Raw genomic sequence first — 109762 nt, 5'->3', positions numbered from 1 at the left:
GGCCCAGGAGGGGGGCCCGGCCCAGCTTTCTAGCTGTGTGCTCTGCAAAGCAGAGACCGGGGGCACGTCAGTGGGCAGGGGTGAGGGTGAGCCAAGGTCACGCCCAGGAAGGGGCTGGAAGGGGCCAGCACCGGGTGAGGCCCTCCCGAGTCCACTGGAGTTACCAGAGGCACAGCTGGGCAGGCCGTGCCCGTGCCCCCACCCCCACCCCCACCCGCTGCTTTGGTCGCCGGTGCAGTAAAGAGACGCAGAAGGAAGCCTTCCTGCTTCTTTAATTGGTGTGACAGGTGGTGACGCTGTGTACAGAGCACACTCAGGCTCGACAGGACAGGGACAGCAGGGACGGGACACCTCACACAGAGCCCGGAGGGAGGGACAGACGGACGGGAGGGGTGGACACGGAGACCGACAGGGTGGGCAGGCGGGCAGGGCGGGGGTTCTCTGCTGAATCCCGCTGCGGGAGCGAAGGCAGGCGGGCAGGCGGCCAGGGGTGGGGCGGGGGCGGGGGGACTAAGGCTTCTACTTTGACAGGCCCAGGTGGGGTGGCAGCCGGCAAGGCCTGCCGCACCCTTTGGTAATGACCGGTCAGGCCTGAGCCCTGCAGCTCAGCACCCGACGCTGTAAACATTTTTGGTATTTTTGAAGGACTCTGCCCCCCCCCACCCCCTCAGTTTCTGAGACGCCGGCGCTTCCTCCCGAGGAGACCGTGCCGGCAGGAACCTGGAGGGAGGCAGGAAGCAGGCCTGGATGCAGCAGAGACACACCAGCGGGGAGGGTGGGCCGCCGTCTCGCTGTCTATGGCTAAGGGCCACTGGGGGGGGGGGCCCGGGACTATTGCTGTTGTCCTTGGCGTGGCTGGCAGCTGGGCGGGAGGGTGGGGGGCGCGGAGCTGCGGGGCCGCCCTCTGGGAGAGGCCGAGCCTGCTGCCCACACGCCTCCCCTGGCCGGAGAGCCTCGGCCTTTATTGCGGGCGGGCGCGAGAGTCTCCCAGGCGCTCCTCCGATGGCTAGTGGTCCGGGCGGCGGGGTGGGGGGCGGGGGGAGGCGGAGGCACTAGCCACAGGGGCCCGGCGGGGCCCTGATTGTCGGCTGAGCGATTTCCTGCTGGGAAGCAGAGGGTTGGGTATTGCACTTTCACTGCAATGGTTACATTGAAACTCGGTCCGTAAAATAATGGTTGCTTTATACACGACGCCTGAAACAAAAAGCTACATCTTAAATATGAATAAACCCTGAAGGTCCCATCCCTCCAGACGTTTTTCTCTGCACAAAATAAATAGCTTTCACTCTGTATAGACCCACTTTTGCAGAACATTTACACGACCCTTAGGCTGTACATATCTACACACGGGGAAATGCGGGCATCCACTGGCGCACACCCACCCCCCGCCCCAGCCCACACGGCACCGAGGCCATACCCAAGGTGGCAGCGGCTTCTCAGACGTGAGCCCGCAGCTGACTGGCTGGCCGGTCGCAGGCAGGCCCCCCGCCTCCAGGCGGGCGGAGGGGCGGCGGAGGGGCCGCCAGGAGCAGGGCGCTGCAGCCGAGACCCCAGTGGGCTCTGGGGAGGCAGGGCTGACGCGCAGACCCCGCGGCCAGGACGGCTTGGTCTCGGTCGGGTCAGATGGACGGGGAGCCTCGGCTGCCTGCCCTTAAGCTGACGACGACGGGGGTGGTTGTGGCTTCTCGGACTTGGCATTGGGACGGAACTGGCGTTTAAAAAAAACTGAAGTGCGCGCCCCACCCGCCCCAGAGGAGAGAAGTTCAGCGGAACCAAGGGGCCGGTGAGGCGGGAGCCCACCGCCCACTGCGCGGGCAGGAGGCCAGGACCCAGGACCTGGCTGGACTCGTCACAGTGCCGGGTGGTTGCCACGGGCAGGGGCTGCGCTTGGCGCCGAAAGAGTTAAGAAAAGGGAGCAGCCAAGGATCGCTCGTTTTAAAAAAACCTCGTAGAAATCGGGTCGGAGAAGTAGAAAGGCGTAGAAACGCGGCGGGGGGTGGTGAGGCTCGGGGTGGCGAGGCTCGGGGCCGTGACGGGTGGCAGGCGAGGCGCGGGAGAGGCGGCCAGACCCCGCGGGCCCAGGCTGGACTCCTCGGGAGCCGGCCCCAGCCTCCCTGGACTCCAGGTGGGGCAGGTGGGCGGGGGTCTGGGGCCGCCGCAGTGGGGTGGAGCTGCAGACCCGAGATGCGGCCTCTCTCCCCTGCTGGCTCGGGGCTCTGCTGCCCGGAGCCCCGGCCGGGCGACAACGGGTCCTGGGCCGGCCAAGGCCGCCTTTCGTGCGCGTGAACGGTCTGTGGCCGCAGGCGAGGGTAACAGGTTTCTGCTCCCAGAAATCAGTGCAAAACCAGTGAGGTTGGAGAGTTGAGTAACTTGAGTTCACACGAAGCAGGTCGTCCCCCGTTGGAGCTGCTACCAGGTGAGAGGGGACACAGGTGTCAAGCTAGTGGCCAGGGAGGCGGCAGGCTGGGCCCACGCCTGGCATTAGGATGCTGCGAGGTCAGCGCAGGGCAGCTGTCCGTGAGGACCTTTGAGGCCCGTCCATGTGGGGGTTCCTGGTCCCTCTGTCGTCCTGGGGCTGGTTGTCCCGCCAGCTTCCACGATGAGCTGGACGCCCTCAAGACCCTTGGACGTTGGCAGGGCCGGGAGGGCTGCGGGCGGCACAGCCAGTGTCTTCCACTGGGTCCCGGGACGAGCCTGGTCCCAGCCGATGGCCTGTGCCCCGGCCAGGCCTCCTGGCAGGCTGGCCGCCTGGCCTAGCACCATGGAGACCACAGCGCCGCGCGAAGGGGGCCCTACTTGGGGCCCGCGGCTGCCCCTGGCTCGAGCCGGCCGGCCATGGTTCGGCCCCAGCAGCCAGCTGCCACGCTCATGCTGCGCTGGCCGCGCTGCTCGCCCTCCGGCTGGCTCTGCGTCCGCTCGTGCCTGAGGCCGGGCCCGCTGGGCTGGGCCGAGATGGTGCGGAGCAGGTGGCTCCGGGAGCGCAGGAAGTCGCTCGGGCCGGGCAGGCCGAAGCTGCCCTTGCGCAGGGCCATGCGGGTGGCCGTGTTGCGGGCCGGCCGCGCCCGGTGGTTGTACTTGAGCTGGGCCAGGTGGGCCGCGTAGCCATCCGTGATGAACTGCGGGGGAGGGGCGGCGAGGAGCACGGCTGTCACGGGGCCAGGCCCTCTCGGCTGCCCGCCCCTGCGGCCCCCCCCGCCAAGGTCAGCCCGCCCACCTGGCACTGCTGCTGAAGCTTCTTGGTGGGCCGGCCCACGATGTAGATCTGCATGGGGGACAGGTTGATGGAGCTGTAGACCGCCACGTCCTTGGTGGAGCCGTAGGCTGCGTGGGCGCGCAGGTGCAGCTGTGGGCGAGACCGGTGTGGGCGGCGGGGGGCGGAGGCACGGCCCTCCCGGCCCCGCCCCGCCACGTCCCGCCGCCGGGCACCCACCTCGGAGATGAGCAGCTTCAGGAAGTTGGCCTTGTGCCGCAGCGGGTCGTGCACCAGCCCGTCACAGAAGGACACCACGCCGTGGGGGAAGTTGTGCTGGGCCAGCCACGCCACCACCCGCTGCTTCTGCATGTCCGGCCGGCCCGTCACGTAGATGATGAGGTAGCCCAGGTCCTGCCAGTGCCTGGGGGCGAGCGGCAGGCCTGGGTGTCCCACGGCCACCCCGTCCCCCTCCTGGACTGCCTGTCCCCTCGCCCGGCCAGCCCCCACTCAGGCCACTGAAGAGGGTGTCTCTGAGCAGGCTGCAACAGCGGGGGGCGGCAGCAGCAATGGTGGGGGCCCTTGCATAGCACCCACAGCCCAAGTCTCACAAGGACCCCACTTCCCAGGTGAGGGACTGGCGCGCCCACATCAAGAAGTCAAATGACCCCGGCTGGTGTGGCTCAGTGGACTGAGTGCCGGCCTGCGAACCAAAGGGTCTCAGGTTCGATTCCCAGTCAGGGCACACGCCTGGGTTGTGGGCCAGGTCCCCAGTAGGGGGCGCATGAGACACAACCACACATTGTTTTTCTCCGTCTCTTTCTCACACCCTTCCTCTCTGTCTAAAAATAAATATACGTTTTTTAAAAAAGGGGTCAAATAAAGGTCACACAATGGGTAAGCTAGGGGCGCCAGCTCCTCAGTCCCCAAGGTCCCCACCAAATGTCCCCTACCCTGGCCCTGACGTGCCCCTCAGGGCCACTCACCGCACCACGTCCACGGCTCCGGCCCGCACTTTGGGGTCGCTGCCCATGATGGACACGCTGGCGGCAAAGGAGCCGTCGATACTGAAGACCACGAACTCGGTGCCCTTGGGCAGCACGGTGATGTAGCTGTCGGCGAAGGTGTGGTCCCCCCTGGGCGCAGGGGGGCCGGCGTCAGACCCCACCGGAGCCCCGCCCCCGGCCCGGCCCCGCCCGCGGGCCCGCCCCGCCCCCTGGCGCCCCGCCCCGCCCCGCCCCGCCCCGGGAGGCGTGTACCTGACCACCATCTTGACCGGGTAGACGCCCACGCCCAGGCGGTGCGTCTCGGGAATGGCGTAGGAGACGCGCCCACTGCTGTTGGTCACCAGCGTGTCCATGTACAGCCAGTCGCCCGAGGGCGGCTGCGTCATGATGTGCACGTCCACCTGGGGCCGGGCAGGCTGGTCACGCGCGGGCTGCGTCCCGGCCCGTGTCCCCGGCCCCCCACCGCACTCCCCAGCCAGGGGGAGGGGAGGCAGGGGGCTCCCGCCGTCTCCCCGGGGCCGTACCTTCTCCCCCGTCAGGGTGACCATGTCCAGGGGCCCATACATGAACCGGCCCGTCAGCACCTGCGGGCCGTCCTCGTTGGCGACCGCGTCGTTGATCCGATGGTTGGCCGTCACGTTCTGGGAAGACGAGGGGGTGAGGCTGAGTCAGGGCAGGGGGTGGAGGGGGCGGCCGGGGTCTCTGGGGCTCTGCACGAGCCTCCTGTGGGTCCGTGGGGTGAGCTGGGCTTAAGGCCAGAAAGCCCATGTTCAAGTCCAGCTCAACCACCGAGCCGCGTGGCCTTGGGGGAGTTCGGGAGCCTTGCTGTGGCTCCCGGTCCGTAAGTGGGGTAAGAGCCCCGGTGTCACACACAGACTGAGGATTAAACGGGACAGCCTGGGACTCGGTTATCTCGTCCCTAACAAGGGGCTTCCTGGAGGATGCCACAGGGCGACAGGCCCGGGCCCCGGGCACCCAGAGGACCCCTCACCCGCAGCTTCACGTGGGTCCTCTTGCGCTGCCACTTCTCCCGGGGCTTCGAGGGGGTGAACACCGCCACCTCCTTGCCGTCGAGCTCCAAGATGCTGGAGCTGTCGTGCCTCATGACCTGGGGGCGGGGGGCAAGGGCGGGCCATGGGGCAGGCTCCAGCGGGCGCCCCAGCTCCGGGAGCTGAAACTAGGAAGCTGTGAGGGTTCGGGGGGCAGTACTCAACCCACTGCAGCCCACCCTCTGGGCCCCCCAAATCCACATCTGTCCCACGACGGCATTCTCCCCATCCCAGCCTCCTCCACCAGTGCCTCCCCCTGCCTGCCCTTGCCCCGCTCTTGGGGGTCAGAGGGCGGCCGCGCCAGCAGCCTCGGCACTCGCGGCCCGCGGTGGCAGCCCCCACCTGTCTCAGCAGGAAGGACACCACGTCCGTCGACTCCCAGTAGCTGGCGTGGAAGAGGTGCGGCAGGGCCACCGTGGGGAAGGCGGTCAGGGCGTCCGGGCAGTACAGGGCGTAGTCGATCCGCTTCTGGCCCCACCACTTCGCAGCAACTGCCAGGAGGGGCGGCCGTGACCGGGCTGGAACCCCGGGGGGTCGCCTGGCCCCTCGGGCTGGGCTCAGCCCCAAAACGAGACCCTCCTCCAACCAGGGACAGCGCAGCAGCCAAAGCGAGAGTCCCTTTGCCGGGCTGGGGGGCGGGGGGCGTGCGGGCAGGCAGAGCGGAGCACCGGCGGCAGCCCATCAGGCGAGGGTGTGGGTGTAGAGAAGAGAGGGAAAGCAAGCCCACGTGGGGGCAGGACTCGCTGTCGCTGTCCCCAGTCCTGTCCTTGATCTCGGTGACCCTTCCCCGAGCCCCACTGCTGTCCTCTCCTGGACCCCTCATTTACCCCCAGGCCTCAAGGCTGGGGACCCCAAGGCACGGCCTGCCGTCCCCCTCAGCACCTGGGAGGCTGGTGAGGTTGGGCAGGCCTGCCTGTGAGTCTGGGTTCCCACCCGGGGCTGGGCAACCACACCGGCCAGAGAGGTGAGGCTTGTGAAGTGCCCCTCTGGGGGCCACAGGCAGGAGATGCCCAGAAATCTCAGTAAAGATGGCCTTGTGCCCTCTGCCAGCAGCCCGCCTGACCCACGATCCTCGGTCTCCCCCGACCCCTCATTCCAGCCCCATGGATTCCCCCCAACTACAGCTGCCCTCGCTTCCTCCCTGGTGTCTGTGTGCGCCCAGCCCGGCCGAGCTCCCGGTCAGGCCTGGGCGGGGCAGGTGAGCAGGGCCTGGCAGTGAGCAGGGCCTGGCGGTGAGCAGAGCCTGGAGACAGGGAGTGACCCCAGTGAGAGGAGGGCACGAGTGTGGGTAGAGGCCACGTGATGCCCGGTACCTTCTCCAATGTCCAAGTCGGGGAGGCGGGGGTTCACCCGCCTGGCCTGGGGGCGGGGCCCCGGGGTGAGGGGGGGTGGGGAGGGCAGGGCAAGCTGGGACAGGCGCCTGACGCTGGGGGTGTGGTTGAGCGCGGCTGGGACCTCTGAGAAGCAAGAACAAGGGACGAGCCTCAGCGCTGCCACCGCAGGCCCGGACGGACAGATGGACGCTGGGGAGACCGCCAGGCCCCTGGGCCTCCTCGCAGGGGACACCACACCAGCCTTTGCCCAGCTCTGCGGGCAGCCTGGGAACTGGCTGTGCGGACAGGGAGGACGGTACGGGGCAGGGGGCTGGGGCTGGCACGGGGGACTGAGAAGGGGGGACCCGGACTCTGCCCAGCTGCAGAGCGCCTTCCGAGATGGGCAGAAGCCAGAGTGAGGGCCACCGTGTGTCCTCTGTCCCCTGGGGCGGCAGGAGGGGGTGGTGGCCACGGTGAGACCTCCCCTGGCTCTGATCCCCTCAGCCACCCATCCACCCACCTGTCCAGAAACAGCCCCCCACCTTTCTCTCTCAGGGAGCACCCTGTCCCTACCCCGTCCCCAGTCCAGGCTAGGACCAGGCCTGTCAGCTCCCACTTTTCTGAGATGGCGGACTTGGCCCCACTGGGCCACGCCTTCTAACACTCCTTCCCTCCAGAGACCTCTGTAGACACCCGAGGCTGGGTCACTCCCCACTGTGGGGGCATCCTGGGCACTGCCAGCTGGTGGGTGGCATCCCTGGTCTCTCCCCACCAGGTGCCAGTAGTGCCCCCTCCCCTGCTGTCTCCATTTCTGACTATTCCCCAGGGGAGGGGAGGCACACTGCCCCCTGCAGGACAGAGGGAGGGTGCTGGGAGGACAGGCCAGGCACTCACTCTGGGCGATGCTGGACGCTGTGTAGCTCTCGGCCATGCCGGACACCTGGCTAGCAATGCTGATCTCGCTGGCCCGGCGGAAGCCTCGGGTGGCGGGGGCCGCACCAGGAGAGGAGGGCGCCGTGTGCTCTTGGAAGACCATGTTGTGGGTCTGCAGTGCCTCTGCTGCAGGGGGACAGGGACCGGAGACCTGGGGTGAGAGAGGCCCCGCCTCACCCAGCCCCCCCGCCCCCGAGCAGTGTGGGCAGAAGGGTCCAGCATGCGCCTGAGCTGGGGGTCCCGAGTGGCGACCGTGCCAGGCGCGGCTGACACCCCCAGCTGCGGATGAGCAGCGCCGGCTGTGAGGATGGGCCCGAGCGAGCTGGGGCTGTGAGCGCAGGGCACAGAGCCAAGGCCGGGAGAAAGGAGGGCAGGGCGGGGTGGACAGAGGACCAACACAGACACAGCAGGCGGGGGGGGGGGGGGGAGGCAGGCGGCTGGCCCCATGTCCCCGAGGGCATCCTCCTCACCCCCCACACACAGAGCTCCTCATCTGCTCTAGTCTGGCCACCAGGGCCTTCGGGGCTCCGCCTCACCCATGGCTGGCCGGCCACAGTGGGACTTGAGGGACCCCGACAAGGGCCTGAGGCGGCTCCCCGGGGATGCCCTACACTGAGGCCTCACATGCATCCCTCACCCCCCCCTCCACACTGACCAAGGCAGGGGCTGACGGCAGGGCAGGGAGAGGATAAGGGGCTCAGTTGCGGGACCCACGGTGGGATGGGGTGCAGGAGGCGCCTCCTCAGGGCGGGAAGGACTGGGACCCGGAGAATGCAAGCCCTCACCAGGACTGAGGCTCCTCCTGAGAGAACAGGGGAGCCCTGTGGGCTCGGGGCCTCACCCCATCTCCTGGAGGCCCCTGCCAGCCTCACAGTGGACCAGCACCCTTGCTGGGGGACCCTGGATATCTGTTCCCCTCTCCGGGCTTGGGGGCTCCCTTTGCTTGGGGTCCTCTCCTGGCTCTGCCGCGGTGTGCAGATAGGGGGCGCCAGGACCTGCTCCCCAGGGCCGATCCTGCCTGGGCTCCCTGCCTCACCACTTCATCCCACAAACTCCTAGGGGCCAGAGCTGGGGGTGGAGGTGGGGGGGGGGCGCAGGGCGTTGGAGGGGAGGAGAGGTCCCTGAGGAGCAGCGCTTAGCCAGCGAAGCAGGTGTCACCACGAGCAGGGCGTTCACACACACTCAACGCAGCCCGGGCTGGGGCCGGGCCCGTCTTGCCAGGTGAGCGCGGGAACTGGGATACTGGTCTCCAGGAAGCCTTCCCCGGGAGGGAGAGGGGCCAGGGGGCTGCCCTCCAGGACCAGCTCGGGGTTTCTCTGCACGGTCTCGACTGAAGGCAGACGGGGAGAGAACAGAGGACAAGAACAGACACTCGTGTGGACCGTCCAGGCACGCTCCAACCCAACACGAGACACGCGGGCTCTTCGAGGACCAGAACACGACAAGACACTGGGACACACGCTGGGGTGGGTGGGACGACGGGGCCGTTCTCAGCGAGGGCCGAGAAGGGACTTCCGGCAGCCCTCGCGCTGCCTCCCTGCCCGGGAGGGTACTCGGTGGCCCCCCATCCTGCGCCCCCATGTCTGGATTGGGCACCGTGGGGGGGGGCCCAGCACGGGGCTCCCCGGGTCCTCAGCTCCGCCTCCGTGGGCACCGGGGAGGTGGTCTGGTCCCCTGGCGCGGCGCGCGGGCTCTCACCCAGCAGCGTGGAGCAGCCGTCGCCCAGCGGGTAGCGCTGGTAGCGGGGGATGCTCAGAGGCGGCAGCGCGTGGAATCGCCGCTCCAGCAGGGGCTCCAGGCGCGAGGCCGACGGGTCGGCGGGGTGGAACAGGTTGTAGACCTGCTGGCAGGCGGGCCGCAGCTGGAAAACTGGGGGCGGGGAGGGGGCGGAGTCGCAGGGGCGGCAGCTAGCTCCGCCCCAGGGGGCGGGGCGCGGCCGTGGTCTAGTCCGCAAAGCCCGGAAGTGTGTCTCTATCAGTTTGGGTTGGGATCTGTTGGAGCCAGTGCCCCTTTATTAACCGCTTTTTAAAAAAAAATTAAAAGTTATAATGCCCATGGCATAAAAAACTTTTTCAAAGTACACGAGTATATGATGAAAGGCAAATGGAAGGCTGCCTTGCGCCCCAAGTGCATCGTTAGGAGGCTCTCACGCGTGCGCAGTGGGGCAGGCGCAGCCCGCCTGCGGGGCGTGGGAAGGTCTCCGAGGTCAGAGCGGGCTGCTGGCTATTCCAGCCATTCCCCGTGAAAGTCAGACGGTAAGCACAGGCATCCCCCGCTTTTCAGAAGGTCACGTTGTGCCACTTTGCTTTTTTACGAAAGACTTCTATTAATAGATGCGCTTCGACTTAGGACGAGCTTAGGCCCCAAGAAGCCCATTGCCAAGTTTAAAACATCGTTAAGTCGAAAATGCATTTGATGCTCGTTAGCTTCGGAACACCAGAGCTTCGCCCGGCCCACGCTGCTCATGCCCGGAACACTTACACCGGCCCACGGTTGGGCAAAAATCATCTTCACAAAGCCTACTTGGTAACACCCGGCCTCACGAGAGAGTGTTCTATAGCACATACTGCTAGCCTGGGGGAAAGATCAGAATTCAACACTGGCAGTGCCCTTTCTACCGCATGCGTATTGCTTTTGCACCCCCGTATAAAGTTGAAAAAAAAAATGGCAAGTCGCACAGTGGGGGACTGCCTGTACCTATTCTCGCTAGCTAAAAGAAATTCGAGCGGCACTTTGTCTTTTACAAAGAAAAGCGAAACGACTGCTCAGCGTTTCTGTTGCGAGCGCGGAGGCAGAGGCGGCGGAACGGCCCCGCCCAGCTCCCTCCCGGAAACCACGCTCCGCACCTCGGCCTCCAGCCGCCCGAGCGCTGAGCGGTGTTGTGTGCGCGTCTGAGCTTTATTGCCCTTCGTGGCGGCAGCTGTTAAGCCATCAGAAAAGCCTGCGAGAGCTCCTAAGGATGTCACACGTCTTGTAAAGATGGGCGGAATTAAGCATATTTGGTATGATTTGGTGGGTTATTTGGGGGGGGCCTGCGGGCGCTCAAAAGAATTCCCATATAAAAGAGTGGTAACTGCTTCTTTTGGATGGCGGGGGAACCTGTATACCGACCTGTCAGTAGTGTGTCTCCCTTTTAAAACACACACACGCGAATGGGAACATAGGCTACACTGTTTGAACTTTGCTTTTTTTTTCTACCTCATGCACAAAACGTGGGGCTCGTTCATATCACGTGCAGTTGCGCCCCGATCTTTTTAACCCAACACCCCGGTCTCTGTCTTCTTCCTGCACTTACAGGTAAGCCCCTGCCTACCGGCTCCTGAGCAAGTGTCTCGCCCCTCTGAGCCTTGGTGTCCCCCTCTGGGGCCCGGGGACATAACATGGGCCCTGCAGGGTGAGGGTGGCAGGGCCGCACTGGCCGGTCCCGGGGGCACCCGGCAGGGACCACCCTGACGGGCTGCCCAGCCATGTGTCTCAGCTCTCTGTGCAGGCCGTGAGGAGGGTCCCTGGAGCAGCGCGGCTGTGGCGCCTCCGGGGCTGGAAGGCTTTGGAGGGGACTGGCTTCCTCTTTCTCCCCTCTGGGAAGACCCTGGGCCTGAGAGCCTGGGCCTATCCCCATTTGACCCTGGAAGAATCCCCATCCTCTCTGGACCTCAGAGATGAAAGAAAACGGCAGGTACTGGGGAACAGGAGCCAGAGTCAGAGCTGCTGCCGCAGGAGGGAGGGAGAGGGAGGGGCCCTCGTGTGGAGGACAAAGGGAGGCTGATGCAGGAAGGGACCTGGGACACAACCGTGGCCTCGTGACAGGGGTCCAGGGCTCTCACCATCCAGGGTGGGGATGACAGTCTTCCTCAAGGCCAGGACCAGCCCCAGGGGGCACCCGAACAGGAAGAGGTCGGCGATCTCGAAGTCGAACTTGCCCGGGGCCCCCGCGCCGTCCAGCATGGTGGAGCTGCTGGAGCGGCGCGAGCAGGGCTCGCTCCTCAGCACGCTCGCGTGGAGGCTGCGGGGGGGGGGGGGGGGGGGCATGCCGGGTCACTCCAGGGCCTCTCTCGGGGGCTGGCCCGCCCTCGGCTCTGGAAGGAGGCCCCTCGGGGTCATCAGGCCCAGAGAGGCTGGACCCCCATACGGCCTTTCAGGTGCAGCTGCCCAGGGTGTGCTGGGGCCCCTCTGGGGACCGAGGGTCCCGACCTCCCGAGGAGCCCCGTGCTGTCCCTGGTCAGTTCTGCCCCCGACGGTCTGTTCCCCGTGCTTTAAGATGGCCCTCAGCACGGACAAGGCCACAGCTGGTCCCTGACAAACTGCTCTCTCCTGGCTGAAGAGCTGTGGGCCCAGCGTGGGGCGGAGGGCCTGCAGGCCCCTCTCGTGGGCCGTCCCTCCCCCTAAGAGTCCCTGTCCTCCCCTGGCAGCGGGCCTTGTGACCTGACCCCCAGGCCCCCGCCCGCCCGCCCACCTGGACAGGAAGGCCTGGTGCTGCTGGATGGTGTCCAGCTCGTAGGTGGACGTGTCGCTCCTCTTGCGGGGCAGCTGCCTCTTGGGGTCCTCGGTGCCGTTGCTGCGGGGGATGTCGATGTTGCTGCGGCTCAGGTGCCTGCTGCTCTCCAAGTTGCCGCCGCCGCCGCCGCCGCCGCCGCCGCCACCACCACCGCCACCATGCGACGGGTTCACCGAGACGCCGGGGGACAGCAGGTCAGCGTCCTGGAACAGCCCCACGCAGGCTCACTGCCAGGAGGCTCCCGGCCTGGCCCCTCTTCAGGGTCGTCACCCCTGACCCTGGGCCCGCTGGCCGCTGGCCGCCCAGCCTCTCGCCCTGTCCCCACGCCCCGCCCCCCCGCCCACCGGCCAGGCACCCACAGCCTTTGTCCCTGGTACCTGCACGCTGGCCGAGCTGCCCCTGCGGCTGCTGCTCTGGCTCTCGGACACCGGCTGGCTGCCGCCGCACAAGGCATCGAAGGCCAGGACACCCCCGACGCAGTCCCCCACCAGGCAGACCTGGGGAGGGGGGGCCCGGGGCCTGAGCGCCGCCCTGCCGCCGCCGGGCGGGGCACCCAGCAGGCCCGCCCACCGCCCTGCCGGGCCTTCCGTCTTCCCTTCCCCCAGCCCACGACTCGCCTGCCCGGTGAAGGTCACTCCCTCCTGGGACTTGATGAAGTCCCCGTAGGCGAGGTTGGCCCGCTGGATCACCATGGCAACCGCCTCCTGGTACTGCGGCGAGGAGGTGGCCAGCAGGGGCAGGGCGGCCAGCGGGATGTGGTCCTGGCTGCTGGACAGGCAGCCTTCGTCGTGGCTGTAGGGGCTGAGGCTGGGGGAGCGGGCCGGGTCAGGAGAGAGCAGGGGCCTCGGGTCGGCCCCCCGACACCCGGGGGTCTCAGCTGGGACTCGGCCGGCCCAGTGGGGGCCGCATCCGGGCCAGTCTCTGGGCAGGCGTGGAGGCGGGGCTGGGGAGGAAGGCCCCGTGTCTCGGAAGCACATGGGGAAACTGAGGCTCAGTCTTGGGCCCCAGCCTTCCTGCCTCTGCGCCCAGCCACCTGCACAGGCTCTGCCCGCTGTGGGCAGAGCAGGCTGGACGGCAGGTCTGGGTGCTCAGACGGGTGTCCCGGGGGCAGCCGCACAGCGGAGCACTCACTTGGAGACCAGGGCGAAGGCGTCGGAGCAGACGGGCGGGCAGGGCACCAGGCGGATGGCGAGGCGGCCCAGGGCGCTGGGGTAGTGCACGCGCATGACGGTGTCGAACACGGTGGCGATGGTGTTGGCGTCGCCCTGCTTGGAGCCCGGGTCCCCGGCGCCCGTGTCCAGGATGGTGCCGCCGTGCAGCACCAGCAGCAGCACGTGCACCTTGGAGGGCGGCGTGGCCAGCGGCGGGCTGACCTCGTCCTGCGAGGGCGGAGGGCGGAGGGCGGGTGTCAGCTCCCCAGGGCGCTCAGCTCTGGGCCTGGGCCCCGTCACCCTAGGGAGGCCAAGCCATTCTCCCTGCTGCCATCTGCCAGTGTGACCCCACACAGAGGACACCGAGGGGGGAGTCTAGTCCCCCGGAAGCACACACTCCGCCTCTGCTGGTGGGCCCAAGCAGGGGCTTCTGGCCCCGGACAGGCAGAGGCTCAGCCTGCCCTTGGCATGCCCGTGTCGCGGCGTGGGCTGTCTCAGTCCCGGCAGGCAGGGCGACAGCCAGCTCGGAGTCACAGGGTCACTTAGGAGAGGCTGGCATCAGGGCCTCAGCCTGGCCGGCTGGGAGCTCCCTCTCCCTCCATCTACGAGGGGCCTGCCCCCGGCCCCCGGCCCCCGGCCCCCGGCCCTTCCACTCCTGGACTCTCAGTGTGACCACCATCCCAGCGGCGGCCAGGCCCGGCCGCTCAGCATGGGGAGGGCCAGGAGGACGTGTCTACTGGAAGCCCCCCCTCGGTGAGGCGAGGAACCTTCCTGCTCTCGGGCCTGCTTGTGACGGCACGGCAAGGCCCGAGGCCGCACACGGCCGCACGCGGGGCCGTTCCTCAGGGGCGAGGCCTAGGGACTCATCCACTGTCACTCGGCACTTCAGTGCCAAGCTGGACGGGGACCCGGAGCCCCTGCCGCCCCAGCCTGTGGCTGCACCCCCAGGGGCCGTACCCTGCACCCAGCTGCCGGCGGGTGTGTGATGGAGCGGGGAAGAGGGGAGGCCCCGGGCCCCAGGGGGGCCATCGGCGAGCCCTTGCTGTGCCTGTGTTATGTCAGGAGGTGTGGGGGGAGGGCAAGGGAGATGAATTAAGAGAGGGGCTGTCCCCAGAAGACCAGGGAGACAGGCCAAGGAGCTGGGGGGCCCACGTGGGGCAGGACCCGGGGCGGCAGCAGGACCCAGGTGTCCGCATGGAGGATGGAAGAGGGGTGGGCGGTGCAGGGGGCTCCGGGCAAGTGGGGCCGGAGGAGGGTGGGCGGGGCCTGGTCTCCGGCCAGCCATGGGCCGTGGGGCCTGGGCAGGAACCCACTCCCAGCAGAGCTTGGGGAGCGAGTGCTGCCTGTCTCCACACGAGGTCTGCCCCTCCTGCTGGCCGGCGGGGCAGGAATGAACTCAGCCCAGAGCAGGGCGAGACCACCAGCTGGCTGTCCAGACCACAGGCCAGGACGGGACCACCCCATGGCCCTGTGGCCCCAAGACCAGGCTAGTGGCTTATGGAGGGAAGGTTGGAGGCAGAGCCCAGCTGCACGGCTGTGGGACGGGGTGGGCCGGGGCAATGGGGGGCTGAGGGCCTCCCGCCTGTGCCCCTTGGCTGGGACTGCTCGGGGACCCCTGAGGCGAGGCCAGTTCGAGACCCATCTTCTCCCACTTCCGCCCGCTCTCTGCAGGACACACCCCCCTGCCAGAGACGTGAGCCCGTGGGCACAGAGCCCGCAGCACAGGGGGCGACAGGCCCTGAGAAGCCAGGGCGCCTGCCTGTCAGCGTCTCTGCTGAGCCGCCCCCTTCCACGGGGCCGGGAGAGGGGGCTCTGCTTTGGGGGTTTTTGCCAGCAAAGGGGTCCGCCTGTGGGTGGCGGGGCCCAGAACGGCGCTGGGTCAGAACACACACCCTCGGCCGACCTCGAGCGAGCCCCGTCTGCCCCTCCCGGGGGCCGTCAGAGCTGTGTGCCACGTGGGCGGGGCGGGGGCTCGGTCTGCTGGAACCAGCACTGGAAATCGACACCCTAGCGAGCGACACTTCTGGAAAAAAGCCCATTGGAACTCAGACCTCGAAGCAGAAAACCCCCAAAAGGGGGGAGGGTCGTGTGGGCGATCCTTCCCCAACCCCGTCCGAATTGCCCCGGAGCCCCGAGGCCCGCAGGGGCCTTCTGCACCTCGGGCAGCTCGCGGCCAGAGCGGTGTGGTGACCGCAGCGTGGGCCAGCCCCTGGCCCCAGCGCAGACAGCTCTGACCACCCACAGGTGGAGGAGGAGGAGGGGCGTGAGCTCGGAGCAAAGAACCCCCAAAGCAGACACAGGCTCTGGCCAAGACAGCTTTATTGGGCACCGGGAGCCCCGCCTGCCCCCAGCGGGGTGGTGGCCGCGGCCACGGCCACGGCCATGTCACTTCTGCCCGAAAAACTTTCGCTTCCTCCCCTGGAATTTCTTTATCTTCAGGGACTGCAGGAAGCCGGGGAGCAGGGCGAAGGTCTTACGTCTGGTCTGGAATTTACAAGTTTCTCATTGTACTTCCCAGAGGCGGAGCCGGGTCGGGTCCTTCCTTGGGGGGCTGTCCACGGTCCCTGTGGGATCTCAGGGACACCCGAGGGGGTGGGGGGCCCGGGCCGGTGCAGACGAGAGTGAGGCCGTGGGTGCGCACGCCTCCGTAGCCCCACGGGGCGGTCCTGTGAGCCCCGCCCCCTGCCCCGCAGCCCTGGGGGGGCGGCGGCAGAGCACAGCCCCCCGCCCCCTGCCCCCCCACACCCACCTCGATGATGTTCAGCCGCTCCACACTGGAGGCCACCCTGAACTCAGGGGTGCTCTGGCAGTACATGTTGTCTGTAACGGACAAGCGGGGGGCCCGTGAGCCCAGAGCCCACCAGGCAGACTGAGCTGGTGATAAGTGGGGCCCAGGGTGCCCCTCACTCCACCCCCCCACTCCCCCCTGCCCAGCACTACTGTGCAGGAGCTGGGTCAGACAGGGGGCTGGCCCCGCCACTGCCCCCAGGCCCTGCGGCACCTGGCCGGTGACCCTGCGTGTCCTCCGGCTCGGGGCCCTCGATTTTGTCCATGAGGTCGTTGGAGTTCCACTTGGCCATGTCCTTGGGGAACATTTCCTCAGAGTCGGACAGGTCCTCTGGGGGAGGGGGCGACAGGGCGTCAGCAGGCAGTTCAGGAACGGGGGAGCTGGGGGGTGGGGCTGGGAGGCCTACACCCACAGGGCTCCCGCCCGACCGTTTCTAGCAAACCAGGGTGACATTCACACGACATAACATTCACCACTGCGGCCATTGTAAAGCACACCGAGTGCCCTCACGGGGCTGTGCCGCCCACAGCTCTGTCTGGTTCCGGGACACTTTCATCTCCGGGATGGAAGCCCCGCCCCCACGGGCAGTGGCACCCCGTCCCCCCCCTGCAGCCCCAGCACCCCGAGACCTGCTCTCTGTCTCTCTGGATTTGCCCGTTCTGGGCATTTTACGCGGAGGGGACCCTACGGCACGTGGTCTTTGATAGTCCGGCTGCCTTCCCTCAGCATCGGGGTTTCGGGGTTCACCCACATGGTAGCATTTTATGCCCGACTCCTCCTGCTGCACTGGCTGGAAGGGCCAGACCACCTGCTGTTTCTCTGTGTGTCCAGCTTCTGTAACTGTTTCTCTCTTTCTTTTTTTTAAAAATCCTCACTCACATGCTCATTGGTTTTAGAGCGAGCAGAAAGGAGGGACAGAAACATCGATGTGATAGAGAAACATTGATTGGTTGCCTCTCATACTCGCTCTGACAGGGGACCGAACCTACAACCTAGGGCACGTGCCCTGACCAGGGAACGAACCCTCGACCTTTCGGTTCACAGGACGACACTCCCACCAGCTGAGCCACACCGGCCAGGGCCTGGCCGGTTTCAACGTCCACAAAGCTCTCGTGGTGGGAAGTGTGGCTGTGGGCAGCCCCGTCCCCGACCCCGGTTTCTGTGCTTTTGAGCACGCCCACCATGACCGCCAGGTCAGGGGCAGCCATCCAGGCCCCGGCGTGTGTGGTGACAGCCACAGGGCAAATGTCCCCAGGACGCTGGCATCTCCTGGCTTTGCTGCCTCAACTTGTGTCCGGCTTTTCCGAAAGTCTCTACGTGACACGGGCACCTTCCTCACGCTGGGGACACGGCCAGGAGGGGCTCAGCCTCTCCGTCTGGCTGGGGGGAGGGGGAGGGGTGTCCAAAGTGTCCTTCCCCACCGTCAGGGAGGCCTCGGGTGTGGAGGCCGGCTCAGGAACCACCGGTCACTTGTTGGAGGCTCCCGGCCCGAGGTCAACCCAGGCCCTTCCCTTCTGCCTGGACACCGGCCCCCCAAGCTCTTTCCCTTGAGGGCAGGCCAGCTGGCCGAGGGGTCATGAAGGTGCCGCCTCTGCCTAGCCGTGTGCCTGCCGGTGTCCCTGTCCCTCGCTGAGCCAGGGTCCTGCGGTCCGCCCGCTGTGTCCATTTTGGGGTCCATATGGGGGCACTTTGCATATTTCCTGCTTGTTCGCATTGTGTGAGGTTTTTATGTCAGATGTGTATCAACTTAACCAAGGGGGAAAAATACGGTAATTGCAATAAAAATTTTTGGAAAATTATGAGAAGTTACACTCTTATGAAGCTTCTTGTGGAAGTAAGTTCACACCTGGATGGAAAAACAGCCCCCTGACTGCACACCCGTTTCCAGGGGCTGCAGTGAGCGGCCCGCACCTGCCAGGCCCGTGGACACCTGACATCCGCTGCGTGTGGTTAGCCTGCGGCTGCTGGGGCCGCCACCACCCCCCTCCTGTCCTCCACACTCAGCTGTTCACCCCGGACTCCCCGTGGGTGACTGCCACTTCGGCCCCCCCCAACTCCGTCAGGCACCCCCCCCCACCTCTCCCAGGCGGGCGCCCAGGTGCACTCCTGGCCCACCTACCGTGAGCGTCGAAGAACTCGTCGTCCGAGCTCTCGTCTGAGTCCCGAGCGATGCTCTGCATCCTCCACTCAGAGATGCTGTGGCGGGAGGGGCTGGCTGGAAGGCAAAACCCCCGCACTGACCGACCACCCGGGGGGCGGGGCGGGGCGGAGCGGGACTGAGGGGCGGAGGGGCGGAGGGCAGGCCCAAGGGACGCCGCCAGAGTGAGGGCCAGGAGGGCTCAGGAGAGGGTGACATGGCGCGGAGAAAAGAGCAGCGCGGAGTGGCCCTAACGCGTCCCCGTGGAAGCTCCCGGGACTTTCAGTGTGGTCCCGTCCCAGCCCACCGGGCACAGTGTCGTCACGTCCTGGGGCAGACGTGGCAGGGGGCCGGGCACCAGGCACACAGACCCAGGTCCACCTCGGTGCCTCTGACCCGGGCCGGCCCGAGGGCCAGCCCCTTAAATCCCCTGCGGCAGAGCCCACGGGCGGGCGGGGACCCGGGGCTGTGGCAGGAGGTGAGCGAGGTAAAGGGTGTGCATGGGTGTACTCCCACGGGCCCCGTCAGCCTGGGGACAGACACGTCTGGCGTGGGGGGAGCTGGGTTTGCAGAGCGGACGCCGCACGTGACGGGAGACGCCTCGTTTTTCACGGCAGCCAGGGACGTGCACAGCCGTCCCCTCAAGAACGGTGTGTCTCAGGGCCTGCGGCCTTCGGGCCCCCTTCGGAGCAGAGACTCCCCCTCCTCGGTGTGCTGGGTGCCGCCCACCCAGCCCCCTCCTCCTCCTGGAACCCTGGGTCCCAGGAGAGGCTGGGAGTGGGGTGTCCACACGTCTGGGCTGCCTGTCTTACCGGGCAGTGGGGGTGAGTCTGGGGGAACCTGCTGGAGGGGGGGGCACCCGGGGCTTCTCCTACGAGCAGGAGACGGGCTCTGACTCCCTGCGGCTGCGGCCCCCGGGGCCCAGAAGCAGGGGTCCATTTCCGGAGCTGGGACCGGCGGGCGGCGGCACGGGGCTGCCCCAGGCGGACACGGGGAGGGCAGGGCTCCCCCCCTCCCCCCCGTGCAGGGCCGGGGGCCGCGGGCTCACCTCCGCGCTTGGACGACCGGGAGGACTTGGAGGACGTGGACCACTGCTTCTTGAGGCCCCGGCCGGCCAGGGACTCGCCACCGCTGCTGGGCTGCGGGGCCTCCCCGGGCGCCTGGGCCTGGCCGTCCTCGCCCTTGGCCAGCTCGGCGGCCTCGTCGTCGTCCTCGCTGAACTGGGCCATCTTCCGGGACAGCATGAGCTGCGCCTCCTTCTCCAGCTCCCGGATGTTCTCCATGCTCAGCCCGAACCACTCGTCCTGCCAGCACCAGGCCTGCCGGTGCGCCCTGACCATCACCTTCCGCAGGCCTGCGCCCGGCGGCGGCGGCGGGGACAGAGAGAGAGACAGAGGTGGTGTCTGTTAGTCCCGGCTCCGGGCCCCGCGGGCCGAGCTGGGGGCTAGAAGGCACCCCCACCGCCCCCTCCGCCCGCCACGCACACCACCATGTTGCCAGCCAGGCTCTGACCCACACTCGCAGGGCAGCCTCCAGCACATCACTGCCCCGTGACTCAGTTTCCCCCCCTATGGCCCACAAGTGGTCTCCCCAGGCAATGGGTCTGCTCAGAAGCCACAGTGCATTTGGGGGTGGGGGGGATTTCGGACACTAGAAGAGGACTTCCTCCTGGGAGTGTTGGGTCTCAGTGTCTAGGGTACTTTCCCTATCAAATTTCCCACGGACAGTCAAGGTCAAGTTCAGAGCAGCTGGGTCCTTCTTTTTCCAATAGAATACAGGCCCACATGAAACAAGGTAGCTTTCGGGGTGTAAAAATATTAGAAGCACCAGAGCCACAGGGGTGGACTGGGGCTGGGGTGGGAGTGGTGGTGGGGGGACTGTGAACAGGAACGAAAGACTCCGAGGTGATGGAAGGTTCTAGAATATACTAAACCCTATGGAACTGTCCTCTCGCCACCAGAGCAGCATGCGGTCTGTCAAGTTCGTCCTCGACAGAGCTGGTTATGAAACCGTTGAGGGAGCCGCAAGGCGCCCTGCACGCCCTCCCAGCAGGGGGCAGACTCGGAGACCTCGGGCCCTCCCCCCCGCAAGGGCCCGCCCTTGACCCTGGGGAGATCGTTTGCTTTTCCTCCAGGCTTCGGCACACAGAGGTGTCCCCCCCACCCAGGACGCTGGGCGGGCCTGCGTGTCGTGGACACTTCACGAGAAGGTCTGCTTAGGCCGGGAGGTCTGGGTTCAGACCCAGCACCGAGCCTCTGTCCCCTAAGGTCAGGGGAGACGGTGGCCACCCTCACGGGTGACCGTGAGCTGACAGGACACGCGTGAAGCACGGTATCATCAGTGTAGATCTGCTCACATCTGAGCTAAGGGCCTCGGCTCCTGGAGTCAGAGGGTGACGCTCCGGTGCCGCTCCCAGGCCTTGGGTTTGGGCTGGGACAGGCCTGTGGCACTGACCTTGAGCTACCACCTGGACAGTTAGGGAGCCGAGGGCTCTGGCGGGGGAAGACCCCAGGCGGCAGCAGCCGGGACAGGAACCCCAGGCCGTCCGGGCCAGGCCTGCACGGTGTGAGGGCACTGTGATGTGCCTCTGGAGCTTCCAGCCTGGGCGGGGGCTAGTGGGGGACTGTGCTGGGTGGGGCCTCATGGTGCTGGGCGGGGCCAGTGAGCAGCAGGGAGCTGTCGCCAAAGGCTGTTTCCCCACCGGGAGTGGACACCCCAGTGCTGGGGCTCCCTCAGGGGACGGCGGTCACCGCCGTGGTGTGTAGGTGCTCGGCAGGGGTTATAGGTGGTCAGGACAAAGCACGCTCGGGGGCACCTTCCGGGAGGAGGACGGGATGCAGAATCGCAGCCCGACCCAGAGAGGCGGCGGGGACGCGGGTGGGGACGCGAGGGGGGAGGGGTGCCGGCGCCCGGCGTGCTCACCGGTGTCGTGGATGAAGCGCTCGATCTTGGACTGCATGCCCCAGTAGCGGAACTCCACCTTGCACAGCTTGTAGGCGCACATGATGGGGAACACCTGCTGCTTGTACTCCTCGATCCAGTTGTCCGACAGCGGCCCTCGCTGCGTCTTGGTCGAGCGGAACAGCTTGGGGTCCTCCTCCGTCCTGTACTCGTTGGGGGGCACGGGGTCCTTGACGATGTCGATGAAGTCTGCGGGGAGACGCCGAGAGTGACCACCCCTACCCCGACCTCCACCTCCTCCCCCCGCCCCCCATCCCTGCTGCCTCCAGGTCCTTCTGGGGCGCTGGGCCCCCCTGTGCCGGGCCGGGTGCTGGGTGCAGGGGCTGCTGCTCGGGGCCCCTCTGACCTCCAGCTCCTGACAGCGAGGCCTGCGGTTTCCCTGTTGCCTTTTCTAACCATTTCATCAAACCCCACGTTGTGGGGGCATTCTGCCATTCGCTGAAGCAGATTCGTAAGGTGATGAGCTGACGCCTCGCGGAGGCTGGGGGTGGGGGGTGGGGGGTGGGGTGGTCAGCAGAGACAGCCAGGAGGAGCTGCCGGGGCAGGAGGCATCTTGGCTGCAGGGCACCATGAGGCCAAGTGGTGCGGACCAGGCTGGGGGCGGGGAGGGGGGGGAGGCGGGCAAGCCACCAGGGGGTCCGTGTGGGGGAGGCGATGGGGGTGCGAGGCTGGGCCTGCGGCCATTTCTCGCCAGGCTAAGTGCCTGGACAGTCCCCGGAGGGGGAAGTGGCACTCCCCATGGTCCTCAGGCAGGCTGGCCCGTCAGGGGCACCCTCCCAGGCGGGCGGGAAGGGCCAGGAAGAGCCCAAAAGTGCCCAGCAGGAGGTGCCGATGCCACAGGGCCGGGCACTGGGGAAACGGGACTGGGGGCTCGTAGGACCTGGGGGGGGCGGTGACAAGGAGAATGGCAGTGGCTCTTGGGAGGACAGGAGACATGCTCCCTCTTGCCACCTGCCTCCCACCCCCCAACCAAAACGGCCCGTTGAGCTGAGCCCAGAGGCTCGCGTGGTCACAGGGCTGGGACACGGGTGCTGGGAGGGACCCCAGGACAGGGTGTGTGGCCCAGAGAGCCCCTCTTTCGAATGTGTGGGGAGGATGGCGTTTGGGGGGGCTCTGCCCCAGCCAGGCCCCGGCGGCCTCAGTGCCCTGGCGCATTCGCACCGGTCCCCCCGGTCTCCCCGGTCCCCCCAGCTGCTGTCTGCGGACATGGACAGCAGCAGCTCTGCCAAGGCAGGGAGGGGTCGGGGCGGCTGAGTGCGGCCGCATCAGGGTGGGGGTGGGGGTGGGGGTGGGGTGAACATCCCTTGTGGGGCGGGCCACGTGCCCGGCCGCTCAGGCAGAAAGGCCCCCACGGGGTGGGGGTCAGGTACCGGGGCAGGAGGCCCCCAGGGGGAGCCGGGGAGGGGTGTGGGGGGAGCTCAGGCCGGCTGGACAAGAGCTGCGGGGGCCTGGGCCGCGCTCAGGCCGTCCCTCCTGTCGTGGGCAGAAACTGTCCCCCCGCAGATCTGGACGCTGGAGCCCTGACCCCCAGTCCCTCAGCGTGTGACCGTATTTGGACACAGGCCTTTAAAGACGTAATGCGATTAGAATGAGGTCCTCAAGGTGGCCCTCGTCCAGTCCCACTAGCGTGCTTCTGAAAGGGGGGGGGGGAACATGGCCCGGCCTGGCCCACGGGCCGCAAGCCTCGGGGAGGAGATGGAGAAGGTGGGGTGACACGTTTACAGGCCAAGGGACCCCAAGGACTGCCGGCGGCGGAGGGGCCGGCAGCAGGGTCTCCCAGGAGACCCCAGAGGAGGCCACCCCTGCGGACGCCTGGCCCTGGACTTCTGGCTTCCCGAGCTGGGGGACAATGAACTTCTGTGTTCAGGCCGCCCGGCCCTCCGTCCTGTCAGCAGACGCACAGCTTCCGGGCCCCCGTGTGGGGCTGTTCTCGGGGGGGAAAAGCCCTTCGCCCCTGGCAGAGAGGCTGCTGGGAGCTTGCCTCTCCCCACGGCTGGCCGAGCACCCGCCTGGAACACCGCCTGGCGTGGTCCCCGCCGGCCCGAGACCCAGCGTTCCAGCAGCTGGCTGCTGGGCCGCATCTGGCCCACAGACGTGTTTTCTTTGGCCGGCGGGAGTTCATTTACAAAGATTTTAAATCAGTCGCCAACGTTTAGGAGTTGGGTGATTTCCCGAGAAAATCCTGGAGGCTGGCCTCTCTGAGGAAAGTCGGTGTGACCGGTGGGGCCATTTCCCGCGTGGACCAGTCAGCGGCGGGGAGGGGCCGAGGCCCCTGCTGCGGAGGGGGCACAGCTCTGCCGGCCCACGGCGCTCGGGCGGTCCGCCTGTGATGGCCCGCCGAGCACTCGGGCCCTCCTGGGGTGGGCGCGCCTTGAGGGAGGGCGGGAGATGCTCAGGGTGGAGGGCACTTGGGGTGCGTGTCGGAAAGCGGGGCTGAGAAGGCTGGTCCTGTCTCACCGGTGCCCCTGCCCACTCGGACCTCCTCGCCCAGGGGAGAGGGAGCCCGGAGCCCGCCAGGCCCGGAGAGCAGGGGCCCGAGGCTCGGCCCTTCCCGGCACGGGAGCGCCGTGGGGGACGCTTACCGATTGTCAGCTGGTTCTTCTCCACGGGGGACAGGCTGAACACGTTGGGGTTCTCTCCCGCGTCGGTCTTATAGAAGGTTTCGATGTCGATGGAGAACTTCTCCACAAAGGGGCAAGTGAACCTGCGGCCGGGAAGAGGAGCATCCATCAGCCCTGGCCGGTGTGGCTCAGTGGACTGAGCACGGGCCGGCAAACCAAAGGGTCGCTGGTTCGATTCCCAGTCAGGGCACATGCCTGGGTTGTGGGCCAGGTCCCCAGTAGGGGGCGTGCCAGAGGCAACCACACATGGATGTTTCTCTCCCTCTCTTTCTCCCTCCCTTCCCCTCTGTCTAAAAATAAATAAAATAAAATCTTTAAAAAAAAGAAAAACATCCATCAGGACCCAAGGGTAGATGGGGTGGCTGGAGGGTGGCAGGGCCAGGGCCTTCTGGACCCGCTGGGCAGGAGAGAAGGGCCCCCCATGTGACCCCGGTTGACCCCAGTTGACCCCAGTTGACTGCAGTGGGAGAAGGAGGCTGCAGTGGTGGCCCAGGCTTTGTCTGACTTGTCCCCCTCCTGGGCCGTCCCCTTGTCCCAAGAAGAGCCAAGGCCAGGCTGGAGGAAAGGATGGGTTTGGGGGAAGACGGAGGTGTTGTGGGAAGCTTCTGGAAGCCCTGTGCCCACTGTCCACGTGACTAAGGCATGGTGTGGGTGCAGGCACAGCTGTGGCAGCCTACTGCTGAGGGGGCTGAACTGGTCAAGTACCCCATGGGACGGCCCCCCGCCCCCCATCCTGAAAGGAGTCAGGTCTGGCGACCAGGGAGCAGCCCCTCTCCTGGCTGGGGGTGAGCACAGAGGGGGCAAGTGCTGTCAGGAGGAGGAGTACCCCCGGGGATCCCCCCGCAACCTCCAGGCCCTCACCGAGGGTGGGGAAGGGAGCCCTAGGAGACTCGTGGGGACCCCACCTGCGCAGCATGCAGGCAGCCAGCTGGGTGCAGCCCCCACCTGTTCTAACCCAGTGGTGCTCAGCTACCTCGGGCACAGAGTGAAGAGCCCCCTATGTGGGATCTAGTGAAGCGTTGGAGGGGATCCGGGCCATCTGGTCTACCCCCAGGTCATGTTTCTCCCCAGCTGGCTGGCTGTCCCGCATTCCCAGGCGAACACCGAGTGAGTCGGTGCTCCCTGAGCCTTCCCAGGCAGCGAGGAGCTCTCGGACGGTCCTCGCTGAACTCACGGCTTCCTGGCCTCCGCCCAGGCAGGCTGGGAGGCACCCAGGGGTGCTCCAACTCTCTCCTGCCTGTTCCCCGCAGGGAGCCCCAAGGGACCCTCAGGGCGCCCCTATCAGCTCCCCGGAAGTCTGGGGTCCTTGGGGGGCTGCTCCCGGGACCCACGTCGCGGGCACCCCCCGCTCACCGGGTTCGGGTGTAGGGGTAGGCGTTCCAGGACTCCTCTACCACCCGCAGGGCGGCCTTGGGCAGGATGGAGCGGAACCAGCTGGGGATGTGCATGCCCACGTGGTATACTTTGTGCGTGTACTGGCCGGAGCCGCCGGGGCCGTCCGTGTACGGCCGGTTCTCCAGGATCTCCACGCCGCTGCCCTCGCCGTACGTCTCGTTGCGGCTCTTCTTCTGCGGGGACAAAGGCACCATCACGCGGGGGGCCAGAGCGCTCTGTAGGAGCAAGGGGGCCCGGGAGACCAAGCCCCAGCGTGCTGAGAGGGAGGAGGGGCTTAGAATGACCGGGCTGGCTGCTGTGGGTCACTTCAGGACCCCCAAATCCAGGCGCCAGCTCTGCGGGCCTGGCACAGCTGCAGGAGATGAGGCGGCGTGGCTCCCTCCACCCCCAGCGCTGCGCACGCAGACTCCCCATCCCGACGCCCGTCTGTCCCGGGACTGAAAGTGTTCCCCGGGTCGGGGACGAGGCGGCAATGTCTACCGTCTCCCCTCCACGCCACACGGCACTGGAGGCTCTCGCCTTCTTGGAAATTAGTCAAGGAAAAGAAATAAAAAAGGGCATCCGAATTGGAAAGGAGGAACAAAAAATGTCTCCATTCACCAATGGCATAATCTTACACGCCGAAAATCCCCAAAAGTCCTCCTAGAAGCCTGTTAGATCTAACATATGAGTTCAGCAAAGGTGCAGGATTCAAAATCAACACCCCCAAAAACACAGAGCGCAAAAAAGAGAATTATTTCCGTGTGCAGCAGCATTGAGAAGAACAAGGTATTGGGGAGTGACAGGGTGGCATCAGGTACATGCAGGGACACCTGTGTTCATGCGCTGGGAGAGCCAATGCTGCACGTGTCGGGGGCTGGGGGTGGGGGTGGCCGGTGACAGGGGAGGGGCGGCGAGGCCCAGACAGGTCCCGGGGCGTGCAGTGCAGCGCAGGGAACATCGTCCATCATGTTTTAATAACCGTGTGCGGGGCCAGGTGAGTCCTGGAGACGGGGGTGGGGTGGGTGGGGGGGTGGGGGGGTGGGCCCTGGGAAAGCAGGTGACTGTCTACCCTCGGAGCTGCACACCTGAAGCCGACACGCTATACAACTAAACGTACGCTGCGGTTGAAACACTTAAGGAATAAATCCACTGTAAGAGAACTCGCACACACACAAAAACCAGCGCGGCCTCTGGCGCCCACTCGGACTTCAGAACGGTCTCGTGGAGGACGCAGGAAGGGGCCCTGGAGCCGCCGCCCGAGGGGCACGCCCCCTGGGTCACCTCTAAGCGTCCTTCCGCTCGAACGCCCTTCCTCGTGTCCAAGAGCTCCGATGGGGGAGGCGCTCATGACTGGAAGTCCAGCACCTGTTTCCATGGTGACGTGACGGCATTGCCCAGGCCACCTTCGGTCAGCTTCCTGAGCAGCAAGCTCTCACACACACACACACTCTCGGACACCCCTGTGCGCGTGCACACACCTATGCACACCTGTGCACACGCACACAGGCACTCCCAGCAGCTCGGCCTGCTTCCCCCCGGGGGGCGCACGACCCTCCCAAGGGCACGGAGACCTGCCGTGTCTCCACGGCCCAGAAAGACTCTCCTTCAGACGGGGGAAAACAAAACAAACAAACAAACAAACAAACAGACCCAGGTCAAGGCCGCAGAGGGAGTCAGAGCAGAGCGGCACCAGAACGCGGCCCAGATCCCGTCAGGGAGCAGCCACCGTTTCCTGGCCATTTGCTGAGTGTGCTCACCCCCACTGCCCCCTCCCCCCCGCTTGCAGGAGCTTCCTTAGTTGGTGGGCGTGGCGAGTGCTCTGCTCGTTCTTCCTCCTCTAGTTTCTGCAACGACTGCTTGCGGAGGTGCGCTGCCACTATTCGCCCCATTTACAGACGGGCAGGTGGAGGCTGGGGGGGCAGGGGGGCTTGTCCGAGTCACAGTGACTAAAGGGCAGAGCCGTGACTTGAGCTCAGACCGGCTTGATTCCCGGCCCCAGTCGCACACAGCACGGACTCCTCGGGGACAACGCGCCATCTCGTCCCGGCCCAGTTCCTTCTCTGTGGCCTCGGGTTCCGGAACCGTGAGTCGGGGCGGGGCTACCGACCTCCCCAAGGCAGGGGGTGACGGTTTCGGTGGCATCTCCCACAATTCAGGTCCCCCCGGAACCTCCGGCAGTGACCTCATCGGAGACGGGGCCTTTGCAGGTGTGACGAGGTGCGTCCAGGTGAGACGTCCAGGTGAGACGTCCAGGTGAGACGTCCAGGTGAGGTGCTGCTGGACCGGGGTGCGCCCCAGACCCGACGGCCGTCATCCTCAGGGAAAGGGGAGGCAGAGACCCAGACACACAGGGAGGGAAGGAGGCCACAGGACGGCTCTGAAGGCAGAGATGGGAGTGGAGCAGCTGCAGGCCGAGGACCTGGGAGGGGCTAGAGCCGGGCGGGCCTGGGGTGAAGCACAGACCCAACAGCGGGGCCAGGGCCCTTCAGACACAGGAGGCGCCCCGGGGTGGTGGGCCGATGAGGGTGGTAGGGGGGCCAGGACCAGGCGACCCCCAGGGCGGCGGCTTGGAGCTGTCCAGGGTCCTGGCCAAGCGCCTCCGGCGGTTCGCTCTGCGCTAAGCAGTCGCTGGGCCTCTTCCGGAATGGGGGGCTCTCTCCCAGCCGGGCCAGACGGGTGTGTTTTTAACCCTTTCACGTGTGCACCGAGCACTGGCCAGGCACGAGACGAGGTGTGGGCGCTCGGGTTCCTCCGTCCTGTTCTCGGCCTCTCGGAGGCGGCGGCTGGTACAGCAGGCGGCCCGTGCCTTGCTGCATCCCAGCTGGTACGTGGGACTGGCGGGACATGCATTAAGGTCTTGCTCTTCTTTCCACACAGTCGCAGCTGCCTTCCCTGAGGCTCCCTCCGTGTCATTAGGCCCCGCCCACGGCCATGCACCCCTGAGGCTGTGGCCCCAAGCCCACGAGCAGCAGACTCCAGTGTGCCCCGGGTTCCTCACGCACCCACCACGCCGTGGACACGCCAGCGGAGCGGGGGCGAGAGTTCTGCACACACCCCTGTGCCTGGGCCGGGCACCGATACATCCATCGAATCTAACTTCTCTTTTCAACAGCGCCGCTGAGATCGGACAGCTAGGTAGGCATTCACACCCGTGAAACTGCCACACCGTGGAGACAATGGGCTTGTCCGTCTCCCACGTGGGGCAGGGAGACCCCGGGGACTCGGGGCCAGATGCAGGCGGGACGAGCGAGGTGGCAGGAGTGGGGGAAGCCGGCCGGCGAGGCAGGCAGAGGCCTGGGGGGCTCTGGAGGGGGAGAGTGCCCGGCGGGCAGCCCGGGTCCTGCCAGGCTTCACGTGGGAAGTCGTGAATGTGTCACTCGTGTCGGAGGCATCGGGATAGACGTTCAATAAACAAACCCTCCAAAGAGCCAACGGAGATGGTGGGTGTTTTTGAGGGACCCGTAGCCAGAGGTGATTCTATGCTTGAACGAGCTTTGGATGTTCTAGAAACTGAAAGTCGGTCCCCCGGGGCCTGGATGCACCCCACCCTCCAAAGCCACGTGGAGCCGAGGGGCTGCCCGCCGTGGGAGCTCGGGGGCTCCCTGGGCTTGGGCGGGAACTAAGAAGCCACAGGACCGACACTTGCTTGGCTGAGCGATCCCCGGGTGCCCCGAGGGGGTGGGGGGCTGACGGCAGTCGCTTCTCCCCTCCCCGCTCTCGCTCTCGAGGGACAATTACGGTGAGTGGTTCGAGAGGCGGCTGAGTGGCGCTTCTGAAGCAGCTCGGAGCCAAGAGCACCCCAGAGAGCCCGCGCCGGCCTCTGCTCTCCCCCAGTCACGCTCCCCACGCCGGGAGTCTGCGTGAATGCCCGCGGCTTCGTCGCGCTCCTCCCGGAAGGGCGCTGGGGGTCCGGGCTCCGCGGGGACTGGGCCTGAGGGTGGGAGGCCCTGCTGCCCAGGTGCCCCGGCCCTGAAGGGCCCTGGGTGATCCTTCCGAGCCTGCGGCGGGGGAGGAGGGCAGCGGGGCCAGGGGAGCCGGAATGGAGCCCAGAGCAGGTTTAGAGCCAGACCCTTGATGGGGAAGGAAGCTGCCAGGCTGGGCGAGGGGCTGGGGCACGGAGGGTGAGCGGGAGCTGGCGGGGAAGCTGGGAGGGGGGCCACCATGGAGCAGGACCCCAGTCAGTGGGGCTGCGGTCACGTGTGGGCCAAGAGCATGGGCTCCTGGTCTCCAGGCCCCGCCACGTTCCAGTCCGGCCAGACACGAAGCAGTGAGGCTGGCGTCGTCGGGGGGGAGGGTGGAGGGCATCGTCCGGTCTGCCCCAGGACGCCGCCATCCTCAAACCCACTGGTGACTTTATAAACCAGCCCCGCGGCCCCCAGCACGGGCGAGGGTCGCGTGGGCCTGGGAGGCGGGAGGCGGGCTGGGTGCTCCTGGGCAGGTCACTGATGTCTCTGGGCCGCCCACCTTCCCGTCTGTCAAAGGGGCGGTCACGGACCAAGTGTCTGCGCCCCTCCCCCACCCCCAAAAGCCCAACCCCCAACGGTATCAAGGGATCAGGCCTTTGTTGGGGGGTGATCGGATCACAAGGGTGGCGTCCCTGTGCTGGGGTGACTGCCCTTATACACAGACCCCAGAGCACCCGGTCCCCTCTGCTATATGAGGCCCGGCGAGAAGGCGGCCACCAGATCAGTCAGCCCCTTGGTCTCGGACCTCCCGGACCCCGAGCCGTGGGAAGTCAGCCTCTGTTGTTGCAGGCCCCCAGGCAGCCCGGGCTGACCGGGCGGGAGGGTCCTGTCAGCCCGATGCTGGGTGTTCAGTGCCGTGGGGGCGGCGCCGGTGACCCGCAGAGCCGTGGACGTCCACGGGGGCGCTGCGGGCGGCCGGCGCCCACCCACCTGGATCATGTAGAGCTGGGCGATGCGGTACTCCTCCACGGTCATCGGCAGGGGGATGCGGTATTCCTTTATGATCATCTTGGAGTCCGAGCCTTCCCAGCGACGGGGAACTGCGTGTGGGGACTTCTAGGCCAGGCTCCTTAAATCACCATGACAAAGCTCACCGAGGACCCTGGGGGAGAAAGGAGGGACGGGAGAGTCACTTTGAGCACAGGCTGGGGGGCGCGAGCCCACCGAAGAAGGGCCTGGTGGACACCCGAGGCCGGAGTTCTGGTCTCGCCTCCACCAGGAGCCCAGCGTGTGACCTTGAACAGGTGCCCTCCCCTCCCCAGCCCCCAGTTTCCCTGTTCACTAGGCAGTCGTGTGCAGGCAGAGGGTGCCGGCGCTGACCCGCCATGGAGAGATACAGGACTGTCATCTTGCTGGGGGGATGGGGGGGCTCTGGGGGGACGGGACAATGTGGCATCTCGGCGGGGGGGGTCCAAGAGCGTCGCACTCCCGTTCACGCACAGCCCAGGGGCCGGTCACAGCACAGAGAGCCAGAGACCCACGGAGCTCTGCTGTGTGGTGCAGGGACCCAGGGGACCCTGTGAACCCTGACCCCCAGGGGGGACAGAGCCCCGGGGCAGAATGAGCAACCGCTCCGGGAGGAGAGCTAACCCCACCTGCAGCGGCAGCCTGCACACACCCCGCCCCCCGGTTCTTCACCCGCTGCTCTGGAGAAGCAATACCGATCGGGAAGGAGCCCACACGGGGCCTCGGAGGAAGGGTGGGGGGCGCACGAAGAACGTGCATCACGAGCAGACTCATCCGGAGAACCCCCCCCCCCCACCGAGAGACTTCAGAGAAGCCGCTCGCTTCCCGCCGACACGGAGAAGTCGCAGGTGCGGACCCTGACACACTAGTGGGGGCCGGGGGTGGGGGAAAGGAGACAGAACCCTTAACAAGAAGCGATGTGGCAACAGAGAGAGATGAACTCAGACGGGCGAGCTAGCAGAGCTGGGGGGGGGATGGGAAAGAACCAAAAATATAGCCCGTGTTTTTAAAAACCATAGTGTAAGCAATGAATAAACAGACGGATACATAGTGTGACAAGTGAGAGTGTGGAGGGCAGGCTGGAGTGCAACGCAAAGATTTTTTTTTTAAAGATTTCATTTTATTTATTTATTTTTAGAGAGAGGGAAAAGGAGGGAGAAAGAAAGGGAGGGAAACATCCATGTGTGGTTGCCTCTCACGAGCCCCCTACTGGGGACCTGGCCTGCAACCCAGGCACGTGCCCTGACTGGGAATCGAACCGGCGATCCTTTGGTTCCCAGGCTGAGGCTCAGTCCACTGAGCCACACCAGCCAGGGTGATTTACCACAATTGTTAAGAAATTAATAATGTAATATACCCAAACCCATTGAATCGCACAGTTTGAATGAGTAAACTGTATACGTGAATTATATCTCACTACAGCTGTTTAAAAGGCCGCTCTCTTTCTCCCTTAACTTTAACCTGTTAGGAGCTGTTATCACTTATGAGGGAGAAATGGTTTTCTGGTGTTTAGCAGTTCCGTGCTGTCTCGTGGTAGATAAAGGCAAACAGAAGGTTTGTCTCTGGTTAAATTCAAGAGAAGTCTTTAAAACAAATGCAGGCAGAGCACGGCCCATGCGTTAAAAAACCTGCTCCTGCTCTGAGTGTGCAAGTCTGCACGGACGTACAGGCCTGGAGTGCTACTCGCTGGGTGCGGGCGAGGGTCAGGCCAGGGTGGTGGAACCGGGGGCCGCTTTTCCTCTGTGACCCGACTTCTCCGCCGGTGGAGGCAGTGGGGTTTGTGTAGGGCCAGCCCGAGGAGGGCAGTTGGGGGGTGTCGTCAGTGGGCTTTGGGTCGGCTAGACCTCCCGCCACCTCCCCGCGAATTCCTTAACCTGTCTGATCTTTCCTTTGACCTTTGACAGCAGCCTCCGATCTTGCACCGAGACGCTCAGCCCAGGCCCTGGGGGGCGCCTCGCTGGCGACAGACAGCTGGGGAAGGCAGGCGCCCAGGACGGCGCGGGGGCCCGGCTGCCGGCTGGGCCGCAGACACTAGGCCTGCGGCCATCGGGGGAGGACAGCCCAGCCCCTGGAGCTGAAGGACAAAGGCTGGCAGGTCCTGGTGGCCACGACAGGGTCCCCGGGCAGACGCCAGCCCCGAAGGAGAGAAGGCGGTGTGCTTTGCTTGCCGGCCTCCCCCGCCCCCCGCCCCCCTCCCGGCCCTGCTAGCCCGCCAGCTGAGCCCGCAGGCAGTCTCGGGGGGTGGGGGGCAGACGCGCACTTCACCTCTGTCCCCGCGGGGGACGTGACGGGCGGACAGTCCGTTCGCTGCTTCCCACAGGGCACGTGGGGGTCAGGGCACGGCGGGAGGGAAGAAGGGGGAACGCAGGTCCCCAGAGCCCCTTCTACGCAGGAAGCCAGGCAGGGGGTCCAGGTGGGCAGCACACACAGACCCCACGGCCCCTCTGTAGGGAGGTCACGGGCGGACCCTCCGGTGGGACTCACGTGTGGCACCTAGTCCCCCGAAAAGCCCTGGGCTTCCAGCGCCTCTTGTCCATGCCCCTGGCCCCCTGGTGGTCGGTGTCTTTGGGGAAGCAGCAGGGCCAGAGGACGTTGGAGTGGACGGAGGCCGCCGGGCATGGGGGCCCAGGGGGCCCACGGGGGATGGGGCTCCCCCTGGGCAAGGTGTGCGGCCTGGGCAGCATCTGCCTGTGTCTGGAGCCCTGGCCTGGGGGGCGGGTGGGGGTCACCGTCCTGGTTCTCAGGCAGCCCGTCCAGCCGGAGCCCGCAAAGGGAACAGAGAGGCCAGGCCTGCAGCTGACCGAGAACACGTGGTGCCCACCCAAGGGGTCAAGGCCAGGAGCCCAAGGTCACCGGGGACCCTCCGGGCATCGTGGGGAAAAGGCCACGTCCAGGCGGCAGAAACAGCTTCGGGCTCCAGGGGGCAGTGTGACCGGGCTGGAGGGGCCACTGTGAAGACCGGGGGGTTATCGGGGCGGGGGTTGGAGGGGGTGTGGACAGCACAGGTAGGAAGGGAGGATAAGTCCTTCAGGCGGTGGCCGCAGCAGGACACCCTGCGGCCTGGGAGGGGAGGCAGGCGCGGCGAGGTCGCAGACCGAGTCTGTGTTTCCCCGAGTAGCCGGGGTTCAATGTCAGATGGGATCTGGGAGGAGGCTGTGCGGGGGCAGCGGGTGGAACGCGCCCAAACGCCGTTCAGCTGCGCACTGCCCACGGGGTCCGGCGCTGCTCCAAGCTGGGCCAGCGGAGCCGGGCGGACGGGGCCATGGGCGGCATCTGGGGACCCAGGGTGTCTGGAACACCCCTTCTGGCTTTCTGAGGTCTCCCCTTCACTTCCTCCAGGACAGCCCCCTGCCTCTGCCGGCTGCTTCTGGAAAAGGCTGGTCTCCAATCGGGGGCCTGAGCGGGTGAGGTCACAAGGACTTCCTCTGCCGCCATCTGGGGGGGCAGGCTCCGGGGGAACGGAGGGGGCCTCAGGGTGGGCCTCGGGGCGGGCGGGGGGCAGGCAGGGCTGTTCTTCATGCCCGGGGGGGGGGGGAGTGTGTGTAAGAAGTGGGGGATCAGCTGCCTCTCCGTTCCCTGAAGGTACACAGACAACAAGCTCACAACTAACAACCACTGAATCTTAAAAACAAAAACAAACAAACAAACAAAAACCCTAAGCAAACAGCTAGAACAGGAACAGAATCACAGGAGTGAAGACCACACGGAGGGTTATCAGCAGGGAGGGGGGAGGGGCGAATGGGGGGAAGTCATGGAGTAAGAAGAGGAATTGGATGGAACAAAACAGACACAGGGGCACGTAAGGAATAGCAGGGGAAGTGGAGAAGCTGAAGAACTTGTGTGTACGACCCATGGACACGAACCACGTTGGGGAACGCTGGAGGGAATGGGGGTACCAGGCGGAGAGGGCAAAGGGGGGAAATATTGGGACAACTATTATAGCATAATCAATGAAACATATTTTTTTTTAAAAAAAAGGAGCCACCACGTGCCCCGGGAAATTCTGCACTGGAAGGAGCTGGGGTCGGGGGGGGATCCCTGCCCCCAGAGCGGTTCCACCTGTACCTGTCAGACACGGGACTTCCGCCCTGAGGACCCCGCTCCAGCCCGAACACCACTCTGCAAGCGAGGCCACGGCACCCGGGCCTCGCAGGCGTGTGGAGCGGGAGGACAGGGCACGCCCTCCCCTCCGTGTCCCCGACCGCGCCGCCCCCCTGCCCCCGCCGAGAGGAAGATGGGGCTCTGGGCACCCCGCAGTCACCGACCTTGCAGGGCGGGCAGGTGGGCATTCTGCTCTCTCATGTGCCCGCGTGCCAAGCCGGGGACGCCTGCCAAGTCACTGCAGGACTCGTCACCAGACCCCGAGGGACAGCGGCCACCGGGGGGCAGCGCCGAGCCTGCGCCGCTCTGCAGGGCTGGGAGCAGCATGGCGGCCACAGGGCCCTTGGGAGACGCGCCAGGGTTTTGCGGGGCGTCTTCTCCGACACCCCAGCCCAGACGGCCCCAGGCAGGATGGCGGGGGGCTGCCTGTCAGGTCGGCGCAGAGGGCAAAGAGGAGGCGGGGAGGGGGGCCCCCTGCTCCAGGGCTGGGCACCCCGACTTTAGGACTCGTACACCCTTATCACACCCGCCAGCTCCCGCCTGGCTTGCCAGGAGACGGGCAGAGGAGGCTCCGTGTGAGGACACGAACACCGAGACTCAGATCCTCCAAGACAAGCATGGGGATAGCAGCTGGAACACCCCCCCTTTGGGGACCCCGCTGCCGCTGTGACCATCACCTCGCTGGCCTTGGGGGGGCACCCACTCTCAACGCTGAGTCCGGCTCCCACGGACGCTGCTGGACGCTGAGACGTGACGGCGGAAACGAACGCAGAGGGACCTGCTGCGTTGGGAGCCGCGGCCCCACCGCCGTCCCCCGGGGTGTGCCGAGGGGCCCTGTTCCCGCCCCCCCCCGGCCCCCTCGCCTGGCACCCCACCCTGGCCGCTTCCCACCCTCCCCTGATCTTTCTTTGCTTCGTGTCCTCAGATTCCCGCAGTCAGGCCCTCCCGCCCTCCCACCTGCACCCGCTGCTCCCGTGGCAACCGTGAACGCTTCGGCCCCCCCCATCTCTCCCCCTCCCATGCACCCACTGCCATTCTCCTCTTCTTGTCATTCTGGAACCTTCTCCGGCAGTGCGCTCTCTCACCCCATCTGTCTTTGTCCCTCTAGCGAAGCCAGAACCCTTCATGCCAGTGTGCCAAAACAGAGAGGGACAGCTCCGACATCCACCGAACCAACAACCCACAGCTCATATGCACTCTCTCTTTTTAGGATAACTTTAAAAAAATCTTTTAGAGAGGGGAAGGGAGAGAGAAAGAGAGGGAAAGAAACATCGATGGGCCTCTCTCGCCCCGCCCCCCCACTGGGGACCTGGCCCACAACCCAGGCATGTGCCCTGACCGGGAATCGAACTGGCGATGCTTCAGTTCACAGGCCGGCACTCAACCCACTGAGCCACGCCAGCCAGGGAAAGATAACTTTTAAAATGAAGGTATAATTCACAGGGAGCCTTATATTCGCTTCAGGCGTACAACATAATGACTGGACCCTTGGCTCTCCTCGCCCCGGCACCCTCTCGGGACCACCCCATGTCTCTGCTCCCCTTTGTCGCAAAGCCCCTCCTTGGGGTTTGCCAGCCTCTCCCGACCCACCACGGCAGGGAAATGACAGGGGCTGAGGCCTCCGGTGGCCTACGTACGGCTCAGCCGGTGGCGGCCAGTTCTCTGTCCTCACGCCCAGCTAATAATCCCTGTGTGTGACACCCCGGTCGGCAGACGGCACAGCCCCAGAATAGCCTGCTGCCCGGGTGGGGGGGCTTTGTGCTCGGCCGACGGCCGCCCCCCACCCCAGCTGACCACGCACAGGATCCCAGCACTGGGGCTCCAAGCTGGCCCATGGGGGGGCCTGTGGGCCATCAGCTTCAAACTGGGATTTTTTTTTTTTTTGTCCAGAATCGAACACACGCAGGTGTCATGCAGCCTGTGAGTAGCCCTGGGAGGGTGACCTCAGGGCCCCGGGCACCAGCCCCAGGCTGGGGTCTAGGAGACAGTGTCCTTGTCCCTGCCCCACCCACCCACCCTGCTCAGCATGCCCCACAGCTCCCTCTGCAAAAGCTGCAGCCCCTGGGTGGGCGAGGGCCCAGCGCTTTCCAGCTGTCACAGTGGAGCATGAACCCTTCAGCTTGGAGACACTGCACAAAACCATGGTCCCCAAGCCAGCAGGGCCCCAGCCACGGACGCGGTGCTCTGGGCAGGCACAGACAGAGAGCTCCTTGGGGGGTCAGAGCCTCAGCACCCCCATGCCCTGGCTGCTCCCCGAGAGGAGGCTGGGGCAGGGGACACTCGGCCCCGCCGGCCCAGCCTCGGCCAGAGCTGCCCAGGGCCTCCCTGCGCCTGATGCCCCGACACGCAGGAAACCAGACTTTCAGCTCGGCCCCCGGGCTTAGAAATCCCTGCCACAGCTTCCCGCACTCGGACGTGTGAATAAATCATGAGCTACTCGATCCTTACATGCGCCGCGAGGGAGCTACGTCACCCCGTTTCCCTGTGTGTTCAACGGTGCGATGCACACTGAGGTGTCACTCGCATACCACGCCCTTCGCCTGCTTCAAGGGCTCGACTCCCGGTTTCTAACGTGTGCACAGAGCTGCCGCTCTCTGAGGTCAGAACACGTTCTCACCCCGCAGGGCAGCCCCGTCCTCGTCGGGGCTCGCCCTCGGCTCCCGCGCCCCCCGCCCCGGCCCCCCGACTCCCACCACGCCGCTCTCTGACTCGGTGGCCGTGTCTGTGCCGCACGCTTCCCGTCGGCGGGATCGCACACCGCGCGGCCTTCTGCGTCCGGCGTCTCTCACTCGGCATCACGCTCTCGACGCTCGTCCAGGCTGTGGCCGGTGCCGGGGCTCCTTCGCCCCTTTTTGTGGCCGAGTCACCGTGCCCCCCGCCCCCCGGGGTTGTCCCGCCCATTCCTACAGCTGAGGACAGTGCAGGGGCCTGGTCCCCCGTCGCCCCGGAAGCGTCAGGGTCGCGTGTGTCTCTCCGTGCGGCCGGGACAGAGAGAGAGCTTCAGAACGGAGGCGTCATTGTCCAGATTTACACCGACTTCCACGAATCTGTGCCCCCAGCGTCGACCACAGACCTTCACGGCTCACAAACGTCTTCAATTCCGAACTCTTGCTTTTTCAGACCAGCCCCACGAGGTCAGAAAGGCCAGTGTGCCCATTTGGGGAAGAAACGATTTAAAAACTGTAAGTGGTGCATGCAAGCCCAGAGAGATTTATTGGCGGGTGGGCGGCGGCCGCCTCTGAGCCCCGGATGCCATGTGAGTGTGCAGGGCGGCTCCGGCGATTTTTCTCGGACAGGCGTGGTTTGCAGAAACCATTTTCACGGTTCTCCACCAGGTTATTTTGTAGTGAGCACGACCCTCAGGGTGGAGGGGCAGCCCTGCGTACACCTCATCCAGGAGAGATCTCTTGGTTTTATCACTGTGTTTCCAACTGGTCTTGGAAATAAAGGTGGATGTTTCTTTCAGAATACAGACTCTTTGGCTGCAGCCTAAATCCACTGCACTGCTGGGGGAAGGGCCTCACGCCCGACCCCTCGCCCGCCTCCCTCGGGGGCTGGGTGGGGGGGCGCCTGGGCGGCTGAGAGGACAGCGGGGGGCCGTCTGACTCATCGCTCCACCCTCGGCCGAGGCTCGGGCGCCGCGGGGACCTGGCGCTTAGTGGGGACTCAAGAGGGCCTGCTTGGCAGACAACCCCAAACCCACCTCCCGGCAGATGCTGCCGCCGAGCAGCCAAAGTGCTAATGACAAACTGCTCTGCTAGCAGCCGCGGAGCAGCGACGGCACGGTGACAGCATCCGCGGGGAGCGGCGCGCCCTCCCCGCCGCCTGTGCCGGGAATAGCAGGCCGGCTCCCGGACGGTGTGCGTGACTCAGGCTGCCGGTGGAGCCGGGCTGGCCGTTCCCCAGGAGCGTGTGCACGGGCAGACACCCCAGGCGGACGGACAGACAGACAGACAGGGCTGCCCGCTGCCACCCCCTCGCCCACGCTCAGGGTTCACAGTGCATCGCGCTCGGACAGCCGGAGCTCGGAGGCCGCCAGGGCGAGGTGGCGGGGGGAGGAGAGCCCGGAGGGGGGGGGCGAGTCACGTGACGGAGCCACACAGAGAGTCCGGGGCCGAAGGCTCAGAACCCACGTTGTACGGCCTGCGACCTGGGCGTGGCCTGCTGCGCCCTTGGGTGAGCCCGGGTCCAGGTGCTCAGCAGCAATGGGGTCCAAATGCTGTTCTACATGGAAGGGAGCAGCAGGCCACGCTGGACCCGGGGCCCAAAGGCCCAGCCAGGACCCCCGGGGACGGTGTGCATGTGTGTGGGCACGCGAGTGTGCATGTGTGTGCTCCCACAGGGGGCACACGCAGACTCAGGGGTCTGGACCACCTGCCCAGGTCTTGTGCAGCCGCAGTGAGCCAGCCGTGTGGCTGCTACCGCCAGGCCTCCCGGGGCCGCCGGGGAACAGGACGTGTCACCGAGGCTCCCAGGTCACCAGCCCGCTCCTCTTTACAGAGGCATCAGCTTCCCTTCGTTGCCCCACAAAACCCTCCCGCCCTGCCGGACGCCGCCCTGCTCCGGGGAGAGAGGGGGGAGGGGGAGGGAGGGAAACATCCCAAGGGGGAATGAGCACCGGCCCAGAGGGCCCTCTCCGTCACCCTCTCCTGGCGGGAGGACCTCCCCGTTCTGGGGAACTGCCCATCGGTAGGTAACGCTCGCGGGGAGGAGGCACTGACCACATTTGGTGGGGAGTCAAGGTGAAGGTCGATCGGGGCGGGGGGGGGGGGGGGGGGGGGGGCGGGGCCAGGCTGCACGGAGTGCCCGGACCTGAGGGGAGACCCAGGCCACTGTGCGAGCAGCACCACGCCGACGTCCCCAGCGCCCGCTCCCGCTCTCTGAGCCGCCCTCCGCCCCTGCCTCTGTCTTCCACCAGTTCTGGAAAGTGCCCGGTGATCGTCCCTTCAGACCCGGCCTCTGGCTCATCTGGCTTCTCTCTCTGGAAATCTAACAATGAGATGGGGGTTGGGCGGTCTTCTCCACGTGCCTCGGCCTCTCTGCGACGGCCCCATCTCCCCGGCCCGGCGCCCTGGACGAGCTCTTCCGGCCCCTCGCCCTTCCTCCGCCCCGACGGCTCTCCTTGCAGAAATTCCCTCCGGTTCTCTTTCCAATCTGCTTCATCACGTTTAATGGCATTTCCTTTCCTGCACGGACTCCCAACCTCGCCTGTTAACGTATTTACATGCTGCAAACAGCCCTGACCCGTGTGGCGCAGTTGGCTGGCTGGGCATTTGGGGCATCGTCCCGCACAGCGAAGGGTCACCGGTTCAATCCCCGGTCAGGGCGCAGGCCTGGGCTGCAGGTTGGATCCCCGGCCGGGGTGTGTGTGTGTGTGTGTGTGTGTGTGTGTGTGTGTGTGTGAGAGGCAACCGATGGATGTTTCTTTCACACATCGATGCTTCTCACCCTCTCTTCCTCCCTCCCTCCCTTTCCACGCTCTAAAGATAAACAAATAAAACCTTAGAAAACAAACGCTAACTGCGGCCCGCTCCGGCAGGCTCAGGGCGCCCTCTCCGCTCTCCCGCTCGGTTATTTTTGACTCCGAACGGCTCGTGTTCTGGGGAGGTTATTTGGAGAAAGCCTTGGAGACTCAGGCCGGGGTCTGTTTTTTTTTTTCCTGAGAAGATCTACACTTGCTTTGCCGAGAGCCTGGGTCACCACCCACCTGAGACCTCCCCACGTTCCCAGCCAGCCAGCAGGTTTCTGAGCCCCTCTCTCGCTCCTCGTCCCAAATAGACAGCACCTGGGTTGGTTTCCTGGCCGCCAGGTGCCGTTTCCTGGCCGCCAGGTGCCGTTACCTGGTGGCTGTATGCGGCACAGGTTTGTCATCTCACAGTCCCAGGGGCCACAAGCGCCAACTCGGGAGCCTGGGTCAGGTCGGCCCTTGCTCCAGGCTCTCTCCCGGCTTCTGGAGGCGGGGGCCGTCCCTGGCGTCCTCGCTGCACTTGCAGCTACGCCCCCTCACCCCTCCTTCTCGTCACCTGGCCTCCTCTCCCTCTGTGTGCCGCTGGGTCCCTGTGTCCTCAGACCGCCTTCCTCCGAGGACACCGGCCATGGGACTCAGCCCCGCTGGGCCCCGGGAGACCCCCACCATAACTCCGTCATATTGCAAAGCCCCTAGTCCCAGGTAAGCCCCCCTGTGCGGGCACCAGGGATCAGCACTTGGACTCGGCTTTCAGGGAGAGACGCCGTTCAAACCGGCCTCTGCCCACCAGGCTGGACCCGGTCTCTCTGGGGGGCAGCTGGGACCTCACAATCGCGACGCTTTCTTCTCGGCCTGGCCCAGCTTTCACAATTCCACTGTGTCCGCCATAGCATTCCGCCTTCCTTCTCTGTCCCCGATCACGGGGTGTCCCTTCTGCCACCCCCCAAAAAGGGGGCCGGGCCCGCTGCGACCCCACCTGGGAACTGCACCTGGAAACCCTCCCGCCTCCCTGGCGTCGCTCCGGCCATCGTTTCATGCTCCGGTCCCACCCCGTTCCCACGCCGCCTCTCGGGAATCCCTCGCGGGTTCCTAGGTGCCGACTGCCCGCCCTTGCCCACGGGGGACTCTGCACAATACGTGTCTGAGCTTATCGGGGGATCCGGAGCAGGAAGGGGGGGCTGTGGCGTGCCCTCCCTCCGCAAGCTGCGCTCTCGGCCCTGCTAAGATTTCCAGGAATTTTTTTAAATGTTTTTTTTTTTTAAGAGAACGTGTGCTGTGCTGCTGGGGCGGGGGGCAAAGGCAGGAGGCGGCACACGGCCCGCCCCGCCCCATGCAGCCCGTTGGGGCCCACGGAGCCGAGCACCAGGGTCGGCCCTGGTGGCCGCCGGGTCTGCAACTCCGGCCGCTCGCTGCCTTGGCTGACGCCGGGGCCGACTCCCACCACGGTGAGGCGGGCACTCCTGGCCGTCCCCGTCTCGCCGGGGCTCGCACAGAGGGGGCTTGCACTACAGCGGGGCCAGCGAGACTGACGGCAGGACGAAGCGCCGGCCTCTGCCCGTCCGCAGGTTATTTATTTATTCACTTGCCGAGCGAACCTTTTTCTCTGAAAGGACGCAAAGGTCCATTTCACGCTGCTCCCGGGTCAGCCGCAAATGACTCAAGGTTCCAAAGGCGTGGAGGAGGTTCTCCGTCCTGTGACCATCCTGAAGTCTCCCGGCCGATCCCCGGGGGTCCTCGGGCAGTCGTGCGGGCGCGGGGAGAGGGGGGAGGACGCAGCTGGTTGGGGGTTGGGGGTGGAGGGCGGATTCGGGGTGAGGCCGAGTCCAGGGCCCTGGACCTGTGCCACCCTCTCAGCACGCGGAGACGACCCTGTGACGGACGTGCGGGCACTTCCCGGGAGCCTGAGGCCAGGAGTGACCTTGGAGGCTTCTCCCCTCCAGGAGGCAGCCACACGACAGCTGGGCCCCCGCCCCGCGCGCCCGGCGCCCTGCCGGCTTGGTGCTAAACAGACGCAGTGCCTGGGATGGAAACGAAATCCGGCTCGGTGACACCTTGACACAGCTTTGCAGGAACAGCAGGCTCCCGCGCTCACGCTGCCCCCGGCTCTGCACGCCTGTTTGTGAGTTCATCTCATGCACGCCAGCGGGCTGTGCTCGGGTTCTCGGGATCCTGAGCCGCTCGGGGGCGGGGGCGGGGGCGGGGGTGGGGGGAGCTCAGGCCCCGGGATCTCCGGATCGCCTTCAATCCCAAACCCACCCCTCCCCCTCCCTCAGGCCCGAGGTGGGTGCTCCCCCTCCCGGGGGACCCCTAAGCCCCCTCATCTCACTCCTCTCCCCCGAGGAAGCCTTCAGGGTGGGGGACCTGGTGCCGGGGGCTCTGGGGCTTTGTCCTCAAGTGGCCCCAGTCTGCCAATAACTCGAGGGGCGCAGGAGAAATACACACACGTTTGTAAGGTGTTGGTGGAACCCGTGCGGGAGCAAAATGAACAGAAACGGGGCGAGGTAGAGAGCGGCACCTTTTCGTCACCGGGTCACACCCACACACGCCTCTCTCTGGGGCTCTTCCCGGTGACGCTAGCCTGTCCCCACCTCTGCTCCCCGGGCCACCTGGGTCCTGGGACACTTCCTGGTCCCAAGCCCAGGTGGGACCGACAGGTGCTGCGACTTCTCTCCGCCCTCAGGCTGGGGCGGCCAGTGGGGCTGGGGGCGCCGGTGGCCAGAGCCCAGACCCTGGATCCTGGGCTGGCTGGGGCGAGCCTCCCGGGCTCCCCACCCCCCACGCCCACCCCAGCGGAGGCGCAAGCCCCAGCACCTGCGGTGGAGCTGCTGCAGGGGAAGCGCCAGAGCCCCGCATTACCAAGGGGGAGGTGCCGGCACGGCTGGGCAGAGGCTGGAACCAGCTGTGGCTGTCCCCACGCCCCTCTGTCCTACCCCCGCCCCCGTGTCAGGGGGTGCTGGGACCTCTCAGCTGCACAGGCCCAAGGGACCCAGAGGTGCAGGTGTGAGCTTCCGGGCAGCCGGGCAGCGAAAACCAAACCGCACCTCCCTCCCTGAGCTTTTCCTCTGCCAAGCAGGTAGGACCCAACACCCTCATTCCTTCCTTTGGGCATTCCGTGGGAGAATGAACCAAAGCTGGGAGTGACCAGGCACTCCAGCCAGAGACTCGCTGGCTGGGGACCAGGCCAAGCCGCCAGCTGAGGCCCCTCTCCGTGGGTCTCACGTCGCCACGCAGAGCCCAGGCCTCTCGCTTGTCCACCTGCGGCCCCACAGCCGGGGGTCCGGCCCCGCGGCTCCCCCTGGGCAACGGGGGTGGCTTCCTGATTGGTCTCCGGGCTTCCAGTCTGGCCCCCCCAACCCTCCCCCCAGCGTGGCGGAGCACCTGGCAGCACTGGGCAGCCCCCGCAGGGTGCCAGCCCCCGGGGCCCTCTCCGGCTCCACCTGCCCTTCCTGCGGTTCCCTGAGGCTACCTTGGGTCCCGGCTTTGAGGTGTCAAGGACAGCAATCCGGCTTCCACCCGTCCCAGCCCAGTGCCTGCTGCGCGGTGTGTGTGTGGGGGGGCCCTCACCGTTGCCTGAGGCGTTCGTTGGCTGAGACTGACCCCTTCTGTGGAAAAGCCCTTCCCCGCCTGGCCCTCCTGGCCCACTCCTGGGCGTCCATCGGGGCTGCTCGCACTCCACCAGCCCCCAGACCATTCGGCGGAGCCAGGGCCCAGCAGCCCCCTCTGCCCGTCCCCAGGCCACCAGGCTCCAAGGCAGTGCTTGCTCTGGCTCATCTCCGTGGCTTCCGTGCCTGGCACAGCGCCGCCGGCACCCAAGGAGCCACAGGGGCGCGGGTGGCGATTCTGGGCGCGGAGGAGACCAGCCAAGGAGGCGCCCTGCAGGCTGGCGTTTCTGGACGGGAGAGCGGAGGCCCTGAGGCTCTGGGGGGTGTCCCGGGGGGCAGCCTGGAGCAGGTGCAGTCAACAGGTCACCTCCCTGGGCCACCGTGGGCACGGACCCCTGAGCAGGAGTCTCGGGGTGGGGTCTACTGGACGGAGCCGCTGGCCCAGCGGTGGCCGGGAAGGAGTCCCCCTGGGCCCCAGAGGCGGCCTGGGCTCCGGCCTCAGGAGCTGGGTCTGGGCTCCTGCGGCCGGGGCCCCGCCCAGCCTCACACCTGCCCCGCAGCACACAACCACACGCGCAGGACGCCCCGCGCGGGGGCGGGCCCGCATCTCCCCCGGGCCGAGCTCGCTCACGGGACCTGCCTGCACAAACGTCCCTCTGGGACCGGCGTGAGGCTGGGAGCCGCAGCCCGGCGGGACACAGGGCCACGGAGCAGGAGTGCGGGGCCGGCTCGGCCCACCCGGGCAAAGCAGAACCGGGAAGTCAGGCTGGGAGGCCCCGGGGTCGGACCTGTGCGCGATTCCACGCCACACGCCGGAACCGGCAGGTGCACAGAGAGGGAGCTCAGAGGGGCAGTGCCCGCGGCCGGGGGAGGGGACCAGCTGGGTGACACGGTGCCTTTGGGGGGGGGGCGGTAAAAGTCTCCTGGAACGAGAGAGAGGCACCAAATGCCACTGAATTGTCCCCCTGGACGTGGGCAGCGTCACCTTGTGGGAACTTCAACTCTGACAGGATTTCTGCTCTTGTTCGGAGGGGGAAAATGAGGCCAAACTCCAGTTCTCAGTTTCCCTCCTTTATCAGACAAGTTCCAGCAGCTGCCCCTTCTCGGTGAGCGGGCAGCCCGGCTCCCCGGACCGGCCTGTGGGCCGTGAGGGCTCTGGGCGCCCGTCTCGGGCCGGTTTTCCGAGCTGACCCTGGGTTTCCACCGAAGATCCCCAGCCTGCGGCCAGAAAGGGCAGTTGCCCGGGACACTCCTCTGCCTCAGACCTCCAAGAATCCACCCTTATCCACTGGGGCTCCTTGTCCCGGCTCTTGGGGTCTCGCAGAAGAGGGTGACACGGCCACCTCCTGCCTGCCTGGAGGTCTCGGCCAGTCGGGGCGCCTGCCCCGGGTGCCACCTGCGTCCCTCGTCCTCGGGGACCCCTGCCACCCCTGGCTCGCAGCCTCCTCCACCACAGCCACCCTCGCCTCCACCGGGCTCCCGGGGGGCGGGAAAGGCGTGTGTTGCCGTGGGTGACGCCGCCTCCCACCCGTGCTGCTCGGGGGTCCTGCTCTCCCCCACGAAGCTGAGTCCTCCGAGGTCCCGGGGCCGTGCGTTGTCTCCGGCGGGTCCACAGGGTGGCCCAGCTCCAGGGGGGTGCTGTCCCTTCGACGTGAAACCGTGTCCACCCACCACTCACTCCGGGGTTCGTCCTGAGTGGACACACAACCCTCCCACCACAGACAGACAAATGGTTCTCTCAAAAAAAAAAAAAAGTGAGCAGAAAACAATGGCGCCTCCGATTGGAGGGGACAAGGGGACGCAGTGCAGACGGCGCATGCACACAGGGGCCGAGCACGGAGGCGGGGCGGCCAGGCCAGCACAGGGGACGCCCGAGGGGGCAGGGAGTGGAGCCCAGGGAGGGCTCCGGAGCCTCTGGGCTCAGGCGCGGCGCTCTCCACAGGTGCCTGGGGGCTCGGCAGGGGTCCGGAAGGGGACACCACGGGCTCACAGAACTCAGAACCTGGAGGGGAGCTTGTGGTCCGCCCCCATCACTGTACAGGTGGGGGGCGAAGGCCTGAGGGGGCGAGGAGCTCATCTGCGCACCCACCTGTCACAGCATCCACGCATCTACCGGTCCACCCGCCCACCCATCCACCTAGAATACTCGCACTGCATCCACCTAGCCACACACGCACCCATGCAGCCGTCTCTGTCCCCGACACGTGCGCCCACTCAGGCACCCACGCACCGCACACACACACATGCACCCACCTGCCACCCACCCACGCTCCAATTCATCCCTCCTCCTGCTCCAGGGAGCCAGGAGGAGGAAGCTGGGATGGAAGCCCGGAGCTCTCCACCGGGGGCTGTGGCCCCTCCCGTAAGCCCCTGGCAGCTCCGAGAAGCCGCTGACCCCGTAAGGGCGGCAAGGAGAAGTCCCTGCTGGGGGCGCTGGAGCGGAGGTGCAGGGGCGCCTGCCCTGAGCCCAGGTCACCGGCGGCTCTGTGAGCCACCGTCCTGAGCCCACCCTGCAGAGGAGGACACGGTGGCCGCCACACGACCCCTCTGATGGCCGAGAGTGAGACCTCTCCTCCCTGCGCTGGGCCCCGGGGGCAGTGGGGCCCCACCGGGCAGGAGGCCCCCCAGTGGGCAAGGGGCTGAGCAGGGGCTCCGGGCAGGGCGGCAGGGCAGACCGGTAAGGGAGGTGCCTGGGAAAGAGCCTGCCCACGGTGGGCACGTGGACGCCCACGGGCTTCCGAGCCCACCAAACCCCAGGTGTAAGGGAGCCCCTGGCGGTCTGGGGGGTGGTCCCCAAGAACGGCGGGCCGATGGGGCCTGGGTAGAGCCGAGAGGTCCCCTGTGTGCCTGTGGCTTCAGAGAGCACTGTGGGGCCAGGGCCCAGGGCATCCAGAATGAGTGACGCCGGCCTCCAGCTGCTGGGAGCAGGTGGGGGGGGGGGGGGGAGGCGGGGAGACGCAGGTGCTCATGCAGAGCAGACTGTCTGAGGGGCAGGTGCTATGGCGGGAGGGGGCCCAGGGAGGCCCTGCAGCCCGGAGGGCTCCCGCCTCCCCTCCTCCCTGCCGCGCTGCCCTGCGCCCCCGGGGCTCCCTGCTCCTGCCCACCCCCCGCTTCAACGTGCCGCGGCTGCAGATCCGGGGAGACATGGTCCTGCAGAGGCGGCAGTGTGGGGGGCAAGGCTGAGCGCCCGCTCTCACCCCGCTCCCCTCTCTGTCCTTAGAGATGATACTGCACCCTGCGAGCCTCGGTTTACTCGTCTGTAAAGGGGGCGTGGTGCGCGCCTGGCGATACGCCCTGTGGTGATATTAAAAAGTCTTTAATTAGCCCTGGCTGGTGTAGCTCAGTGGATTGAGCGCGGGCTGCGAACCAAAGTGTCGCAGGTTCGATTCCCAGTCAGGGCACATGCCTGGGTTGCAGGCCATGACCCCCAGCAACCGCACATTGATGTTTCTCTCTCTATCTCCCTCCCTTCCCTTCCTGAAAATAAATAAATAAATACAATATTTTTTAAAAATCAAAAAGTCTTTAACTGCTGGGTGCCGTCCGGGGCTGGGTGGGTGGCGTCGGCCTGCAGCTCTGGGAATCTCTGGGCAGGGACACCTCGGTGGGGCCGGGGCAGGTGCGCTTTGTCACTGTGCAGAAGCAGAGGCCTCCCATCTCCACCCCCCCCCAGCGGGGCGAGATGCACGGAAGATCGCAGAGCTCCTTGCACTTTCCAGCGGCATCCAACCATCACACCTGACATTTCTGCAGCGCAACACGCGAGCAGGGAATGCATGGAGGCTAAAAATAGCCTCACCCGGGGTATAAATAGCCTCACCTCCGTGCAGGCGGGATTCTGCTGCCAAACGACGAGGAAAAAGCGTGCGGTTGTCAGGGCTGGCCGGGTTTCTGAGCAGAGGCTACGGGACCGTGACTCCACATGTGAGCGCCTTTCCCCACGGGCTGGAAACCACCGTGCCTCAGTCCCGGGGCGCCCCACTGCCGACTCGGTCCGCGCAGGGGTCACACGCAGCCGCCCTAAAGCTCGCGCTGCCCTGACCCGGGGATCCCAGCGCAAGGGGGTCAGCACAGAGCAAAAGCCAGCACGCACAGGAATTTGCATGAATTTAATTGCGCCAGCTGCAGGCACAGAAGCCAGAATGACAGAAGCTGGGGCGACGGAGCCCAGCCCCGTGCTCGGTCTCCAGTGGCCACCAACACCTGCTCGGGCCAGCTCTGCCCTCCCACATCCCCAGGCCTGCACCTGGACAAGGAGGAAGGGACAGGGATGAGGGGCCGGGCTGGGCTTGGTGGCCAGCAGCTTCCTCCTCTCTGGGCCCTGGAGGGGCCCCGAGAACCCCAGGAAGATTGGGACAGAGGGCTGGCACTGCCACTTGGGAGCCAGTGCCCTTGGGCGGGCAGCCCGACCCCCTCACACAGCTCCGCCCCTTCATCTGCAAGGTCTGGGTAACTGGGCGTCCCCGGGCTGTTTGAGGAGCAGGGAGCACCCGCCCCCCAACCCCAGGCCTGGTTCTGGGGCAATGCTGACAGCGCTTAAACGCACGGTATGAAAGGAGGGGGGGTGGTTGAAGGGGCAGCCCCTCTGGGTCCAGCAAAGAGCTCATGCCCCCAGGACTCCCTCCCGAGGTGGGGCCTTCGTGCGTCCCCTCACCAGGGCCCGTGTAAGTGCAGACGGAATGCAGAGCCTCCCGGAGGCCCTGGCTGCCATCGGCGGCCCCCAGGAGAACGGGTTCAGGGTCCAGAGGGGAAAGCCTAGTGCGGGGACAGGCTCGCCCTGGAGGAGGGGGCGGGGCATCCGAGGCAGAACACAGGGTTCAGGGCGGGAACGGGCTGCCCCCCTCGGGCACCCCCTTCTCTTGGTCTGGGCGGCTCACTCCAACTCTCAGAGGCTCGGTCCTCCCGGGCGTGAAGGGGGGGGCAGCACCGGGGCCTGTGCAGCCCCCAGGGTGTTCGGGGGCAGGGGGGGTTAAGAGGCAACGAATCTGTAAAGCGCCCAGGCAATCGAGACCCAAGAAATGGCTGGCGGCTGCCCGTAACCGGGATGACAGCGACGGCGAGGATGGCGGTGCCTGCAAACAGGCGTCCCAACGGCGGTGCCGTCCGGCCGCACCCCCTCGCTCAGAACGGCCGGGGTGGGAGAGAGAACTCAGCGACGCTGCCACCAGCCTCCCCGCCGCCTGTGTGGCACCGCTGTCCCCAGAATAACACGGGGACGTAGGCAGACGCGCTCCCCCCCCCCCCCCCCCCCCGCCGCGGGCGGGAGGACCGGAGCCAAGGGAAGAACTGGGCCTTGGCCAAGGTCGTCGGCGAGTCGGTCACCGGGAGGGAAGGGGAACCCTTGATGCTGGGGCTAGGGCTGCGCCGTGCCCATGGCGGGCGGCACCCCGAAGCCGGCAGCCCCCTGGCACTCCCTGGGGGCCCCGGGCGGCCCCGGCTGGGGTGACTTGGGGCAGAGGAGCCGGAGGGGAGGGTAAGGAGCGGGGGTGGCTGGGGTGCCGGGAACTGAGTCATCCTGGGGCCGCAGCCCACCGCGCACAGTCTGGCTCTCCTATCTTTGGCGGGGAGCCTGGGGCTATTTCGGGAAGCTCTGCACACAGCCCGCCACTTCCCTGCCAGGCGGACGGGGTCAGAAACAAACCCGGCCCCGCAGCAGCCCCGCCCCGCCGGGTGGGAGGCCAGCAGGCATCTGAACAGCCCCGCGCGGAACAGCTGGACGGGGGCGGCGGGGGCCGGCAGCACCCGCCACCCCGAAACACCGCTGACAGGCCGAGAAACAAACACCCCTCGCCGGGGGCCGCAAAGCACCGCGGGGAGACGCCGGCTCTGGGAGCGAGCGGACCGGAGCCCGGAGTCACGCTTTGCCCTGAGCACCTCGTCCAACCACGCCGGGCCTCGGTTTACCTGCCTGTGGGAGCACCACCCGCCTCCCGGGCTGGGGCGGGGCTGAACACGGAGGCACCCGCCAGCACCCGCACAAAGGGTGACACCTGCCCTTGGCCTGATGCGCCGGGTCACCCCTCCCAGGCGGCTCCAGGCCGCCTCTGCCGGGCAGCCCCCCCCACGCCCCGCCCTGCAGGTGCCGGCTGCCCGGCGGGACCAGGTGCTCAGCAAACACCTGTGGTTGGGACGCACGGGTGGGGGTGGATCGGGGCTGGGAGTGGAGACAGGACCGGGGATGGGAACAGCCGCTCAGGGGCGTCTCCGAGGAGCCAGGTGCCGCGTGAGCAGCCAGCTCAGATCCCCAGGTGAGGGGCTTGCCTCAACCGGGATGTGATTCTGCAGGACGAGACGCCGGGGCTCCGAGGAGGTTACACGGCCTGCCCGCGGCCGCTCCGCAGCCAGCGCTCACAGGGGCCCGCAGGCTCTGGAGGGGAAACGAGGCCCCTGGGCCACGGAGGCTGCATGCTGGGACAGCAGGGGGTGTGGGGGGGTGAGGGAGGGCACTGGAATGACCCCCTTCCCTCCGGGGCCTGGGCTCCGGGCTCAGGAACGAACTGCAGGCGAAGGGGGTTCATCACAGACCTTCCGGGATCTACAGCCTGGCTGGACCCGGGCCCTGCGCTGGAGTCACCACGGCCGAGAGACCGGGGCCGCCCCAGCGTCCTAGGCGGGCGAGCTGATAAACGAGCGTGGCCCGTCGCTGCGAGGACGCCTAAAAAGGAAGGGAGTGCTGGACCTGGAGGACACGATGCTGGGGGAACTGGCCAGTCACAGGAGGACAGACGCCGCCCGAACCCACGGCACGAGGCACCCCACGGGGTCAAGTGCACGGACTAAACGTCGAACAGGGGGTGCGGGCGCCGGCGGGGGGGGCATGTGCTTCCTGAGGGTGCAGTGTCCATCTGGGGAAGAAGAGGGGTCTGGACACGGAGGGCCGGGACAGCTGCACAGCCGTGGGAACGCACTTACGGCCGCCGGACGGTGCCCTTGACATTGGCTGAAACGGAAGACTTCATATTGTGTGTCGTACAATTTGCAGAGCGCAGAAAAGGAATTTTAAAAGCCCCACAGTTGGCCGCAGGGTCCACCCTTTCGGGGTGACGAGAATGTTCTGGAACTAGACAGAGGTGGGGGGTCGCACGGCATCATGGATGGGCTGGATGCTGCTGCCCCGTTCACGTTAAAACAGGTGATTTTGTCATGAGAATCTCACGCCAACGAAAGCAATGTCTACGTCCCCGCGTGTGAGGTGGGGAACACCAGGGGCGTCTGAGGGACTTCGTCACCCGGGGGAGCCTGTTGCTCTCTGAGCCTAAGGGTCTGTGGGACTGTCACAGGCGTGGGTGCTTGCAGCCACCGGGCAGCCACGGGCACCTGGTGCCAGCAGTGGGGGAGGGCGTGGACGGCAGGCACAGTGTCAGGCTGCCCCTCCACCCCCCCGGAAGTCAGGGAGGCCCAGGAGTCAGACGCAGGGCAGGCTGCACAGGGCACTGGGGCCTGTCTCTCCTTAGCCGACGGGGACACGGGTCCTTCAGAGGCAGAGACGCCCCCCAGGCCTGCAAGAGGCCACACAGCAGGGCTGGGCGTTGCACCCTCCTGCGACCTCCCGCCTGGTGTGAGCGCCACTGTGGGGACACTGAAGTTGATGTCTCCCTGAGGTGTGCTCGGTGCCTCTCCAGGGACAGGTCCCGGCCACACGGGGACCAACAAGCACCGAGGTGACAACTGCACAGGGGTCCTGGGGGTGACGTGTGCAGGGAGGGCTGGGCGTTCAGAGAGGCAGAGCAGGGCAGGGCAGGGGGCCTGCATCTCCCTCCCGAAAGGTGCCTGGGTGAGGTGGGCTTGAGCTCCGGCCTCTCAGGCTGAGGGGGGGGGGGGCGCATGAGCTGCAAGGGGCCGCCAGCAGCTCTCCCACCACGCCGTCTGCCTCCCAGGGCCGCTGGCCGGGGGCTCGGAGGAGGAGAGCAGGAGACACCTGCCCCTGGGCGGCTGCCCCCACAGCCAGCACCTCCTTCGCTCCGGGCTCGCTGACTCGGGCTCGCTGATTCTATTAATGGAGGCCAAGCCACCCGCGCGACAAAGAACCTGAGGCCACGACGGCCCCAGATCCGTTTCCTGGGACCAGCCCCCCGCCAGCCCAGCACAGCTGCCCTCCACCTGGCGATGTTCTGTCTCTGAAAATCCACCTCCACCCGGGATCTTCATCAGGAACAGGGTCGCTGCAGGCGCCCTTAGCTAAGGAGCTCCAGGGGAGGTCGTGGTGGGCCTCAAATCCAGTGACAGGTGTCCCTACCAGGGGAGGAGAGGACAGAGAGACACGCAGAGGGGACGGCCACGTGGAGATGGAGGCACAGGCCGGAGAGACGCAGCCGCCAGAAAGCAGCGCGAGGGGCTTGCGAGCGAGGCGGGCGGGACCCATGCCCCAGGCTGGCCGCCTGGGTGTAGCCCAGCGTCCCCTGCTCTGGGCGCCCCAGCCGGGACGGGGGCACGGGCGCCCCGCAGGACGGAGCGAGCCTGGCACCAGGCCTGCAGCCTAATGAGCTCGAGGAGGAGCGTGCAGGGCCGGCGAGAAGCCCTTCTGCACCTGCTGTGAAGACACTGGAGGGCGAGGTGAGCGTGGGGCCGCCTGCCCCCCCGCCGTCCTGCCTCCCCACAACCCCACCGGCCAGCCCAGCCCTGCAGGCCCTCAGGGGACAAGCCACAGGCCAGCAGCCGGAAACACTCCTTGGGGGAGGTCCTAACCCCGCGCCTTCGGGTCCCCCCACACACCAACCTTGGTTCAGCACGCCGCCGCCTACCCAAATCCATTTTTGGAGAACTTTCCACTGGCCAAGGCTCCGAGAAGCCCAGGACTGAGACCAGGGTCTCCCAGGTCCCTGCAGCGGACGGGGTCAGACAGCTCAGCCCCTGCAAAGCCCGGGCACCCCGCTGCCCAGCCCGCAGCGGCGCCGCCGCTGTGCCACGAGACGAGGCTAGGACTGGGTTAGGACAGACCCTGTGGGCTCTGGAAGGGCGCCGAGGCGGCTGCATCTGACGCTTCTCAAATGCAAGTGCAGGGAAGACGATCTTCAGAGACGGCTAGCGAGCTCGTTCAAGAGCAGGTTCCTGGCCCCTCCCTGCCCCCGCCCCCCGCTGCCCTGGACTATGGGACGGAAGAGGCCCAGGTCCCCGGGTTTTACATGTGTGCCCCGAAGGTGCCGGGAAGTCCCCCAGAGGAGGAGAGTGAATGGCCCGGTCCGGCCTCTCTATGCAGGTGGCAGAGGGGACCGAGGGCTTGCTGGAGGTCACATGGCGCAGCCCAGGCTGGAACCTACGTCTCCCTCACCTGCCTGGGGGGGGGGCGGCCCCTGGGGTCAGCGACGGAGACCCCTGCGCCTGAGCCCAGCCCGCTCCCAGGGGCCACCCGCCCTGACGTCTCTCTAGTTCTCCCCTGAACCCCGAAGTCCCCGGCTGGGAGCCTCGGAGCGTCCCTCAGCGCACAGCCGCTGCCCGGGGCCTGGCCGGAGCCAGTGGTCAGTAAAGGCCGGCGCCCGGCAAATATTTGTCATAAACGATCAAAGTGCACGTCCTGTCCCGCAGCAGCTGCCTGACCTTGGGCTGTCCGCTCGGCCTCCCTGCCTCTGCGTGGCCAGGACTCTCGGGCCCGGCCCGGACCACAGCACACAGCCACCAAGAAGCCCCCACACACAGCACGCTTGGAGACCGTGAAGCCGCGCCTGAGTGTGAGCTCTGAGCCCGGGTGTGAACATGGCCATTGAGTTTTCACCGATGCACTGGGAGTGAGCCGGAGGTCCCGGGCAGCGAGTCCCGGCCAGGGGGGCTCCCTGTGGACTGGGGCAAGAGGGCAGGCGAGGGCCCCTCGGGGAGGCAGGCAGGTTCCTAGAATGCTGACCGCCTCCTCCCCAGCGCAGTGCACCGCTCTCGGGGTACAAATCTGAGAGCCAGCAGCTGCAGACGGGAGGCCGGAGCAGTCAGTGCCTCCGGGGTGCAGTGGGTGTCCCCATCCCAGCTCCAGCAGACGGGTTTGAACTGGGCTGTTTCTGAGGCTCCACCACCTTGAGGGCGTGGCTCTGTGCCCTCCCGGGGCGCCCAGACTGGCAGCTCAGAGGAATGTGGTGCATGCCAGGCCACGGCAGGAGCCTCTCCCGTTGGCTGCCACCACAGGTGCGCATTCCCAGGGACGGCCCAGTGCCCAGAGAGACGCACAACTGGCCACTGGACAGACTGCTTTCCTCCAAGGGGCGCCAGGCAGGCCGCGGCCACGCAGAGCCCGGCCTTCTAAATGACCTCGTGGGGACCCAGCGGCTCTGCAGCTGGGGCTAGTTGGCGGCAGTGACACCCCGAAGGCCAAGTGGACATGCCCCTGCGTGTATCATCAGCCCAGTCTGGGTCGGCTGAGGGACGAAAGCCACCCTGAGAAGGCCGTGGCCACACCAGTACTGCTGGGCAGGGACATCGCCACGCCACCACGTCACCAGCTGGGCCCCCCTTGAGAAACGGGGCCAGAGCGGCCGGGCGGAGGGGAAAGAGGCTGCCAGCTGGGGAGTCCCACACGCACCCCGCCCTGCTCTCTTTCCCTGGCCGGGGAGACCCCTCCTCGGTGCCTTGGCCACACCCACCCCGACAGCGAGACACGCCCCGTGCCTCGGTTTCCCAGCAGCGACACCGCTGTGCCACGAGCCCTCGGGTGGCGGGGGGGGGCACAGGCCTTCGTCTCCCGGCCACAGGCAGCTCGGCGACCAGACCGAAGGTCCCGCCGGCCGAGACGCAGCGCTGGCCGAGACTCAGCGCTGGCCCTCCACACACCCGGGTGCGAGAAGAGAGAGCACAGCCGGCCTGGGCCTGCTCCCGGGACACCCCGGGGTCCAGAGGGGCCGTTTGGAACCACGCACGGGAGGAGAGCCATGTAAGACGATCACCCGGCCGAGGCGCCCCTCCCCGAGCCGGCCCGGGGCTCAGGCTCACAGGGCCCGCCCAGCACCCCCCCAGCGCCCCTCGCAGGAGGGTGGCCCGGGCCGCACGGGGGAACTCGGGCTCCGGGCTCCAGCAACTTTGCGTGGACCCCAGGACGCAAACCAGGGTCCGTGGCTGACAAGGTTGGCTTCCCCAGCCACTCCAGAGCAGCCCACACCTCCCCCCCACCCCCGTCCCCGCCACCCCAGGAGCCCAGAGTCCTGGAGACAGGGCCTCAGCCCCGCGATGCCAGCGGAACAGCAGGCCCATCAAACCGGGCAGCTGGGGTGTCTTAGACGAACGGTTCCCGCGGTGCCCGGGGGCACAGCCTGACGAGGCCCGTTCACAGCCACAGCTGAGAACCACACCTGGGAAGCTGTGAGGTGCTTCACAAGGGAGCAGGGCAGAGGGCAAAGTGAGGGCGCCGGGCGGGATAGAGCGCTCTGCATGCACCGTTCCTCCCGACCCCCGGGCGCCCCTCCGGAGCCCTGCCGTGCAAACCAGGAAACTGAGGTGTGGAGAGGCCCTCCCCCGGCTGACAGCACAGCAGCGGGCAGAGGACCCGGCAGGTGTGCCCCTGGGGGGTGGTGTGACAGACAGAGACGACCCGCACGCTCCCGACACCCCTCGGGGGTGTCACCTCCTGTCCTCCCTGCCGCCCCCCAAGCTGCTTCACAGCACGGAGCCGGACCGGGTCCAGCCCTCCCCCCAGCAGCTGCTCAGGGACTGGGGGGCACTCACGTGGTGGAAAGGCCCCCCCGAGCTTGGGCTCAGCGCGGGACGCTGGGCTGGCACGGTGGGCACCTGTGTGCCTGTGGGTTGGACCAAAACACAACCAGGGCCCCGTCCAGAGGCCGACTTTCTCCCGGCCGGGGGTGGGCCGCCTGGGGCTCTGTCCTCTGGAAGAGGAGACTCAGGCTGGGGACCAGGCGGGGGCCGGGGGACAGGCAACCCGGCCTGGTGACCCGTCACCAAGCCCAGGGAGGGGTCGGGGAAGGAGCCTGACCCCAGGCCCCCGTGTCCACCCGGGGAGCCCAGTCTTGCACAGAGCCTGACCGCCGGCCCAGGAGGCCCCACCGCACGGCCCCCTCTCCCTGCAGGGCTGCCGCCGGCCACTGCGCTTGCCCACGGCCCCTCGCGGGTTCCTGAAGGTGCGAGCCCTCCCCTGCTGTGTGGTTCTGCCACCTCTGGGGCAGAAGCCCCTCCAATGCCTACGTCTCTTTCCCTTTCCCGCAATCTCCAACTTACGGGAAAACTGCAAAAATAACGTGAGGGCTCTCGCTCTCCCACGCCCTCCCCCCAGGGCCGCCGCGTAAATCCCTCGTTCTCCGGTCTGTCCACGCTCCCTCTCCCTGTGTCCCCACCTGCTTGTCACCTCCACGATGGCCCCCGGCCCGTGGGGTGCGGCTTGCGGCCTTTCCGTCTTACGAAGGCACCAAAGCAGCACGCATTCAGTGGAAACCGTGCCGCCAAGCCTGAATTCTGATCGTTCCCCGGGGCTTGCGATGGGCGCTGCCATACTCTCGTGAGGCCGGGTGTTAGGAGACAGGCTTCCTGGCGGTGCTCCTGCCCGCCCGGCGGCCAGGGTTGGCCGGGGTTGGCAGGCCGGGTGTGGCGGGGGCCCTACAGGTTGGTGGGGACGTGGCCCCTCGTCCGTCGGGAGCATCTCATGCCATCGGCTGAGAGAGCCGTCGCCGTGGAGCCGGCAGAGCGACCGGCATCAGGGCGTGGCCTGTGTGGCGACAGTCCTGTCGTTGCCCCCGGTGCTGATCGTGGGGTTCACTGCCAGGCACCCTCACACCCGCTTCCTTCGCTCTGAGGTGTGCTCTGCAGATGCCAGGTGGGGAAACTGAGGCACGGCCTCCCCCGTCCCTACCCCTGCACCGAGCCCCCCCCACCGGCGTCCTCGGCCTAAGACACACAGCCCCCGCGCTGCTGACCGCCTCCCTCAGGACAGGACAGGACGACGCCGTAGCAAACGAACCGTGGAACCCTGGCAGCGGGAGCCGGGCTGCCCCTGCGGCGGGAGCAGAGAAGCACGGGCGGGTCAGGGCCCGGGCGAGGGGGAGTCTGCAGAGCAGCTGCTGGCCCCGCACTCCTGGCCGGCGTGGGGGCCTGAGGGGCCGCCCCATCCTCCAGGGCCACCCCCTTTCTCCTCCCGGGCCTGCTCTCTCCTTCGCCCCCTTCTCTCCGCAGACAACCGGGATGGATGGACGGACTCCGTCCCAGGACCCATGCAGAGCAGGTCCCATGTCCCACAGGTGACTGAGCGAATGAGCAAGTGAGCGAGTGAGTGAGCGAATTGCAGGCCTGTGCGACCCGGCTCCGTCTTCCCAGGGCAGCTGCCCCGCCCCCAGGACACCCGGCTCGCCCGCCCAGTGTGACGGAGCGAGCACCGCCAGGGTGGGTGCGCACGGTCGGTGCACACGGCCTTCGTGAAGGGGCCTACTGGGTGGGTGTCGGGGTCCTGGGTCAGAGTTCGCAGATCTTTGCTTTGGGAAATAAACCCGAAAACAGGGAGAAACGGAAAGCAAAGCTGAAGAGACCAAATGTGAACAATGTGGTGTAGGCACGCGTGTGCGTGCACACACACACACACACACGCACACGCACACACGCACACAGGGCCTTGGAGCTCCACACACTTCGAGTCCCACATGGACAGCGCCCCTGCCCTTCCACCGGAGACCGCCCTGGGAGGCGCAGGACGCAACGCTGCCCCCGGGGGCTTCCCCTGCAGACTGTGCCGGCGACCCGACCTCTGTCACACACCCAACGACAAACACGGCAGGGCCTGGGCTGGGGGAGGGGCTTGGAGACGAGGATCCCAGAGGGAGCCAGGCAGCTCCTTCCAGCGGCGGCGGGGACGGGCCTTCCCCGCGCAGGTGAGACGCTGGGCCGAGAACCGGGGCCCGGAAAGGGCCGAGAGCTGCTCTCAGCAGCGAGCCGACCGGTACGGGCAGCCCCGAGGGCGGGAGGGGAAACGTGTGTGTGTGTGTCAGATGGGGAGTGAGTGTGTGAGTGTGCACGCGTGTGGGCGTGCGTGCATGCGTGTGCGTGCTCGGGGACCTCACAACAAAGCAGACCGAGGTGAGTTTGATGTTCCCGAGCTACTTCCCCCCCGCGGTTTCCTGAGCCGCTCACGTAGCGGATGGGAAGCAGCAGCAGCACCGGCCGAGGGTCTCCGAGCCGGGTCCGGGGCTGGGCTGGGCCACAGGCTGGGCCTTCCCCCCCGGGGTCCCAGCCCTAGAATCCCTGCCCGTCCCACCCGGCAACAAACAGCCCGGGCGGTGGGTGCCTGCACACTGCCGGCCAGCTCACGTGGGGAGTGGCGGGGGAAGGAAAGTCACTTCCCCCCTGGAGCTTCCTGGACGTCGTGAGGTCTGTCTGAGCCACCGGGCTGCCCAGCACCCTTCCCCGGATCCCAGAGCTCCCTCCGAATTCAAGCAGACGGAGCCACTCACCGCCTGCACGCCCGCCAGCCGGCGATTCCTCCGCTTTTCCTGGAATGAGCTCCCCACGCCGTCGCCGGCCGCCAGAGCTGCCAGCAGCCGCCGGGCCCCCACCTCCGACCGGCTCTCACACCCTCTGCAGCTGGTGGCGAGGCTTTTACGCCTCTCCTCGAAGTCACACTCAGAAAGTGCCGGCTCCCCCCTCGCGCCGGAGGACGCGGGAGGGAGGGGCCGCACGGAGCGCTCCGGGAGTCACTTGGGATGCGAGCGAGTGAGCAGGAAGGGTGGTGGGCCGTGACTCCCTCCTCCTCCTCCAAGGCCAGCCTCGCGCTGCCTTCCTCCCGACTTCGGCTTGGCTGGCTGAGCCCGCACAGGTGTCCCCGATGCCGCCCCCCCTCCCCCCCGGCTGCACGTGCAAGACCCCCCGGTGGAGGAGCCCCCAGCTGCCGCGGCGCCAGGCCCGCCTCCCGTGGAGGCCCAGCGCGCAGACGGAGGAAGGCGGAACACCGCCACTCCCGGGACTGACCTTTCTGCATGTCACATCAGATTTTCCGCTCGCCGGCAAACCAGAAGCAAACCAAACAAAACCAGCACACCTCCCCACCCCACCCCCACCCGTCACTCCGCGCGGAAACGCATCAGAATTTACGGCAAGCCGGCCGGAGTCCAGACGCGCCTAATGTCGTTAGGAAGCCTGCACAGCGCCCAGATGCCAGGAGGGTCTCGGTGACAGACGCCAGGCTCCGGGAGGAGGAAAAACAAGACACGGCACAGCCGCCTGCAGACACGCCAGCCTCCGCCTCGCCCTGCCCCACAGGAACTGATGCGATCCTCGGAGGGGAGCACCGAGCACCCGGGGGCCGGGGCTCGGGGCTCTGGGATCCGAGCAAACAGGGTTTGCAAGGCCCAGCCCCAGCGCCGGAGGGCCAGCCCTGCCCGGGGCCCCCCTGCCAGCCGGTTCCGTTATTAAAGCCATCTGTCAGAAGCGTCGCGGCGAGGAGACAGAGAACCCAATCGGCTGCCCTGAGCCTGACTCGGGGCCTCGTCCCCGAACATCCAGCCGCCCTGGCCCCGTTTGCCCCGCCCCCCCCAGTGGGGTCCCCCGCTCAGAGGTTCAGAGCCGGGAGCGGTCTCCCTGGTACCTGCCGCGGACGCTGAACTTCCCCGTGAGTCAGACGGGCCGCTGGGTGTTCGTTCTATTTCCAGCCCGCACCGGGCTTCCTCTCCCGCCCCGTGCAAATCCGCGGCTTCTAAGAACCGGGGGCTAAATCTGCCCCCTCGCACCCCCCTTCCCCTCCACCCCGCACCAGGGGTGTCCCGTGGACGAGGGGCACTTCTGTGCTTCCTCCCAGCCCAGAAGTGGAGGAGACGGGAGGGGCCGGCCCCGGGACCCGGGCCAGGTGCCCCCCGGGAACCCCATCCAGCCCCTCCAGGAAAGCCGCCCCGGGGGCTGTTTGGAGACCAGGCAGAGGCCGTGGAAAACGCTGACCCACTGGGCGGCTGTCCCTCGGCCCCATCCCGACCCAGCTCTGCTGAGGGCTGTCCCTGACAGTTGGCCGTGCTGCGGGTGCACCCCGCCGGCAGGGCTGCTCCGCCCAGAGCCAGCCGGCCCGGGATCTCCGTGCACCTCCGGTCTTCTCGGAAATTCTCAGTTACGGGACAAAACAGTCCCACCACCGAGCCCCACTGTCAGGTGAGGAGGGGAGAGACAGGGGGCCCTGTGCCCCTGCGCCCCCAAGCCCGGCCCGTCTGGGGCACATGTGCCAGCCTCTAGATGGGCCCCCCCCGAACCCCACGGCCCAGGGAGGTGCACCATCCTGCCAAGCAGCAGTTACTCAGGAAATGGACAGGCTCCGACCACGACCCCCCAAGCACGGCTGCCCCCAGTGGGGAGACCCCCAGCCCCCAAACCTGGCCTCCCCCCGCCTCTCCCTCCAGCCCCACTCCCCAGAGGAAGCCAACAGCCCACACGGCCAGGACAGAGCCCTCCCGCCTGATCAGCCGTCCTCCGGCTGTGACAGTCCGAGCAGAAAATTACCTTTCAGGAAGAAAGCGTCCAGGGGGGCCGAGTGAGCACAAAGTGTCTGAGCCGCCGGGAGCCCCGAGTCGCAGGGGTCGGGCCGCCCCCCGGGTGCCCGCAGGTCCTCCACGTCCATGCCCACGGGCTCAGGGCGCCACCCCCGGCACAGAGGTCCCCTCCCCCCCACGGACAGGATGGACAGACCGAGGGACCTTCGGGATGGAGGAGCTATGAACCGCCAGGCAGGGATGCAGGAGGGAGGGAGGGAGGCCCGGAGGGCGGGGAGGGGAGAGGGAGGGAGGGGAGAGGGAGAGTCGATTCTCTCTCCGCCGCCGGGACCACTGAGCGGAGTTGCCATGGAGAGGGGGAGCCGCTGGCGCAGCCCAAAGCGCGGCGGATCCGTGTGCCGGAGGAGGGGGGGGCCACAGAGGAGCTGTCCCCACCCACCTCCCCGAGCAGCCTCCCCCGAACCAGGCCTCTGGGCCAGGTTGGGAGGGGCCGGGGGACCCTCTGGAGCCCAGAGCAGCTCCCTGCCCCGGGGGCGGGGACACCACCCAGGGTTCGGTGCCGGCTCCTGACTCCATCCTGCTCCCGAGGGCCCCCCATGACCACGGCCTGGGAAGGCCAGGGCCCAGGTGTCCCCAACACTGCGGACCTCCACCTGTCTCCCTGCTTCTGAAAATCAGCGTGGCTGGACCCCAAGTCGCAATTCCCCACGGGGTCCAGCCACACTGGCCACCCGCAGGAATAAGGGGGTGCCCACCTACATGGGGGCTCCAATGCCCAGAGCCACCTGTGCAGGGAGGGGAGGAGCACGGTGTGAGCTCTCCCGGCCACTTGGGGCTCCCCAGGTGGATGGCGCTCCCAGGTGCTGCCCAGCTGGGGCCCCCGCAGTCCCATCTGCCTGCCGCTGCCGCTGGCCACAACCGCGGCTGCAGGACTGGCCATGACCACCGGGCCCAGCTCACACCCCAGGCAGCAGAAACGGGGCTGGGGAGAGAGCCGGCAGACCTGGGTTGGGGCCTCAGTTTCTCCTCCTGGAGACCCCGTGGCAGAGGCGAGTTGGGGGGTGCATCTCTGGGACAAACCCACTGCCTCCCAGCCGGCACTCCCGGGCACGGGGACACGGTAACGGCTGGGGACAGGAAGGGACAGGGACAAGGCCCATCCCTCGGGGAACGGGCGCAGCAGGACACAGGCCTGGGGGGGCCTGCAGCCGGCACAGCGGCAGCGCAGGCCCCGGCGGAAGCCCAGCCTCGGAAACGCCGACGCCGTGGCCCTGCCCTCACTCTCCCCGCGATGCGTCGCTGGGAAAACATTCCGCTGACGGTGAACTTGAACTCGCTCCATCGAGAGTCTGCCTATGTGCCCTGCCCGGCCAGCAGCCCCGCCCCTCTCTCCCCGAGTGCGGGAACATAGTCAGTCCCCGCTTCCACCGCCTGACGGTGAGCACGGCCGCGGCACCCGGCACACCCACGAGGCTGTGCCACCGCCACCTCCCTCTGGTTCCAGAACGTTCCCGTGGCCCCAGCGGAGGCCCTGTCCCTGTGAGCAGCCACGCCCGCCGCCTCCCCTCTGACGACCGCCAGGCCACGGGGCGCGGGAGGGCTCCCGGAGCAGCCAGAGGTCCCAGAGCGTGCGGTGGCCTCGAAGTGGGGTCTCAGTCCCCTCTGTCCAGAGAAGCAGCCGGGCAGCTGGACACGCCCACACCACCCACCCTCTGAGACCCCCCGACCCATGGTGCCCTCTGACCCTCACGGGCTGCACGACCAGTGAGTCATTTCCACCCTCTGGGCCTCCGCTTCTCCATCTGTAAAACGGGGCAACAGCCCCGGCCTCATGGGGCTCCTTTGGGGATGGGCCTGACGCCGTCCCACAGAGCTTTCCAGGGTGACGGACCTGCTCTGGGCCTGCGCTGGCCGGTGCGGCCGCCGCTCACCCCACGTGGCTCCTGAGCCCCTGAAAGAGGACCCGTGCGCCTGGGAAACGCGGTTGTGAATTTTATTTCACTTCCACTTAAAATGACGTAGCCGTGGGGGGTTAGTGGTGACCCTCGAGAACAGAGGGGCTCTGAGGACTCGATGACACGGAAACGAGGGGCGCGGGGGCCCTCAACAACGCTCCCGGCCCCTGGGTCCTGCCCCTTCACCTCCTCCGCGCCCCACTTACCCGCGGTGCCCGGGCAGTGGGGCGGGCTTCTGCGGGCGGCCTGGCCCCCGAGGCCCCGCTCTAGAAGGACAGAGGACGGGCGGTCGGGCTCTCAGGAAACAGGTCGGACTCCGGCTGGGGCGTGGGCTCGGGGGACTCCATGGCGACGGGGGTCCCTGGACCACGGACCGTCCTCCCGCCCCGACCGGCCCCAGGCACCTGTTCTAGAACCCCGTCTCCCGCCGTCTCCCCCAGCAACTCCGGAGGCCATCCCTGGAATGTCTGGGCGGGAGCCCCGGGGGTGGGACAGACCCGCCCCCTTCCTCGAGTGACAGCGGGGCCCGGGGTGGGAGGGGGGTGTGCAGAGGGTGCTCGGGCCCAGGCTGGGACGTGGGGCGGTGCTCAGGGTGACCTTCCCACATGTACGCAGCGGGTGGCGCTCCTCCGGCCCAGAGGGTCTACTCTGGAGCCTGACCCTCCCCCTCTGCGGGTGCACAGATGGGGGCGGCAGGGCAGGCACAGAGGTGGGGCTGAAGCCTGCACCCCGGTGCCCAGCTTGGCCTGCACCCACCCCCCGAGAGGCAACTCTGAGGCAGGCCCAGGTGGGGGGACCTCGACACCCCACCCCCAGCCAGGGCCCAGGGGACAGGGCCTGCTTCCAGGGAGCTGTGTGGCTTCAGAGCAGGAGCTGAACCCTGGTCGAGCCGTCCTGCCCCGTCACCCCACCACCCCAGCCCGGCCCAGAGGACCGGGAAGCGGCAGCTGAGGACTCCAGGGAAACCTACACACGTCCCCAGGAGCCCCGGAGCCCTGGCCTGCTGTGAGCTCAGGGGGGGCCGCGCCCCCCTCAGCAGGGAGCTGCTGCCCAGTCTCATGCCCCGCCCCCCCATGCCTGCCCTCAACGGACAGCCCAGGGGCCCCTGCCACACCTGCAGAATGTCCTGCCTCGGGCGGCATCCCCGTGTCCCCTCTGCCCAGGGGCGCCCCCCTCCTGCAGCCTCTGCTGTGGGCCCCGCTCTCTGAGGCCTCTGCCCCCCACTTCAGGCCGAACCCCCACCCTGGCCCCCTCCCGCCCTTCCTCCTCGCCTTCACAGCGCTGACCCTCACCTAACGCGCTCGGGGCCTTTCTTTCCTCTTTCCTTTTCATTGTTAAGTTGTGCGGTGGCACACACACCTCAAACGTGCCCGTCCCGACCACGGCGGAGGGGGGTGCGGCGGTGGGGAGTACGCTCGCGTGGCTGTTCCGCCATCGCCCCCCACCCCCGTTTCCAGAACTTTCATCTCCCCGAACGGAAACGCGCTCCCAGCCCCCACTGCTCCTCTCTGTGTCTGTGCGCGTGGCTCCCCGGGGCACCGCGTCTAAGTGGAATCGCACGGCCTCTGTCTCTCTGGGTCTGGCTCATTTCACTCAGCCCGGGCGGGCTGCGTTCCCTGCTGGGCCCTCGGGCGCGGAGCGCAACTCCTGAGTGAATGAACGGACTCGAGAATGAACGAACGCACGAATGAATGAATGAATGAATGCATGCATGAATGAAGACTTCACAGAGGTTAGTACCCAAGGGTCTGGGCCTGTCCCAAGGCTTCAGACCCCTCCTACCCTGGAGTCCCGGGTGGGCCCCCCGTCCAGAGGGGCAAACACACCCAGCACCCCAACTGATGGTGGGTGTCCCCCGCCCAGACATAGCACACTTGTGGAAGGCCTGCTGCATGGACACAGAGTCCCCAGCTGGGCAGAGGGAGCACTGTGTCTCAGAGCCTCGCGGAGGCCCCGTGTGGGGTGTGGCGGTGAGGACAGCGGAGGTGGGCGAGGGCCGGGGACGCCGGGGCTCTGCTGCAGAGCTGGGGGCCTGGCACCCAGGGGGGTGGGCGGGCAGGCCCTGGTGCAGCCTGGGCTCGGAGCGGGGCCCACAACCTTGGCGGTCCCCGGCCTTTCACCTCTCCACATCCTGCCTGGCTATTTATAGCCTCCTGCTCTCCGAAAACTCATTTACTCATGTTTCTAGGCCAGGGGAGCTTGGGAAATCAGAGCCGGGCGAACCCTCCGCACACACCGGAGCCTGCAGGGTCGTCAGCGCTGCAGCTGGGCCACCCTGTGGAGCGGGGGGCCCTCGGGGCGCCTCGCCCTGGCCAGACTGGGGTGCCCCGGGGCAGAGGCGGCCACGGAGCGGGCAGGAGCCCCGCCTGACCTCAGCGGGGGTGCCGGAAGACGGCAACCCCAGGACAGCCCGGACCACCCGGAGCTCCTCCCCGTTCTGGGAAAACGGACAGACCAGGAGGCTGGAAGACAGCTGCACCTTGAAATATAAGTCGGCCTCTGGATACGAAAAACATGTGCACGTTGAAGCTGTTTGCACATTTGGCTATTTTTAGGGTGAACCCGGTCGCCGCCCCTGGGAACCGGACGAGGCCCCAGAGGCACGGAGTCCGTGTTCCCAGACGGAGCCCCGTCCCGTGTCCCTGGGAGCGAGGGCCTGCGCCGGGGGCCCCCACCTGGGTGCGCACCGGGGCCCCGGCGGGTCCGCTGGGTGTGTGCCGCCGCTGCTGACGTCACGGCCGCCCACCTGGGTGCCGACGGGGCTCCCGTGCAGCCGCGTTTCTGGAACAAGCGGCAATTAGACCAGATTTTTCTCTCCCCCACCCCCAGCCCCCAAAACGGGAATAAATCAGCTCCACCAATTTCCCAGCTAATGATTTCCTCCATCAAATTAAAAAGACGAAAGAGAAAATGTTTTTTTAAGTGGATTACCAACCCTGTGCTTTACAAGAGACCACGTGACCTGTCAGCTCCCCTGAAGTCCGGGTGCATCCGAGTCCCCCCGGTAATTAATAAATAAAAGGTCGTGGGCTCAGACGCGCTCCTCCCCCGCCTGCCCTCCCCCAGTCGGCCCGGCATACCAGGGCCGGCTCCGGGCTGGCTACCGGCAGCCGGCTTCCCGGGGCCACAGATAGATAACCCGAGAGTGAGCGAGCCGGACCCATTTCACAAATGAGAAAAGAGAGGCTCAGCCCCCCTCTTTTCTGGAGGTCCTAAGCACACAGCCCAGGACACACAGGCGACATGCATTGCAGAGGATGGGATGGGATGGGGTGGGGGAGCCCTGATGCAAAGGCGCGCCCACATGGAGAAATGCGAACTGGGGGAGCCCGGCACCGAGCAGCCCGGGCCTTTGAGCACAGGGGCGGCTGAGCCACTTTGCCCGGGACTGGGCCTCCCTTTCTCTTCTGTTCCCCTGCAGCTGCTGGGGCAGGGGCGGGCAGCGTGCTGGCAGCCCCCCCTCCGTGTTTCTAGGGTGTCCGCCCCCAGCGGCACGGACGGACCCTGAAAGCCTCACACTCAGTGAGAGAAGACGGATGCAGGAGGACGGACAGAGAGCGTGAGTCCTCTGCCGGGAGGCCCCCAGACGGGCGAGTTCAGGGCCAGGAGGGAGAGGAGAGGTTGCCCACGGGAGGCCGGGGCCGGGAGGAATGGGGAGTCGGCACGAACGAGTACAGAGGGGAATACGAGAAGATTTGCACCCTCCAAAAGGCCACGTGAAGGTACAGGGAGGGCCGACAACACCTCTTAGAAGCTCCCCCATCTGTCCTCAGACAAACGTCAATGCCTGATGCACAGCTCAGCAGCCCCGGGACCCCTCACCACGCGGGAACGCCGGGGACCTTCGGGGAGGGCTCCTCCAGGTGGCCAGCAGCAGCACCGGTCAGGGCCACCCATGTCTCTGGTGACCCACCAGACGCCCAAGGGCAGGCGGAGGCCCAGACGGTGCCTCGGGGCCTTTGCACGTGCCGTGCCCGCTGCCTGGGGGGGCGTGTCCCTGATATTGAAGGACTCGCTTCCTCCGTTCATTTCGGTTTCTGCAGAGGTCCTCTCTGACCGTCCTGCAGTCAGACAGACGCAGGGACGGCCACCGGGGCCGGGTCGGGTGGCCGTGGGCAGGAAGGAGAAACCCACAGCCCCAGGGACCGCGGCCAGCAGGCACCTCCCCGCTGCTCCTGGCTGCAGAGAGGCGGCCCCCAGGAGGGTGCCCCGGCCCCAGCCCCGGCCCCGGCCCTGTCGCTCTCGGCCAGGGGCCTTGCCGAGCTCCGCCACGCCTCTGAACCCCCGTTTTCTCTTCTACAAAATGGGGGTGACGTCGGCTTTCTTGAGGACTATACAAGATGACGTAGGCACACGGTTAGCGCAGGACTGGGACGTGGCCAAAGTTGACAGGCGGTGACAAATGTCCTTCGAGTCTCCCAGACACGCAGGCACATCCCTTCAGAGAGGAGCCAGGGCCACTGGTCCCCGGCAGCTCACAGAAGGACGCGCAGCATGAATCACTGTCCGGGCCTGAAGGTCAGGGTCCTGGAGGCCGGGGGGGTGGGGGGTTCTGCAGGCCCGCGAGGCCCACTGTGGGGAATTAGCCAATTTAATCCTTTTGGTCCCCACTCTAGATAGGAGGAAACTGAAGCACAGAGAGGTTAGCGGTTTGCTCCAGGCCACACAGCTGGGAGGGGAGCCACGCCCTGGTCTTGCGGCCCCAGGACCAGACTGGGCACTCACCGTTCCCTAAAGTGTCAGCAGAAGGAGGAAGGAAGGAAGGAGGGGAGGGAGGAGGGAAGGAAAGAGGAAGGCAGAGAGAGGGACTGAGGGACCGTGGCCCGCTTTGGGAAGGGCGGATCCCCGCCCCTAACGTCTGGACGACTCAAGCCTCAGAACGCTGGAGAGGGAGGTCCCTCGGGGGAGGCCCTTGGGAGAGGCCCAGGGCGCAGCTGGACCGGCCTGGTTCCTCTCCACGGCCTCCAAGGTCAGGCCCAAGGTCTCAGTTCCGCTCAGCCCAGCTGCGTCGGTCAGCACCCACGGGTGCGGTTAACTGCCTCAGAGCCGGGCTAGGGCACCGGGGGGAAGGGACAGCCCCGTGTCCAGGCTCCACTTAACGATGTCTTTTGTGGGGGGAGGGGCACCTGAGGGCCACACCCGGCAGCAGCCAGGTGTGGGGGCCCTGTGCGCTGGCGGGGATTCCGGGCGGGCCCCTCAAGTGCAAGCTGCTCTCGGCCTGTTCTCAGCAGCCTCTCACTCCCCCCCACACAACTTTCTGAAGGACAAACCTCTTCGTGAACGCACCCCTGAGGCTGCTGCCACGCAGAATTCCTCCATGGCCCCCCGAGTGCACGCCGGGCTCCACGGGGCAGCCAAGGGAGCACTGGCAAATGCAGGTGCCAGTAAGAATACGTCCCTCCCTCCTGTACCTCAGACCCTCCGGCGACCCCCTTCACGCCGAGGGTCAAGTGCAGAGTCTTCACCATGACGACGAGCCCTTCGGGACAGAGCTCCGACTCCGTCATCTCCGGCCACCTCTCCGCTCTCGTTAGCTCCCCAAACGCGCCACGCACGCTTCTGCCCGTGGCCCTGCGTCGAGAGTCTGACTGCGGCGCCCTGGCTGCTGAGGCTCAGTGGGCTGAGCGCCAGCCTGTGGACTGAAAGGGTCGCCGGTTCAATTCCCAGTCAGGGCACAAACCTGGGTTGTGCAGGCCGGGTCCCTGGCTGGGGCACATGAGAGGCAACCAACTGACGTTCTCACACATCAGTGTTCCTCTCCCTCTCTTCCCCCTCCCTCCCCCTCTCTCTAAAAATAAATAAATAAAATCTTTAAAAAAAAAGGACTCTGACAGTGGCTTGGCTGGGCCCCAGCCCCAGCTCCCAGGGACCACCGGCAGGGCAGCTGGGTCCCCCCAAAAGGGGTCGAAGGCCGGCCCAGCCCAGTCACCTCAGCGCTTCCTGGTCTATAAGACGAGGCTGGATTCCTGGGAGCGTTGCAAAGACGAAGTAAGGTACCGTGAGGCTGCGAAGCACCTGGCACAGGGCTCCGAGCAGAGCAAGCACCCAGTCAATGCCAGCGGCTGCTCCAACGTGTCACAGAACCCCCATCAGACCTCCAAGTTCCCGCAGACCCCCCAGCCCAGCGCCTGGGGGCAGGAGGACGCACTGGTGGGTGTGGCGTGGCGAGTGGCTGCAGGCGTCTTGGGAGGAGCCGGGGTGCGCAAGGTCGGCCCCTCGCTGACCTGACGCTGACCCGACGCTGACCCACCAGACGAGCAGCTGCAGGGGGCCTGGCGGAGACCGCAGGGAGCATCTCCTCCCTGGGTCCTGACGCCGGCCCAGGTGCCTGACTCCACAGCACAACGGCCGCCCACCCGGCCGCCACTGCCTTCGGGGATGATTTCTCGGAGCACCAGAGTGACACGTGACTGCAGGAGCCGGGGACCACCCGGCGGACACCGCCCGAGGCCGTGCTGAGAGCGCCGCCGCCGTGTCTCGGGTAATAAAACCCCACGGAGCTTTGCCATTTTCTCCACTGCGGTCCCACCACAACAGCCGGGGGTGGGTAGGAGGGAAGGTATCAAGTCCATAAATCCAACCTCTGCCCACAGGGTGGAGGGTGGCCCTCGGGGCTGGCGAGCCGCCCCCTGCAGAGGCGGGCGGGGGCGTGGGGGGCACCGCCCAGGGTCCGAGTGCAGGAGTGCCAGGCACACACCACTGCAGTCCCCAGGCGGGCCACACCGGTGCAGGCACCTTCCCCCGGAGCCTGCGGGAGCCTGGCCGAGGCACCCCGGTCTCCCCCAGCCCGACGGTCCCGGGTTCTGCCGGGACCTCCTCTCTGGGCGGCTCCCCGCTCCCCCTCACTTTGAGGAGCCCTGGGGAGGCACAGCCCCTTCTCCCACGGGTCCTCCACTACCGCCCCACCCGGTAGGGCCGACGAGGGGGAGAAGCTGCCCTTCTGGGGACAGTCACTGCAGGAGCGGCTCCCCTGCCTCCTGCCCTCTCGCTGGTATGGGAACCCGAGGGCCCTGCAGTTGGGTGGCTCAGCCGGGAAAGGCCCCCTGTCGGCGGTGACCTGTGCTTACACTTCCGGGGAGGTCAAGGCAGCCCCACCTGGAGGGGGTGGCGTCTTCCCTGCGACCCCGGCTTCGACCTCAGGATCGGAGAGCCTGCCGGGGTGCAGGGGGGCCTGTGGGGAGCTCAGCCAAGCAGTGCCTTTCAGGCGAAAGACCCTGTTCTCCAAACGCACGGCCGACGGCAGCCTCGCCCGGGATTCCCAGCCCCTTTGCTCGAGGGGACGAGACGGTCAGGGCGAGACGAGACCAAGGCTGAGCTGTGCGCCCCTGTCCTCAGCTTCTGATCCCTCAGGTGCACCTCCACCTGGGCTCTGACCCGCCCTCGCTAGCGGCTTTGGACACACGGAGACCTCGGACACACGGAGACCTCGGACACATGGGGTCCCTGGCTCACCCCGCCCTGTGCACGGACACACCACGGCTTCCCATCTGCTCTCAAAACCAGCTCAGGGTGGGCAGGACAGCCTCCACCCTCCACAGGCCCTGCCCAACAGGACGGCGGGTGGTCTGGGGGGAGTTGGCCACACACTCCCCAAACCCGGGGCGCAGGCCCCTCCCCCTCGATCCCAGAGAGGTAGGAGGGCTCCCTGATCCGGGGCTCGGGGACTGCAGACCGAAGGAAAGACGTGACGAAGAGAGAGAAGGCTCCTAATGGTCTCCCCAAACCTCTGGGTGCCGGCCCGACGCCAGCCACTGGACACCGCGCGGACACTGGCCTGTGTGGGCAGACAGGACACCGGGGCCAGGGTGGCTTGTTCAAGGTCATCCAGCTAGAACCTGACCTCTGACCAGAGACCCCTCTGATGCCCCCAGCCACCTGCAGCAACCCCCCGACCCCAGGCGGGGCAGATGGGCCACCGCTCTTAGGGAAAAGCACAGGCCCCCCAGCAGGCACTGGCTCTGCGGCCCTCCCCACGGTCACGGCCCCCCCAGCCTCAGTTTCCCCACCACCTCCCCCAAAGGGCAGCTGACACAGGCAAGGAAGGCCACGTACCGAGCCCTCCTGCTCCAGCTGGTTTTGTTCCATCCTCAGGGCAGCCTAGGAGGCCGACACGCTGTGATTCTAAGGGGGACCCTCTGTGGCCCCCACCTTGCCCCTTCTCCTTAGCTCAAGACGGAAACACGCTTCACCTGCCCGATGCGTCCCGGGGCCGCACGCGTACGGACGTAGTGAACTCGGGCACGTTCTGGGCACCTGTCCCGTGTCAGTCTGATTATTAGAACAGTCGGGAGAACTAAGGGGACAGGGAGGGCGCATTTCCCCTCCCCCACATCCCCTATTTCGCAGAGGGTAACTGATGAGGCTCGCAGGGGCGCCGGCACCGGTCTGAGTCTGCAGAGCCCGCTGCTGGCCAGGCCCAAAGCTGTTGTCTCCCTCCAGGGCTCAGGGACTGCCGCCTGGTTCTGACCTGCCTTCGGGCCCCTGCCCCGTCCCGCTGGCTCGGGCGGGCGGTGGTGGGAGGCTGGTGAGGGAGGGGTCTGGACCGGGGCGAGTCCGCCTGGGAGGCCCGCCCTTCAGCGGGGCAGGGGACACGGCAGACAGAGACGGGCCGAGCCCTCCATCTGCCCGGGCGGGAAGGAAGCGACTTCCACAGATGCCAGGACAGACCACAGAGGGGCCCAGGGCAACCGGAGTGCAGCCCCAGGGTCGAGACCAGGCTCCGCCCCGGAGCCCCTCCCCCAGCCCCCACAGTGTCCGTGTCCCTGAGTAATGCTGGGACATGATAAGAAATATATATTCGGTCTCCAGCTCCCGGCTCCTGGCACGGAGCTGCTAAAACCCTTATAATTTCCTGAGAGATAAGAGTGTCTTTCCGTAAGCGGATGAGACGGTGGGGGCTGAGCACCCTGGCCGGAGAGTTCCAGGACTGCGGCTGGTCACCCCAGGAGGGCCGAGCACGGTTAGAGGAGGCTGGGACTGTTGGCCCCACCCCCGCCTCCAGGAGGGAGGGGGCTGGGGTCAGAGTGAATCACCAGCAAAACCTCCACTAAGACTGTAAACCACGGGGGCTCAGGAGCTTCGGGGCTGCAGGGTGCACCTGAGGCTGTGCACCCGGAGTCCCCGGGGACAGAGAGAGCTCCAGCCGTCGGGACCCTCCCGACCTCGCCCTGGGCGCGGCCTCCCCCGGCCGTGCACCTCTCAGTGTCGGTCTCACGTCCCTCGTAATAACCCAGGAACATGAGGGAACGGGTCCCTGACTTCCGCGCGTGCTCCGGCGAGTGTGGGTGGCTGGGGGACCTGTGACCAGCGTCTGAAGTGTGGGGGGGTAGTCTGGTGGCACTGAGCCCCCACGCTCCCTCCCTCCCGTGGGGTCTGCACCAGCTCCGGGCTCGTCGGACACCCGGGTGGCGTCCCCAGAGACCTGGAGAACCGCTTGCAGGGGGAGCCGCCGAGTTCCGTGTCGGAACTGCTGAGTCAAGGAACCGTTTTCCTCTGCGCCCAGTCGAGAAGCAAAGGACTCGGACCGGAGGGGCCGGCACTCGGCCTCCTGGCTGTGTGACCTTGGCCGTCTGCATGGGTGCCCGAACCCCAGAGCGGGGTCTTGGGACTTCTGATGCACACGGCCCTCCGTAAATATCACGCCTGTCCCCGAGGGCCAGACCAGGGACAATCTGTCCTTTGTTCTGCATATCTCGGCGACACCCCCGGAGTGGGGAGCACACGAAAATATTTACACGGCCGCAGCCGCCTCTGGGCTCCGCGGCTCACTGAGGCAGGCGTGTTTATCTTTCCATCGCACGACGCTTTCCAGGTCACTTCTGTCTCAGGACGCCCAGCCACCACGCCTCTGGGGGCGGCCGGGAAGCGGCTGAGAGGCTGGGCCCACCCCTTTCACAGCCCAAGGAGTCGGGGGCGGGGCAGGGGGGCTTGAGAGGGGACCCCAGGCCGCAGGTGAAGCCCCCTGGGAATCACTTGTCTTGGCTCGGGACCTGGGCTACTGGCAGCGACCGAGCCTGCTAGACAAGGTCACCCTCTGGTGACCAGGGGAGCCGAACACAGGCCTCCCCACCTCCACCCGGCCGGCCAGGTGCGGCCACCTTGACGGTCCCAGTTTCTCCTCCTGATCCCACAGGCTCAGCGAGAAACAGCATGCACTTGGGGAGCCCCACACAGCGAGACTGGGACGTGGCCGCCGGCCTGCCCCCTAGCCCCCCACCCCGGCCCCGCCTCCCACCTGCCAGCCACACAGGAGACTGGAGAAGCCTTTTCTAAGACAAGCGTCGGAGCCGTGAGATCCTCCGCACTCCCCCTCGGCTTTTCTGACGACACCCACTCCTTAACGGGCGCGCGGGGCACCCCGGGCGGCTCCTCGCCCCGGCTCACCCGTCTTCCCAGCACCAGACCCCAGGCAGACGGGGCACAGGGTCCTCCTGCCTCTGCGCCTCCGCGCAGGCTGCTCCCGCGGTGGTAGGCAGGGCCTTTCCCCTCAGCCCCGCCCCCCGGCTCTCCCGTTAGAGCTGCAGGGTCCAGCTCCAGCGGCGGCTCCCCAAGCCCCTCCTCCGTGGGCTCCTGGCCCCACAGACAGATGCCCCACCCCCCCCGCCGCCGCATTCCCCAGGGCTGGGCACGAGCCCCGGGCATCACATCTGTCTATGGATTCTGTCCCCTCTGGTGACCAGTGAGATCCTGAGAGTGGAGGCCAGACGGGACCCGTCTGTGCAGCCTTCCGCTCGGAGCCCCCACGGGGGCTGAATGACGACCTCCACTCGTGCCCCCTGCTCCAGGACCCAGTGTAGCCCTGGGGTCGCCTTCGACCTGGCAGCCCTGACGCCTGTGGAGCCGGGGCACAGACCCCTCCACCGCCACCCGGCTGGCCTCGCGCGCCCAGGCCACGGCGGCCCACGCCCATCTGTGGGCGGCGAGCAGGCCGGCGGGGGCGCTATTTTCTGTGCAGCACTAAGGACCGCCGCTCTGCCTGCGCGGCGCGCCTGGGCTTCGTCCGAGGAGGCCGCGGACGGCGACCACAGGCGGACACTGCCCGTGACGTGACGGTCGCTGCAGAGACACGGGGAGAGCCGTGCCGGCTTGCCCACTTCTGTCCTTTTCCACCGACCGCCCTGCTCACCGCCAGCCCCAGGCGTCTGCTCTTGCGTGGGAGGAGGCGAGGCAGAGGGTGGGGCGGGTAGGGGGCGGGGCTAGGCAGGGGGCGTGGCTAGGCAGGGTGGGGCGGGGCAGAGGGCGCAGGGCTCCCTCCCCTGCGACTCCAGCCTCTACAGGGGTCACTCTGCGGCCGCCTTGCTGAGCCGGAGGACCGGGAACCAGAAGATAAACAGAGCTCATCGGCCGAGAAGGAGGCAGGCGCGAGGCCTGGGAAGGCCGCAGCCCCGCTTCGGGTTCACGTGGGCCCAGCCCTGGGCTGCGGCGCCCCCTGCAGCGGAAGCCCGGCCTGGGGAAGCAGAGGACGCGGCACTGGGGCCATCGGCCTCGGCACGACACGCTGTCCCTCCGCGTAGCTGTCCCCGTGACGCCTGCTGGGGTCCCCTTTATGAGCTGCCGCCAGCGCTGAGGGGCAACCGCTGCTGCGGGCCGCCCGCCTCTCTGTGCGAGGTCCCAACACTCCCGCACCCTCGGTCACTCGTTCCCTGAGACCCCTCCTCTCCCCGCGCTACCAGCGGCCCCCGGGCACAGTGCGTGGCGAGGAAACCTGCCTCTCTGCGCGCGCGGCGCGGCTGGGGAGGTGTTTAGCGGACTTATTTATAGCCGTGCACCGTCCTCGCTCCCCAGCGCTGCCTGCCTGCCTGCCTGCCTGCCTGCCACCGGGGCTTTTCACTCCGCGTCTATATTTATCCCCCAAAGCCGTTGGGATAATGGCGAGGCCAGAAATAGCCTCGAAGACATTCACGTGCAGATGACGGACAGGTCCCCAGGTCCCCAGCTCCCCAGCTCGCCCCCTATGCCTCTCCGCCTGGCCCTGGGTGGCAGGCACAGCTGGACAGGGCCGGGAAGGCGCCCGAAGGCAGATGGGAACCAACCTAATCCCTCTTCCCCCACGGGCCGCGGTCCTTTGTGGTGACGCTGAGGACAAGTCCCCAATGCGCAGGCCAGCTGCCGGGCCGAGGGGACACCAGAGGTGACACGGCCGCCTGATGGAGATCAAAAGGCTAATCAGCTCAGAGACGGAGCCCGGACTCCACGGGAGCGGGCACCGCCGGCGCCCGGCCGACTCCCGGGCCCACGCTCATGGAAAGCAGGTCGCGGCGCCACAGCAGGCGGGCGGCGGGGAGACAGACACCCCGCCCACTCCTGCCTGGCACCTGGATGCAGGTGCGGGGCTCTCGCAGGGAGTGCACCCTCTGCCCCCGGCTCACCTGGCCACTTCCCGCCTCCAGGAAGGGAGGGCCACTGGGAGGCAACCTGGCTGGTCAGCGGTAAAGAAGCGGGGGCTTAGGGGACCTGGGGGCCAGCCCTGCTGTCCGCTACAGTGTCCTGGGGAGACCTCCCCTCCAGGGTGGGGCACAGGCACGTGCCTGGGGTGCCAGCAGAGGGAGGAGGCTCAGAGCGAGGCTGGAGCGGAAGGGAGCCCGCCGCTGACTGCCTGATGGGGCAGACTTTGTAGAAAAGGGGGCATTTCAGCCCTGGCTGGTGTAGCTCAGTGGATTGAGTGCAGGCTGTGAACCAAAGTGTTGCAGGTTCGATTCCCAGTCAGGGCACATGCCTGGGTTGCAGGCCATGACCCCCAGCAACCGCACATTGATGTTTCTCTCTCTCTCTCTCTCTCTCTCTCTCCCCCTCCCTCCCTATCCTCTCTAAAAAATAAATAAAATAAAATCTTAAAAAAAAAGAAAAGGGGGCATTTCAGTTGGGCTTTGAAGGGTGTGCAGGAGTGTACCAGGAGAGACGGGGTGGGGAGCCCAGGGGACAGCACGGGCCAGTGTGCCTGGTGTGTCTGGGGAACGGCAGGAAGGTGGCAGGCGAGTAAGGTCCAGGGTGGCGAGACGCAGGTCAGGCCGGGGCAGGGCTGGGCCCGGCCGCAGACCTCAGGGCCGAGCCCCAGAGCACAGGGGACTCAAGAGGCGCACCGGCCCTCCTCGGGCTGTGGCTGTGGTCTGGCTGGCTGTTCTCTGACCCATTCCTGCTCCTGACAGGGAGCAGCTTTCCGATGTCACGCTGTCCCCCTACTCCGACGAGGGGGCCTCTGGGCTGGTCCCCGACACCCCACCCTGTCTGGATCTCTAGCCGCTGGTCCTGCCTTAAGTCAGACACCCCTGTCCTCTTCCCGGGAGCTCTGGCCCACAGGAGGGGGAAGAACCCCGTTTGTGGGATGACCACAAAGGACAGATGCTGCCCTCACAGCGCCCCCTACAGGTTCCATCCAGCCCTGGCTGCTGGGCAAGGCAGGTGTCAGCTTGCCCATTTCACAGGTGCGCAGCCTGAGGCTCAGAGAGGCAAGGGGGACCTGCCAGCCAGGATCTGACCGGGCCGGGCCGTCGGGTCTGGAGTCCGCTCAAACGGCCGTACCACCCAGCTGTCCAAGGTGACCGTTATAAAACGATGTGCGTGCAGAAGGTGCAGCCGCCACGGAAAAGTCTGGCAGCCCGTCAGGGTCCCACGTAGGGCCGCCGTGGGGGCCTGCAGTCCCTTCCTCGGCACACACGTGAGACGGACGGAATGCAGGCCCACACCAAGACGGTGCACGCGTGTCCGCAGCAGCATCACTCGCGGCCGCCAAACGTGCGTGTCTGCCGATGGGTAAAGGATACACAGACGCGGTCCGTCTATCCAGCGGACTGCGACGCAGCCACAAGGAGGAGCGGAGCTCGGACACGGGCTGCCACGTGGACAGACCCCGAGAACGTGGCGCCAGACACAGAGGCCGAGGGTGGTGTGGCTCTGTTTGTATGGAGTGTCGGGGGCGGGCACATCCACTCGGACAGACAGCAGGTGAGTGGCCGCTGGGGGGCGGGGGGCGGGGCGTGAGAGCGCAGGGAGGCGGGGCTCCTTTCTGGGGCGAGGCCAAGGTTCTAAAGCCTCGTGACCGTCCCACGCGCCTGTGAATTCCTGAAATGCCCCCGAACTGCACACTTCAGGCGGGTGAACGGCACGCTGTGTGAATTACCGTATTTCACTCGAGTTGCTAAAAAACAAAACAAAGCAGGGCCATGGGGACCCACAGGTGTGCGAGCCCAGGTGCTCAGGGGGACGGTCGGAGCGGGGGAGAACCCTCCGCCGGAGGGCGGGGCCAATCGGCCTGGGCCACCAGGCTGTTCCTCTGTCACCTGCAGGGCCCGGAAGCCAGCGCAGCCAGGCCACCAGGGTCCTGGCCGCCGCACCTGGGCAGGTACATCCTCAAACACCCTCCTCTGCACCAGGGCTCTGCTTCCAAAGCGCCAAGGTCCCGGGTCCCAGAGGCCCTTCCTGACGTCCCAGAACCGCCCTGCCCCTCTCGGCCCGGTCCCACACAGACTCGGAGCAGAACTCTGCCCGCGGCGGGCACCGCCCCCGGCCCCAGGGGGCTGCCAGCCCTGGGTGCCACGGCCCGCCAGGCCGGCTCGGACGTCGGGAAAGGAACATTCGCCTGCTGAGCACCTACTACGTGCCAGGCGCTCTGCACACATGTTCTCGTTTGCCATCTCTCCTCCGGTCGCAGCCGCCCGAATCTAGGCCGCCTTCGCCAGGGGCTTCCATGGCGCACGAAAGCGCGCCCGCGGCCTCAGATGCCCCCTTGCGGCGGGAGAGCGGCGTGTGTCCCGGGCCGCCCCCAGGCGGCAGGGATGTCCGTGTCCCCCCCCCACCCCCTCCGAGGCCATCTCCTCGCGTCCTCACCAACGTGGCCCAGATCTCGGTGCAGCTGAATAAGCCGATTCACCGTGAAGGCCCCGGGCGAGCGTGACGGGGTTCCCAAGGGTGTTTGTAGCGTGAATGGGGACGGGAAGGGACGCTGTTTGCTGGAGGGAAGAGGGACCCACGGAGGGAGAGCAGGCGGGGGCCCAGACGGAGCCCCCAAAACACAGCCCAGGCGGCGGAAGGTGCCTGACAGGTCATCAAGTAATCGCCGGACTCCAGGCCCCTCCTCCCACGGGGACCCTGCCCTCCAGAGCCAGGCCCAGAGGACCAGCCAGGGGACGCCAGGAGGGGAGGTGCCCGTTTGAAACCCACCGCCGATCGGTGGGCACGGCACCCACCACACCTCGATTGTCCTGGAAACTGGGTAGAAGCCTGAGCATCGCCACGGGAAGGCCGGGAAGTCCCCAGCCAGGCATGGGGGGATGGGCGAGCCCGGGGCTGGGGGCCAGATGGGGAGGAGGGGCCCATGGCCGTGCCCACATGTTGGCCCGATTTCCTTAAGGCGGGGAGCTGGCCCCGGGTTTCTTGGTGTCCCCACTTCCTCTCGCCTCTGAGGAAGATGCGCCAAAAAGGACAGGCTCCGGCCTCACACCAGTGGTCCGGCCGTGGTCTCCCGCCTCTGCACCCCAGGTTCTTGTTAGCTCTGTCCTGGGGCCACCTCGGGCCACCTGGGGCCCCCACAGTGCTAACCAGAGCCAAGGGCAACAAGGCAGCCCACAAGTCACCCGATGGCAGCGACGTCTGGGTTGTCATTCCCCACCAGGACCTCTGCCGTGACGGGGACACGTCACGTTAAAAGGCCGAAAGGGAAACCACACGGGATTTCTGCACATACAGACCCCCACCCCCGTTCGCCCTGCAGCGACTCAGCCTCTCCGAAGAGAACACAACCTCCCCACCTTCCCCCGGCAGCCCTGCACCGAGGAGGAGGAGTTGGAAGGCGACGCCGGATCTTTCCATGTGGAACCGGGACCGTCACAGGCCTGGTTCTGTGCTCCACGGTTCCACAGGTGGCCTCGGTCTTGAGAGCCGTTTTGCAACACGTAGTTCCCAGCTCCTTGCCCTCTGCATAAAGTGGCACCCGGCACGTCTCAGGGTGAAAGGCAAGGCCGCCTCCCAGTGACTGGGGTCAAGTGCAGGGCAAGGCTGGGCCCTCTCAGGCTGAGCGATCCCCGTTCTCGGTGACCCAGCGCGGGGCAGTGAGGTCCAGGCCCCCACGGTGCTCCTCACTCCCTTCATTACAAGAGGCGGCGAATCCTGGGTTTAAACAGACCACCCTGGTGGACGGCGGCCCCTGGCCTGTGGCCGCTGGGGCGTCTGGTGACCACAGGGGCTTTGCCGCCGTCCTTAGACCAGCTGCCCGGAGCGTGCACAGCCACCAGCTCCCTGCAGGCACCTCGGACTCGGGCCCTGAGCTCGCTCTCCTTGTCGTCGGCACACGCCTGTCTCCGGCCTGGCGCTCGGCAGAAGCTCAATGAAGTCCCCAGCACCGTGCGCGGCCGTGTGGGCTCTGGCCTGCCCAAAGCTCGGGCCCAGCAGTGAAGACCCCTGCCCGGCGGGGGTCCCAGCGCCCGGAACCCTCAGCTTGCAAAGCCTCGGTCGGCTCCTGCCGCCAGGGGTGTCCCCCGGGACCCCACGCTCAGCTCAGTTGCGGCGTCTGGGACCGGCCCCTCTTCCCCCCTCCGACCCCAGGCCCTCAGGCCTCTGCGGGTCCCCCACCCCCAGCCCTCCGGCCATTCCCTCAGCTACGGACACATCAGACTGGACGTCAGAAGCCCGCATCAGGGGGCACCCAGGCTGACCGGCTGGCCGTGGGACTCTGGACAGGCAGCCCCTGTGACTGGGCCCCAGCTTTCCCACAGGCCACGTGAGGAGGCCGGACTCCACGGTTCCTCGGGTCCCTCCAAGTCCACCCGATGCTTCCGCGGTTCCCCTAGGGTCGACTTTTATTTTTTTATTTTATTTTTTTAAAGATTTTATTTATTTTATTTTTAGAGAGGGAAGGGAGGGAGATAGAGAGAGAGAAACATCAATGTGCGGTTGCTGGGGGTCGTAGCCTGCAACCCAGGCATGTGCCCTGACTGGGAATCGAACCTGCGACACTTTGGTTCACAGCCCATGCTCAATCCACTGAGCTACGCCAGCCAGGAAGGATCGACTTTTAAAAACACACCTGAGCCCAATGCTCTTGTGGCCTCCTCTCTACCCCCGACCCCCACCGCCTGGCCCGGCAAACACACCACCGTGCCCCACGGCAATCCGAGAGCCTTGGGAGAACCCCAGCGAGGGACGCGAGTGGGGACCAGGAACAAAGCCAGAGGCGTGTGGCCCCGGCCCCGGGAGTGGGCTCCTGGAGGCTCTTGGGGAGAAGAAGGGGACCCCAAGAGGCCCGGGTTCATCACGAGGGTGGGGGGAGGGCCTGAGCATGTAAAAAGAGGGTGGGTCCGCCCCGTACCCTGAGTCTAACTGGAGGGGCCAGGAGAGGGCGAGAGGGACGGCACAGGGGTTAGCGAGCTTCCGCAGGTGACGGGGCCGCCGGCAGTGGGGACGGAAAGTGTGTGTCAGCCGCTGCTGCTGCGGTCCGGCCCCAGCCGTCAGCCCTCTCTTCCTCCCCGGGAGCCTGCGGCCCTGCGGGGCCTCCCTGGAAACAATGGCAGGAAGCGCCCCTCCCTGCGTGAGCTGGGGCAGCAGGAAGGAAGTGACCACCTCGGAGCCGGAGCCAGGCCAGGACCCTCCCCGCCCGCTCTCCCACCGGACCCCACTCCCAACCACCCCCTGCCCTGCACCCACCCCACCCCCAGCTCTGCAAGGAAGGGCTCAGTTCCTCTGGAGCAAGAAACCCCTAAAATAAACCTGCTTCTCCAGCCCTTCCCTCCCGGCGGGGGTGGTGTTCTCGGCAGGGGGGAGGGGGGCTGCCTCTCCCCACCACCTGGATGAGTATGGCCATCGAGGGTCCCTCCAGGCCACACACACGCGCCCAGGAGCAGCTTAGGGCGCAGATGGGGCCACCCTGCTCTTCCCACTGGGGCCTGCTGTCTCCCGGGGCGGGCAGAGGCGAGCACCAGCAGGCCCAGAGGCGGTGTGTGTGGAGACAGCCGGGCCGCCCCAGGGCGGAGGCCTCTGCCTGTTGCGCTCAGGGCTGCGTCCCCGGCACCTGAACCCCACCGGCTGGGTACCAGGGAGTCAGTCCATGCTCCATGGACACGCGGGTGGGGCTGAGGACCCCGGAGAAGACGCACTGCAAGCCCTGCCCCTCTGTCCTGGTCCCCCCCCCCCCCGGGGCTCAGGGACGCAGCTGTGAGGAAAGAGAGGCGCCGGGCCCTGCAGGAATCGGGGGGGGGGGGGGGGGGGCGGGGGCCAAGGCTCCGTCCCAGGAGGCCCTTCCAGAGCCACGTGGCTGGTGTCAGTGCTCAGGCCACGGACACAGAAGCGCTCACGGCCGGTGGTCGCAGGTGCGGTAGTAGGAGACCTCAGGCAGGCTGTGAGTCAGCGCGCACTTCCCCTGCCAGCCCCCCGCCCACCCCCACCTCCTCGGCAGCTGAGACACCACCTCGGAGATACATTAGAACAAAATGAGAAAGTGCAACACAGCACACCCCCCGCTGAGCACGGGGCGGGGGGTTCCCTCCCGCAGCAGAGGAAAGCCGCCTGCTCTGCCCACGGGGCGGGAGCCGGGGCACCGCGAGAGGACGCCGGGCGGCCAGGGGCCGGGCGGCCGGGGCCCGGAAGGGACTCCCGGCAGACGGACCGCCAGGAAGGCGGCCGGGCTGGCCCCGTCCAGCGGGGAGGTCCCGCCGCATCGAGAGAACCAGGCCGTGTGCTTCTCTGCGTGTGGGTCCGATCGCAAGCCCGCCGCTGGACGCTGTGTGACCCGGAGGCAGACGAGGGGCGTCTCTGAGCCTCGGGGCCCTCGTGCGACCTGGGGCCGGGATGGCCCCGCACGGGAGCCCGTGTGCTCACAGCCCACAGCCCACAGCCCACAGCCGGGCCGGACAGAACAGACCCCGGGGCACTGGCACTCCACCCCCTCCCCCCGCCCCCTCACCCGGTCCGGTCGGTTTCCCCGGACGGATCCGACCTCAGTGCCCCAGAGCTTGACCCAGCCGGTCAGCAGGCGGGAAGAAGGTCGTGTCGGAGTTCGGGGGAGGAAGGGGCAGCGTCACCGTCTCTGTCCTGCCCACCAGAGGCCGTGGAGTGACACAGGGGACAGGGCGAGGCCTGCGTCCGACCCTCGAATGTGGGGCCGGAAGGACGAGAGGCCCAGGAGGGCCCAGGGCTCCGGCTCTTCCCTCGGGCGGAAGGCGGAGGAGCAGAGGGGCACCGAGGGTCGACCCCTAGTCCCGGGGTCACCCGTGGCTCTGCAAGGACCTCAGCCACGTCCCCTGCAGCTCCGCATCCGGGAGACGGTTATGAAAACACGTGCTCGACTATTCCCGTGTCACCGGCCACGGCTCGTCACGCTCAGTCACAGCTGACCCCCTGCCCACCGCGGAGGCTGGGGAGCCCCCAGCGCTGGTCCTGTCCTGCTGGCCGGGAGTGCGGGGAGCCAGGCTGCGCCCTGGGAGCCGGGAGAAGGGAGGCACCGGGCGCTCTGCCCGGAGGACAGCAACCGGGCTGGGCCGCATCTGGAATCCACAGCAGAGCACCAGTCCCTCCCACTTCTCGAAAAGCGGTCGACATGGGAAGAAGCAGGACGATGAACACACTCTACCCCCGCCCATCGGGCAAAGTCAGGTGTTTACAAAGGAAGCAGACGACGGCTGAGCCCTCGAACCCCCAACCTCCGACGCCGGGGCTGCCCTCACCTGCAGTTCTGTGGGAGAAGGTTCCCCACTGCTGTCCGAGGGCAGGGCGGCTCGGCCGGCTCGGCCCCCAGGGGGGCATTGGGGACCAGGGCGCACCGCCAGCATCCTGCAGCGGGGAGCCAGCGGGGGAGGGGGTGGGACATCGGGGAAAGCCAGGCCTCGGCCCAGGCAACACCAGAGACTGGGCATCCAGCTGTGCCCAGAGGACGGGACGGGGACGCCAGCCAGAGGGGGGTTTGCTCAACCAAGGATGTGCTTTGTGGTGGAGACAGAAACCCGCAGCGTTTCCTAGGGCCCCCCCACGTCCTGGGGAGGCGGCTCAGGGAGACGCCCGAGACCCCCATGGGCTGCTGCTGCCTCGTCTCAGACGCCCAGCTCAGGGCCCTGGGCCTCCGACCGGAGGCTTGTACCCACCACCCTGGGCCCTGTGGGACCTCGGGCTGCGCCGGCCAAGCGAGGGGACGTGCGGGGAGAGGCAGCCCAGCTGTCGGTCAGCAGCTGGGAGCAGCGTGCGGTGCCACCCACGACGGACCCTCCCGCCTCCCCGTGGGTCCCCTGCAGGCGGGCAGCGTGTGGCCGGAGACCCGCCTGCCTGCGCCGGGTGCCCAGAGGCCGCAGCGGAGTGCGCACGGCAAACGCAAGAGGAAGAGAAGGAAATGGACCTGCAGGGAGTCCCGGGGACCAGCAGCCTACACGACGGCAGAACACTCCCAGGTGCCGAGAGAGCCACCACTGGACCCAGGACACCCATGGCATCACCCACAGCATCACCCACCGCCCACGCCCATGGCCAGGCACCCAGTCCTGTGTGGCGGGCACGGGTGAGCCCCAGGCCTGCGCCCAGGGAGCCGGCAGCGGCCCAGGCCTCCCCGGGGGCCAGGAGCAGAGGGCAGCCCTCTGCAGGCCAGAAACCCAGACACCGAGTGCCCACTCCAAAGACGCCCTCCTCTGCAGGCTGAGGCCGGGACAGGGGCCCGGGGACACCAGCCCGTGCCCGCCAGGGGCCGGCGGTCTCCACGGAGGTGGACGAGGAGGAGGCGTGAGGAGGAGCCTCGCGGGGGCGGCGGACGGCGAAGTGGCAAACTGCCTGGAGAGGACGGGCAGCGAGCGAGAGGAGTTTGAGGGAGGGGGACTCCAATGGGGGAGGCCCAGCGGTGGGTGGGGGGTGGGCCCAGCTTCTCTCCCCACACCCCACCAAGACCCACCGCTCCCCACGCGGGCACACGCCCTGCCCCCTGCACAGCGGCTCCTCCAGGACGTTTCTTAGCTCCGCCCCCCACAACCCCTGCCATCCCTCTGCGAGGTCCCTGTAGGTCTCCCCGGGTTAGTGGTCACGGTTCTCCATGGCAACAGGCCAGTCCCAGGCAGCAGGGCGGGGGCGGGAGCGGGCACGGCCGGCCAGCTGCTGCTCCCTGGGTGAGGAGGGCAACGGTGACTCAGAGTGAGACCGGCAGGGTCCCCGCACGGAGGCCCGTTGCTGCTGCTGCTGCCGCTGCCGCTGCCGCTGCGGGGGAATGACTGACTGCTCACGCTGGAGGGCATCTGAAGTGCAGAAAGAGGGTGCGGAGTCAGCTCCAGGAGCCAGGCTGCTCCCGGGGCGTGGGAGGGGGCAAAACAGCTGGGAGGAGGGAGGAGGCCGCTGCCAGGTGAGTCAGGGCTCCTCCCAGGACCCTGCACACAGGGGGCGGGGTGCTGATCGGCCCGCTCCCTCGAGGGGAAGGGAGAAGTGCACGCGGCGCAGTTCCGTGCCACACGCACATGCCACGCACACCCACAGACCCACAGCGGTGGGATCCCTGGGTGGGGTCCTGGAACCGGCCACGCATAAACACACAAGTTTGGTCGTTTACCAGAAACAAAATGAAACATTGTATTCCTTTACGTTTTCCCTCCCCAGTGTCACGGAGGTGTAGGTGTAACTGTAACACACGGTGATAGGTTACATTGTGAGGGTTCGCTGCACGCAGACACGGTGACAGGACCCCTCCACCTCCGTGTCACACACCGGCCACCGCCCGCGTGCACCTGTTCGGAGTGGGGGGCGGGGCGCTGAGCCAGGTTCTGCTCTCCGAGAGGCTCCCTCCCGCAACGCACTCCGACCCGAGAGACTTAGGGCAGCAAGCGCCAGACCCTCTCTGTGAGGTTTCAGACCTTGGTCCGCCACGGACGGCCGCTCGCACAGTCGGGGGAGCTGCGGGGGGGCAAGCACGCAACACAAATACAGAAACCCACCCCTAGAGGTGAGAAGTCTGAACCGCCTCCCTGAAAGCGTCTCAGGTCCCCAACTTTGTTCCGGGCAGTGGACGTCAGCCGCCCGCTCACGGGAGGCCGTCTCTCCCTGCACAATCTCTACGAACAGGCGGTCAGTGCCCCTCGTGCCCGCCGGGCAAACGCCAAACACACCTCTGGCGAGCGCCGTTCGGACCCGGTGCCCGTGCACTGGCCGGCCCAGGCGTCCGCGTGTCGGAAGCCGGCCCCGGTTGAACGCGGGAGTTCCTAAGGACTGGGCCGTGCAGTGCGACGGGGGTTGAACACTTGTTTCCATCCTCCGTCGGCATGGAGACCGGGAGGCCGGTGGGAGAAGACTGGGCGGAGCAAACTGTCCCCATGGACAGCAGGGCCGGCCGGCAGCTCCGCCCACAGGGCGGGGCACCTAGTTTTTTTTCTGTTTTATTGAGATATGACTCACGTGTCCTAAAATCCACCGGTGTAGAGTGTCCGGCTCAGAGGCCTGTGCTCCGTTCGCAAAGGCGTACAGTCACCACCGCCATCTAGTTCCAGAACGGTTCCGTCTCCTCCAGAAAAAACCCCTTCCCACTAGCGCCCCTCCCCCGCCACCCCCTCCCCCTGGCGCCCCCTGCGCCCAGCCCCTCGGGCTCTGTGGGTGGGCCCGCTCTGGACACTTCTCACACACAGAGTCACACATGAGGCCTCCGTGGCTGGCGTGTCTTGTGCAGCCTCCCGTTCTCGAGGGTCATACCCACTGTGGGGGTGCCGGTGCCCCATCCCTTTTCAGGGCCGAGTCACGTTCCCTTGCTTGGGGGGGCCGGGGGGGGCGTGTCTGCTCAGGGGCCTGCCCGCTGCCGGGGACCGTGGCTGTTCCGCCCATCGGGCCCCCGGGAACAGGAGTGCTTGCGTAGATGCACATTTCTGACTCTTCGAGGCATACACCTAGGAGTTCCTAGCTTTTGGATAAGCTAACTTGAGTGACACCTTGGTGTTTTGGAAACGATAAAAAGGGTGCGTCTCTCCTGTCCCTGCTCAGCGGTGCCCAGCTCCTCTCCCCGGCGAAAGCCTGCATGCACGCGTGCCCGGCTGTGTTGCCCGAGTCCCGTCGCTGCCGTCTGTGCCCCCGGGAAGCCCCTGAGCGGAGAAGAGGGGCCACACCTGGATGGCCGGAAGGAGGGGCCCTGCAGGTGGACGGGCTCTGACGTCCGGCTCCGCCGTCTCTTGGCTCCATGGCCTCGACGACCCGGCCTGTCTGCTGGGCCGGCCTCACGGAAGGGCCGCGAGGAGCCCGTGGGCCGGTGGGAGGAAGGGCCCAGCGCCAGGCCTGGCACACGGGAAGCGCTCCATGTCCCCTGCCACGTCAGCCGTCGGACACGGTCCTCAGTCTCCCCGTCTGGAAAATGGACGCAGGCACCTCCCTCATAGTCATCGGTAGAAAACAGGAGACCCCTGGGGGATGCCCAGCGGGCGGGCCACCGTTTCCTAGCAGCAGCGCGGAGGACGGGGGCGGGGGCTGCGCTGCGTCCCCATGGAGAGGCCTGCCACCCCCCCGCAGCCCAGAGTTCTCTGCACCTGCCGCCCACAAGCACCACAGACCCCGCGGCTGTGGGCGGTTGGCTGGATCTCTTACCGCTAGTCCCTTCCCTGCCACCCCCGCCCCCCGCCTTCAGGAGCCTTCCCTCTGCTCCCTCCACACCCCACTCTGGAGCCTGGCCTCCCTCCGGGAAGCCCTCCAGAGGCGGCGGCGGCGGCGGCGAGCCCGGGAGACAGCGCAGCGGAAGGACGCATTAGCGAGGCCATTAGCGAGCTGTTAGGAGGAGCGGTTCTTCTCCCAGAGCCCGAAGACGCACACCCAGGCCCGGGCGGGCTGCACAGGGGACGGGGTGGGGGGGAACGGAGCCAGGGCCCCCCCCAACCCCACCCCTGGAGCGCGCGAGTCCACGGGGGAAGACGCCCAACAAGAAGGAGAAATTCTCGGCCGGCAGCAGTTGGTAGCGTTATGTAAAACCCTAGGCCCACAAAAATATCACTGGGATGATAAAAAGTTAAATTTAGCGAAGTACAGAGTGACTAATACTATGAGGGAGAGGCCCCCCCGCCCCCCGCCCCGTTGCCTGGAGCTCCTACAGCTGGCTGTCAGAAACCCCTGACGAGGGCCCAGCGCTGGCGCGCACAACAACAGGTTATGTAACGAGAGGCCCCGCCGTCCCGCGGCCTGCTCCGGGGCGGGGCACGTGGGGTCTGCTGGAGCCGCGCCAACGGGATGGCCTCTGGCAGCCGGGCCGTGGGAACCGGGGCGTCCCGGGGGCCTGGAGCGGGGAGCCGGGCCTCGGAGGGGTGCGTGCGCGGGAGGGGGGTCCGCCCGGCCTCTGCTGCACAGGCCTTTTCCCCAGAGTGGCTGTGAGGGGCGGTGCCTCTGGCGACCCTGGACGACCCCGTGACCCACCATCACCAGCAGAACAAGGTGGAAGGACGGGCCAGGTGCCGGGGAGCAGAGACCCAGGTGTCGGCACGTCGGGACAGGTGCTCCCAGCAGGAAACCGCGGGACGGCCCGTGTGCCCTCTGAGGGGTGAGGGGCCACCAGGACGTGGTCCGGCCGTGCGAGGGACTAGTATGCAGCCCCCCAAAAGGAGGGAACTTCTGTCACATGGGCGACCCTCGAGGGCATTCGTCTAAGTGAAAGGAACCGGACACAAAAGAACAGATGCTGGCCCTGGCTGGGGTGGCTCAGTGGACTGAGTGCAGGCCTGTGAACCAAAACGTCACAGGTTCGATTCCCAGTCAGGGCACATGCCTGGGTTGCAGGCCAGGTCCCCAGGAGGGGGCGTGCGAGAGGCAACCGATCAGTTTCTTTCCTTCTCTTCCTCCTTCCCTTCCCCTCTGTCTAAAAATAAATAAAATCTTAAAGAAAAACAGATACTATATGATTCCACTTATAGGAGGAACCACAGGGGTCGAATTCATAGAGGCAGACCCTGGCTGGGCGGCCCAACTGATGCTCAGTTGGTTAGAGCATCATCCCGATACACCAGGGTTGCGGGTTCGATTCCTGGTGAGGGCGCCTACAGGAACCACCCAGTGAATGCGTAAGTAAGTGGAACAATAAGTCTCTTTCTCTCCTTCTCTTCCTTCCTTCCTCTGTCTCTAAAAATCAATTTTTAAAAAGCGTTGCAGGATCGACCTCACTCAATCCCTTTCAAGAACGACTTCCCAGAGACAGAAAGGGGAATGGCGGGGGTGGGGGGCAGGGGCGGAGCCTCCATGGGGGAAGGTGGATGTTCGGGGCAGGGGTGGGGGGGTGGCAGCCGCACAGCCCCATGAGTGTGCACACTGCCGCTGAGCCGTCCATTTAAAAATGGTCCCAGCGGTACATTTCCTGTCGAGTGTGTTTTCCTACAACAAAAACAGTAAAAACTGCACAAAGGAGGAGAGGGAGGCGGCGGCAGCTGGGGTGTGTCTGTGGCTCCAGTTCGGGGAAAGGAGCTGCCAGGTGAGCAGCCCCACTCGCTACCTGGAGGTCGAGGGGCTGTGAGAGGCTGTGGGGAGAGGTTGCCTGGAGGGCACCGACGTCCCAGCCGGCAGCCCCCGATGACACGGCCAACCCACCGGCCCCGACGTGCCCGGCGCGGGCGTGGGGGACTCCTGGAGAGGCGTCCTCCACCCCCAGCAGACCGGCCCCGCCCTCGAGGCGATAACCCCCGAGGATCGCGAGAGGCCAGCCCCGCACCTGCCATCGCACACGAGGCCCACGACGGGAGCTTCTTCACGTGCTTTATCCTACCTGCTTCCGAAAACCTGCCACCCTGCTAACCCTAACCCTAACCCCCCAAAATAGGTAAGTACAGAGAGAAACCACAAAGGAAGAAGAAAACCTATACCAATGCTCTTGAGGACAATTTACAAGCAAAGGAATAAAAAAACACAACACAAAAACAACAACAAAAACTTAACTGTGTGCTTCCCGGTAGGCAAAGTAAAAAGGGAAATGGGCTGGGCCACAGAACTCTGCCCAACAGGGAAAGCCACCGCACGGGTTCCTGACGAGAAACACAACTGTCCTTGCCCAGGGCTCTGAGGGGACGGTCCCCGGGGTCACCGTGGGAGGGAGGCGGCATCCAGGTGGCAGGCCAGTCCCACCCTGGACGCTGTCCCCTCCCCCACTCTGGACCAGCTCTGCAGCCCTGCCTGCGCCCTGACTGGCCCCACCGGCGAGATCCACAGGGTCCCTCTTCAGCCACCGTCACGTGACCACGGCGGCACCATGAGAATGACAGGAAATACACGCCACGCCGCCGACGGGTTGTCTAGACCATCTGGCTACTGGACACGGGGGGCCCGTCCACCACATGGCCCATCCACACGCAGCGCTGACGGTGGCCAGTTCGGGGTGTGGGCAGTGGCCCCCCGGCCACCGGGGGCCTTGGCCAGCCAAGAACAGAGTTCCAAGATGCCCCCCTGCACTCGGCCCGGCTGGGCATCGAGGACCAGAGCCTCCTTGGCCGGTGCCACGGATCTAGTTTGCCCAGCAAGACGGCTCGGGTCTGCAGCCCCCGGGGGGTTCCGCTGGTGACCTCTCGGGCTCCTTGGGAGGCAAAGTCAGCGGGGGTCACGTGTGTCTGAGGCCGTGTCTGCCCAGGGTGTGTCGCACCCAGGAGGGGGCAGGGGCAGGGACAAGGACCCGGTGCCATGGCCCCTGAGCTGAAGGGTGGGCCGTGCAGCCGCTCCTGTCCTCAGGGGCCACGTCCCGTCCCTCCCGTCAGGCGGCTCTGCCAAGGTCCAGCCTGGGCTGGATACGGAGATTTCCTTCTGGGCTCACATTCGATTTTTTCCCCTTTCCCCCCTTTTTCTTTAAATTGGGGTGTTGGGTAAGTTGCTTTGTTATGATTTTCTTAATTTTAGTTCAAAGCAAAAGTTCCCACTGGGATCCCATTTGAGAGCAGCAGGTTTGTGAATGGGAGGCCCACGCCTGCCACCCGAGGGGCCGCCGGGGCAGCCGGCGGCCGCGGCGCCCTGAGAAGGCGGCCGCCCCGTCGCCTGTGCGACGGCGGTGAGTCAGATGGAAACTCCCGGCGGGTGTCTGCTCGGCCTGACGCCGTCGCGACAGGGGCCTCCGGCGGGGCGCACCTGTCGGGCCGGGGGCTGGGCTTTCATCGCCCGTGAACCACCGCTGCAAGGCCTGCTTACGACTCGAGCCCCGAGAGACCCAGGACGCCCAGGCACAGCACCCCGTGCCTGGGCGGCGGCACATGGACGGGGGGCACCAGGTGGCTGGCTGGCCCCCTCGCCTCCTGGCGTCACCGCGTTGGCTGCAATGCGGGAGCGGCGAGGCCTAGTGGCTAGAAGCCGCCTCGTGCCCTCGGTCACGAGCTGGCAGGGACGCACTGGCCCAAGTTGGGGGTCTCCGTGCGGCCTCGGGGCAACGGTCTTTCCTGGGACTCACGCTTCCCTCTCTGCAAATGGGGTGAGGCCCACAGACCCTCCACGCGGAGCGGGGACTGGGAGAAAGTCAGAACCCACGCCGGACACCGCCAGAGGCTGCGGGACAGCCGGCACGCAAGCAAGGATGGGGGCCCGGGCTCCAGACCACACTGCAAGTGCGGCATGACCGCCCGGCCCCTCGGGGAGGCCCAGGTGACACCCCTGGGGGGCCTCCCCGGCCGGACAAGCCACGCAGAGGCTCTCTCTGCAGAAGTCTCCCGCGTCCCTAGGGACACAGGAAACCGGTGATGGGGTCGCGGCTCATTTCACGCGGGCCGGGCTCAGAAAACAGCCAGCAGGCGGCCAGGGCGGGATTCTCCTGTCCGCACAGAGGCGAGAGCCGGCCAGGGTGCGTCCCCGCGGCTGGGGCGTGGGTTGGCCCCAGGCCTCCGGCACAGATCCGGGATCCTGTTCTGGGCCAGCAGATCCCCGCCTCCCCCCCCCCCCCCCCCCCCCCCCCCCGCCCACAGGCCCAGCCCGGACTCCTCCTCGGGACGGCTCTCACCAGCGTCTCCCACACCCAGGGCGCAGCTCAGCGCCAGCCACCGCCCCAGGCCCTGCAAGGTCCAAGGTGAGCCAGGAGCACACAGTTAGGGGGCGAGCTGTGCAAAAAGCCCCGCTGGCTCTTTTTTCATTCTTGGACCTTTCTTACTTCTTAGCGTCCCTTTGCTTGTGAGCTGCAGCCTTTGTGTGTGTGTGTGTGTGTGTGTGTGTGTAAGTAAATACGCAGAACGGCGGTCGCCCGTCTGGGCCGCTTGCACACGCACAGGTCCGCGGCCCGAGGCCCACCCATCGCCGGCCGCCGGCCGCCGGCTGCAGGACTCCTCCCGCCTTCCCAAACGGAAACCCGTCCCCGTGAGGCCCTCACTCCTCGTCCGTCCCTCCAACCGCTCAGGGAACATCTGTGAGCGACGACTCCTTAAGAATAATGTCCTCTGGCTGGCGTAGCTCAGTGGATTGAGCGTGGGCTGCGAACCAAAGTGTCGCAGGTTCAATTCCCAGTCAGGGCACGTGCCTGGGTTGCAGGCCACGGACCCCAGCAACCGCACATTGATGTTTCTCTCTCTCTCCCTCTATCTCCCTCCCTTCCCTCTCTAAAAATAAATAACATCTTTAAAAAAAAAGTCCTTACTTGACAAAATTGTTTCTGCAAGTTTACAAGTTCTGGGGTAATTTTAAAGCCGGTGGAACTTATCCGGTCCTTGAGGATGGACGAGCCGGCCGAGGTGGGTGAGGCAGCCCCCCACACCCTACCCCCCCCCCCCAGGAAGGAACCTTCCAGGCCACGGCCCGCCCCCCGGAGTCCGGCGGCCCCTGCCCCCGCGCCGTTCTTACCCAGCGGTGCCGGGAACCCTGCTGGAGGTGCCCTCTGCGGCGGAAAGCGCTCACACACGGCTGTCTCCTGGTTTTCATTTGACTTAAAAGCTCTTCCTTGCCTGGGGTTTTGAGGTTAAAAACCACCGCCTCTCACTCCTGCCGTCCGTGGGAGTGTAAATCGGCCCTGCCTTCATGGAGAGCAATTTAGCAACAGCTGTTGCAATCAAAGAACACCCTTGACCTAGCCACTCTCCTTCTGGAAATGGCCCCGCAGGTACAAGTGCATAGTTGCATGGACACCTGCGTGTCACGATGTTCTCCACGGCACTGTCTGCACCCAATGTTCTGCTATTAACATCCAAAGCGCCGTGCAGAGGGAGCCGGTTTAATAACATGCCGGGGCCTGCGGCAGCCCCATGCCAAAGCCATTGTCATCAAAGGGACCCGGGCGATCTCAGTGGGCCAACAGAGGCTCACCTCCAGGGCTTACGGACCGCTGAGTCCAAAAAGCAGGTGCACAAGGTAGGCAGCTACTATCAGGGTGTTTTTTTTTTTCTTGAGTAAAACATATTCATATTTGCCGAGAATCTCTGAAAAAAAATACGCCCACACAAAAACTAGCCGCTGCGGATGCGGGGGGGAGATTGTAGGCCAGGGTGCAAAGGGGTGTCGGTTCACCTGCCTGGCCCTCTGCCACTTGGCGCCACGAGCGAGCAACTGATGGAAACTATGTTTCATTCTCTACGTTGTTACTCTGTGGCGGTCTGCAGCCCTGAGCTCCACAGGCGGGGAAGGTATCTGACTGATCTTTACAGTCTTGCCCATGTCCCCCCCTCCCCGTGGTACCCCCTGCGACTTTTGGGGTGCTGTGTAATTTTCTCTTGGATGGATGAGATGAACGGATGGGTGAGGGAGTGGTTCGGGTGAATGGGCAGGGAAGACCAGCGTTCATGGAGGAAGAATCCGTGTTCTCTGAAGTCGAGGAGACCGAGGTGCCGGGGAGGGAGGGGGGTGAGGGGAGGCGGGACCCGGCTGACTGCGGAGATGTGGGGGGGAACGCATTCAGTGACATTTGAGGGCGGTGCTCCCTGTGGACGGGGTGGTCCGGCTGGGGCCCCCGTTGAATCGAACAGGAGTTTTTAAAATTTAAATTCTAATAACGATGTTTGGTTTCTAAAAAGCCAACGTGTAACGTTTGTTGTGAAACAGCAGAAGGCAAAGAAAATACTAGGTGGTCCAGGCAATGCTGAAATGTATTTTTTCTAAGATCCACAGGACGGCCTACCTTTTAACTCTGTGCACTAACTATGTATTCCCAAAGAATCAGAAAGACAAAAAAAAAACCCACCACTGCCTCAGGAGTTGTTACAATTCTCCAGCGCTCTCCAGGGACCAGTGTGCGCCCGGCGCGGGAACTGCAGCCAGCTGTCCCCCAGGTCTCGCCCCGAGGACCCCCAGACCCAGCAGGCCGGCTGGCGGCAGCAGCCTGGACCACTCAGGGGGGGCCGGCCAGGAGGGCAACCGCCACAAGCCCAAGGAGGTCAGTCCTCAGAAAAGCATACGGGTCGCCTTGGGCGGTCGCACCAACTGCGGTTAAAACGAGGCAAAAATAACAATAATCACAGTAGCCAAGCCACACCGAGGAGAGAACAGGAAAAGAAATGAAGAGGGCTGGACACTGGAAAGGGAATCCTGGGGAGACCACGGTCTTGGGGACATCTGAGAGACGCGCCCCGGCCGCCCCTCCCAGGGCCTCTGAGGACGGCCCGGCGGCAGGTGACACAGGGACTTCGCCGGCACCTGGAGCCCCAGGCGCGCGGGAATGACCCCGTGACCCCTAAGGGGCTGAACGCTTTCCCCAGCTCACCACCTGCCGACAGAGAGGTGAAAAGCACCTTGGGAAAGATGGGGATACTTTGGGGGGAACGGTGAGGGACCCCCCACCGACCCCAGACGCAGCCGGCTGAGAGGCGTCCCCAGACGAGGGCAGGGAGGTGGCTGGGCTCTGGTTTCCAGCAGGAGTTCCCGGTTCACTCCCAACCACCGGATTCTTCTCACCGGCACCCTGCCCCCCCGTACCACGGCGGCCTCGGTGGCCAGAGTGGGGACCTGGACGGACCCGAGGAGCGGAGCCGTCTCGGAGAACACTCGAGGGCCGCTCCCGCAGGTCCCACGCGTCGCCCAGGACCAGACCGGCACTGGGTTTTCCGTGGCGGCCTCCCGGCCTTTGTAGCCACTTTGGGGGGCTGGGATGTGGCCGAAGCCGCCCTCTGGGGGGGGTGGCACTCCTCAGAAGGGTCTGCCAGGCGGGCGGTGTCATCGGCCCCAGGAGAGGAAATTCTGGCCGAGGGAGAGGAAGGGGACGGGCGCGGCACCCCGCCGCCAGCAGGGTGCCACCAGACAACTCGGCACCCGGGTCTCCTGAGTCCCGGTCGCACCAGGCACTAACCAGAGGCCAGGCCCCGAGACACAGCCGGCCCGACCCCAGGGGCAGCTGGGGTGACGCTCAGACACTACACCGCCGCCCCCGCTCCCCCTGGGACTTGGCTCGGCCTGGGCCCGCTGGGTGCTCCCCTTCTTTCTGACCAGAAAGCAAGGCCGCGGGTGTGTGGACCCGCGGGCGGACAGGTGCGAGAAGGGTCCCCTCCCGCCCCAGGGGCCAGCGGGTCACCCGGACACAGAGGGGAGCTTGGGGGCCGCGTATTTGTTGTGCGACGTGGCCGCCGTGCTGTCTGCCATGTTACTGCTCGTTCCTGGTCAGCGTGGGGACCCGGGGGGCCCAACACAGAGCTCGGCCCCGCGTCCTCCCGGCCCGGCGGCTCCCGGCTTTAGCCGCGTGTGGCGAGCGGGGCTGGGCCCGCCGTGCGGCCGGCATTGGAGGGAGGGTCTCGTCCAGCCGTGTCTCTCGGTGCTGGTGGCCCCGGGACCCCTGCACGAGCCATCCCCGCGGCACCCTGGGCCCCCCAACATCCCACTGGACGGTGTCGCTGGGAAAACCGGGTTCGGCCGCCGATGGTCTGAGATGCACCTCATCGCAGCAAAGTCCGAGCCCGCCCCCCCATCTCTCCCTGCTCCTGAGAGCAGTGGGGGTTGGACTCCATCAGACGCTTCCTGGCATCTGGTGAGAGCGTCTAAGCCTCTTCCTCGGTAGTGGGTCTCTGAGTGCTTAATCCCCTGCTTATGTTTCCGAGGCTCGTCCACACCCGGAGTTGTGTGCCCCGTGTGTGTGGGTGGGGGCACAGAGAGACACACTGACCAAAGAGCTTCTGCCCGGAGGGGGAGGGGGAGGGGAGGGGAGGGGGAGGGGGAGGGAACGCAGAGCCAGCCGCACCCGCGCTCAGCCGGCCGGGCGTACCACTGGAGGCTGGGAGAGAACCGTCCCCCTCGGAGCCCGCGGGAGGAGCCCACCCGGCCCACGCCCTGAATCTGGGCTCCTGGCCCCCTGGACCGTGAGTGGACAGGACACAGCCGTGGCAAACGGGTACAGGAAGCTCTGTGTCCGCCCTGGGCGGGCGGCTCGGCTGGTTAGAGCCTCGTCCTGAGATGTCACGGCGGCGGGTCCGATCCTCGGGGCGCGCAGAAGAATCAGCCAAGGAATGCACGGAGGGGTGGGACGAGTGGATGCTTCCCCCTCTCTCTCTCTCTCTCTCTCTCTAAGAGTCAGTAAATAAATACATAGTATTTTTTAAAAGAGCAGAAAGCTCTGTGAGGCGGAGGGCGAGTTTGGCTTGGTCTGGAACCCCTGCAATCACGTCACTGCCACCCCCGCTGCACCGTCCCCACCTCCAGACACTTGGGGAGCCCGGGACCTCTCCCTGGGAGGCACCTTGGGTCCCAGCACCTCCAGAGACAGGGTCAGTCCCAGCGCTTCCTAGGCCCCTGGAGGCGCCAGGCACCATGTGGAGAACCGTCACACACTCACACACACACACACACACACACACACAAGCGCACACACACACGTGTCTCCTTTGAACCTCGGGGCCGGCTGAGCGAACAGGAGCTCCAGCAGGGCACACGGGCCCTGCCCGTCCCCACGGCCAGCGCGTGCTGCCTGCAGGGGGGGCCGGGGCCCCGCCATGAGCCCCGTCCCCTTGCAAACCCGGGCGCAGCACCTGCCGCAGCAGAGCCGGCTCCCACGTGCCTCGCAGCTGCGAACGCCGGGGAGCCCGGGCAGTTGGCACCTGCTCTTTGAAAAGGTGTTTATCTTTCCGCTCGCTGACAACGAGCGAGCACCTTAAAAGGACGTGCCCAATGGCAGGTGCTCAGGGCTCCGCGGAGGCAGATGTCGCTGGCATGCAGCCGCCCCCGGCATTAACGGTCAGGAGCTCCCTCCCCAGAAGAGTGGGGGGACAGGGGTGCATGCGTGGCGGCCCCGGCCAGGCCCAAGGGTGTGGGCGCCTCTCGCGAAGCCCAGGGGGAGGCCGGTGCTCTGGGAACACAGTGGCCACATCCGGGGGCCCCGGGCCCGCTTGTTCCAAAACAAGCGTGAGGGGTTTGTTTGGGTTTCTCTCTTACCATTTTAATCATCTCAAAGGGGCATCGAGACTATTCACAGTGGCTCTGGCTGGTGTGGTTCAGTGGAGCGAGGGCCAGCCTGCGATCACCGGTTCGATTCCCCGTCAGGGCAGCTGCCCGGGTTGCGGGCCAGGTCCCCAGTAGGGGGCGTGGGAGAGGCAACCACGCACATGGATGTTTCTCTCCCTCTCGTTCTCCCTCCCCTCCCTGCTCTTTAAACATAAATAAATAAAATATCTTTAAAAGGAGAATTCACAACGTTGTGCCACTGTTCCCAGAACATGTTCATTACCCCCACAGAAGCTCTGCGCCCCACCCCCAGCCGCAGCCCCCCAAAAGCACCGCCCTGTCCCTGTCTCTGTGGGACTGCCTGTCTCAGGCCCCCCCTCATCTAAGAGGCGCCCTACGAGCCTGTCCCTTTGGGTCTGGCTTTGTCCACGCAACATGTTCCCGAGGTTCTTCCATCCACGTTGCCGCGTGTGCCAAATCTCCTTCCTTTTCGTGGCCGAATCGTGTTCCGTCACACAGCGAGGCCACAGGTCATGGATCCACTTATCCAGCGGCGACCCACCGGCCTCTCCCCGGTTTCCATTCCCACCGCCAGCACACGGGGGCTGCTGTGTCTCCCGTGTCTCCACCCACTCGCCGAGGGCTGTCGTGTTCCATTTTGGGGGCGAGAGCCAAGAGCGATCTCCGAGGGAGGAGGGAGGGGACAAGTGCCACAGGCAACGATGGCCCGTCCCTGGCTCCCGTGGCCCTGGGCCCCCGTCCTGTGCAGCGGGCGCCGTGGAAGGCAGGTTGGCTGCAGGGCCCAGGGGGCTCGGTGCAGTCCCAGTTCCGGGGGTCTCGGCTGAACCCCTCTTGGCAAACGCTGTGACCCCCTGAGCCTCGGTCATGGCCCCTGTGGGAATGGAGCTCCCGTGCCCCTTCCTGCGGAAGGCGGGGCGGCGAACCCCCCCAGGAACGGGGCAGAGAGTGGGTTTCCACAAATCCGCGGGACGGGACGTCCCCTTCTCCACCTGCACACGGAGAGGCTGAAACTCGGGGAGACCCAGCCGGACTGAGGAGGAGCGGGAGATTTCTCCACAGCCTGCGGAGGGAGGGCAACCGTGGGCCAGAGTGACCACCAGCACGCGGACCGCACCGTGGACTCCAAGGCTGCCCGAATGCACGGGCGCCACAGCCGGAGACAGAGACGCAGGCCGGGCAGGAATCACCGTCCCGACTCGGCAGGTGAGGGAGCGAAGGGAGGCCAGGGAGGGGCAGCTACCTTCCCCAGGTCACACAGCAGAGCTGAGGTCGGCATCCCCGTCTCCGTGCGTGTGTGTGTGTGACTGAGGTCCCACCAGGACCGGGAAGCCCAGGCCCCCTGGGAACCACTCCCAGGAGAGAAGCGGGACCCTCTTCCCTCGCCGGCAGGAAGGCTCGGAGCCGGCGGCCCCCGGGCTGGCATCGCCATAGTGACAGAATCACAGAGGCTGCGCGGCTAAAAATAAAACCCCTACCTCCCGAAACCCCGTCTGTTCCGCTCCAGCGGCTCGGGGCTCCGGGAGGCTCGGGGGGCCCAGCAGCAAGGAAAGGCCCCTGAGTCGGGAGGGAGGCGGCAGCGTACCCAGGACCCCGGTAACGCCCTGTGAGCCGCCACCTGTGCCCCCGACCCCGGAGCATCGGTGGAGACTGCCTCCCACGGGGGCCTGGGCACACGGCGCCCTGGGGGAAGCGCCCGCCCGACTAGGGCGCCCCGGCCGCCGGCAGGGACAGTCCCGCCTGGGAGCGGTCCCGCAGGAGCCTCAGGGGGCTCCTCGTCAGCCTTGAAAGCAGGGAGGGTCCCTGCTCCAGGTGTGCCCGGGGACAAGTTTGTGCACTCGGAAAAGTTTTACGTCGTGTTCAGGCTCTCCCCTGGGCTCCCAGAAGCCTCTTTAGTGCCGACCCGGGTCGCCGGCTGCGGAAACTGTCTGAAACTACACGGTCGCCTGCAGCTCCCGAGCTGGGCGGCCGTGACTTGAAGCCACGGGCCACGGGGGTCTGGGGGAAGTCCCTCCCCGCTCTGGGCCTCGGTTTTCTTGTCTGTAAAATGGGCTTGAAGGCAGGGGGGCCTAAGAGCTAGTCACTCAGCTGCCCGGTGCATCCTGGTTTGTTGGTGGGCTGGCCCGTGCCCACGGAAGGCCACCGCCACGGACTCCCTGCATGCCAGCCGAGTGAGCCAGCACCTCACACGTGCGGACCGCCCCTCGCTCCGCATCTACCTGACCTTCCACACACCCGCCCTCCGCCTCGACTTGTCTTCTGAGTAATCCACTGGGGACCACGGCTTACATTCCCCGTGCGACTCAGGACCTGTGTTGCAGCTCCTTTTAAACAGCCTTAAAATTCACACAGGGCCCTGGCTGGTGTGGCTCAGTGGATACAGCTCAGGCCTGCGAACCAGAGGGTCGCTGGTTCGATTCCCAGTCAGGGCACTTGCCTGGGTTGTGGGCCAGGTCCCCAGTGGAGGGTGCGTAAGAGGCAACCACACATGGATGTTTCCCTCCCTCTCTTTCTCCCTCCCTGCCCCTCTCTCTAAAAATAAATAAATAAATAAATAAAATCTTTTTAAAAAATTCGCACAGAAAGCACAAGGCACGCAGCTGGACGTCGGACCCCCGGCCCCGGGTTAACAGTGAATTCCCTCCCCTCTCGGTGGCTGGGACTCGACCCGGACAGCTCCCCGGCGCCACCGCACCCTCGGAACGCATTTCCTAAGTCAGTTCTTGGAGCCGCTTCACATCCCGAGGTAATTAGCCTAATGAAGGCAAGTGTGACTCGGCGGATTCCAGGCTGACTTCCTGCCCGGGCTCAGCCAGGCAGGAGGCTGCCGGCACCCTGCCGCTCTCTCCGACCCCCTGCCGCGCCGAGGGTCCCCCTCCCACCCGCCACCCCTACGACTAGTACTACTTCGGACAGGGAGTCAGCCAGTGCTCATGGGCCACGGGGCTGGGCTGGGAGGGGGGGGGGCGGGCGGTGCCCAGGACCCACAGCTGCCCCCTCCTCCTGGAGCCAGCTCTGAACCCTGCAAGGGAGGGAACTTTCTGGCAAACGGAAGTCACAGGGGAGGGAGCCACAGACGGGTGGGGGCCAGGCACCCCCAGTGCTCACACCTGGGAGGGACGGAGACTCAGGCCATCCCCATGCAGGAGGCAGCGGCTCACCTGTGCTCACCTGTGCGGGGCGACCGCCAGTTCCCACGGCCTCCCCGCCTCTGGCCGCGCCCCCCACAGCGCCCCAGGGAGGGGACGGCACCGCCCCCGCTGGGCAGACTTCACAGAAACGAAGCACAGAGGGTGCAGCAGCCCACGGCCCCTCTCCCCAAATCGGGGGCGCCTCACACCACCGGGCCCCCGGGTCCTTTTAGCCCACTTGTCTTTCGGGGTCCCCCGGTCCGGAGGCAACCCTCGCTGGCCTGGAGATGGCCGAAATGCCCGCCGACACACAGCGGGTGAACAGGTGTATAACACACACACACACACACACACACACCATGTGTGACGGACCGTGGGCTGCCACCCCGTGAGGACGCACCAGTGGCGGAAGGAGATGAGCTGGTCGCAAAGGGACCGGTGCCGTGCGACTCCACTTGGCCCCACTCCCGAGGGCCCCGCTCCCTGTGGAGTGGCGGGCACCGGGGGCCGAGGGGGTGGGGTTCGTGCCGAACTGGGACGGAGCCGCAGTGCGGGGTGATGGACAAGCTCCAGAGAGACAGGATGATGGTGCTCGGGCCTCAGGCCGCGGGACCGCATGACTGAGGACAGTCCGTCTTGCGGCGCGTCCGGTGTCTGACCACACGAGCGGCAGTACGGTGCCGCCGCCGCTGCAGCCCGAGGCCCCTGGAGAGCAGCCCCCCAGGGGCAGGAGCCAGAGGCCCCGTATTGCACAGCTGCGGGGGCGTGAAGCGCCCGGAAGGGCCCACCCACGGAGGCGGGAAGGGTCCGAAGACCGCTGGGCACCAGGGGCTCCCGGGCATGGGGTCCTTCTGGGGAGAGGAGAACGTACTGGAACGAGACAGGTGGTGGCTGCACGGCGTCGTGAACGTGCCCAACGACGCTGGATTCTAACCTTAAAAATGGCCAATTTCAGGTTCTGTGAATGTCGCTTTGATTTGAACAAAGGCAAGGCAGGCAGCCTTGTGTCCTCTGGCCTCCTTGTCTACTGGGGCCTTGGCCGCGGCCGCCCCTCCTGCCCCCTCCCACGCGCTCCGCACCCACGTGTAGGCCTGAGTGTAGCCAGAGGCGTGGGGTCCTCCTGGTTAGGACTCTAGTGAAAGCGAGAAAAACTGGCAGGGGAGACCAGGTGGGCTGGACTCCCCTCCCCACCCTGAGCACCCCGAGTCCTTCTACTGGAGGCTTAAGCTCCTCCTCCAGGCGCCGAACCAGGTGAGGCCGCCTCCTCCACCGCCGGACCTGGACACCGGGTGCCAGGCCACGCAGGGACCACAACTGTCCAGATGGGAGGAGCTCCAGGGACGTGTCTCCGCCCAGAGCGCGGACCCAAGTCAGCTGCTGTGGACACACGTCTCAGAGTGGCCGGGAAAGCAGACCCCGTGACTCCGGCCGCAGGGACCCGGCTCTGAGCCAGGGGCCCCCACACGGCCAACCCGCACCTGCTAATCCCTCAGCTCTCCCGGCTCAGGGGAGCCTGGGCCCCGGGTGGGCAGGGGGGCGAGAAAAGGTGGCACCACCTCCCCCTCCCCCACCTGGTTTCCCGCCCTGCTCCTTCTCTACAGAGCAGACAGTGAGAGAGAGACACTGAAATCGGGAGAAAGGGGGCCGGGGGAGGGGACGACACCGACCGATCTGAGCTCCCGAGGCGGGCACCCGGGTGGACGACCTCTGAACTGCCCCCCTTTTCCAAACCTGCCCACCTTGCCCCCAGCACCTCGCAGACACGCAGCAGGCACAGGGCCCACCCCCTGTCTCTGATCCCACCCCCCAGGTGTGGCTGCAGGTCGGGACACCAGCCTGGTGGGGACCTGGCCTCACAGGCCCACACGGGCCAGCGCGGGACGCCGTGGGCTCGGTTCCAGGCCGCGCACGGCAGAGTGCGGGTTGCAGGAAGGCGAGCCCAGTCTGTCTGCTGGAGGAAGAGGAGGGTCTTGCCTTCGTTTGCAGGAAGCACAGCAGCTGGGCAGCCCCAAAGCCGAGTGCTGGGAGGTGTGCACGGGAAGGGCCGCGGCCCCAGCGGGGGCGGCCCCAGACAGGAGACCCCGGAACACACAGCCCCAGAGCGCGCGGCCCCCGAGGGGGTGGCCCTTCCACAGCTCCGAAGAGCAGAGGTGCACACGGTTCTGTTCTCTCTTCTGGGGAAAAAAGAGGAGAAAAGGACAAGAGAAACAACAACAAGGACAACAAAACCCTAAACTGAAAGGTAATGGGCAAGGTTCAGACTGAACTGGGCCAGGAAACAGTGGTGGATTTCAAACCACACTCCAGCACCGGCCGCCTAGCAGACACCAGGGGTCATGACCTTGAACCTGAGCACCCGGGTCAAGCGGGTCGAGTCCCAGCCAGTGACCTCACTGAGCGTCCGAGGCCCCGTGCGTGAAACAGGACCCGGGAAAACACTAGAGCTCACACTGTGACCTCCGCAAGCCTCAGTTTCCCCACCTGCAAAACAGGCCCGCAGCATTTGTGTGTCTCCAGCAAAGCACCATGTGCCCTGAGGGTGTCACACGGAACAGCGGGTGAACAAGAAAGACGCTGCCGCCCCTGGACCCGCAGCCAGTGCCACCACCCAAACCGCCACCAGGCCACCGCGCTGGGCCCCACGCTGGGACTCAAAGGCGAAGCAGCCACAGTCCCTCCACTCGGGGGGGGGGGGGGCTGGGCCACCCCTGTGGCATGACACGGGAAGTCACCTGCTTCCTTCTCCCTGAGCAGGGACCTCGGCAGCTGGAAAAGTCCATACTCAAGGTCACCGCTGAGGTGACCTCATTCGTCCAACCTTCAGCCCGCGGGCCACCTGCAGCCCAGGGCGGCTGTGAATGCAGCCCAACACAAAACCGTAAATTCACTTAAAACACTATGAGGTTTCTCTCGTGATTACACGTCGTAGTGTCTCTAATGTGTGGCCCGAGACAACTCTCCCAGTGTGGCCCAGAGACGCCCAAAGGTCGGACACCCCCAGACACCCCCCAAACACCAGCCCTGCAGCTGCCGGACCACCGGGACACCCTGATCTTACAAGCCGGCCTCTAGTTCACCGGCGCGGCCTCTCTGCTCCCAGCCCTGGGATTCCAAGTGTCTGGGGAAACGGAGAGCCACTCCTCTCCGTGGAAAGGTCATGTCCTTGGACTTGTTTTTTTCCAGGGCTCCTTCCGGCTCGCCCCCTTGGAAGAGCCTGAATTCTTTCCTCCCTCCTGCTGGAAAGTCAGACGGAACATTCCTCAGGACTGGGGATGGGCTGGGGCGGGGCGGGGGGACAGGATAGCAGAAGTGAAAAGAAAAGTGGGTGTCACTGGGCCGTGGACCTTGGCGCCCGGGAGCACAGGACAGGCCGTGCTGGGAGCAGTGGCTCCGGCCGGCGACGCAGCGGTGAGTCACCCCAGGCTGGGAGCCACGGTGGACGCGGCGCTGTCCTCAGGGCTGGGCGCCCGGCCACCTGCAGACGCCCGCATCTGGACACCGGCGCCGCAGCTCCCGGGGCGGGTGCACAGGCTGCGCTGGCCCGAGGCGAAATCAATGCGCCCCTTTCCAGCCGGGTGAACACCGACCCGCCGCACCCGCCCCTGCCGCAGCCGGCTGAGCTCCGCGAGCACGGGTCACACGCTGCCGCTGAGGGGAAAACTGGGGTCTCTGGTGACACTCGTCCGAGGGCCAGCAGGGCCACTGAGCGTGCTCCAGCACTGGGGGGGGGCGGGGCTTGGTGAGTGACGGTGGCTCCGTGCTGGGTCCTTCCGCTCGTCAAACAAACCCCTTTAGGCCGGCGGTTCAGAACCGGGGCCCCCACCCCCAGATGGCTCGGCCGCCACGCGTGCGGGGCAGTCAGATGCGCCGGCGCCGATCCACCCCCTAAAATACGCCTCAGGACTCGAACCCCCAGCCAGCAGGAAGCGACCGGTTTCCTCCAACAGAAGCACGTGCGGCCCGGGCCAGGCCGGCCCTGCTCAGGGACCCTCACTCGTGTGGGTTCAGAGAGCTCCAATGCCTTTTTCCGTCTCGATTGCCCAAGAGGGAAACATTCTAACTGCAGAAAATGTTTGGTTTTTCTGCCTCTTGCAGGGGGAAAAAAAAAAATAAGCAAGTGAAAAGTCAATGCTTACAAAGTGCCAAGAAAAGCAATGCACGGGCCCTGCGGCCGGGCAGAGGGAAGCGGACCGCCTCCCGGACCCACGGGGAAGCCTGGCCGCCGCCCGCCCCGTGCAGCTGGGAGCTGTCCCCTGTTGAGGGTGGGACTGGCTGCCTGTTCCTCCCCGACACACCCCTGTCCCCAGCCCCCCCACCCCCCACCTTCTCAGACGTCTTTCAAAGGGCTGTAGGGACAGCGGCGGGTGGGGGGTGGGGGTGGGGGCAGGAGGCAGCACCCACTGAGCGGGCCCTCCCTCCACCAGCCTCGCCCAGGACGTGGGCGCCAGGCAGGCCCTCCCTGGGGCCGGATCCCTCTGGGGCCCCGGGGCCAGGAGAGGCCAGCAGGCTGCAGGCCCCGACTCAGTCCCTCCGGGGCAGGCACTGGGAAGAGCTCCTGCCCTGCCCTGCAGCACAGCCCGGGCGTCCGCCAGACCCTTGGGGAGCCGGGGAGCGGAGCAGGGGAAGCCCCCCTGACTGCCAGGAGAGAACATTCCACACTTGGCCAAGAAGCACCTGGCCCAGGGAGACACCTTGGGGGGGAGAAAGGGCAAGAACCTGCACCATGGCTGTGCGGACTCTCCGCTGGCACTCGGGGCACGCCGTGTTGGGAGAGGCTCCCAGGAGCCAGAGGGCCGGGAGTCGAGGCCCCAGGAACCCCCCCGGGGGCCTGAAATGCCTCCTTCTGAGGCCCAGTGCTGTGAGGGGGGCCAGAGTGGGGTGGCCGGCCCTCCCGGCTGGAGCACCAGGGCACCGCCCGCCCAGGGTGCGTTGAGCGGCAGTGGCCGGGGAGGGAGACCACGCCCTTCCTCCGGCCCCCACGACGACCACGCAGTCCCAAGACTCTGAGGCCTGGCTGTCACACACCCAGTGCTGCCGAGGGGCAGGCACGAGGACTGAGGTGGCAGGAAAGCTGTCTGCACCGGGGGAGACTCAGACTCACGGAGGAAAGAATCTACCTGCCCTGCCCTCAGGCGGGCAGGCGGGCAGGCGGGCGAGGTGGGGGAGCTCAGGACTTAGAGCCACACCTGGAATCCACGGCGGGACCGGGGGGGGGGGGGGGGGGCTGCGGGCAGGTCCTGGCTGGGCCCCGGCTACCCGTGCCAGCTTGTGCAAGTGGCACGACCTCCCCGAGCCCGTCTCCTTTCCCGGACGATGCTGGCGGCCCCCAGGAATGCTGGGCGGGCGCCGCCGCTCCGACCAGCCCCGGGGGAAGCACTTTACACAGGGCCCGCCCCCGTTACTCAGATTCCTTCCTCAGGGACTACAATCACTCAGCACCCCAACATCAACAGGCCAGGCGCCTTCCAGGTCCCTGGCGGATGCATGCGGAGCGGCAGGCCTTCTGAGCCACCCTGCGTGCACGCACACTTCCAGCCCGGTGGAACCAAGGTCCCCACGGCGGTCTGTTCGGCGCCACGGTTTTCACCCTTCTATGCTTCTCCACCGGCGGTGTCCCTGCCCGAGGTCGGCCCCGGCGCAGTCCAGCATCCCCGAGCGAGCGCAGGGGGGCTGCCACGAGCCTCCGGGAGAGAGCACGCGCGTGCAATGAGCTTTGTTCAGGCAAGAGTGGCGGCGCTGCTGGCCAAGTTCAATGTCAATGAGTCAACAATATCCATTCAGTAAGGTGTCTTGAAACAGAAAGGCATAAAGCAAGTGTGACTGGCTGACAAACGCTGTGTGGGGGCTCGAGGGAGCCTCCCCCCACCCCGGGGTTCCCCCCCTGCGGGGAGCCGGGGCTCCGCCGTCACCTCACAGCGCCCAGCTGCCAGGAAGCCGGGGACCGGGCCGCACCGTGTGCCCAGGACGCCTTACACTCGGAGGCCTCCTGCTCGGAGAGACAGGGCTCAGCCTCCGGGCCCCTGCACCCCCACCCACCCGACCCCTTCCCACGGCGGGGAGCTTCAGGGCGGGGCGCTGAGGGGGAGCAGAGGGGAGGGTGCAGGGGTCCAGTGAGGAAGGGGCGAGAAGCCGCTTCCCGAAGGCTCTCCCCCAAGGCTGCGGGGCTGGCTTTGATCTGCCCGTCACGGGAACGGCCTGGAGGTGAACGGTCTGTCCGTCTCCCCGCAAGGGCCGCCGTTCACGGGAGCGACGCAAGGCAATGCCAGCTCTCCTCTCGGACACGCTCTGTCTGTCTGTCTGTCCCCGGCCCTGCGGGGTCTGCTGGGGTCTGTCCCGGTGTTGGGCAGGCTGGGCGTGAGGAAGCTGGGACCCCAAGCCCGTTGTACAGGACCCCAACGCCCAGGGCTGCTGCCCGTCCGCCAGCCTGAGCTGGCCACTTGGGACCCGGGCTCCGGGCTGAAGGGCAGGTCCCTTCTCCTCTGCTGGCCTCGCCGGCTCATCCGCCTCCTCCCGAACGGGGAGACACCCTCCCGGTTCCAGGGTGTCCGGCCCTCCATCAAGCCTGGAGAGAGACTTGAAAAGGCTTCACCAGGCTCCCCACTTCACCCCCAGGCCATTTCTCTCCTCTCACACCAAAACGCCTGTTCTGATAGGGCCTTTGCCATAAACCCAGAGTTTGGACTGTGACTGCGCTACACCCTTTACAGGTGCTGTGGCGATCAAAACCCCACCCATCCTTCAAGGCCTCTTTAGATCCCACCTCTTCCAGGAAGTCAGCCCTGATTGCCTTTCCCAGAAAGGGCGTCTCCTCTTCTGAACTCCTCCCCCCGTTTGAGCAACACTTAGCTCGCGCACACTCTGTTTGTCGGGGGTGGGGTGTGGCGGGGGTGGGGGGGCCACGGCTCCCTGGCCACACCCTGAGCTGGCCTGCAGTGTTGCTTACTGTGTTCAACTCAGGTATCTGTCCAGTTTTCCACACACCGTTAGCGAGGCCTCACACGGAACACAGACAGGCGGGTTTACACGTAACCACACGCACCCTCGTAGGCAGGGAAGCGGACCCAGGCAAGCTGACCCCGAGGGTGAGGGGACGCGCCTGCTAGACGGGACGCCGTACTGCACGCCGGGAGTCCCGCCAGCCGGGGACAGGCGGGGGCCGAGCAGTCGGGAAGGAGCGTGTGGGCGACGTGGGCAACAACCCGGACGGCCTCTGGGAAAATCGGCGCACCTGCCTCTGGGCCTGGCTTCTGCCCCCGGGACCCTCGGGGCAGGCCCGGCACACGCTGCGTGTGCAGAGGACACCAACGGTACATGTGTTCCTTTCAGAGGAGGAACCAACTGAGTCCCCCCCAAATTCCAAAGGAAATTTTTCACACGAGACTCTAAGGAGCCTTGAGCAGAGGGACCCGAGCCCCAGGTTTGGGGGCAAAGCACCCGAGGGCCGGCTCTCTCTGAGGACACCCCCAGGAGCCCTGTAAACACTTAATACACATCGACGGGGCTGCCACGGGGAAGCCGTGCGAAGGCCACTCGGCGGCATCGTGCCCGGGAGCTGGGGCCCCTGAGAAGCAGTTCTCTGCCAAGGGACCGACCTCGGGGAAGCAGGGCTGGGGGGGGAGGGGGGCGGGCAAGCCTGTGGCCGCTCACGGGCCCTGGCGACCTCTGTCTCCGGCCCTGGCTGAGGAAGCAGCCGTGAGGTGGCTGTCCTTGCCTACCAGGACACGCCGGGCCCCGGCGTCTTTCCCAAACGCAGCAGAGCATGATCTCAAGCCCAGACCACTGGCTTGGTGGGTTGGGCGTCGTCTGGCAAACTGAAAGGTCACCGGTTCGATTCCCAGTCCGGGCACACGCCTGGCTTGAGGGTCTGGTCCCCAGTTGGGGCAGGTAAGGGGGGCAACTGATGGATGTTTCCCTCACACCCATGTTTCTCCTCCTCTCTTTCTCTCTCCCTCCCTCTCTCTCCACAACCAGTAAAAAGAAAACCCAAGAAGCAGCATAATCCGGAAGCACCAGAAGTCCCCTCTTCTCATCTGCATCTCCACAAACAACTGCATGTCCTCCACTACGGGCTCCTCCTGGGGCCCGAGTTAGACCCTTCGGCCGCACGGGAGGGTTGGAGGACCGTCTGCGTGCCGCTGAAACAGGCCCCGAGGCCGGGAGGAAGGTGGGCCGGGTCCCCCCAAGGGGCAGTGCACCCGAAGCCGGCTCGGGGCGGCTCCCCCACACCCCATGCACCAAAGAATGCTTTCCCGGGTGCCCGCTGTGGGCCGGGCACAGGGACACAGAGAAATGAGATTCAACACACACACCCCGGGAGCGCAGTCTGGTGGGGGGCCCCTGTACATGGTCACCTGCCGTTCCACTTGGAGACTGGACGGGGGGCACGAAGGTGGAGGGATGGGCCCTACCTGGGAGGGCCAGGGAAGAGCTGATGGGGGGGGTCCCAGATCCGGAAGGGTCACCAGAGCGGGGACAAGTGGAGCGACCCCCTCGGGTGTGAAGAGACGTATGTTCGAGAACGGCCAGGCCTGGAACCTGGACCCCTCGGCCTCCCCGGCAGACCTGGTGCAGACCACCAGCTCTGGGAGGCCCCTCCCCACACACCATCCAGGGGGCCAGAGCCCTGCCTGACACCCCAGCGGAGCACGTGCTGTTCCCGTCCTCCGGCGGGTCGCTCCCCGCCGGACCCACAGCCCTGCCCGACGCCCTGTGCCACCCCTGCAAAGGGAGGGGGCTGGGAAGCTTCCAGGCCCGGCGCACGGGCTCTGGACAGGGTGATTCAACAGCGACAGCGCAGCAGCCGGATGCGCTGGGGTCCCGGGGTCGGGGGCCAGCCGGGGAGGGGCTTCGGCCGCACCCAGATGCGGACCTGGCACAGGGCGCCGGTCCAGGGCGAGGGACCGGGGACGAGGGAGACACGGGTCCCCCGGGACGCCCAGTCCAGCAGGCGCCAGAGTCACTATAAAATAAGGACTCCTCTACGGCGCGGAGGGAGTCGGGCAGGAGACGAGCGGACCGGGGGCTGGGGCTGTGGGGAGGTTCAGAGGAGAAGGGGGCGTTTACCACCGTTCCCGCAGAACGGGGGCCTGTCTCACCAGCTCCAGTGACACCCCCCCACTCCATGGGGTGGGCAAAGAGCCGGCAGCCGACCAAGAACGAGGCCCAAAGGCGGTTTCTAAGACTCCCTCCCGGGGTGGGGACAGAGGGCAGGCCTGAGAGAGAGTCCGGAGGAAGGGACAGGGTGCCGGATGGGGAGCCCGGGGTTCCTGTGCAGGGACGGCGAGTCCGCCAGGAGGGCACGGAGCGGGAGAACTTGCCGTGAAATGACATTTCTGGAGCAAGCCCCTGTGTTTACGTGGAACAGCCATTTGGGGTTTCTTGGGGGGGTGGGGGGGGTCAGCGCGCCTTATGCGGAGGGGGACACCGAAGTTCCCCTCTTCCCAAGTCACCCCGAGCCCGACCCTGAGAGAAGGGGCGCGGGGCAGGCGGGGGGGGGAGGGCGCGGGGCGGGGGCGGAGGCGGAGGAGGCTGGGCCTCTCGGGCACCGCGGGTCACGGCAGGAAAGGGGCTCTCCGGGTGGAGACGGGCCGCATCTTCCTCTGGCCAAGGGGGAGACACCGGGCACCGCTCCCACGCCCAGGCCCCCCTCTGAGGGCCACACCCATGCTTGGGCCCCGGACACCCCCCGGCCGCGGTCCGGGCTGGACGGAGGTCCGGCTGGAGGTGGGCGGCGGCGGCAGACGCTGCACAGAGGCTTTGCCGCCTCCCGGGCAGGCCCCGCACCGCACACACACCTGCCCCTTGGCCGCGGCGACCCTTGTCACTGGGGGAGGGGAGCCCTCTGTACCCCAGTTGGAACCGACGGAAACGCGAGCACGAGCCTCTGGAGCCCGAATCCGGAGGGTCGGCGACACTCGGAGCCAGGCTCGGGGCGAGGTCCCGAGCCCGGGGTCCCCGCGCGCCCGCCACACCCTCCCCGCGCGGGTCTGCCGGGCCGGGGCCTCTCCCCGCGGAGCCCGGCCCTCGGGGCTCCTCGCCGGCCTGGGGACGCGCCGCCTTCCGGCCGGGCCGCGGAGACACTCACCCGCTCGGCGCGGCCGCCGCTCCGTCCTCTCCGGCCGCGCTGGGCCGCTCACGCCGCCGGGGAGGCGCCGGCCCCGCGGCCCCCGCCCGGCCGCCTGCAGCCCGCGGCTCCGCGCGCGCCCGCCGCCGCCAGCTGGCCCCGCGCGAGCGGCCGGGCCGCGGCGGGCATGCTCCGGGCCGTCGGCGGGGGCGGGCGGCGGGCGCACGTGCGGCGGCCGGGGTCTGCGCGCTCGCGGCGGGCGGCTGGACAGCTCTACGCGCGGCCGCCGCTCCTCGCGCGCCCCAGCGGCCGCTGCTGCCCGAGCGCGCCCGGCCCGCCGCGCATTCCCTCACCCGGCGGCGGCGCTGCGCCTCCGTCAGGCGGCGCGGGGAGCGGCGGCGGCGGCGGCGGGGCCGGGCGAGGGCCGCCTCCGCCGGAAGGACCGGGCCGCGTGGGCTCCCGCGCTGGCCGAGCCGGGCACTGCCCGCCTCCCCGACCCCACGGCTGCCCGCTCCCCGGGGCCCGGGGCTCGCGGCCGCGCGGGGACGCCTCGGGGCGCAGGACCCAGACCTCTTTCTCCTCCGAGTGTGTCTGGGACGCGCCAAGTGCCCTCGGGAGCAGCAGACCCGCGGGAGGTGTCGCTCTCACGTAGCTTTAAGAAAATGGAGTTCCACGGGAGCACGAGGACAAATGCCGGGGAACTAACTGCCCGAGGCCGCACGAGGCTCGGCGGCCGCGGCGCGCGCGCGGGGCTGCAGCCCGAGCCCAGAGGCGCGCTGGCGTGGCCCGCAGCCCCAGGCCAGGCTCGCAGAGACGCGCCGCCGGCAGCGCCGGGCCACACAGCGGCGCGGGCCCCCGAGGCCGGAGGGTGAGCGCCGAGCTCAGTCCCCGCGCTCAGGAAGGACCTGGGCTTCGTCTTCAGGCTCCGTCCGGGTCGGATTCTCCACCTGGAAAGCCAGGCGGCCAGGGGGGCCCTGGGTGGGACGTGAAGGAAGGCAGAGGAGTATGCAGGCTGAGCCAGCGCGCACTTGGTGGCCAAGAGCTGAGGCGGTGGCATTAACCTGGGCACACCTAAACCCAGGAGCACTTGACCTGTCACCACGTACCATGGCCCGTGACGGAGACGACGTGGGTAAGGGCGGGCCAGCAGGCCAGGACGGGGTCAGGTGAAGCCCGGCGGGGCAGATCGGCCAGAGGCTCTTCTTCCTCTGCCCAGCGACCCAACCAGAGGCCGCCTGGCCCAGGGGAAAGCCCGGGACACAGCTGGGCCACAAACTCAGTGTGACGGCGATCAGACAAAGGGAAGGTGTCCCACCGCATACTAAACCCTCAGTTCCACTCCCGCATCCCCCCCCCCCCAGGGGCCAGGAGGGACCCCAAGACTGACGGGAGAGGTCCCAGGGCACACACACAGCTCTCCAGCGAGGCCCCCTGCCCTGCGCCCCTGGCCCAGAGCCCGGGGAGGGCACCCCTGCAGCCCTGGGCCCACGGAGGGCTCCCTCCGTGACCTGGAGGACTTAACCCATGAAAACCAGACGCCACGGTTAGCCGGTGTGGATCAGCGCACTGATGTCACAAGACAGTTGCGTTTTTGTTGTTGTTTGTCTTTTAATTTACTGAGTGCCTGTTCGCAAGAACGAAGAGCTGGCCGCGCCCTCAGGGGGCTCACAGTCCCACTGCCCCGAGGTCTGGCGGGATTTAAGGGCTGCAGCAAGCACTGGCGGTGCCCGCTGCCCGCCCACCAGCGGCACTGTGTAACACACGCAGGTCTTCTGCAGGACTCGCCCCCGCCCCCCACCCCCCAACCACAGGGAAAAGGCGCGGCCAGCAGAACCGCTGCTGGAGTCCGCGGTGCGTCGTGGCCGGCAGGTGCAGACTTATGGATGGCTTGGTTC

The 109762-nt window shown here is 66.7% G+C and overlaps 1 protein-coding gene across 1 annotated transcript; it reads right to left on the bottom strand.

Annotated features, from left to right (window-relative positions):
- Positions 1 to 2202: 2202 nt before the first annotated feature.
- PITPNM2 (phosphatidylinositol transfer protein membrane associated 2) lies at positions 2203 to 81213 on the bottom strand. The gene is made up of 26 exons (XM_028528548.2): positions 81103 to 81213; positions 29918 to 30089; positions 24999 to 25213; positions 23607 to 23728; positions 20986 to 21213; positions 19112 to 19417; positions 18046 to 18141; positions 16152 to 16256; positions 15888 to 15958; positions 13119 to 13366; positions 12605 to 12794; positions 12365 to 12484; positions 11946 to 12190; positions 11317 to 11495; positions 9191 to 9361; positions 8673 to 8822; positions 7454 to 7618; positions 6560 to 6703; positions 5589 to 5737; positions 5189 to 5305; positions 4722 to 4838; positions 4450 to 4598; positions 4177 to 4326; positions 3431 to 3614; positions 3215 to 3343; positions 2203 to 3116 (listed from the first exon to the last, which is right to left on the bottom strand). Exons 2-26 carry the CDS (start codon positions 29993 to 29995, stop codon positions 2793 to 2795), a joined length of 4152 nt encoding a protein of 1383 aa, XP_028384349.1. The 5' UTR covers positions 29996 to 30089; positions 81103 to 81213; the 3' UTR covers positions 2203 to 2792.
- Between the last annotated feature and the right edge of the window lie 28549 nt (positions 81214 to 109762).

This window comes from Phyllostomus discolor, chromosome 13, assembly GCF_004126475.2.
Source record: "Phyllostomus discolor isolate MPI-MPIP mPhyDis1 chromosome 13, mPhyDis1.pri.v3, whole genome shotgun sequence".
Classification (NCBI taxonomy): domain Eukaryota; kingdom Metazoa; phylum Chordata; class Mammalia; order Chiroptera; family Phyllostomidae; genus Phyllostomus; species Phyllostomus discolor.
This window is presented reverse-complemented; position numbering and strand designations above follow the sequence as displayed.

Excerpts from the sequence above, each read along its gene's own strand:
- PITPNM2 (XM_028528548.2), bottom strand. The coding sequence starts at position 29,995 with ATGATCATAAAGGAATACCGCATCCCCCTGCCGATGACCGTGGAGGAG. Across the intron at positions 7,619-8,672 it reads CAGCCCGGGCTGCGTTGAGT|CAGAGGCACTGCAGACCCAC; the intron begins GTGTGTGAACGC and ends GTCCCCCTGCAG. Across the intron at positions 5,306-5,588 it reads TGTCCTTCCTGCTGAGACAG|GTCATGAGGCACGACAGCTC; the intron begins GTGGGGGCTGCC and ends CCCCGCCCCCAG.